Genomic DNA, 140,832 nt, shown 5'->3' on the forward strand with positions numbered 1-140,832 from the left:
AGACTGATCTGCTGTGCTCCTCAGGGCCTATGACAAGCATATGTGGTTCTCTACCCGTATCTACAAAGGGAATGCCCATTCCCAAAGGTAGGGACTTCTTTGGAGGAGTACAAGCACCCTTCATTGCCACTGTCTCCAACATAGTTAAGCTCAAGATTGAGTTCAAAATTTCTGACTTTATATTGTGATTTTAGCCTGGATGCATGAGAAAACAAATCTCTGTATATCTCAATACGCTACTCTCCCCTTCCACTTACCTATTTTCTGAACACATTAGCCAACTTCTATCAAGTGTGACATAGAAGAGCAGTCCCAAATGCCACACCTATGCTGTCTTTGTGAATGCTGTTGGTTGTATGCTCAAAGCCCAGCTCTCTGACCATCCACACCATCTTAGCCTTGGAGCATATTCAAAGGGGTGACCATGAGAGCACCCCATTTGAAACGCCAGAGGAAATCTAAGGACTGCTCATTGCTTTCCATTTCCTCCAATACACGTCCCCTACCTCACTCAACACCTTCACACCTAAGAGCATCCCAGCCAGAGCAACTGACATCCTCCAACTCCTACTCCATACAGCAGGGCAAGCCCCACAGTGAGTGACAGTGGAAGGCATTACATGTCTCTCCATGACACAGAGGCTGACTATACTGCCATACCAGAAGCCTGACACAAGAGATTTCCCACCTGACAACACTGAGGGATCCACGCCCCTCCCTACCTGTGTATGACAGCAGGGCGCAGCGAGACAGCCGGATGGACCAGCACAACCAAAAGGCTCCCTCTGTCACTGCACCTCTGGCACAAAGAGTATTCTCTCCTTCAGCCTAAGACCCCTGCTCTAACACTGCAGAAAATATGCCAAACCAGGGTTACGCAGCCAAGTAAACCAAATAGCCCTGCTCCTGTGAAACCAGGATAGCACTGGCTAGCCACAGCATGGCGCACATGGACACACACATACATACTTGCCTGAGGCTACATGGTCTTCTAAGGTTTACCGTCCAGACTGTACATTTATGCCTCTCATCTTCCCACCCCTTCCCAAAAAGCCACAGAAATCGCCACACTGGCCATCACACCATTTCTGAGGGAGCAGCAGGACTGCCCAGTTATCTACATTAACTTAGAGAAAAGCCAGACGAGAGCGTGCGCCCCTCATTAGTGTACAAAACATCCCCTCTCCAGTGGGACCACTCTTGCCCCTTCTGTCCTAGCCCACCCTTCCACCTCCACAGCCCAGCCCACACTGCACCCCTAGCAGGCCTTTAGGAGTCTCCCATGACCTACACAGTGTTTTCCCACTCCAGAGCCAGCGACTGGCTAGCCCAGCATTTAAGTACTCGTCAGAAACAGTTCAGAGCAGCATGAGTCATCTTGGGATGGCATGGTCCCTTCTGATCTCTCGCCAACATCCTCTGCAGGCCAGCCCACCCACACCAAAGCATCTCTGTCGATGCAAAGTTCATCTCGTGGGAAGGATACATAAATGCACTGGCGCTTTCTTGCTGGCTTCTTACAGATAGAGATACAGGCTCTGCATGCTGGCCCAGGCAGGGTGGTACAGACATGCATGGCACCAGCTTCATGCTGAGAATGTCCCTCTGTCCTCTCCATAGTCATCATTGCCTGCCAAGGGTCAAAAGAGCAGAACTGCCACTGCCAGCTCCTTCCAGAGCAGCCCCAGCAGGAGGGAGTTACTAAAATAGCATATCCAGTGCCTGTTGGATCTATCTGCAAGGGGTACAGTGCTCATCTAACAGTTTCTCCAACCCAAGTCTGGCATCATAGAATCATAGAATGGTTTGGGTTGGAAAGGACCTTAAAGATCATCTGGTTCCAGCCCCTCTGCCATAGGTAGGGACACCTCGCGCTACAGCAGGTTGCTCAAAGCCCCATCCAGCCTGGTCTTGAACACCTCCAGGGATAGGGCATCCACAGCTTCCCTGGGCAACCTGTTCCACTGCTTCACCACCCTCACAGTAAAGAATTTCTTCCTAATATCTAATCTAAATCTACCCTCATACTAGTGGAGAGGTAAAGCGCTGGACACAGCTGGTCCTGACAGATTTGGAACAAGTCCAGGTGTATGTAAAGGGGAAAAATGTTCTTACATTAAAAGCGCACTGCAAATACCTGCCTCCTGCCATGCAAAGGGGGGTACTAGAGCCCAATCCACTCCAGTGCTCCCAAGATTGGCATGTCGCAATATGGTCCAGCACTAGAGGCAGGGAGAAAGAGCTAAGGAAGAGGAGAGAGGGCTTCAGGAGACAACAGTAGCTTTCCAAGCAGCAGATCCCTCTGTTCCTCCTCTTTATAGCTGTGGGGCAACTGGGACAATCTGAAGGGTCTCTGAGGACATGCGGTGTAGATACACACTGGCTGTTTCAGAAGCGCCTGAGAAAGTGAGCAAGGCAACAAGCACACACCAAAAGTAATAAGCAGACACAAGTCATGAAAACGGGCTGTGAAGAAATCCCCAGTGAAGGAAAGGGTCAAACATCAGCTTATTACTATTAGACACTGGAGAACCGACACGAGGGAGAGTCCACAAAATCGCCCTACACAGAGGAAATGTTTCAAAGGACATTATGGTGTGTCTGGTCCTTAATCTCTGAAGAAAAAACAAGAAAAAATACATAAGCAGACAGTTCTCCATTGCATAGGGTTAAGTTAATGTAACAAAGATTATTTGAACCATTAGTTATGTCTCCGGTGATCATTTAAGGGAAAAATGACATGATTCAACTTGAGAGAGGAGCAACTCCAAGAAAGTTAAAATACAATAAAACTGACAGAAGAGAAAACATTACAAAGCTTCACGTTTCACTTGAAACCAGCAGAACGAAAACTACATTCTCAACTATTTATCTAATATCAACCACGGTGCATCACTGAAGACAACACTTCTTACTATCAAAAATATAATACAGTAAATAGGATTACAATTGCGTGTGGATATACTGTAATTTATTTCTCTGTAGAGCAGTTGCAGCATCTAGTGGACAACACAGAGATTGCATTAGTTTTACACTAGTTTTACACCATTTAGTTTGGGGTTCATGGAGTGTTGTTGCTTTTTGCACTGAATATAGCTCACTGCAATGCTTTCTAAAACTTAATTCTGGAATTATGGAGATCCGCTGAAATATTCAGTAGAATGAATTGGAAATGTTTGGGTTTTTTCTCTTTTCACTCCAACCTGCAACAGACTGACGCCACCAAGGCTTTGTTAGATAGCAGTAAAATCAAGTTTTTCTAGTTGAATTCAGTCACTGAGCTTTTGTGCTAAAATGACATAAATCATGAATTTCATGTGGTTCAAAACCAATTTCTAGTCAAAACTGATGGAAAATTTGTAAATATTTTAACAACTTTAGTTCATATCTATTGTGTAAAGAAACCCATAAATTTATTTTGGGACAATTTCCCTCTGTCCTAGAATGCATTATCTTCATCTCTGTAGTCACAGATGCACTGAACGCAAAGAAACACTTCAAATTATACCGAAGTGCAGCATTTTTAAAGGGGTATTCTTTACCTTCTAGGTGGGGAAGAGCTACCCTGGGAGTTATCATTTTTAAAAGCTCTTTCTTTGGAAATGTCATCTTTGAAATGTTTTCATAGTGTACCTAAAAGCTTTAATTATCAGGGTATGAGAGTTGATACTCCCTTATCTTGTCCTGAAACAGACAGGTCTAAAGGCACTTAGCAATGATGGATGATCTCCACACATTACAGCTGAAGAAAACTGTAAACTAGAAGTCACTCTCTGTAGCAGATCAAAGAAAATCCCTGATATATTTACATAAATTGACACAGGAAAAATACTGTCATGAGGTTTCACGTTTATAAATTTTTCAGTGACTTCAGACTGCACTAAATCAAGTCCTCTCAAAAAAAAAAAAAAAAAAAAAAAAAAATCAAGCTGTGCCATTTCTATCTCATGGTCTTACCGTGAAAAGCTTCTCAAGAAATAAAGCTTCTCTGGTTTACACTGACCCAAGCCCAGTGTTTTCACTGCAGTCACAAAATGCACTCTTACTTCTAGCTCCCTGAGCAACACTGCACCAGCTGGAAGAGGATCTAGCTCACTGCCATGGTCTATGCCAGGTTTGTATCGCTAATGGTAAACAGCTGGGGTTTGTTCCTACTACCGCCGAGATTTGCAGATACAATCCGTAAGGAACTTTACACAAAGAGAGAAATAAAGTATGTCTTTCCACACTAAGATCACAACTAAATCCCTTCTTAGAACAACAGAGAGCCAGAGCCAAATGTTAACAGCACGGCACTAAAGCTAAGTGATTAAGATGTTGCAGCTCAAAGGGGCTCTAGTTAAAGTAGAGGCTGACAGTAAACTTCTTCATTCTTTGAAACCTTGATTTAGTGTTCTGTAAGACAGCTGGAGAGCATTCCCAGTGCAGTCACTTCCTCAGGCACCCTAGCTCTAAGCACAGCTTAGAATGCCCCGTCTTGCACATAGTTTAGGTTTGATTCAAAAAAGAATTTAAGCTTTTGCTGACTAGACACATATATACATAAATGCTGAATCATGACCTGTGTTATGCTGGTTTATTCCTGTCAAAAATCCCTTTGCTATTGATGCGTTACAAAAGCACTAGTTCCAATTCCATAGTTTATTCAGGCAGGATTTTGCCTTTGACATTAAACACACATGGCTCTATTCAGAACACTTGCTACAGTGCTTAAGGTAAAGCTGGGGGCTTACTGCCGTGCTTACACGCACGAGACAGACAAGTAATTCATACCGTCTACTCTCCTGCACTGCCAGATCCCCTTCCTCCACTCCCTGGAGGGCAGGTAGGAGTTACAGAAGTAGAACCCATATTCAAACCACCTGGTACAAAAGTGTAGTCTATAGTGCAACGCTGAAGCAAATAAACTCCTGTCAAAAGTAGTATCCATCTTGCAAGACACATCGTACAGAAGCTGTTCTTAAAACAGCCATCTGCAGAAAAAAAGAAAAAACAACCAAACATCCTTATCTTCTTTAAGTCTGGTACCACCTCAGTATAAAATTATAAAATGAGAAACACATCTGCTCTTAGAGAATGAAAAAGTTTTTATTAAAAGAAAGTAAGAGGTCAAACAGTTCAACTGTAATAATCAAAACTGTAGGACCTGTTCAAAGACAGGATCCCTCTAGCCCAGTACCCTGTTTCCCAGTGTCCACCAACACCTTAAAAGAAGGTCGTAAAACCACAGGTTGAGCACATACAATACTTGCCATCAACGCCCTCCCAACCTTCAAGTATTTTGAGATCAGGGGACTATGTAAGATGGCTGGTAAGTGCCAACAGCTCTGTCTTCCATGTATATGTGCTCTGCAGCCATGTCAACTTTTGTATCCATATTCCTTAGTAACATCAACGGATTTGTTACCACATTCTGATAGTTTTGAACTTGACTTCTTCAAGCTTCCTTTGAAAGCCCTTATTTCTTGCACTGTGAATACTCAGTCGCCATCATGACTTCTGTAGACCTTTTTGCAGACCTAATCAAAATGAATGAGCAACAGTCACAGGGTCAGGGTCTCAGCCCTGCTATCCCTGCGGTAGCCAGGTTCAGTGGTACAGAAGGACCCTTACACGAGCTTATGAGAATTGCCCTTGGTGAGATTAGTAGAAATTGCATTCCCAAATCCAGACATCTCACCCCAGGAGGTACTTCAGAACAGGACTGACCGGAATATGAAATATGGTGCCAAGTGACTTGCAGGGGTTAAAACCATAGTTTAAGCAAATAGGACATTAAGTTGGCCCAAAGGATGTAATAAATGTGCTCCTAGCTCCAGAAAGCACTTCAGTTCCTCTCCCAACCCATTCACCCTGCCCTCTGCTCTGAAATGTAACGTAACCACGCATTGTCACCGTCTTCATGTGAACAATACAGAAAGCCTGAAAGTCTCAGTGCATTAGAGTTAACAAGGCAGAAAAACTATTTTCAGGATTTCCTAATTCTAGGAAGAGGTTATGAAGATTGCATGTCAAGACCAAGAACTTTTGGTTTTGGAAACCAAGTAACAGCAAACAATTACACTTATCAGTTCCCCCAGTCTTTTGAATCTAAACCATTTCCTTCTGGGTAAGGAAAGCCCTTCTCAGAGCTCCAGGTATCAAGACAGTTCCTGTCCCAATGTCACGGTTTAAGCCCAGCTGGCAACCAAGCACCACACAGCCACAGTAGGATGGGGGAGAGTATAAGAAGAGTAAAAGTGAGAAAACTCATGGGTTGAGATAAAGACAGTTTAACAGGTAAAGCAAAAGCCGTGCACACGAGCAAAGCAAAACAAGGAATTCATTCCCTGCTTCCCACGGGCAGGCAGATGTTCAGCCATCTTCAGGAAAGCAGGGCTCCAACACACGTAATGGTTACTTGGGAAAACAAATGCCATCACTCCGAATGTCCCCCCGTTCCTTCTTCTGCCCCCAGTCCTATATGCTGAGCACGATGCCACATGGCACAGAACATCCCCCTGGTCAGCCAGGGCTAGCCATCCCAGCTACGTCCCCTCCCAACTTCTTGCACAGCCCCAGCCCAATCGCTGGCAGGGCGGTGTGAGGAGCAGAAAAAGCCTTGACTGTGCAAGCACTGCTCAGCAATAACTAAAACATCCCCGAATTATCAACACTGTTTTCAGCACACATCCAAAACACAGCCCCATATTAGCTACTATGAAGAATATTAACTCCACCCCTGACAAAACCAGCACACCCAAATAGACCGGATGCAGAAGAAAAAGCACGGAAAACCCCTGCAATCCTCAAATCCAAGCAAGTTTACACAAAAACATTCTTATTCACAAGATACCAAAGAAAGTCTGAATGTGTGCTTGAGCTTGAATACTTGTTTTCACTCGTTGCATTTTTTCTTTAAATTATATCATTAGCTAGAATGCCTTTACTGCTGTATAGAATTTCATTTATTTCAAAAATAGAGAGGTCTTATAGAAAATGAACCAATATATTTACAAAAATAAACTTTTAAAAAACACAGTTCTTAAAAAATGCTAAAAATAGTAATGAAAAATTCCATGAGATGTGATTCCTCACAAAATGGAAAATAATCACAACACAACCATAATTATAAATGAAGTTTATATAGCTTAAATAAGAGTCTTGCCCTGAAATACCCTTTGAGGAAGCCTCTCCTCTAAACAGAAGCAGGGAGCTTGAGCTCCCTATGAAGTAGAATATTGAAAGGCAGTTCATGAGACCACCCCCTTGTAGACAGGATGGGAGTATTTTTCAGTGTGATCAACAGAACTGACTGGAAACAGAATTAATTGCCTGGGTGGTCTTCCAAATAAGAAACAGAGTTCAAAGTGATATATCCTTTCAGTTCTCATTCACAGCAGGAGTCAGAACAAGAACTAGCGAGTTTGGAGGGAGTTCTGAGAGTACAGGAGGGAAATTCACACTTCCTTACGTTCAAAAAGCATTTGGGTTGAAACTCCAAAGGGAAATGATTTGGAGTTGGTCACAACAGGACTCACGTGTGCCCTAGTCCGTACCTACTACTCCAGCAACAAACAGACACTATGTGAACCACTAAGTGTTGGGGACATGTACAGATCTCAGGGAAAAAGTAAAGGATCAGCACAGGGCAAATACAAGTGGCTCTGTCCTCCTCTCTGTCAAGTGCCAGAGCTCAAATACATGCTGAGGAGTACCTGCTTGACCCTACGATCCGTGCTTTAGCCACACAGGCAGCTGTAAAGTCTAGGACTGCTGGAGCTCACAGTCCTGGGGCTGCTCAAATTACCCCAGAAGCTGTTTTGCTCATTGCAGTGTGGTTTGGATGAGACGTGATGAAAGCCACCTGTGCTCCCCCCAGCATTTGGGCTAACCTTTTGAATTACTGAAGAAGGTCAGCAAAGAACAAAATAAGACTCTGGGTTTTGTGTGACCCTATAAACGAAACTAGGCATATTCTGATGACCATTTATATTATACTTTGCTGCTGAAGTCCATTAAAACAGTTGAGCAAGGCACATCCATGGCAAATGAGCTCCAACCAGCCAACACTACCACAGCTCCAGCTGGGTCAAGTTGTTGCCATATTCAAGTTGCAAAGAATCTCAGCTGATTTTTGTAGTATCTTCAGGTCTTCCAAGCGTAGCGCTTCTACCAAAGCCAGCTGGTTTTTGAGGTTCTCTTTGTTCCTTTTCAACTGGGAAATCTGAAGTTTATACAAATAGGATTAAATTACTAAAAATTCGGATTATTTAATATAAGGCATGAACACAAAATTTGTGCAAAGTTCCTCTGTGGTAGGGATTTCATGAACTATGTCAAAATACAGTATTTTTTTTAACCTTCCGCTGTAATAGGAAAAGAAGAAAAAAAGAAGAAAAAAAAGGAAAAAAATTCATACATGGATAGGAAGCAGAACAAAAACAAGGACAGGAAGGGAAGGGAAATGTTTACCTGATATCCAGCTCCTAAGCCCATATTATCCTCAAGATGTTGCTCAAGATCAGATTCACCTCATACTCTGTGCATTTAAGTGCTTCCTTTGCAAAAGTGTGGTTTTAATAACTGTTTTCCATGATAGCTATCCAATTTGACATTAAGTACACATGTTTGCCAAAATTCAGAAAGGAAGGAGAGACTGTTTTCCTAAGAACACAGACCTCCCTCACAGGAGACTGGCTGACATCAGTAGCTCATTTGGTTTGACTGGCTTTAATGAACACAGCCTTCACTTTCTGCAACAAGGCACTCATGGCAGGTCTGCAACGTCTTTTTGTGCCCACCTCATATAACCCTGCATTTTCTTTTAAGAGGTAACCTCAACAAACACATTGATACTGTAAGCAGAGCAAGGTTAAACACTTTTCCCTTGTTTACATGGCTTCATGTAAGCTTTGTAACTCGGCTCCTGTCTTTGCTGCAGCCACAAATTCTGCCGGGCAATTTACTGCTGTCAGTCACCCCGGAAACAAATCCTACACCACCCCAGTGTAGTCAATTCCTTCCATCACTCTGTCACTGCCGTACATTTATGCTAGGAGAGAATGGATTCTGGGCTCCCTTGTTCTTCCAGTCAAATTACCTGAAGAAGGACATGCTGTGTCTCCTCTATTAAAAAATGGCATATTTTTTCTGTTATAGTCAAAGTCTGCTGCTCATTTCTGGCTGAAATTACATCACCAAGCAGTATTCTTCTCCAGGAAGTACTAGAACAAAAATGTTTGGACAACACACAATCATTTGCATATTCCCCGACTGAATGACAAACATATGGTTATGCTAAGAACAACATCGCTGGCATAAGGCAAGTAGGGTCGGTATATATCAAAAAGGCACACGGCTTTCAGATATGAGACTGATAAGGCAAGCAAAAGAGAAGAGGGATTTAATGGTCCAAAGGAGAACTTCCAGTCCTCCACCCCTACCCTTTCAGCCCAAGCCACAGTCTACACTTAGATCAAGACTTCCAGTCTTCACTGCTCTGCCATGCTGCCAACCAACTTCAGCAGCACCAGTGAGGAGTAAAAGCTATTCACTCAGAACCTATTAGAGTGGCTTCTGCTAAACCCCACCTCACACACTGACACACTTCATGGGCTTGAAACCAGTACCACAGGGATTTATTTTTACTTCTTTTAATCAACTTATTCCACTCAGCAATGCATCTTCAAAGCATAAACAGCTTCAAACAGCAGATTTATTTTTTTTTTTTAAATTATTATTTACTATTACAAGCAAAGCCCAGGTAACCATTTTCTATTAATGCTGTTCAAGGCACATTTGCCATTTGGAACAAGTGATCAAAACTGCGCTGACAGTCACTGGAGATGAATTACAGAGATTTATTTGGTCCTAGAGTTTCAGAAGCAGCCTGTGGAACACAGGCTTCAAGAAAATCAAGCAAGGTCAACAGCATTTAAAAGTCCCATCAAACCAACAGGAGAAAGGTCTGGAGTCTGAACCTTAAAGTAGTATCTCGTTCTCAAAATAGAAAGGGAAAACAATGGGGCGTTTCTAGCGTTTAAGACAAGTAAAAGACCAAAGCACCAAATAAGCAATGACTTTACATTATATGGTGTTCTTTGCCTTTCCTCTTTTCACTTCTCACCTGGAGTCAATGAGACAGACACAGGAAATCCAAATTGCCCCAGTATCTCATACACAGCCAGCAAAGAGCAAATAAAGGAAAATGGCACATGCACATTGTCTAAACATTCAAAAAGTACTGAAACTTACAATTCATCTGCTTCAAGACTTAACAACTTAAGGGCTGTGAGGAGTCTCCAAGATGGTCCATCCCATCCAAAGGTCAGGTTTCTAAAAAGTCAGAAGTGATGTGATGCAGAAAGTATAGATCTTTTACAGCATGATAGCTTCCTTCCTGACAAGTGTCAACAAGGGAGGGTCTCCTTTTCAGAACTAGGACTCCTTTACTCCCCTTACCCTGCTTTTGTCCACAGCTAGGAGACAGTATGGACCTTGAAACCTATCTCAAGCTTTGATATTGGCGTTTACCACTTCCATCTTCTCCCACAAACAGCAAGTAAATCAGTTTGTTAAATAAAACAAGTAATTATTTTATGCTGGTTTTGATACTAGAAGCAAATTTGACTCCCAGAAAAACTGAAAAGAAAGCACACATGGAAACAAAAACACAGACACCTACCCTAAGAAATCGTGACCCTTCAGAATTGAAATTTTCGCATTTCTCTGCTTGTCCAGTGGGGAAAGATATTTGAGGAGAGTATCTGCATAAAAACACATTTTAGATATTTAAATAAATGGTATACAGAAGAAACCACAATCTTCAATTCTGAAGTGACATTTCAATTATATTTTACAAGTAGCTACAGGACAGAGACCAAAACCTTCTACATTTTGGTGAACTTTAACATAATCAAAAAAAGCATCTACTCAAAAGCTATCAGCAGTCTCCAAGATTGTACCCTTATAATGGAAATCCTGACTCAAACTAAAGTTACGAACCACTCTCAGCAACTTCAATTTGTGGGGATCAGGACTTAAATCCTGAAGTCAACGATACAGTCTAAGACATACGGTTGGAAGCTCTACATACACGCTGCTAAGAACTCCAATTTTACAAAAGAAAGTTTCCAAAGAGCAATCAATTTTAAAACACCAATCCTTATGTTCTACACAGTTCAAAGTGGTATCAAACTATTCCACTTCTTGAAAATACAAGTATCTTAATGGCACTAAAAAAAAAAATCGTAATGCCTTGATACGTATTGTGCATATTGTGCATTGTCTCTATATGTACATATATACATGTATGTGTGTATATATATATGTATATACACGTATAAATATTTATTTCCTGGATAAACTGGCTGCCCATGGCTTCAATGGGAGTACTCTCCACCGGGTTAAAAGCTGGCTGGAAGGCCAGGCCCAGAGAGTGGTGGTCAATGGAGTTAAATCCAGTTGGCGACCGGTCACGAGTGGTGTCCCACAGGGCTCGGTACTGGGGCCGGTTCTCTTTAACATCTTTATCAACGATCTGGACGAGGGGGTTGAGCACACCCTCAGTAAGTTCGCAGACAACACCAAGTTGGGTGGGAGTGTCGACCTGCTGGAGGGTAAAAAGGTTTTGCAGGGGGATCTGGACAGGCTGGATCGATGGGCTGAGACCAATGGGATGAGGGTCAATAAGGCCAAGTGCCGGGTCCTGCACTTGGGTCACAACAACCCCATGCAGCACTACAGGCTTGGGGCAGAGTGGCTGGAGACCTGCCTGGCAGAAAAGGACCTGGGGGTGTTGGTCGACTGTCGGCTGAACATGAGCCAGCAGTGTGCCCAGGTGGCCAAGGCGGCCAACAGTATCTTGGCCTGTATCAGGAACAGTGTGGTGAGTAGGACTCGAGAGGTGATCGTCCCCCTGTACTCGGCACTGGTGAGGCCCCACCTCCAGTACTGTGTCCAGTTTTGGGCCCCTCACCACAAAAAAGACATTGAGGTGCTGGAGCAGGTCCAGAGAAGGGCAACAAAGCTGGTGAGGGGTCTGGAGCACAAGTCTTATGAGGAGAAGCTGAGGGAGCTGGAGTTGTTCAGCCTAGAGAAAAGGAGGCTGAGGGGGGACCTTATTGCTGTCTACAACTACCTGAAAGGAGGTTGTAGGGAGGAGGGGGTTGGTCTCTTCTCCCCAGTCACAGGCAACAGGACTAAAGGAAATGGCCTCAAGTTGCACCAGGGGAGGTTCAGGTTGGATATTAGGAAGAATTTTTACACTGAAAGGGTTACCAAGCATTGAAATGGGCTGGCCGGGGAAGTGGTTGAGGCACCATCCCTGGAGGTGTTCAAAAGACATAGTGCTGGGGGACATGGTTTGGTGATGGTTTTTTTGGATGGTTGGACTAGATGATCTTGAAGGTCCCTTCCAACCTAGATGACTCTATGATTCTATGTATCTATCTGCAAGTGTACTTCTTCACTATCCTTTAGTTATCCCTTTGTACCCACATCTCCTGGTGAAGACAGACAGCATTAATATACTGAGATGCTCTGCTCTCTACTATTGCACCTTTCCATGTCAAGACAATCTAGATATCCAACCTGATGAGACATAAACACTGCTGTGAGGGTTATTCATGGCAACAAATCCATATTCTAGTAGCAGTCGCTGATTATCATGAGGCCCATAGCAGATAAATACTTCTTCGTATTTTTTGCACTGTGAATTTGTCCAAATTTCATAGCTTCTTGTCTGCTCATTAAATGCAGCCTTTACCTTCAAGAAATTAATAAGAAAAAGTTTTACTCTTGGCAGGAAGACAGGGTAAAAAAGAAATCAGACCTTGAATATTAAAACCCAACAGTATTGAGCATTCCTCTAACTGCAATAAAACAGATAGTGTTATAGATGTCTGAAAAGGCAAGCCATTTGGACGATTCCACACCAGGCCATCAGGATTACTCTATAAATACTAATTTAATATAGTATAAATACTAGAAGAACAAACATCAAAACCTTAGTCCTCAGGATGCGCCACCCACTGTGTAGACGTATTATAGAGGCCCCAAATACACAAATAAAGATGGCTTCATGCAGAGCTGGCCACTTTTGTGCTATCCCAGCTCTGTGTTGGCACACAGTCCCTGACATAAGGTGGAACCGCTCTACACACTTTCCTAAGGCTGCCCACAAGCTTCAGCCACAGGTGAAGTAACATATGGACCATGTAACTCCAGATTTGTCTCAGGAGCTGAGCCTTTTGGGAGAGCAGAGTAGGGTTATATTTACAAGTGGCTCTTCCCAGTAGTTACCTGGATGCAAATCTTACCCAGCCATTGCTGGCTCTCCCCATACCTTTGCTTTTCTACATAAACTGAAACATATGAATCCTCCTTATTCAACTGCCTTGGGCTGAACAAAAAGCTCCAGGGTATATACGAACCATGAGTACTCAGCCTGTGTGTGTGGCCTCAATAGACAATTTCCCACTACAAGATCTCTCACTGACCTCAAGACACTCCTAATACATCACATAAATGCATACTGTATTGAGATAGTGCATTCACAAGTAAATAAATTAAGTGATCTATTTTTAGTTTCTTACCTGAACATTTGGACTGTGGTTTAGCAAATCTAAATATGGTGCCAATGCATAAACATCTGGCTCAAGAGAAAAACATTCCCTCTGTGAATGTTTCATGTATATTGTCCTGGTATTAATAGTGCACCAAGCCCACTCTAGAGCACTGTAGTTAAAAATAGTTTCTGTGTTCTCAGCAAACAAAGGCTGCAGGGAAGAGAAAAAAGCTTTGGAAGACATGTAGAACTCATGGACCGTCATTCTCTGCTCCTGAGCCTTCTTTCTTAAAGGTTCAGGAAGAAGGTTCACTACATCACGCTCCAAACAAACAGGGCAAGTGTATGTCTTGGGTAAAACATCAAGATATGGCTTCCACAGAGATTTCTCACCAGCATGCTTCTCTGCTATTAAAAATGTGCACAGTGCTATCAAAGGAGATACAGGAGGCTTCCATCTATTAGAAAATAAAAATATCAACAGAACAGATATACAGAGGTGAGATAGGAAATGGATGCAGCAGTATTTTATCTCTCTTCTAGTTCTTTTAAATGTTATAAATAGCTTCTATTTTAAACTTCTTTGTAGTTCATCTTCAAGTCCTTTTGATGATTTCAAAGGAGCTATAAAAAGTTGGCTCACCTTTTGGGTTGTTTTTTGGCTTTGTTTTTTTTGGGGGGGAAGAGGGGGTTAGGATACGTAACAAGTACTCTATGTCCAACATAGGTCTTTGTTCTGAATTTTCTAAAAGGCCATGTTCATGTGCCTGCTTTGCAAACCCATTTTATCCCCCCTCTTCTATTGAAGCATATTCACAAATTCCCAAGAAAACATTCATAAATGGCATCCAGGTCCAAGCTGGCTCTATAGGCAGGTCAAGTTCAAGCCTGTACCATCCCTCCAGTTCTGCCCAGCTAAAAGGGGATGCTGTGTCCAAGCCTTACTTATCTGAGCATTCCACACACATCAAAGTCCTTAAAAAACAGTCATACAAGTTAAGAGTATTCAGTTTAAAGCCCTAACACCACTTAAGATTAATCTACTAACAAGTAACCCAGAGGAGAGGTCAGCTTGCCCATAAGCTGTCTTTTTTCACTTACCTCATAATGTATTCTCCCAAGGCACTACTAAGGACAGTGCCTGTGGTGAGTATGCATTTCTCAGGCAATGAAATAACCAGATCCCCTGCCTTTGAGGGAGAAAAAGACAAACACAACACACGCAAAGACTAGTAAAGGTCAAGTGTAAATGACTCATCTACTATGCGATTTCTGAACAGAGAGACATTCCTCAGAGAACACTAATGTCAGGAAGCAAACAGATGAGATGTTGAACTTTATGTAAACTGGCATGGTTTCTACACAGTCACAGTCCAGGGAAGGAGGATGACTGCAGTCAGTAGCAACTGTCACCTGCAGAAAGTTAACTGTTCACAGAAAATCTGGTATCTGGCTACTCTTTGTTCTGAGATATATTTTAAATTAGATCTCATAAATACCTGAACTTCTATCAACATAGCAGTATGTGGTAGGGTTAATTTAGGTCATGTCTATGTTGACCTTGTTTGTCAAGCTGCTGCGTGTGTAAATTAGGTTTCATGCCTGGCTTGAGGCGTAAGTGGCCTGGCTACAGGCATCAATGGGACATGAATCAAGTCAATACTCTCCCCTTCCAATTCTTCTCCCAAGTTTCCTTATCTTGCTCAAGCCCAGTTAAGTCTAGGTGTCATTTCACTCACTGCAGACTCCCAGCATTGTGAATAACCTGAACCTCTGGCTTCAACCACTGGCTCTAACCCTGAGCCAGCATGAGAACATACACTGTTCTCCAGACGTGATTTCTCCACTACATCTCCTTCCTACTTCTTGTTATACTTTCTATTTTGCAAAAGGCTTTGGGTCTGATTCTTTATTATTTGATATACTATTCCCTTACCAGTTCAGAAACTTCTCCAAAAAGCCCATTTCCTGAGAGGCACTTCTCAGTAAAAGTTCAGTCTTTCTGTGTCAATACCTGAAGGGCAAGGCATTTTTTTCTACCGTTCCTCTTTTCTGCTGGGAATCATAGAAATTATTATTCTATTGACTGGTTTACCAACAAAGAAGAGGACCATCAAAGTGAGGTTAAAGCCATGGTTTCATGTTATGGCTAAGATAATCTAAAGCCAAACGCCGCTTAAAGCCCCATCTCTTTCCTCCATCCCCCTTCCTGATATGTCATTCTTCCAGCACTGGCCTGACCAAGGTGGAAGATTTCAAGGAGCAAAGCTATCAAAGCTAATAATTTTTTTGAAAAGAGAGTTTTCTGTTAGTTTAGCTTTCCAATACAACTTACCACACGAGTGGGGAAGACTGCTACAGTCAGTGCAAAAGAAGCTGTGGGAGCCAGTGGCTGAGGGAGAAGGCATACAGGAGGGAAGAGACCTGCTTCTTATGGTTTCAGTTAGCCACTGATTGCCTTAAACTGAGACACTAGATTACATACTAAATCTCTGTAAATGAGTACAGGAATGTCTTCACTCTACAAGTCGTCAGGGTACACAGGCTATCATCTTACAGATATGTCAATATTTCAAATTCTGGTATTATGCTAGAAATTACATCCACAACAGGGAATGTGAAGACCTTGCCTGGAATTTTGAGCTTTGCCTGTTGCAAAAGTCATGACATCTCTAAGCACCCGAGGAGTTCTTCCATTAGAATCAACATTACTAACCTGAAAAGCTTTAGTTGTCATCAGTCCTCTTCCTGTATCTGAAGCAGGAACAAAAAGGATGCTTAAATACATCTATATATGTAAAATACCGGAGACTATGATAAGCTGCAATAAATTAGCAGGCCAGCAACGAAAAGCTCTAAAAGGACATACATTATCTCCTACAAATCATAAAAGCCAATTGTGGATTGTTCCAGATAGGTAATTCATTTCTTTGTTCTCTGATTCTCTTTTTACTTTTCAGAACCCTATGAAAGCCCTTCCCCTGCATTCCCTGCAACACTTGCTGTCCAGTTTTAGCAATTACTCAACTTCTTTTCCCCAATTTTTTATTTAAACACATCTTTCATCACTGGCCGCTGTTCTTGGTTTCAAAGTTTTAACTAAACTTTACAATTCCTATTAACGATATTTTTTCTCTGATTCATACTACTCTCTTTTTGATAGTGCAAAAGTTTTTGAAACATAATCTACTTAAAGAGAAAAAATACAAGTATATGCCTTTACTGTAAACAGTACTAAGTGAATTCCACCTTTAAAATTATTTACTTTTCTGTATCACTAGATCTGCTGAACTTGTACAGAAAAAAAGAGGAAGAAATTATAACAAGGTTTAGTTCTGATACTGTAAAAACTTAAGATACTACCTTCTTCTTTAAAACTGTGCTATTAACACTTAAAAACGTGATTTCTACAAGGAATTTGACATAGGTGTGCGTGTTTTGTAGCATACCAGAGTTATACACGAGAAAATCTTTATATAAGAAACAGTTTACAGTACTTCAGGCCTCCATACCTACTTGTTTACATTAAATGATGTTCACATGCATTTGCTCAGTGACTGGCTTTTTTCTTGATGCCAGCCAGGTTTGTGATTCCAAAAGAAAGCAGGAATCTAACATTCTTAGAAGAATGAAATATCTACTACCAACAAATAATTAAAACATTACCCCAGAACTGCGCTGGCCTTAAATTACTGTCTTCAAATCCTCTGCTTTTCAGCCACTTCTTAAGTTTAATGTATTCCAGTTTGTGACTGCAGTTGACTAAAAATAAAAAAAACAGGGGATTAATGCTATATAATAGCACTCTATTGGAACATAAAGGTGACGCACGGAAACAAACCTTACAACTCGCAGAGAGTTATAAAGCAGGTATGTTTATTGCGGCGCCGGGTGCAAGGGGGATCGCTCCTCCAGGCTCCAGGCTGTACTAAATCCATACTAACAACCTTTAACCATTCATTCTCTGAATCAAAGGAAACTGAAAAATTTTACTGTATCGTCAGAAAAACTGTATTTTGGACATCTTAGTATAGTGTAATAGAAGAGCAAGAAAGGCTCTCCTTGAACTAGCTTAGTAAATTACTGGCCTCTAAGAACTGGGACCTGGCAGAACTTTAGGAGTTATCCAGCACACTCAAGGGTCAAAGAATTTAAGAATTACATAGTACTTGCCATTAGCCAGAAAAGAGCTCACAATATTCACCATGCTCTGCTTGGGACTGTAAACAAATGCTAGAACACTTGCATTAAAAAAAAAAAGCTAACATTTATGAATGTTATTTTCAAAGCACAAAGGTGTTTAACAAATACACACTGCAAAATGACACCTTGACAAACAACTGGTTATTTTATTATTTAGCAGTACTTCCAGCAGCAGTACCTCCATCCACAAAACTCTGCAAGCGTTTTCTTCTTCTCTTTCGACCTGTCCGGCCTCTGCTTTTCTTCATGTTAAAAAACAGATTATGCCTTATTTAGACAATCTGAATTTTAAAAGAAAGAAAAAAGTTAATTAAAAATATTTGAAGTCCCTTTCAAATACTGCATGTTTCTTTTACCTCAATAAGAGAAATCTGAGCACCGCCTGTTTAATAAGCTGCCCCTCTAAAGTTTAGAAAAGGCACTACGAGCAAAGCCCGCCAGGAGGGTGGGTGCTCGGGGTGAGGGAAGAAGGGAAGCCCTTCACCTCCAAATATCGTCTTGGCCACGGCACGGCCATAACTCGCCAAAGCCCCGGCGCCCCCCTGCCGCACAGCCAGGCCTCTCCCCGCCTTCCTGCCCTGTCAGACGAGATCCCGAGAACCGCCCGAGTGATGTGAACACCGCTTGTGACCGCCTGGGCCCCCTCCCATTTTAAGGCAGAGAAGGCTGAGGAGTGTAACGATAAACGCCATCTCCCCTCAGCGGCTCCAGCTTCCGATTCCCTCGCGGGCTGAAATGGCGGCGGGGGAGAGGGGAGCGACGGCGACGCTTACACGGTACCCCCCGCCGCCGCCTCACAGCCGCCCACCCGCCAGCACACCTGCCGGAGAGGAGGCAGAGACCGCCGCTTCCCGCCGCCACCGCCGGTCCCCGCCCGCCCGCACCGCCCCTGCCCGTCGCGGGAGGCGAGCCTCCCCTGCCGCCATCTTAGGTGTGTCCGCCCGCCCCTTGCGCTGCGTGAGCGTCTGCGGCTGGCTGCCAGGCCGTCCTGTCCTCGTCGCCGTATAGAGCTGAAGGGGGGGAAGGTACGCGGTGCTGGAGGTGAGTGAGGGAGTACCGGCTGCCCCTCCGGGCCCACCGCGCGGCTCCTGGCTGCGTTCGGTCCCTTTGCGGAGCGCGGCAGCCAGGATCGCCCCCCGGGGAGCAGGGAGTCCTCTGAAGCGTTGGGGGCTTCCTCGCAGGTTTGCTTTGCCTTCCCTTGTGGGGAAGAAAAAGCGGCCCCGAGAAGGTGGTAGCGAGTGAAATGTGGCGGTTTGCCGTGAGGTGGGACCTTGGAGGTGGACCGGGAGGGCGGTTGCTGGCCCCGGTGAAGTCGGTGCGTAGCTGGACAAGCTTTTAGGAGCTGGTTAAGATTTCACCCTCGCTAGATGTCTACTCGTGGTTAGTTACGAGCTAGTTTGGAAGAGAAATGGTAACTAAGTCAAAAGTGAACAAAAACAGCGTTATAAACTCGCTTTTTATGGGGGAAAGGCATCTTCTTGAAATGTGCTATGGCTGTGGGAAAAAACAGCAAGCAGGCGTTGTATCTAGAGCTGACTGGTGTGTTAAACAGGAGAAAGTGTCTGTAGTCCACTGTGGTCCACTGTTTCCCTCTAAAAACGCTAGAATTCGTTCTCTGCCTGACACTCGAAGATCAAGCCACTCCTCCCCTGTTTTTTTGAGCCTGTTTTTTCATCTTTGACTGCATCAGTGCTTGGATTCAACCAGTTGAATATTCTTAAAAGAAGGAAATGGTATTCCTGTAAGGTGCACGTGCAGAAAAGCTTACTCCCATCAAAAGTTAATTTAGTACTGAAGATTAGTCACTGACTTTCTTTCTTTTTGTTTTTTTTTTTTTTCTTTCTTTTTTTTTTTTTTAACCCAATCACTGGTTGGGCTTTCTTTGAAACATTGACACCAAACATGTATTTCTCTGTGAATACCTCATGCTGCTTTAGTAAGTTACAGTCAGTGTGCGCTTTAATGTAGTTTTACTTAATTCAAGATGGTAAATTGGATTTTAAAGAAAAAACACTTTAATCCATTTTCAGATAGCCATTTTTATCCATCCAAGTGTGAAATTTTCTTCTTTTCCATTTGCAGTTACTGTCACTTTGGCGTACATTCAGAGAGGACAATGTCCAGTGTGCCAGTGGCTGTGGTGACCGGATCCAACAAAGGGATCGGATTTGCCATTGTGCGGGCTCTATGCAAGCAGTTCCCAGGGGACGTGTACCTGACAGCCCGAGACCCTGGACGTGGCCAGGAAGCAGTGGCAAAGCTCCAGGAGGAAGGGCTGCGTGCACTCTTCCATCAGCTGGATATTGATGATCTGCAGAGTATCAGAGCTCTCCGTGACTTCCTAAAGGAGAAATACGGAGGGCTGAACGTGCTGGTTAACAATGCAGGGATTGCTTTCAAAGGTAGGAAGCGGACTGTCTGGGATAATCCTATGTTCTACAAAGTTATGTGGAGAAGGATAGTAGATGCATCGAGGATTTTACAAAGTTGCTCATATAGGACTTCTGTGCCAATGGCATGCTGCTTTTTTGGCTGGGCAAGCTGCCAACCTTAAGCATGGTGAGAGGGCAGTGTGAAATGGCTCTTCCTCTAGCATCTGTTGGGCTAACTGTGCATGTAGACATACTTCCCATGAGTATTGTATTTGCATCACATACAGAGCATGGAAATACTTCAGGCACACAGTGTATATGAGCAGAGTTGGGTTGATTGCCTCAGTGCCCATGAGTTTCATCAGGCCCGTGGGAGCCCATTATCTCTGTGAAGATCAGCCTTATTCCTGGGGGATCCATGTTTTCTCTCTTCAGCAAGCTCCATACTTTGTTCTATTACCTGCTCAAGGATTCCAGTTGATAAAAAAGAATCTTTGGCCCTGGGTGATTGTCATCTTTGTTTATGTTTAACTTTCTCTGGCCATTCAGTTACCTATAGAACAGTTAACCTGAATCTTGCTGTGCTGAGCAAGAACTTAACCCTCTCATCTTCTGGTGGACAGGAAGGCAAGGAAAGTGAGGAAGACAGCAGTTGGAAGGTAGAAGAGTACATTTTTCTTGTAGGTGTTTATAAAAACAAATTGAGAATCACGTTAGAGGAAATCACAAGCATGACAAGTTCATTTCTCTGCCAGTACAAACTTGTTCTTTCCATATTTTGGGGTGGGTGATTTGTGGTTTTATTTTAAGTTCTTTGCCTGATCTCCATTTAGGACTTGTAACTGTTCAAGCACAGTGTTGTGCTGACTCATCTGCCTACTGCACGAGTTAAGGAGGCCTGTCAGGTAGTATGGATCAAACCTCACCTGCCGCTGAAGATGGAGCTTTGCATGTAGTGGGAGTGCAGCAATGGTGTTCTGAAGTCCAGTCACTGTATATTTTGCATGGTACTTCACAGGAAGATTGCTTGTGTTCAAGATCAGCTTAGTAGGAGGCAACTCTTAATAAAATTGTTTGAGCTTCAGGATGTGCTCAAGATAAATGTTAAAACCTTGCAGCAACAGTTAAAAGATTGTATCTCTGTCCATGCTTACATTTATAAAGCCTGCAGGTGTTCAGACCAGTATTTCTTCAATTCATAAGCAGGGCCTTATCTCAGCCTACTAGTGACAGTGAGTTAGCGCAGGACTGGGCTAAAGCTACAGCAATTGAAGTGCAATGTGTGTTTTCTGGTGCTGACTTCGCAGCAGTTGTAGCCTCCATCAATGTGGGTACCTGGGCAGGTGAAATAGAAGCTCCTCAAATTGCTGCAGCAAGATTTGTTAGACCTCATCTGTGAGAGATCTTAGATCTATTATGGAGCCACTGAGCAGATAAACAGGTAAAACAGCATGACCAGTGGAGTTCCTGTTAACATTCTTTACTACACCATAGATTATTTTTTTTATTTAGAAGTGGCTTCTAGATGTTTAGCCTAGACTTGTCTTCAAGCTGACAACTTACTGTGAGTCAGCAGTAGGTCATACAATTAAGAAATGTGATAGAGGACCCAGTTGTAGCTGTTATTGTGTAAGTATCTAATACAGAGGATAGAGGATTTAACACCTGTGTAAGAACTTGCTGTGATGCTTATCTCATATTTTGGCTTTAATTCTTTCTTCTGAGATTGATGTTTCTACCCAAGCTTGCTTCTTGCCTCGCCAGGTTTCTGCTACTATCCCAGATTTATGCTTTCCTTCCTTTATTGTAGTACTGTGTATCATTGCTATCTGTCAAGCATTAGATTTACCATTAAGTTTAACTGATAGTTCAGTTTTTGTGCTGCACTACAGATAGTCCAGCAAAGTCCTTAGTCCAGCAAAAACCATTCATGTATGAAATGATTATGTAGCCGTGGGTTGCCTTCTGGATGAGCTTCTGTGAGAACAGTCATTCCAGTAATGCTTATTAAATCAGAGGAGTGTGTATCCATCAGATGTTACAAGTAATATATCTTATTAGGCAACTGAGTGGGTTTTAGACTCTGGGGAAGCTTCTGTCTTGCAAGGTGGGTATGGAAGTGGGAGTTTGGAGTTGTGTAGGTTTTTAGTTTTGTTTCTTCTCCCACTGTCATAACTCTTGCAATAGGTCATGGTCTGGCTTCATGTCTCAGATTCAAATGCAAGTAAGTGATTTGCAAAACTTGATGTCATCAGTGGTCATTGCTTGAGAGTATAAATAAGTTAGCTATTAAAGCTGTGTTTTGCAATAAAAACACAACTACATCAGATACTAAATGACCTGTTACTGCTTCTCTTTTGAGTTTACAAAGGTCTGAGCTATGGAGATAAGTGAAGACCTGCCTAAGCTATGTGGGTGGCCTTCATCACTGCAGAGCCAGAGCCTGTAGCGGAAGAGGAGGAATGCTGTTACTTCAACTCTTACTTCCCCCTCAAAGTGGAGGACGTGTAGCATATGTCTTTATGACTGAGTCAAATTGTCAGCTGATGGCACGTCCTACCCCACTTGTGGTGGCAAGCTGTCAGTTCTCTCTGCTGAAATCATGCCCTTACAGAGCAGTTCCATGGTCTGCTTATGCTTACCTAAATCAGCTGCCTTTCCTAGCTGCTAATTCCCACTGTTTCCCTTGTGTTAGCACAGATCTGTCAGTTCAGGGGATGATTTACTGACACAAGTATTTATCAGTTTTGGGGTAGGTTGCTTGGTTTTTTTCAGACTGCACCACATCTTAGCCCTGCATTCTTTATAGAAGCTTTTACAGCGTTTGTTGCAATTTGGCACTGCTCTGGCTTCAAGTACCAGCTAAGAACCCAAGGCATGACAACCTGAGAGTCAGGATATAGAAGCAGTTGTCTGCCATGTTGTTGGATGTTAGTACCAGGGTCGTAGTCGAACTTTTGCATCTTCAGTGGCAGCATCCTAGATTCAGGAGCTTCCCTTCTGATTTCTTCTCTGCCCCCTCCCCTCCCTTGGTATGTCAGAATGGTGGTGAAGTGCTGTGCTATGCGTTTAAGAGGAGAGGGCACCTCTAAAGTTTACTTGCGTGTGGTAGTGGCAGCCCAGACTGAGCACTGGGTGTGAGTAAGTGCAGGGAGATCAGTCAGCAGGCTGGGCAGCACACCCTGTGAGAGCAGTCTTTCCTTGTTTCCTCCATATAAAAGGCAGAAAGACAAATGGCCTGTGGGTTGGCAAATGACTCTGCAGAGTGGTACAACTGCCTCTCCTGGGTCAAAGTGTTGTGGTTTCGGCCGAATTTACCAAAACCGGACCGACAGATGGCCCTTCCCCCCCCCTTCTCCCCCCCAAAAGAGGAGAGAGGAGGAGAAAGAGATTCAGAAGTTTAGAATGAACTAAACTACTTTAATGAAGAATTAATATTAAAATAAAAATAAAGAAGAAAATAATGAAATAGATATAATGTATACAAAACCGTATCAAGCTCCCAGGATGACAGTCACGTCACCGGCAGGCACTGGGGAAGTCCCAGACTGGACTCGGTGACAAATGTGAACTGGATTCCAGCTCTGGAGCCAGGAACACACGGATCGGGATCAAAGGCAGATGAACAGACAGAGTCCTCTCTGGACGTCGGCCATCGCAGGAAGGGGGCTGACCCTTTGATCCCTCATCTTTTATACTGAGCATGGGGCAGATGGGATAGAATACCCCAGTTGGTCAGGTTTGGGTCACCTGTCCTGTCCACTCCTCCCCACTGATGTGACCCCTCTACGTTTTTTCTGTTTCCGACCCTCTAAGGGGCAAATAACGAAATTGGCTGACCTTGGTTGTTATAACAATAAGTATAAGCAAGAGCCTCTCTGCATACCATTCCTTGGCATGGAGCACAAACATTGGTCTTATCATTCTGAGAACGAGCAGTTTTCGCCACGATATGCTGTTAATTTCAGAGAGTTAGAGGAGGCCTAGCTAGGATGTAAAGTTACAGAACAGAAAATTGGTTCGGTTTTACTTCAAACCGGGACACAAAGCTAAAGCCTTCAGCTAATAACAGGTGAAAACATAATTAGCTCATTATTAATATAATATTGCAGAGCTGGATCTTTTCATTAATAAGAATGTGTCAGTGATGTTGCTTTTTTTTTCCTATGTATTTTAATTGATCATATGCCTGTTTCCTAACTATTAAAAAAAAAAAAAAAAAAAAGAACCAAGATAAACTTTTGGGTTTTGGTAGTTCTTGAACTTCCTTTCAAACAGTAGTACAATTCTGATTTTTTTTTTTTTTTATTATTATTTTTTTTTCCCTCTCCCTTGCTGCCGCCTTGTATGAGAAGTTCATGACACAACTCCGTTTGCAGTCCAAGCTGAGGTTACACTGAAGACAAACTTTTTTGGAACCAGGAATGTTTGCACAGAATTGTTGCCTCTTGTGAAGCCTTATGGTAAGTGTAATAGAACAAGTAGAGAAATAGTTTTGTATGAACTTTAGCCCTTGTTAAATAGGAAAATCCTGTCCCATGTCAGAAGTACACTGACCCATAGCAAGAGGAGTGCACCTTGCTGTACTGAAGGTAAGAGAAGATGGTCTTTCCTGACCCTCAAAATGTCACTGCTGTGTATATTTATATCTGCTTTCAAGCCAGTCACACTTTTCCATTATGGATTGAAGTGGAATTCTCATGGTGCCCTTGAGAAGACATGAAGAATGTACCCATGCATATTTTGTCCATGTTATCTGCCTACATAAATTGTTATTGCTTCAGAAAGGACCTTTTGATGATACAAACTAGGATAAGGAAATACCTAAAACCAGTGTTTCAGCTGAGTTTGATGTGACATGCCCGTACTTGCTACTGCTGAAGAAACGTTTTCAATAGTCTGTTAGTCTGTCTCTATCTAGATTACAGCCTTTGCTATATTGCAAGTGATGTAGTTACAGTGATGTAGTTATAAATGTCACTTATCATAGAATCACAGAATACCAGGTTGGAAGCGACCTCAAGGATCATCTGGTCCAACCTTAAAGATGAAGGTTACACCTGAAGATGTACATTAAGTTACTGTGATTTGGTGATGTTGGGGGGAACTGGAAGAAAACACTTTACCAAAAATTGTAAATAGAATGGACTAGGGTCAAAGAAGGTAGGTGCATCAATAATAGAGAAGTATTAGCAGCGTGCAAATAATCTGTACTCGCTGTTCTGCTCAGTATGTTCCCGTTCTCAAAACCAGGAAGTGCTGGAAGCTACTGAAGCACTACTGGCATATCATGGATGATTTGAACAGAGGGTATTTGGATCCAATACTCACACCAAATCTAAGGGGTTTTTTTAAATACAATTCTCTTTGAGACTTGTGATCACTAGGTATTTTCATGAATATTTGCATAAGTGCTTGCTGCTATGAATGAAATGCTGTCTACACCAACATTTGAATACATCTAGGTTTTTAAGAGAAAAGAAGTTGAGTAGATGAGAGAGGAGTTGGGAACTGTTAGTCCTTAGGATGAAGGAAAGGATAGATTAAATGAATTTTGGGAGGCTGGTAGGGGAGAAAGTAAACAGTGCCAAAATTGCAGTTTAGTCCTGTTAAGGGCGAAGGGTGAAGGACAAATGTGCTAATAAAGTCATTAGCGGAAAGGATTAATTTCTGTTACTTTTAAGATCTGAGTCCTCATGTTTGTTCCCTTGTTGATGTGCTGAATGGCCATAAACTAGCAAGAAGGAAGGAAACTGTAACATAATTTTAGGGAAGAGGAGTGAATTACTGATTCAGCTGACTCATTTCTCTGTACTGAAGTGCTGGGAGATAAATAAGCTACTGCAGTTTTGCATGCTGGGACTTGTAAATCTTCAGGTATTCTGTAAACAAGCTGATGGACTCACTGCATTAAGATCTAGATTGCTTTTGTTGAATTCTGTAGTATGATTTTTGAGGTGCATTCTCACAGTACTTTACTCAAGCTGTTGCCAAAGTGAGAACATTTTCAACCAGAACTTCAAGAGTAAAGTCTCGCTGCTTTTACTGAGAAAGCCACTTGCTACCGTGGATATGCCTGCAGATTGTAAGAGGCTATTTCCTGGAAGAACAACTGAAGTTCAATAGAGAGCTCTTGCAGGTTCACATCTTAAATTACCCTCTCTAATGGTATTCACTAGAAACACTTGATGTTGATTTAACTGTGATCTTCCAGAAGCTCTGCAAAATAGCTCACACAAAATATTTCACAGGTATTCACTTAAGTAGTGAATACATAATTGTAGAGCGAGCCCACTTCAGTGTCTGGGCTTGTTTTATGTGTGTAGAAGTAATCAGTCTTTATTCTCTTCTACCAGGTAGAGTGGTGAATGTCTCTAGTATGGTAAGTAGCTCAGCTCTGAGAGGCTGCAGCCAAGAACTACAGCAGAAGTTTCGCAGCGACACAATCACTGAGGATGAGTTAGTGGAACTCATGAACAAATTTGTGGAAGATACCAAGAAAAGTGTGCATGAGAAAGAGGGCTGGCCAAATACTGCCTACGGGGTATCCAAAATTGGTGTCACCGTCTTGTCCAGGATTCAGGCCCGGATGTTAAATGAGAAAAGAAAAGGTGACCACATCCTTCTCAATGCCTGCTGTCCTGGGTGGGTGAGAACAGACATGGCAGGTCCTAAAGCCACTAAATCACCAGACGAAGGGGCTGAGACCCCAGTTTATTTGGCCCTTTTGCCTTCTGATGCTGATGGTCCTCATGGCGAGTTTCTTAGTAACAAAACTGTTCGAACCTGGTGAGCATATGTATGTGGACCCGTGCAAGCAGTAATAGGACTGTGGATTAGTCTGTGCCTTGGTAGGGCATTTAGCCAGAGCAGTCTTATCCTGTCCACAGCAGCAGCAGGGTCCTTTATCATTATAATGAGGGTTACAGCTATGGTACTCCTCTGGGATTAAGTTTACACAGGGGTACACTTCCCAACAGTCTCCATGAGTCTGCTCACAGCATTGACTGCGTAGCCCAAAATCTGATTTGTGGGTATTCCAGCCCAGATGATACAGGCTAATTTGGTGTTGCCCTAAGGTAGAAGTGCCTGACCTTGTTTACCTGAATTTACTCTTAATTTAAATCATTGCCAGCCCTTCTCCCACTCCCCCGATTCAGATCTGAGACATGAGTTGAGATGAGACAGCAGGTGCCTTACTCTTTCTTGGCACAATAGATCTTTCTAGGGACCATAGTTGCTTCTTGCGGTGGTGCAGGTTTTCTTAGAGGGGGAGGGGGTTGTTCTGAGATCTACAGTTTGACCAGTTTGGGGGGAGGCTAATAAGACCAGGACAGAATCACTGCTGTATAGAGATTCTTTATTATCAGTACAAACTGGAATTAGGTTAAAACAAAAATAGCAGTGATATACCATTAATAGAACTTAAATCTGATTGCTTTGTTAATATGTATATCAGTAAATTATTAGTTGCTGATCTGTATTCATCCAAGTGGCTTATTCTGATACTAAAAATTTATAATGTTTGAAAATACACTTTCACTTTCTGCAGCTAAGTTTGTAGCTGGAATGTGTGATCTATATAAAGAGAAAATAAACTACAGAACTGATGTAACAAAATGTTCCTCTGGACTTCCAGTTCATTTATTGCACAGCCAGAAGTTTCCTTATTTAAAACCTGGATTAAATGCTCTCCATATAGTAGAGAAAACAAACTGTAAATATTACACTACTATTACAGGGTAGGACTGAAATACATAATTATCACGGTAACAAAAAGAAATAATCCAAGCAAAGTCACACGTGGAGGAAGCAGTGATGTGGAGAGCACCAAATTTGTTTTCTCATTTTAAATGTTGGTTATGGCATTTCAAATGCTTAATCTTGAAAGGTTACCGTGGCATTTCAAGCTTTAGGGGTGGAGCCGTGTGACAGTGGAGGCAGCCTGGGGTTAGGGCAGGGGGCCTGGGACAGCCCCAGGCTGTGGGGCAGAGGGCTGCAGGTGACTGGAGCGAGCTGGGGTTTGGTCACCCTCAGGCTATAACCCTGCAGCGCTCTCTCCAGCAAGATGCTCACAGCCCTGCTTTGGGCAGGGGGAGGCCGTTGCCCTCTTCCGCTTGCTGTGAGAAGCGGAAGGAGCTGGAAACAATTGCCTATAAATTTGTCATGAGTAATGATGAATCAGCAATGGACGTGTGAATTCTTAATCAGTAGTCGGCAAGACAATGCCAAAGTGGCTTAGCTGACTGGGTTTTACATGGACTTCCCCCTGGTACCGTTTGTGTTCAGAGAAGCCTTGGATCAAAAGACATAAGTAAAGTAACGTGTGGTTTTGGTAATCACTTACCAGCACAGAACAAAGGTGTGATTGTTAGTTGGTTGTTTTTTTTTTTAAGGATACAGTAGCTATTGTTTTTATGAAGATGGAAGTATTGCCAAGTGAGTCATGCCCCAGAGCTCGTGGAAGAGCAGGATGAGTTCTCATAATAATCCGTTCTCAATGAAGGAAAAAATCTGAGGCCTTTAGTTTAAGGGCAACAGATCAGTTACCAAATTCCTGCATGAAGTTCTAATGCATTTCATGTACTACCAACAGACTGCCTATGTAGTATGATAGCACCAAAAGCCATCCAGTTAATACAGTAACTTGACTGTCATTCTGATGTGCCACAGAAAGAACTACAGTTTGCGTGTGCTCTTCTAGTTGTGCCAGTGGTATTTCAGCAAAATAAAACATGGCTGTTCTGATTTAGTAATAATTTGTGCACAAATTCAAGAGATACCATCCAACAGTGGAGAATCATACCTAGTTCTTCATACTTGAAAAGCTGCTTGAGTCATTAAGTTTCAAAAGTTGCCTGTCCTGGCTGATGTACAAACTTCCCAAACAAACCTTGACCCAGCTTTCGTATGGTTTGTGCAAAGACCGGACTGTGAGAGACCTTGTCCATTGTTAAATACAAATTAGTTTCTAAGTATCTCCTGTGCTTTGTAAAGCTGCTTCTTAAGTCTAACTCGGGGTCTGGGTTTTTTTTTTAATGTTTAAGCCAAACAAATTTTAAGTTTAGAAGTTTTACAAAAGATGTATTTCAAATTCTTATATTAAGCCCTTTCACAGTGCTTATTTTTTAAACTGACAAAGGGTTTGTTTCAGGGTAAGGAAGCAAAGTGGAAGATGGTGGCTAAGTAGCCATCTTCAGAATCATCATTTCTCACGATGAAACTGATTATGACACAGAGAGTTTCTTCTGGTATGACCAGAAAGAAGAACGGAGGACAGATCTTTTTCACAACCTCTGCAGCTGTGGTGCAGCACTGGAGGAAGGAGAGTCAGCTGAGTGGAATCAGCCTCAGCTGCAGGAGGGAGAAACAAGAGGCAGAAAATCCTGGTTGCTCACAGGACGGGTGAGAGTCGGGAAGGAGCTTGTGCAGGAGCAGCAGGTATCCTGGTGGCACTGGCAGGAGGGCTGCGTCCCAGGAAGAGAGCTGGGACTGTGCAGGGCAGGCTGCCAGGGAAGGGCTGTTTGCTGGCAGCAGAATGAGAGGGCAGCGTGTGTGGCAGGCTGGGTCTTTGGATGGGGCTTGCATTGTTCAATCAGAATGCCTTTTCTCCTTTTTTAAGCTGCCTCCCTGCTTCTCTCCCATGTCTGCTGTGTCTGAAGTATTTTATTGCTTTCAGATGCTGGCATGCTTGCTGAGGGGTTATTGTGTAAAGTTTAAGGACTAGGAAAGGGATGAAATAATTATGATCTGTTCTACTGTATAAAACTTGTACATGTGATTTACTGCTTTTCTTTTTACAGCACGTCACTACCATTTTTACTTCGGAATTTATTAGCCAAAGAAATTGCCTGGCAGTGCAGTAGTTGCGGTGACGTGGGACAATAAAGGAATTGAATTCACAATTGTGGGAGCTCAGTAGAGGCAGTTTCTTAGGGACGCCATGGCTTGTGCAGGGCATACTCAGGCAGCAGTGGCAAAGCTTTGGGAGCAGCTGTTCTTGCTGCCACATCAGCTGGGTCTAAACAGCATGCAAGGCCTCTGGGACATTCTGAGGGAGAAGCAACAGACATCCCTGTCTACTGGTTAACAGTGCCACCATCATTTTCAAAGGCTGTCATAGGTGGGTTGTTGAATCATAGAATCATCTAGGTTGGAAGGGACCTTCAAGATCATCTAGTCCAACCATCAACATAACTCTGACAAAAAAAACATCACTAAACCATGTCCCCCAGCACCATGTCAACCCGTCTTTTGAACGCCTCCAGGGATGGTGCCTCAACCACTTCCCCGGCCAGCCCATTTCAATGCTTGGTAACCCTTTCAGTGTAAAAATTCTTCCTAATATCCAACCTGAACCTCCCCTGGTGCAACTTGAGGCCATTTCCTTTAGTCCTGTTGCCTGTGACTGGGGAGAAGAGACCAACCCCCTCCTCCCTACAACCTCCTTTCAGGTAGTTGTAGAGAGCAATATGGTCCCCCCTCGGCCTTCTTTTCTCTAGGCTGAACAACCCCAGCTCCCTCAGCTTCTCCTCATAAGACTTGTGCTCCAGACCCCTAACCAGCTTTGTTGCCCTTCTCTGGACCCACTTCAGCACCTCAATGTCTTTTTTGTGGTGAGGGGCCCAAAACTGGACACAGTACTGGAGGTGAGGCCTCACCAGTGCCGAGTACAGGGGGACGATCACCTCTCGAGTCCTACTCACCACACTGTTCCTGATACAGGCCAAGATACTGTTGGCCTTCTTGGCCACCTGGGCACACTGGTGGCTCATGTTCAGCCGACAGTCGACCAACACCCCAACATGACCAACTTGAGCAGAGCTTTGCTTTGGAAAGCCAGTGATCTGAAGGCATGGGGGCAATCAGTAAGGAGACTGGTCTGCTCTCAACCCTTTTGAATTTAAAGGGGGTTACAACCAGGTCATTTCTATCTGGATCGCCTGCAATGCTGATCACTGCAGTGTGGGCCAGACTTCCATGTCCATTCCGGTCCCAATGCTGTGTAGTGCAGCGCATTTGGTTTTCACAGCTCCACCATAGACATGCCTAGAGAGTTTGAAGTCAGCTTGCCTAAAAAGATGTAGAGAATATACCTAGCTTAACATGTTGTTTCCTTAAATTTTCCATTTAACTGTTTTCCTATATAAATAATGAAGATGACAAGAGCTCTTGAGAGTCCATTTATGTCCATAGATAATTTTAATTGAACCCATCTCTTCTAGTAGTATAACCCAACGTGTAGGCAGTGTCCTGGCTTTTAATGCTGTGACATTCCTCTCAGCCTAGAAATGTGTCAAGAAAATTTAGATTATTTATGCTGCCCAGTACTACTTAAAGCACTCCAATGCAGAATATAATTCAAACTCCAGTCTCCCATTAGTATAGGAATGTTTCTCGCTTTTTAATCTCAAATAATGAGAAACGAGAAGGAACAATAGTGATGCTTTACAATGGAAATCCTTCAGTTTCATTTTTGTTCTGCAAAGACTTGGAGCTGACAATAAAGGAAACTGTCAGCTGGACAACATTCTGGTCTTGGAGGCCAGTTTTCACCATCTATAGATCTTTTCACAAGGTCAGCTATTCGTAGTACTTACATCCAAACAAACAATACCCAACTTCACAGTTTCCCAGTTTGGATTGTCTCATCTTGGGACCCTGCTCACTGAACCAGAGTTGTGGTTACTCAGCACCCTTAAAATCCTACCCTGTCTCTCTTCAGGTGCGTACCCACATACTCAAATGCCCTGATCTGATGGGCATTATCTGTTTTGTTTGGTTGGAGTTACACAGTATTTAGAAGATGTATGGCAGTAGTGGCTCCGGTGGTGTTTTATTTGTGAATGCATTGGTTTAGATGCTGCTAGGGAGATAAAATACTGAAAGCAAGAAACTTATTAAACTTCCCCCAGTAAATAATGGAAATGCTACATGATTTCATGGTAGAAATTTCATCTTTTAAATTGCGAGGGATATTTCTAAAAAAAAAAAATAAATAATCTGACAAGTGATAAACAATTGGAGTAGACTTTTCCGGTATGAACCAAACAGATCTATGTCGTCACGTGGAAGTTAATGTGAATGTTTATTAGATAGAAAATCAGCCTGGCTGCCTACAGCAGTGATTACGTTGGCAAATCTATCACTTGATGCCATCCCAAGGGCCAGGATTTAGCATGGGCAGTGCTGCCATGGTGCATATAACAAACTGATTTATAGCCTTTCCTGAAAAGAAGTCTTGAAGGGTTAGTACGATAGGCATGCTTTGAATTAGCATAACCTATGATACAAAACCCAGCATTCGGAGTTATTTTTCAGACGGTTTACCAACCAGCAGATTTGTAAGCACCAGAGCAGAGGAAGTGGCTTGCTCTGGAGGTCGGTTGGTTTTGGTGCATGTTCGGAGCAAAGCTTCCCAGCAGGCAGAGCACCTCTCCACCAGGAGATGCTCTGGTGCCTGCCAGCAGCCGTTCCCTCAGCTGGAGCCCAGGAGAATTCCTCCCCTCCACCTAGCTGCCTGCTTCTTTGAAATTCCAGAAGACCTCTATCTTGTGGTAGGAATGGCAAATGGGTTTAAAATTTAGGTGGAAATCAGGCAGAAAGGAATACGGTTAGGAGCCCACATACAACTGGTGCAGTCAAAGGACACAAATTTGCAAGAAAAAGAGCTTCTAAAGAGATAGCAAACCCTCAGAAACTAATTTTAAAATATCCTGAGTAACATACTGTATTTTGGGACATAAATGCCATGTGTTAAGGACATCATCAAAAATGCAAGTTCTTTGCTCAGTCAGGCATGAATTTAGAAGCACTGACCTTCATTTCCAGGAACTAAGCTATGCTACTTTCAAAGTTGCAAGAACCTAAAATCTAGAATTGAACTTAAATTGATGGCATTGCATTTTAGAAAGATAAGCTATGTTGATGGCCATAGTACTGAATATATCTACTGCCTTTGTCCCGGTTTGAAGTAAAACAGAACCAACTTTCTGTTCAGTAATTTTACATCTTAGCTGGGCCTCTTCTAACTCTCTGAAATTAACGGCATATTGTGGAGAAAACTGCTCGTTCTCAGAGTGATAAGACCAATGTTTGTGCTCCATGCCAAGGAATGGTATGCAGGGAGGCCCTTGCTTATACTTATTGCTATAACAACCAAGGCCAGCTAATTTCGTTATTTGCCCCCTTAGAGGGTTGGAAACGGAAAAAGCACAGAGGGGTCACACCTATTGGGAGGAGCGGACAGGACAGGTGACCCAAACCTGACCAACTGGGGTATTCCATCCCATCTGCCCCATGCTCAGTATAAAAGCTGAGGGATCACAGGGCCAGCTCTCTTCCTGCAATGGCCGACGTCCAGGGAGGACTCTGTCTGTTCATCTACCTTTGATCCCGATCCGTGTGTTCCTGACTCCAGAGTTGGAATCCAGTTCCCAGCCATCGCTGAGTCCAGTCTGGGACTTCCCCAGTGCCTGCCGGTGACATCATCCTGGGAGCTTGATACGGTTTTGTATATATTGTATCTATTTTCATTATTTCCTTTTTTTTAATTTTAATATTAATTCTTCATTAAAGTAGTTTAGTTCATTCTAAACTTCTGAATCTCCTTGTCTCTTCCTCTCCTCTCTTTTGGGGGGGGGGGGGGGAGGAGGGGGGAAAAGCCATCTGTCAGTCTGGGTTTGGTAAATTTGGCCAAAACCACAACAACCTTGCACACCTAAGGAAAAATATTACATTCAAAGGATCGAGTCAGTTTGTTGTATTAGGAGGAAGCCCTGTCTGAATTTAGAACCTGATTGCTTGTATGCTCTAACACCACCCCTTTTCTGAAGATTTGTCTTTTAAAATGACAATAGATCTGTAATAAAGCTGGAAATCACTGCAAAACGATTTAATATGTTGCTACACAAATTTCCTCCAGGTGTTACACCTTTCTCTGAGGTTACCCAGCTTCTCAGGCATCCCCGTGGCCCTCAGTGCTGCAGGCAGACACTGACTTCCCACATGGATGGGACATGCAAGAGCCATGTGGGCTGTACAAAAGCTTGAGAACAACTGCTAAAATTTTGTCGTGAGGTAGCACACTCTGAAGCTCAGCCAGCAGTGTTTTTGCAGTGCCTGATGCAGCTTTTGGAGATGCACACAACTGGGGAGCGAAAGCACATGTGGAAGCCTTCCCACCTTCCCATCTTGCTTCCAGCCTTCCAGTCCATGTGTAAAGCCGTCTCACTAGCTGCCAGTAACCCAAGATTTTATTTGCTAGAAGAAGAACATGCCAAATTATATCACTAAAATCTAGCTAGGAAGGGGAAAGGTAGGTGGTCTCTAGAAAATAAAAAAGAATATGAAGGTAAAACTTACTGGAGATCATTGCTGAAACAGTATCCGTCATAATCTTAAAAGTCACAGTTTCTATTCTCTCACCTTGAATAACTGAACAGGTTTTTTTTTTCCTTGACTTTTCCAGCTACTTTGAACTGCCAGGATTATGTTCTGCCTGCATGTGAAAGAATAATAATAATAATAATAATTAAAAAAACCAAACCAAACCCCAAAACTGAGGTTAAATAATATGTTTCCACAGTATAAAAATCCTTGTCAGGCAAGAACATGTATTTTTCTTTCTATGGGCATTTTGCTAGTTTCTTTTTTTTTTTTTTTTTTTTTTTTGCCATAAGAGTACTAAAACTCGAGCACATTAACTTCCTTTCAAGGCTTTCGTACGGAGCAGAGCAGAGGGCTTCTTAGCTCGGACTCGAGCTTGCTACAAGCGCGGCCACTGAGTCCCCCGTGAAAGCTGCGTCTCCCAAATTTCTCAGAAGTGCTTCATGCCTAAGAGAAGCAAAACTGCTAAACGCACCTTTTACTGGCCCCGGTGTAAGTAAGGGAGACGCTGAAACTGGCTTTGCCTGGAGGAGGAGGTGACAACCCAGTCGCCCGGCTCCGCGCAGGGACGCGCGGCGGGAGGGCGGCGCGGTGGGGCGGACGCGTGAGATTGCAGCTCCGCGCAGCCGCCGCCTTGTTTCCAGACCAGCCGGGGCTGATGCACCGAGCAAAAGCAGCGGCCCGGTCCCTACCCGCCGGCAGCCGCCGCCACGACACCTCCCCTGCGGCCCCGGCGGGGAACGGCCGCGGGTGGGGGAGAGCGCCGGGCCGCCTGGCCCTGTCCCCGACACACACCGCCAGGGGGCGCTCGGCGCCCGGCGCTGGCCGCCGGGCTGTACCATTTCCCCGCGGGGGGTGGCGGATGACCCTCTGCGGGCTATAGCCCTCACCGACACTGGCAGCCTTCCTTCAGCGCTCGGCGGCAGATAAAGACGAGAGAGGCCACCGCTGGACGGAAACATCTGGAGGATTTCTGCACCGGTCTACAGGCTTCCCCTTTTCCCTCCCCCTCCCCGCACTCAGTAGTATCGCCCCGGCTGCGGCGCGGCCCTGCCGGCGCGGGAGGGGTGGGGGTGGTTTTTTTGCTCCCTCCTGTTGTCATAGAGACTGCAGGGAGCCGCCCCCTCCTCCCCCCGCCCCGTCCCGTCCCGTCCAGCGCCGGGCTGGGACACGTCGCTGTCGCCGCTGCCACCGCCGGTCCGGGAGGTGCGCGGGGCCCTTCCCAGGTACGGGGGTGGCGGGGAGAAGAGTGCCGCCGCGGCCGGGCGCGGGCGTTTTTGGGGGGTACGGGGAGGGGGGGGGGAAACGCGGGTGTATCCGGGGGTGACTCGCCCCGGGTCGGGGGTGGTGTTTGGTGTCCCGGCTAAGGGGAGCCCGCCCTGTCATCGCCGCTGCCGCAGCCGGCACGGCCTCGGCGGTCCCTGCCTGCCCCGGCGGGTGAGGATGGAGGGGAGCTGCGGGGGAGCTGCCTGTCCGCCGAGGGAGAGGGTCCTGAGGGGACCCCGGCCCGTCCCGGCAGGACGGGACCTGAGGGGGGCCCGGGTCCCGCCGCGGCCGGGCCTGCGGCGGGTCTACGTGTACCCCCAGCCCCGGGGGCCTGTAGATCCGCAGCCGGTCTCTGGAGCCATCGGCAGCCGGCGGGGGGGCTGCCCGCAGAGGCCCCGCATCCCCGGGAGACAGCGCTTGGTCCCTTGGGATCAAAGGCGGAGCGCCCGCCTCCTTCACCTGTCTTAAGACAATGCTGGAAGTTGATGAGTAACTGTCGGCGTCTTCGTTTGCTAAGGAAGTTTGTGACCCGGGATTTGGAAGACGTGCCTGAAGGTCACTGGCAAGTGGCTTTTGTTTTGGTTTGGGTTTTGTTTTTTGGTTTGGGGTTTTTGGGTGGGTTTTTTTTGTTTGTTTGTTTTTGTTTTTGTTTTTGTTTTTTTAATCTTCCTGCCTTTGTATATATGCACAAATACGATCTATTTGCCATATTTAGATTATTGGATTTTTTTCAAACGTTGCTGACATCTAGCAACATAGGTACGTGAACATCAATGCACACGAAATCATGAAGTGCATCACTGCTTCTCTGGGTGGGAATACATTATTCACCTGTCTTTTCACAGCAAAGTCCAAATAAAGTGTCTTAAGAACTGAATGAGACCATTTTCCCCCCAACTAAAGTTTTATTAGATTGATTTTTTTTCTTGGGTAGGTACTTTCTATTTTAGCCTCAGAATCTAACTAGATTTTAGTTAAATGGACTATGAGGTTTTAATGCTATGAGAATACTTTAAGACAGAATATTTAGACCCTCTTTAAGTGCTATTGATAATTTGATTGATTCCTGTTCTTGAAGTGGATTCATGTGGGTATATTGCATTTACAAATTAAGAATTTTGGTGTGTTCTGTCAGCAAAACGACTGCCCAATTCTAAATCGTCTGGACAAATCTCTTATTTATGAAAGTGGCAGCACTCTTGACTTGGCAGGGAGCTGCTAGGATACTTCCTAGCTCATGCTTTGTTCTAGGGAGTATGAATACAATCCAATTAAGATACTTACATGAGATGAGGGGAAATTTCTTGTCCTGCTTATTTTGGGGCAGTGTCTATGTCAGATTACTCATAATTTGCAATATATAATTGCAGTATATTTGCATATACTGCTGACAGTATATTGCAAGTTTGCCACTTTGTTAGGTTTTATGGAGGGTTAACATTTTTTTAAAATCCTTGTTGGAGCAAGGCTAGCAGTATCCCAGATGAATGTTACACCCTGCAAGGCAGCAGCGGTTTTTTACTCTCTGTGCTGTGAGAAGCACTACGTATAACCTGGTGAAAACAGAAAATTCAACCTTTGCTGTAGGAAACCAAACAAACAAAACCAACGAACCAACCATGGCCCTGATGACATTGTGCGATAATATTTTTTTTTTTTTTTTTTCATAGAGGTGGATCTAGGTTGGACATAGAGTGGTTCTATCAGCAATGGCTGAAATCTACTATCAGGGTATGCAAAAGTGGCTTAAACCTGCCTTTAAAATCCTTTCTCTTTTGTGGGCACATCCAGCATTTTTCTGAGAGTTTGCTACCAAAATTTTCGTGTAGTTGTTGTTGTTTATTAAAGTTGATGATACAGAGTTGTTCCATTGGTTATTTTTTTAAAGTGCTGTGAGAGATGAGCTGCTTTAAAAGAACATAGAAGACTACTTAGATTTATTTTTGTGTCCTAACAATAGAAAAATGAAAGCAGGCATCTTTCAGAAACGTTACAAAATGTTTTGTAATGGGACTGTGCTTTCTTTTCTATATCGGTGCTATAGCATGGATTGACATAAACCTGGCATTCCTAAACCTAAGCATCTCTCTAGACGAATATTTTTTTTATATTAGCTAACAGGAGAACTAGTGTCATAGCTAGCACAGCAGCGAAAGTATGTCTTTTCCGTACGTCAAATCCAGCCGCACCTGTTTGCCATTGTTCTGAAACAGGTGTGTTGCTTTTTTAATCTAAATGTGTTGCAAAAGATGAGAAAATCAGGTCTGAATAACTTATTTTGCCTCCATAGAAATAAGTGGATTGTGAAATAAAGGAAGATTTGAATACGTGCCTTGACACTTTGGCACAGCGCCTTAGTCTTGTACTTCAGCATCTGCTGCTGACAAGTTGAGATGCAGAGTTCTGAGGGCTCCTTCTGCTGTGGGCTGAGAGGCCCTTTAATGGGATTCCTCTGGGAAGCTGAATTTTGATATGAGATGTTTCTCATTCCATGGCTACAGGTAACCTTTCAAAACACTGCACAGGTGATAAGTTATGAAAACTATTTACTTATCCCTAACTCCTTGTCAGCACTCTTTGGCTGTTTATAATGAGAATCTATATTCTTTTACTTTGTTATTGTGTGAGAGATCCACGTGCATGGAAGGAAAAAACATGTTTCATAAATAGGAAAATGTGACCACAAAACTTCTAAAACAGGCAGTGGGGAGTTGGAGTCATGCCTATTAAATTATTTTTAACTTTGTGTTGAAACTTTATCAGATGACCTGTTTATTGTGATCTGTCTGTGCTTCTACATGTTTATTATTGTCTTACAGTACTTCAGCTTTGCCAGAACTTAAATGCAGGTTATCTTTTTGTAACTGTGTGCATGTTTTAGTTTACCAGGAAATTTCACCTTGCTATGAGAACTGAAGATGGACCCAGAAGAGCAGGAGTTACTTGGTGATTACAGATACAGAAATTATTCTTCAGCCATTGAGAAAGCTTTGAGAAACTTTGAATCATCGAGTGAATGGGCAGATCTTATATCTTCCCTTGGCAAACTCAATAAGGTACAGTGTCACAGGAATATTTTTTCATGTGTTTATTATCTTTGTATTGCTATTAACTTTCCTGTAACTTACAGTACTTAGCAAAATTGAAAATCCACTCAAGAAAAATATTAGTTCATGAAGGATAATGGAGAGCAGCTAAGTCAGTATCTTTTATATAAATGTGAGAAATTCTGGTACAACCAACAGAGGTTTCCTTCAAATGGTATTTGTTTCCTTTATACAGCTAAGTTAATCTAGTTTTTGCATCAAAGAAACCCTCAGGGTGCTGGTTACTCACTCTAGAGCAGCTAAAAAAGTCTTTGTAGAGAACAGGAGGTCACAAGTTTTAGTATATTTTCTGAGTCAAAGTTTATATTTAAAGATCACATTTACTTGACTATGCCCTTCCCTTGTATTTGGGAAAATAATTGATTTGCTGCTGGTGGTGTTTTTGTGTGACCATGGAAAATATGGCTGAATATAGGAAGAGAGAAGAAGACTTTTATGGGAAAACACTTGGGAAGCGTGTCCTCTCCTCCTGCCCAAGAAACAAGATGTATGTTCTTTGCGTCCCACTTGGCGTCTTTTAACATAAAGCTCTTATGTGGGGGCAAGAGTAGTTACTGTTACTGTAACAGTAGTTACAGTAGTTACAGTAGTAACTACAGAGTAGTTACAGTTACAGTAGTTACAGAGTAGTTACAGTTGCAGTCACTAAGGAAATAGGAGTGGGAGGAGGCAACTTCTGCAGAATTCATAAGGAAACATCTGTTGTTTCCCGATAGATGCCTCACATGCCTTCGCTGTCATTGCTAAACCTTAATTCTACAGAGTTTTCAAAGAAGAGGAGAATCCATAGAATTATAGAATCATAGAATATCTCAAGTTGGAAGGGATCCATAAGAATCATCAAGTCCAACTCCCTGTTCCCGAAGGACTACCTACAACTAAACCATATGACTAAGAGCATCATCCAGATGCTCCTTGAACTCTGATAGGTTTGGTGCTGTGACCACTTCCCTGGGGACCCTGTTGCAGTGGCCAACCACCCTCTCGGTGAACAACCTTTTCTTAGTGTCCAGTCTGAACTTCCCCTGACACAGCTTCATTCCATTTCTTCGTGTCCCATCGCTGGTCGCCAGAGAGAGGAGATCAGCTCTTCCTCCTCCGCTGTCCCCCTTAAGGAAGTTGTAGACTCCGGTGAGGTCACCCCTCAGCCTTCGCTTCTCCAAGCTGAACAAACCAAGTGACCTCAGCCACTCTTTGTAAGTCTTGCCCTCAAGACACACCATGCAGTGCTTGATGCACCTCAGGACACAGTTGGCCCTTTTGTCTGCCAGGGCACACTGTTGACTCATATTCAACTTGCCATCAACCCAAACCCCCAGATCTCTTTCCGCGGGGTGGCTTTTCAGCCTCTTATCCCCCAGTTTGTACATGTAACCAGTATTATCCCGTCCCAGGTGGAGATCCCGGCACTTGCTCTTGTTAGATTTCATACGGTTGCCGATTGCCCAGCTGTCTAGTGTATCCAGATTTCTCTGTGAGGCCTCTCTACCTTCAAGGGAGCCCACAGATCCTCCTAGTTTAGTATCATCGACAAGCTTACTTAATGTACACTCGATTCCTGCATCCAGATCCTTTATAAAAACATGAAAGACCACTGGCCATAAAATTGGGCCCTGCGGAACCTCACTGGTGACTGGCTGCCAGCCTGATATAACCCTTTGAGCCTGACCCATTAACCAGTTGCTCAGCTAACGCATTATGGACTTGTCTAGTTGTGTGCTGGACAGTTTATCCAGAAGGGTACTGTGAGAGGCAGTATCAAAAGCTTTGCTAAAATCCAAAAAACCCACATCTACTGGCTTTGCTTGGTCAACTAGATGGATGACCTTGTTATAAAAGGAAATTAAGTTGGTTAAGCAGGACTTTTCCCTCGTGAACCTGTGCTGTCTATGACCAATGACTGTGTTGTCTCTCAAATGTTTTTCAGTAACTCCCAGAATAGCCTTCTGCCTAATTTTACCAGGTGCTGAAATAAGACTGACAGACCTGTAATTATCAGTGTTTTCCTTCTTACCCTTCTTGAAAATTGGGACAATGTTTGTCAAATTGAGGTTTTTTTAAAGGGCAACCATGTTCTTTTCTTTTCAGAGGAGAGAAGCTGAATATTGTTCTGGCAATAGAAGTTACACATTTCTACCTTTCCTGTTTCATCATGATTCCTCTCGAGTCAATAAGGAGAGCTAGAGGCCTTCAGAATGCTTCTCTCAAAAGGGAAAATAAGAAATAATTAGAGTGAGAAATTTCTTACCTGTGGCAAGAAGTAGGCTTTGATCTTTTATCTTGACCTAGATGAACACACTGAACTGATTAACACCTATCTGAAACTCTTATTCAGCTACAGAATTGCCAAAATATGTAGCAGCATAGTAGAAACAAAGCAAAAAAGCTTTTAGCTGTTACAGCAGTCCATCTGCTGTGGTATTTTATGGACTTAATCGTGTTAGGAGCTTAAGAGTTGGGAGAGCAAATCATCCCCAATGTTCATCTGTTTCTGCCTTCTATCTGAAAATAAGGATGATATGTCAGGGGAAAGTGCTTCCAAAAGGAAGATTGTGAAATCAGATGTTAATAGCTATTCTCTTAATTCCTGTGATTACTTGGTCTCTTACATCCTAAAACATAAATATAGTTGTTGAGTTCTGTTAGTGTTAGGGGAGGATGAGGTGTTTCTCATGGAAGAGCTTCTACAGTCAGTTCTGAGAGTGAATGAATGAACAGGGAGAGAATGGGTAGGAGGGAGGACATCAACTATCTCAATGATAAAAGTGTTTTTAAACACTGCACATGGTTATATTCAGGAACCTGGGTGTTAGTAACTGCTGTGCAGTGATGCATATTATTAAGCAAACGTGAAAATGCTGAGAAGGGGAGAGAGAAAAAAGGGTGAGTAAGTGGTGGAGTTTTGGAAGTACTTTTCATGCTTCTTGAGTAGCATGGAAGATCTCTCTTAAGCACATATTTCTTAAGGATCTTTGTATTGTTGACTTTAATTGTGGGTGTTCTTGCTTATATAGGTGTAATATTTTCTGAGGCTTTTTCTTCTGTAGGTACACTTCAGCAATATTTTGCACTATTGAGTCCCACAAGTTAACACACACACTCTTATTTCTGTAGAAGCTCAGTGGCAGTAATCTTTCAATACAAGGTCTGGAGGAGTCAGCACAGTCTCTTGCTACTTAAAGGTGAGGGAAAAAGAATGGAGGGAGCTGATCCAGATCCCTTTGGCCTTGGCTGAAACAAGTGATCTTAGAGCTTTTGCTGCTATTACTCCTGGTGAAAGAGACAACTCTGCTACTTCTTTCTGTTACTACTTAGCTACCAAGGTTAAACTGAAGGTTGTTTTTCACAATTTCTGTGTTGCTTCTGTGGTTCTAACTGATGTTTCACAGTGACTTACAGAAACAAAGAAGCAACACAGAAACTGGTTGACTTTAATCTGAATGGTCAGCCAAATGGGTCAGTCTGTAGATCTAGAAAGATTATTTTTTGTCACTTAAGGGAGATGAGCCTTATCTAACTTCACATGACTTCAGTGTGGACAGCTTCACCTTGAATCACTTTTTAGGCGGAGAGAGGAATAAAGGGTTTTATTTGTTGTTGTTGTGACTCATCTCTTGCTATTTAAAGTAGGTTAGATGAACGCTGTCGTAAAATTGCGTGTCTTCCTCACTGGTTTTATAGGGAGTCTGAGGTGAGTTACTGCAATGTTGTCCATGTTTTTTAGCTGACCTATGCTTCTAAGGTTAGGTATGACAACTGTCCCCTGCAGTTTTCTGAACAGAACTGCAGGTACCACGCGTGAGCATGAGTGAAGGATGGAGAGAAAATATGTTTTCTAGGCAGCTAGAGTTGGCAGAATTTGCTAACTTACGCTACATCCCAAGTTTGTAAGGGAAAGATTTTTGGCGTTTTAATTTGAATAGCGTGGGTGTTATGTATCATCATGGTGAAGCAGAAACAGTGGAAAGTAACGTTTATAAAAACTTATAGAAGAATATGAATGGACAGATGGAAGCAGGTGAATTAAACAGGCAGTAAATATGGTGTTAATGTTTCAGAGAGGGTCTTCAGCTTTACCCTGAAACTTACTCATATTCCACTTGTAAATATCTCTCTCTCTGTGTTTTGCTTCTGTTCAAGCTCTAGTTACTCTAAACTGGTCATTTAATATCTGCAGCCTACGCTGCTCAATGCTTCAAGAAATAGGACTTATTCTCCTCTCAGTACTATTCTTGGATACAGCTTTGAACCATATTTTTATTGTTATTGCAAATTTGCATATGTTCGATTTGGAAAGCACTGTTTTGTGACTGAGGTTTTCAGATGTTCAGTACAGATTGCTGCATCCAGAATACAGTAATCCTTTTCAATTGTCTTAGTACTAAAATGTGATTGTGCTTTTGCAGATTTTGCCAGCTTGTTCCAATGTTTTAAAAGGATACAGCTCTGCAAAATCACTTCAATGCTTTGATAGAAAAAAAATGCTGGGGGGGAGAGGTGTTATCTTTTTAAATCTAGAAATAGGTGGTGGTTCATCATATGTCAGTTCATCAATAAGTGCTTTTAACATTGTTTTCATGTCCAAAATGTTTGCCACTGTCTATTTGGCATATAAACAGATACATATATTATATAACATATATATAAAAGTATTCACGTAGGGGGAACTTTGGGCAATTTAGAGGCTAAAAATATTATGCAGTTAGGAAAATCCAGGTGCACCATTTGCGTTAGAGTTTTTAACCCAGATTATAAGCATATATTGTTCAGAAATTTTAACTCTGGGTGCAGGCAAACAGTAGATAAATAACACAGTTTGCAAAATGAAGAACTGAGCAGTAGTAAATATTGGATTCCACAGCCTGCTTTTGTAGGGAGACTATGAAGGAAGGTTTTCAAAAAAGTTTCTGAAATTCACTGATTCATAGAAAAGCACAAAATCTCACTGCGTTTTTGGCAACTGAATGTTTAAACTCCCCTGTCTGCTCATTTAATCCATATATATTAAAAAACAACAACAACAAAAAACCCAGACAAAAAAGTCACTTAATCTACCAAAAAATCCCAACTTGCATCTGTTTGAGAAGAATAATGGACAGGATTTTGCCATGCATATTGTCAGAAATAACTAGTTCAACAATTTTTCAACAGTTTTTGGGTATCAGTTGTATGGAACTTGCACATAAACTTCACTAGTAACCATTGCCACTGAGCCTGGCTGGCAGGCCAGTGTCCCTTTTCTGAGAAAGGTGTTTGTTTATAGTTATTGTTCACGTGAAAACAAAATATTATAACACTTGAAAAATAAGTTGTTGTAGAGGGATTTATTTCATGCTTTCAGCATGGTGGACTTGCTCAGTAATGATAGCAATATTTGCCTTAGAAGAGCACTTTCAGACTGCTTTTTTATCCTTGGGCACAAGTGTGTAAATGCGCAGATTATAAATTCTTGAAATACTGGGTTTTAGTCTTTAGTTTGCAATTTCAAACTAATTTTTTTTTAATTTGACTTTCAGTAGACAATAAGTAGGTTACTTTTTGTTTCTGTAGGCTTTTATTGCTTCAAAAACTTCAAGGTGAATATGATCTCAACCAAACACTTGATCTGTTTGGTGGGGAAGGGGAAAGAAAGCACAAAAATCATTGCAGCTGCACAATTATTGTTTGTTTCTGTAGTAACACTTAATGTCACAGTATGTCTGTTCTTGAGGGGAAAGAAGAGAAGGATTCTTCTGAAATATGGATTTAATGAGCATAGCCATTAATTACACCAGTTGCTTCATAGGAGAATTCTGACTGCCACAGCTTTATAACAACTGTTGGCTGAATTGCAGGCACAAGCACCACTTGCCTTCTGTTGAAGGCAAGCTTTATATCTTTGAGAAGAAGGGAAGCTTTGCCACCTAATTGCTTTATGGAGCTTCACCGCACCCAGTGCACAGATGCAATGTGTAGGACTAGGGGTATTTCATACATCTTTTTTTTCCCCCGCTTTTTAATATAACTCCAGCCCCTAGCTTACAGTTTCCTCACAACCATCTTTGAACTCCATGCTGCTGTTTTTATGGAAGCTGGAGCTCTGTTTAGAATTTTTTTTACTTGGAAAATGAATCAGTGGAAAACAGAATCACAGGCTCTCCTTCTCCCCCTCCCAACCACTGTTGTCTAAAACAAGAATTATGGTATCTCCTAGTTGAAGATAATCTTATAAATTGATGTGCTGCCTTTTTCTGGAATTCTAGTTATATAAATAAAAATATTTACTTGATTTGCTTGGGTTTTTCATGTCTAGGCAAATTGATCTAACTGATCTTTAGCAGTGCTGTAAAGTAGTACAGAATGACTTAAACCAGTAACTGTGGCAAAACTTCTTTACTTTGAGGGTGCCAGAGCACTGGAACAGGCTGCCCAGAGAGGCTGTGGAGTCTCCTTCTCTGGAGATGTTCAAAACCTGCCTGGATACGTTCCTGTCCAGCCCACCCAAGTTAAGCAGCTTTGGCAGGGGGGTTGGACTAGATGATCTCCAAAGGTCCCTTCCAGCCCCTACCATTGTGTGATTCTGTGAAATGTGAATATTCCTCTGTGTGCACACATGTCTGTGTTTGTTTTCTTTTAAGGCACATGTATACACTGCTGAGAAGAATAGATAGTCTTCTCTTTCTACCCTTTATAGCCCACATTCAAAGAAACTCTGACCATGCATATACATCAGCAAGTGTTTAGTATATGTAAAGTATTCTCTAGTCAGGCATAAAGAAAAAGAATCTGTAAGAAGTTGAAAACTGGACATGCACATAGACACAAGTCATTAGTTTGCATGTCTCATTTTTTCCTGACTTACTGATTAAAGTCTTTATTTTAAAAGCCAGCGGTAGGTCAAATACTTCTTGGTTTTCTGGGGTTGTTGATTTCTCACTGATCTGTAAAAACCAAGTCCTGGGATGATATATTAAGTGTGGAGTGCTTGCTGGCAGTCCAGCAAGCCTTACTAGCAGTTCCAGTGACATTTAACACTTCTGCCACCATAACTGCTCATGTGGAAAGCAGTGAGGAAAAGTAAATTTTGCATGGGCTTCAGCCCGTACGTAACTAAAGACAGTCAAATTAAGCTCACAAAAATCAAAAGAATGGGTGAATAATAGATGTTGAATCCTGTGAGCAGAGTTGTCGATCTGCAGTCGTTAGTGTCAGATTCTGAATGTGGAAGCAATGGTTTGGGATGGGCTCTTCATCTGAATACAGTGCCAGTGATACCAGGCTTGCTACCAAAACATTTAATTACCTGTAACAGCTGAGATTATGATGGCATTTCAGCAATCCTAGATCTCACAGACAACTGATTCTTTTTTACAGTTGTGGGAGCTCAGGGTATTTTTAAATCAAGCTTTTTACCTTTGCCTGTCAGCTCCCAGAAACTAATTAGCATTTGGAAATATGTATATTATCATGTCACACTGATTTCAATGAACACTTTTAGATCCATCTGCTAATTAATGTCTTTCAACTCTTTCGAAATTCTTTAAGCCCTGCAATTCTGGGGAAGCTGTTAAGAATCTGAACCTTTCAGCAAGGTAGCAGCCAGCCAACCTCTTTGTCGGAATGGCTCATGGTGAAACCAGAGCCTTCTAATATATTGCAGTGTGGTTTAAAATCCCTTCATTTGCTGGAAGACCAGAGACAGCTGTTAACCAGGAACACCACTCTTGAGAAGAACTGTAGCTTGTGTCCAACTGTGTATTTCTTCAACCCAAGTCAGAAAAAAGATGACTTGCTTTTGAGAAGGGGGTTTCATCTCAGAATCATTCTGATGTGATGGGCTGAAACTCTCCTCAGCTTATGTATGAGGATCATAATAAATGTCTTCAAATCTTGCTTCCTGTTCTTGTCTTTTGATTCTTTAGGTGAAGCAGTATAGTTGGCACATGTACATGAATGTAGTCTTGTTCTAAGTTAGTCTCACCTGCTAGAATTTGGACAAAGCTTTCAGAGTTACCCAGGAGAAACACTTAAAACTGAATTATCCCTGAATATCCACTATTCAACTCCTACTATGCCTGGAGTATTTTTTCCTCTTCTGACTAAATGTTTTGCTTAGCTATTCCTGATGTTTGGTGAAGAAGAGTTCTCATTTGTTGGTGGAGATTTACTTCACATCCTTAGGAAATGAAATAAGCCAAGCAATATTTTTTATTAGATGGCATTGTTTCTGTAATGCATCAGATTCTCTGTGTAATAAACAGTGAATGTTTTCATTTTCTACCTATTTGATATTTAGATTTTAACTGACAGAATATTGAGATTGAGAGGAAAAATATTTACTGATGACATTTTTTTTTGTAATTACCTTCTTTTATATATACAGAGGGTGTGGGCAAATACATACCAACCAATATAAACAGAATGTTTCAAAGTCCAGCTTTCAAGCAGTCTTCAAAGTTGTTACAAGTACTAAGGTTTTTAATCTTTAATATTGAAATTATATTACTTGTGTAATATATGAGTTAATCTCTCAAATAGAAAAGATATAAAAACATATAAAATATAACTCCACAAATATAACCTAGTTTAGTTTCATATGTGAAATATTGCTATATTCTTGGATTCTATTTTTTAGGACCTATTAAAATGCAAATCTCATGCTCATAGTGGGGGAGTAAAGGAAGGAAATTAATTAGCTTTAAAAGGCATCTGTACTCTGTGTTTGAGAATGGTGTGACATTTCTATTTACTGTTGTTACAAACTCTCAGCCTTTTTCTTCTTGAGTAAATTTTATTTACTAGAAGCTCTTTACTTCTAAAGCTGGTCTCTCTGTTTCGGCAGGGCAGCAAGTGGGAGAAATAACGCGGTCGTAGTCTCACAGATTCTAGCTTCTCATGCTGACCAACTGCAAAGTCTTAAATGATAAGTTGCACATGCCTTTGAAAGATGATGGGGTTTATCTCTTCCGCTTACTGCTGATGAGAGTATTCAGCATTCAAGTGAATGCCGTGGTCACTGCTGAACTGTTTTGGTTTTTTCTCAGAAATGAGCAAGGAAGGGATAGTTCACTTGCCTGCTGCTTTTTCCAAACCTTTTTTCAGGCAGGAGAGAAGAACCTCAAGTTAAAACAATTACACAGGATAAGACCATGTCTTAACCTTTGGGAGAGTCAAGAATTTGCCTAATCCTGAACATCCCAAATGTCAATCTGCAGTGAAACATCTGTTTGGGTTAGCAGGCAGCGATCAAAGGCTAAAGTGCTGTTTACTTCCACCTTCATTTTTTAATTGTTTCTGAATTGAAGAGACATACTTACTTACCAGCATAGTTCAAGAAGAGTAATCTTTCCACAGAAAGGTGCCACTTTTTTTTTTTTCCAGAGGCCTGGTCTGTCTGGCATACTTGGTTAACTATTTCCTGCCCTGAAGATCTTTTACTTACACATCAATACAGTGGGTATAGTTAACAAAGCTTACTGAATGCAGCCATGCTGAATTACAAGTAATTTCTAAGATGTTATTGTCCCATTTAATCATGCCTGTTTTGTCCAAAGCTTTTTTGTTTATATTTCAACTATATGTGACATGAAAATTTACAAGGAAAGATAGTTATTTAATTCTTACTTTATTCCCTGTGCTTAAAAGCTGAGGTGCTGCTCTTGTCACTTCCCTACTTCCCCGGGAGATAGGATAAGGGTACTCTTGTCTCTGTCCTGCCATTTGTCTTCCATCTCCAGCCTCAAGACAAAGTAACACCAGACTTTCCTAAATTGTTCGTGACTGATTCCATATGAAAACTCAATTACAGAATTTTGCAGTTTTGGTGTAACAAAATGCATTTAAGAGAGAAAACTCTTGAGCATATTTAGTTCTTCTCAATTTGCTAGTAGTTGACGTACAGTCATCATACACATCATCCTTTACATTACAGCTATTTATTCTCATCTCCTTTCTTCCACAGGCTCTTCAGAGTAACCTGAAGTATTCTCTATTACCAAGACGGCTGATCATCAGTAAAAGATTATCTCAATGTTTGCATCCAGCACTACCTAGTGGAGTACATTTAAAGGCACTAGAAACCTATGAAATAATCTTTAAAATTATTGGGACAAAATGGCTTGCCAAGGATTTATTCTTGTACAGGTAAACTTATATTTAAAAGCATATGCATTTCACAGTCTATTTTAATTAACTAATTTTTTTTAATTTTTTTTTTTTAAAAAAAAGCTCTGGTTTGTTTCCTCTGCTGGCAAATGCAGCAATGTCAGTGAGGCCTGTTCTCCTTGGTTTGTACGAGAAATACTTTCTTCCTCTCCAAAAGTCCCTCCTGCCTGGTCTTCAAGCCTTTGTAATTGGACTGCTGCCTGGATTGGAAGAAGGATCAGAAATTTATGACAGGTGAGAACTAATATTAATTTAAAAGCAATATACAGTATTTCACTTTTCCTAGGGAAATCGCAATAAATTTCTGTCAGCTCTCTATATAGAAGCCTTGATAAAAGAACTTCTAAGGGTGGAAGAATGGTGAGTCCCTAAAAGATGCAACGAATAATGCTAAAGTAGAAGAACCGTTTCCCCTTCTATTTTCATCTCGGGAGGAGAAGAGGAGAGAAGAGGGAAAAGGAGGGTTAAATATAGATGTGCTGAGAGAAAGGAATAAAAAATACTTCTTAAAGCTCCTCTGAACTCTGAAATAATTAACCTGACTCCTCAAACCACTGCTCTGTCGATAAATTCAATTTAAATATTGTAACATGAGAAAGCAGCTGAATTTCTTCCAGTCTTTCTATACCAGATACTTACCCTAAGGTTCTGAAAACACGAGCAAGAGGCAACTCTTATAAAATATATTGTGGAAAAATGTATCTCGCTCACTCTTGAGCGCTCATGGCAATAATGACAATGGCATTCAGTATGATAAAGTCAGGATCAGAAAGTGTGCTGAGGAGAGCAGCTCCGCACCCATTTCTGTAGTGGTTTTAATTCAGTTACCAAAACTATTTTGTAAGATCTTGTAAGAACTCAACCACTGAAGGTTTCATCCAATCGTTCCTTGCTTAAAGAGTCACTAAATGTTGCATTGGTAATGTACTTCCTTCTGTATTACCAGTCTGGATGTGTTGCTGTTCTCTCTGCCCTTTTTGAATCTTAAATAGCTATGTGTACATATCAGAAAAAAAAAAAAAAAAAAAAAGAAGAAGAGTGAGATATGCCAGGCTGCATAGATTACAGTTGATAAACAAAATACTTCTAATGCCTCTTTTTAAAAACAAGTATTAAATTGAAGGCTCATATCAATTGCTGGAGCAACTAAGAGTATGTGTTCCAAGCTTGTTGAGTAGCATTCATTTGCCGATTTCAGAACATCAGATGTATAAGAGGTATATACCTCTTATACATCTGCTGTAGAACATGAATTTTAGTACGTGCTTTTTGTCAGGGAGGCTTATAAGTGATGGTGTATGGTTTTCTCTTTCCTACAGCACTAGCTGCTGGGAACTTGGGGAGAAAGGGGATCCCTTAGAACGAAACTTCCTGTCTACCTGAAGCCTCTTTAGGGAGGCTGAACTTATTTTGAAACTGACTAAATTTGAAATAATGAGTTAATGGGAACTGCAGATTAACTTCCAAGATCCAACTTATGGTTTTATACCTTTTTTTCCCCTATTCTTGATGGCATTGTTTTCCTCAACACCAGCAGAGAAAAAAAAGTCGTTATCCCACTCTACTCAGCGCTTGTCAGGCCACATCTGGAATACTGCATTCAGTTTTGGTCCCTGCTATACCAAATACATGTGGACAGGCTGGAGAGGGTCCAGAGAAGGGCCACCAAGATGATCAAATGACTGGGAAGCCTGCCATACGAGGAAAGGCTGAGAGAGTTGGGTTTGTTCAGCCTTGAGAAAAGAAGGGTTAGGGGAGACATTGTCACCACATTCCAGTATTTAAAGGGTGACTACAAAGAAGATGGAGACTCCCTTTTTACAAGGAGTCACATTGAAATACAAGGGACAAGTTACTCTTGGGGAGAATCCAAATGGACACAAAAGGAAGATTTTTCACAATGAGAACAATCAGCCATTGGAATAACCTCCCCAGGGAAGTGGTGGATTCCCCAACATTGGACACTTTTAAGATTGAGCTGGACAGGGTGCTGGACCATCTTGTCTAGACAGTGCTTCTGCCAAGAAAGTTTGGACCAGATGATCCTTGAGGTCCCTTCCAACCTGGTGTTCTATGATTCTTTGCCTTGAAAAAACAGGATCATGGACAGGAACTGACCATACATTTCACTGTGAAAGATTTATGCTAAAATTAACTTAATGTTAGTTTGTGAAATATAAAAATTACATGAGAAATTCTGTCTTTAGTTTAGCCACCATAATGATTCTGGTGCAGGAAAGATAGACCAAGATATCTTATTGGAAGATGTGTGAGATTAATGTTAAGTTCAGCTCATGAAGTACTCTTCACTGAACATTTTCAGAATCTTCAGCATTGAGGACTAACACTAATACATCCCCTGCTGTTCCTGAAAGTGGCAGAAGTACTGGCTCAGGTTGTGCTTTACCCTAGGAACTATTTCCTTCTTAAGTACACACATATATGTGAGTTTGCACACACACACAAAACAGAAAAGAAAAAATGGCTTGAGGGCTACTTTGAGGGCTGCTTTATAGAGAAATGGAAAAGAACATCAGATTGTGGGGAGTGGGTATCCTTTTTCTATGCTGTGCTTCCTCTTTTCTCACTTCTGCATTTCTCACGTGACGTTTTAATTCTTCCATTCTAATAAAATAACAGAGTACTGACAAAGTTGCCAAAGCAGAGAATGTGCCTTCAGTCATAAGACCTCCAATGTGATTGTCTTTAAACTAATTTCAGTGTACTGGTCCTGTGGGAAATAACTGACAGTGTGTTGTTTTATCTCATGGGTTTTTTTAATTCAGTGACTTAGAAATTGAGCCCGTTGATTTGTAAGTACAAATACGTAGGATATATTCCAGTTCCCAGACTGATAAAATTGACTTTCAGAGTCTAACATCAGCTTAAATTATTTCCAGTTCAGCATTGCACACCTCTCACTGTAAATATTTGCAATCAGAGCTACTGCAGTAATTTGACCAGAGCTTAATGTTTGCAGGTAATTACTGGAAAAGTTTCCAAAGTACGCACAGAAACTTTATTTCTATGAGTGTGCACAGTGACAAAGGATTGAGAGTTTTTTCATTGTTTTTGTATACAACTAGATGCTCGCCATTTTCACATAAGAAAGGCAATACTGACAATACAAAAATGAGGAAATTAAATAAATAATGTCAACTACAGTACTAATTCTGTGTATAACTGCCTTTTTGTGGTATAAAACAGAACTAACAAAAATCTATTTTCTCATGTTAAATATATTTCCGTACAGAACAGATTCTCTGCTTGTGAAGCTCTCCTTATTGATGGGCCAAGAAATGTTCTATGGAGCACTCTGGGGCAGTGTCCTGGTCAGCCCATCCATCAGGCTGCCTGCTTCTCTTTTTGTTGTCAGTCATATCAACAGAGAACTGTCTGGAAAACAGCAGAAGTACATGCTTGGCACCGATTATAAGCTCACAGTAAGTTCAGAACAGTCAGAAGAGAACAGTCCTTGCAGAACAGTCTTATCTACTATAATACCTGAGTACTAACAGATTTTACCTTCTCTGTATTCAATGAGAATGACATGCTCTTAAAAATAGTTTGGAGAGAGAGAAAGAGAGGCTGGTGGAATTGCTTAATATGATTACTTCATGGGAGCATCTCACCTGAAACACAGCAGAGAATCTCCCGTACCCATTGTGGTCAGCCTGCAGAATGCAAGTCTTCTGAAGCTTCTGCAGTTTTTGGTAATCGGTATTGCATACAGCCTTAAAAGACTGACTCTGTTTCAAATCAGAAGTTAAACCTGGTAACTTTTCTCTACTTGTTCTGAATTTGCGTTTAAGATTGAAGACCAGCTTTTCTATAATACAGTATATACAATGTTTAATGTTGTTCTCTCAAAGTGTTTGCTGTTCTAGAAGACAGTTCTGAAATTTAGTATCTTTTTATTTTTTCAGTAAAATGGAAATCTTCAGTAGGTAGTAATTTATGTTAATCTTGAGTGATGAAATAACTGTAATGCTAGTTAGAGTACTTAAATATCTGCATTTTGTGAGTCTTCACATTCTGTCTGATAGCTGGTGATCTTACTGTGACATTTTATATTGTTACAAACCCAAGTATTTTGTAAGTATTGATTCTTTTAACAGTATTCAACAAAACTTTTTTTTAAACTCATTTTGGGGGCTGGAGTTAAATGGCTGAGTAATTGTCCTCTTATTTAAAGAGATATTGTTTATTTTTAACCAAGTTTGCTTTCTTTCCTTCTTGTGATTATTATTGTAGTTTAAATGTTATCAGGAAGTAAAACACCATTGTGCTTTCTTTTCCTTTTGCAGATAAAGTCTTTGTGTGTATCAGTATTGGATTCAAATGTCCTTGTGCAAAGAAACACTCTAGAAGTGATTCTCTTCTTCTTCCCATTTTATACAGCTTTGGTAAGAGGACTATTTTGTTAATGTTACATGCGCGCTTTGTGCGGGAAGGTGTCTTCTGTGAAACCAATCCAGCTCATACCTCTGTTATTGCCAGAAGTCTGAATTTTGTACCTTCAAAATCAATGAACAGATTTTGCAGTTTCTTGTTCCTGCATCAATTCTAATAGTAGAGGAGACTGCTGCTTCTCAGACTCGTTACAGCTTCAAATGAAGATGTGCTTTTACAGTGAATATTGCATGATATTTGAAATGTGCTTGAAGTATTCAGATCTGAGAAACTGCATATGGAAAAAATATTGAGCTCCTTTTTCAAGTAGGATTTCAGCATTTGGAATTGTTTGCGTTAAACTAAGATACTTCTGTTAAAGACAGGAAAAGAAAATATTACTTGAAACAAGAGCTGTTCCCCATCATTTCCAAACTTACCTAGTAGTATAGTCAGTATTTTGAAAGTAGCAAGTAATTTTAAGTCTTAAGGCATAACATAACGATGTCTTTAGTATTTTTAGCTTAACTGTAGCTTTGTATTTTAAATAGGAAAAGATTTTGTCAGTTTTGTCAGAGCATTTCTTGAGATTTTTGGTATACAAAATATCTTGTTGTTGATGTTTTTTGGCCTTTTTTTCCAGAACATTAATATTACCAGTTTAAAAAAACCAACCTTATTATCAATTTGACTTGTTTAAATGTTCATAAACTGCTAAAGTATTTTTGGTTTTCATCCTAGGACTGCAATGAAAGCACTATTCTATTGCACAGGACTGATGTAGTCTATATTCTGTCAGCAGCTACACAGACATTGTTGAGGAGAGACATGTCACTCAATAGAAGATTATACGCATGGTTGCTAGGTACCGTACAACATACAGTGATACTCAATATTCTGAATACCTAAGAGAAAAAAAAATCAGTGCTTAAAAATGTTAATGCATTTTTCAGCAGTTAGTGAATGATGATAAAATAAACTGTTTTTTAGTTGTCTTTTATTAAGTACCTTTTTAATAAAATTAAGGATTAATTTGGCAAACAGGTCTTCTCTTCCAAGATGAATTAATTTCACTGGTCTGAATCACAGGGTATCGCTGAGTCATTTCTGGTCCCGTCCACAGTTTGTTCTGAAGTGGTTCAGTGGACTGAAAGGAGTGGGGCACTATTTTAAGTTATTTAACTTATTTACTTATGGAAGTAATAGTCTATTAATTCCCATCTGGGCTTAATTGTCAAGGAGCTCATGAGTGAGCTATAACTTCTCCCCATCTGCCTCCTTTTAACAGTGTAAGAGGAGGCTAAAAGTGACAGGGGAAGAGCTGCAGCCATGCAGTTGCATGAAAGTTGGTCTTGCTGACCCCATGTCTGGATCTGGCCTTGGTTTTCATATATGTTCAGTACAGCACATCTGGATGCCTCAAAATGTGATATGTGGGCTGTCCTTGGACAGTGCATGAGCTAGTTTCAAGCAAAGTGTTGAAATGACAAAGGTTAAAAACAGTGTAATTTCAGTATTTGTATAAATTACCTGTGTATAGTGCTCTGTACTGTAGTGTTTCTCTGTACTCCTGATCCCTCTGTTTATCTTGTAGGCTCTGATATTAAAGGTGGTACTTTTGCTCCGGACTCAACAACTTCTGAAGACCATGCTATTTATTTCTTTGGAAAATATTCTAAAGACCTTTTGGTTGAGGTTGGTGTTCATTGTATACAGATGTATTTATGATCCTTTCTAATGTTAGCACAAACTCTGTCTAGAATTGTTCACTGCCACTTGGTTTGTCCTTCGCTTTCTGTCCCTAAACACAGCGTCCTTTTGGTGGTTGTATTTTCACCTATCTGAATGCCTGCTGTGCTATATTTATCCCAATATTGTATATGCTTACAATACAAATGGAATCTAATGAAACCAAAAGGTGGCATTTTTGATGAACTACCTGAATTATTTAAAAATGCTTCTCTGAATAGATCAGCTCTTGAGTACAGATGATGAAAAGATGTCATTGATTTGTCTACCCTGTATAGAAAATTGAAGTTCGATTGTAGTTGGTACTAAACGAAATCGAATTTAGAAACACTTCAAGTCTTAATAAAATTGCAATCTCTCTTCTACATATAATATTTTGATGTTTTCTTTTTACTAGAGTTTGATTGAAATTTTACATCAGAAATTCCCGGAGTCTGATACAGAGGAACAGCATCAAGCTTATTTGAAACCCTTCCGCATCCTGATCAGTCTCCTTGACAAACCTGAAATAGGTAATGATGCTTCTAACTTCTGTTATAGCTGCTAAAGACTGTTACAATTCGGTGTTCATCACCTTTGGCAGTAGGACTCAAGTCATCATCCTGTATAATTCTTTCTAATTCTGAATATGTGTGTGTTAGTGTGCAGGGGACTGTGTTCCTTGCCTCAGACCTGGGTCAGAACAGTGCTCTGGAGCAAGCAGTCTCTCCAGGTTATCTCTGGCTTTTCTGCAGAGCACTCCACTGTGTAGCATGGACATATCCTAGTGAGGATAACACTCTTCCGTGCCCAGAAGTGAGATCTGAGGAGCCAGTTAAAAAGAACTGCTTCTGCTCTAGTTTCTATGTTCTGCTCAATTCCTTCCTTGGATGTTAATCTCTAAAACACTGTCAGGCTTCTTTTTGTTCTGTCTTATAATGCGGCATCTGTCTGGAAACCCCCCGGTACTACTCTTGCCTGGGTTTGTTTCCAGTGCTTGGCTGTGCTTGCAGGCCTTCATATACACTCGCGTCAGACTGTCGTGACCGTGTGCTTTTCCAAACACTGTAGTCCCACAGGCAGCTGGCCTATGTGGTACTGCTGCCAAAGTGGGCAGTACCACTTACCTGCAGGTGCTCCAACTGGAAATAACCTCTTGTGGGTGTGAGGGGGTAGGGGTGCCTCTGTCAGTGGCACTCCCAGCTTTTGCTGGCCTGCCACTGCTATGGGAGCTATAGTTTCAGACTTCATGACCGAGCAGTAAAGAATTTCCTCCTCTTCCCTGTCACGTGTCTGTCCTGTTGTGTACATGAAGTTGCCAGCACCAGAAGGGTGAGGCTCTGCCAGCCCTTATTTTAAAGGGCAAGTTCTCCTTTCTCCATCAAAATATTAAACCAAAGTGACTTGACAGATTTTTAGGATTTAGTGGTATTCAGTAAGAACCATGTGTAGATAAATGTTTGAAATTATATTCTGTGAATCTGACAGGTATGAGAAGCCTATGGACCGGTTAACTAGTATTTGCTAAAGTCTTAACGACTGACTGTACCCCAAGGTATTATCCTGGGGGCGGGGAGTGATATTACCATTAACTAAGCCTGTAGACTTAGAATAAAATTCATGTATTGAGACTAAACACTTAAGTGGCAGTTCGTTTTGCTCCTGTATCTGCTAAGCTTATCCTCTTTCATGGGTCAGGAAAGTAATTTTAAGCCGATTTCTTGTTAAAGAACTACCAAAGTACTGCCAGGAAAAATGAGAATTCTATATTGCTTATCTAACAAATGAATGCTACCTTAGTAGAAGCAGTTGTTAGTTTGTTTATGACAGTGGTGTTAATGGTTCCTCTGCTGATTTTAGCTGATTTTTAGCTGTTTTTAAAAAAATCTATTGTGATTAAAGCCTCTTATAAACACATTTTTATTTCCTGACAAAAATGCTGAAGAAGACTAAGGTTGTTACATTATCAATTTAATGATTAATCTAATTTAGAAAGTAGATGATAGATACTACCCTATTGTATGTTTTATTTGTCTAACAATCAGTGTTAATCTGAACTACAAATAAGGGTTATTTAGCTAAACTGCATTATACAGTTTAATCTTTCTGCTCCAGTCAGCACACAAAATATAACTTCTTGAGCCTTAAGCCAAGAAACCTTGAGCCTTTCACTTCCTTTTGAAATGGATTTGGCAATGCAACTTTTTCGTTTGTGTTTTTTTTTTTTAAGGTAGCAAACTAAAACATAACAAGAAGCTTTGACCCTTTCTGCTACTCTTAGTTGCTTTAATGTTTTTTTTCCTTTTTAGAAGCACTTACTGGAATGTTTTATAGACTACTTTTTTAAAATGGTTCCATGTTTAGAGTATTGTACTTATTATTTGTTCACCTCCTCTATAGAAAATTTCAAATAAAACAAAAAAGTGCTGACCCTTGAAAACAGCTTACAGTTATCAGCACACACCTAACTTATACTTTCTTCTTAAAACTTTTTATAAATATGCATTTTTCTATTATGTTTAGGCATTTGAACTTCCTCAATTTGCTGATTTTTCCAGCTTCTGTCCCTCAGAATTTAATCAAGGCTACTATGTTAAATGTGTATTGGGAAATCTGCTTGTTTTCCTTATGGATACAGACATGGTGATTATTTTTGGCACATGAACTGCAGATTTACGGTAATGATTCTCCCCACTTATAAACTATTGCAGTGTAAGTGCCTTGCTGAAGTGAGTTAAGTGTAGTCTAGAACCAGTGCTACAGCTTTGCAAGTATCACTTTAAAAAGTTCCTAAAATGAACAACAAGTGGTATTTAACTAGAATTTAAAAAAATCCCAAATATTTAACTACATATTTAATTTTTTTTATCTGGAAAATCTGACATTTTAAAAAGACATGTAAGCATTTTCTTCCTACTTGAGTGATTGTGGTTTTTCAGTCTAGCTACCCCTAAGTTGAGTCTATACAAGTTTATAACTGAGCTGCCTAGCAATCACTTTGGTGCAACTACTGGATTCTTTTTCCTTCACTTGTAGGGCCGCAGGTTGTTGGGGATCTATTCCTTGAAATTATTAGAGCCTTTTATTCCTACTGCAAAGATGCACTTGGTTCTGATCTCAAGCTGAGCTACAATCAAAGTGGCAACATACTTGCAAGGTATAATTAAAGTTTTCAACTTTGAGCTGAAACCGTATCATTTATATTAAAGTAATTTATTAAAATCTAAGCAATTTAAGGAAGGTTAGCTTTTTAACAAAGTGACTTTCCCTACAGAAGATGAGATTTTTCTATGACTACCCCTTTTCCCCACACACGCTTGATTTCTCTTTGATTAGCAGAGAAGAAAAGGAAGTACACTGCAAGTGAAGTACGCTGAAGTACACTGTAATTATACACTGCATGTGTTTGGTGTTGATTAAATCCAGTGATGATGGCCAAGAATCAATCTGGTGACAGAACTCTTAGCCTTTTGATTTTCAAAGTTGAAGGCTTTTTTTCTTTCATATGGGAGAAAGATGCTCAAACTCTAGCTACTCCAGAGTGACATAGTCCTTGATTTAAAACAATCAATCTTTTAGCTTCTAGAGAAAAGGGGGAAAAGATTTTAGAACACATCAGCTAATACTTTGATGTGCATGCTTTTTGAATCTTCACTGACATCTGTTTTTTTTTTTTTTTTCCTTTTTATCCCTTTCACACAGTGCAATCAAAGAGAATAAAAATGCTTCGGAAATTGTCAAAACAGTCAATTTGTTGATCACATCCTTAAGCACGGATTTTCTTTGGGATTACATGACCAAATGTTTCGAAGATTGTTTCAGGTGTGTATGTTGTCAAACAATAGTGCTCCTCTTAAAAATGCCACTTATGAACTATCTGTGTAAGACAATAAAGTTTCTGAAGCATTTAAATTCTGGAAGGGACATAACACATGTTAGAATCAGACAGATATGCAAGTTGCATTCTAAAATAATTCAAGAATGCAAAGAGGTATACAATTAGTTGGAAACTAACAACCTGAGAACAAAAGAAGTTACTTTCAAATTGACAACTGAAGGAGGAAAAGTTTTGGGAGGGGAGGTCAAGAGGTCTTCCTTGGAAGAGCAAGTGTTTTTTTGAAAAAAACCTAAGATATCTTTTTTATCTCTTTCTAAATATAAGGGAGAAGATTATGCTTTAAGTAGTGAGATTGTGTATAGAGATTCAGTCGGAAAATTAGAGGCACTTTAGCACCCCACATGCCAACTACAGTTTAGGTGATTTTGACAGAATGTTTTATCCTGCTGTATTAGAAGTCCCATTTTACTTTGCTTCAGAAAGCCTAGCTGTTCAGTATTTTGTGCTGGTTTTAGTGAAGCTTTTTTATTGTAAGAAGAATATTGACAGGAAAAAAGCTTACATAATAATGTTTCTCTCAATCCAGAAACAAATCCACACAGATGAGATATCCTCTTGAAAACATTAGCACTCCTACAATTTCAGAGCTCTGCACACTGTTGGTGTTTCTTCTTGACGTGATTCCTTTGGTAAGGCAACCTGAAGTTAGCTGCTTCAAAATCTTAAGAAACTTAAAATCAAATAATTCATATTGTGATTACCTAAAAGGAAAATAGGCAAATTGACATACATGTGATTGACATACAGGGTGCATATGCCATGTATGTCCTACAAAGTATAGTTTTATGTGTTGACTTATATATGGCTACCTGTGCTATTGCCTAGCAAAATAAAAATGGTTGGAATTTTAAAATATGGTGATTCTATCAAAGGAATGAAAAAATGTACCTTTTTCTTTGTGGGTAAATAATTTCCTGGGACTTTTTGGTCTCTTGGTAGCTGGATGACTATCATAAGATTTTTAGGTTCTGATTCAGTGCTCATCGTGTAGAATGAAGAAAGAAAGAACAGTACTGAAGCAAGTTTGTACAGCTTAACCATTCATGAACTGACTTTATCAATCTTTGGTCAGTGTTGCTAGACAGCTGAATAATAATATGTGATAACTATTTTAAACAATGCTTATTTATTTTAGGAACTCTACTCAGAAGTGCAGACTCAGTATCTTCCACAGATGCTCAGTTATATGGTGCAGTCTCTCCTGGAAAATATGGAAGTATTAGGTTTACCAGAACTCACTCATGCCTTAAAGACCTGTTTTAAGGTGCTTAGCAAAGTGCAAATGCCCCCCTCCTATTTGGACATTGAGACAGGAAGTGGAAATGGGGTAAGTGTTTTTCAGCTACTTACAGATGTTTAAAATTGTTAGTGATATAACTTATTTTAAAATGCTAATTCTCCTAACTTAAACCTAGATGATAACTGCAGCAATGAAGATATTTGAAACTTACCTTCTTTAGCCCCTTCCAGAGCTATCTGATGCCTCGTTATTCTTACTGGATATTCAGTCCTGACTTGTTTGAATTATGTCCTGGTTCTGGAGGACGTAGGGTTAATTTTCACAAGGAGCTGGGACAGATGACAGATTATTTGTGATGGTGAAGGAGCGTAGTCTTGTCTGAAACTTGGGCTATAATCCTACGTCTTGAGAAGAATGTGATTTTCGTGGTTTTAAAAAGGCACTCGGCATCATGCAGTTGCTAAAGATTCAAGTTGCCAAATCAAGCCCAGCTTTACAGCTGGTTAGGTCTGCAAGGCTTTCAATTAATATTTTAGTTTAACACAATGTGGTATTATTTGTGTGCAAGAGACCGTGATAGGGAATAAGGAACAGATGGCATAAAGCAATCACACAACCATAGCCTGCCAAAGTTTAGCAGTAGGACAAATACGTGCATTTGACTAGAAATAGTCCAATGCATGTAATACACTTCTAGAGGTGAATTGATTTTAAGGAAACATTTCTATTTGCTAAGTATCCATAGGCATGGATCTGTTGATGTTTGATGAGTCAAGGTGTGAGGATTATACAAACATTTGTTAGGTTTTAAATGCAGTCAAAGTACTTAAAAATAACTGTCTCATGATTTTGTAAAAGTAATCTGTATCTGGAAATTGCAAATACTAGGGTTTTTTTATTTGTCATTGCCATTCCCCAGTGCCTGCTACAGTTCTACTTCGTTTAAAATGATCTATGCAGTGCCCCATTAACCACATTAACATTCCTGTTTTAGAGCCCAGTGAAAAAGGAAAATGTGGACATAACCTTGGAGACTAAGTCTGTGCTGCAGGAGGAGGATGAGACTCCATTCCCTCCCCTGAAGTCAGAAGACAGTGGCATTGGTCTAAGCACTTCTTCCCCAGAGCTCTCTCAGCACTTGGGGGTGCCAACTGTGACCCTCGAGAGAGATGACGTCTGGAAGAAAGGGGGGAGCATTCAGAAGACTTTGTATTGCATCCAAGAGCTGGTTGCCAAGTTTTCCAGTAAATACATTTTTGGGGTGCAATTTCAAGAAACAAGTAATGAAAGCATCTCAGCAATGAATCTGAGTGGAAAAGAGAAAAAAGAGAATGGCTACAGATTACCTGAAAGTGCTAGCAAGAAAAAGAGCCCATGGGATGCAAAGCAAATCACTGTACCTCAGTTTAAACAAATGCTTTCAGACTTGTTCTCAGTTCGAGGCTCACCATTCAAGAACAAGAGTTCTCATCCTCTTCCTTCTGACTGCAAGTCTGGTAGTAAAAAGGAAAAGGAGGAAGAAGAGTGGGACTTAGAGCAAGTGATGCTTGTCATGGGACCCCTTAGAGGTGACTGCAAGGAAGCTTTTGCTGCGGCTTGTCATCTTTTGTTGGATTGTACCACATTTCCAGTCTATCTTTCAGAGGAAGAGATGGAACAGTTGTACCTCTCTCTGTTTCAAGTTCCTGGTAAGAAAACATTTCTTTATGGGCAACTTGAGCATTTGAGGATGCAAATAGCAGTGTGAGCTTGGCTATTTGCACTACATGTGACCAGGGCCAGTAGTAATGCCTTTTGACAGGGTGGAAGGCAAGTTGCATGTGAATTAGAGACTTACCCACATCAGCATGTGTTTTGTGTCTTGCAGCTGAGGGGCGATTTTTACCAAGCTTTTAAAATTCACATTATTTTGGAAGCTTTCACTACAAAACTTGTAGCTGAAGGAATAAAAAAACTTTCTGGCCTGTAAATGTGGCATGGTTCAGGGTTTTCAGAAAATCCGTCCCCCCCAAGTCCATGTTGTATTATCCCAACCCCCGCCCCAAAAAAGGATGTGTTAGAAGAATATGGATGTAGGCAGAAAACTGGAGCTCTAAACCATAACAGAAGCAAAGTCAGCTCTTTTGCTAACCCTCAGAACTCAAAGAAGTCTGTTGTAAGCTACCATATAAGAATAGTCTTGTATAATTGGAAGGCCTGTTTGTTCTGGGAATTCAAGTTCATTAGCTTTAGCGGGAGCAGTTATTGGCCTGAAGGCTACTTGACAAGATAGGTTTGTAGTGAATGGAGAGGTCTGAAACTGGAAAATTGGGTTCTCTTCCTCACCTCACTACAAATTTCTGCTGCTGTTATTAGCAAAGTGATGATGTGCCCATCATCTACATAGGTGAACTGTCTGCTTGACATGGACACTTCTGCATATTTGCAGTGCCTTCCATGTGTTCAGCAATGTAGCTGAACTCAGAAGACTTGCTTTCGTAATTGTGTTTCTTTGGAACATCACCCTAAGATTATAGAAGTTTATTTTCAAAATTCTTTTCAACTGCACACCCCAGAGAATACAGTAAGGTTTGAAACCAAAAGGAGAGAACTTCTGATAATGAAGGTCTGCATTGAATATGATACAGAAGTTGTCTAATGTGGAGAAGGAAGACTGTTCATTTTGTTGAGGCAATAAAGCAGCTAAAACATTTGGTTTTGAAGCCAGAGGTGTGAACTCATACTTCAGAGTCTCCAGTCAAGCCATAATAAAACTTCATCTGATTATTTGCTCAGGAGTGTGGCTAGACTTGATGTTAGCCATATCAGTTCCTTGTGTTCTTCATAGTTTCTGAAATGATACACCTCAATGCTACCCAAGAGAGCATCCTTGGATCAGCAGACCTCTGTTGTTTTTGACAATGACAGCTGGAAAACAGCAGCTGTAAAAACTAGTTGTAATTAACCATAAACTGGAAAACAGAAACCCACTAGTTACTGGGTTACTAGGGTCCTGCAAGAGCTTTCTGCTGGGGGAAATAGGGAAAATAATATACCTTGCTTTGAAGCAAGTCCCTTCTGAAGAAAGGAACTCAATGATAGCATAACAGTTGGATTTGGGCAATCATTTTTGTCTGTTGGTCTTGTGGGCTTGATTGAAGAATTCTTGGAAATATGACCATAAGCTTGAGATTATTCAAAACTTTTTTCTTCCTTATCTTCTGAGGAGGTTGTGATGCCAGCTTCCCTCTGTGGCTGAAGTCCTTAATGACAATATGCTGTTGTGTGAATGACTGCTATGTTCAGAACGTGTCCATCTTCACGCTGCTGGAGGTGATCAACCATTCCCAGTCACTGGCACTTGTGATAGAAGACAGAATGAACCGATACAAAGTGTCTGGCCACAACCCCTTCTTTGGAAAGCTACAGATGGTCACCGTTCCTCCCATTGCTCCTGGAGTTCTAAAGATCATCTCTGAGAAAACAGATTTCTACCAGGTGTCAACTTTCTTTTTCTTTTTTTACTGCCCAACTACACTGAACCTCTAAGGATGGGGCGGGAAAGCAAATGTTATTTGCATGGATGTTTGGGGGCAGCATGTTTGTGTCACAATGACACACTGCTGGTTTTTGCTTCCATAAGCATTTGAAAGCAATTGTATTCTTCTTTGTATACTTCCCAACGGAATGTTCAGAAGTGGGAGGTTATTTTCCAATTGCTAGTGGTTTTGTGCCCAAATTTTTTGGGGGTAAGTATAATTGATTTCTCACTTGAAGGGTTTGGTTTCATTAGCTAGAAAGATGTATATTAGAGAACATTGGTACCTCTCTAAGTTTTCAGATAAGAAAAAATGCTAGTGGGTGAAGAATAACAAAAACGTTCCCTCCTCCTTGTTTGAAGTATATATATTTCAAAGATGCTTTCCTTCTCCTGAACATTTATTGATATTAGTGTTGGCATGAGGATTGGTTCCAAGATCTTTTTCTAAATTACTGTGTTTCCAATTGCTGTGCCTGACACATGTACAATATGTTAAGTTTTGACCCAGAAGAGAAAAGCAGAAATGCTATTCTTAACTTCTGGTGCACGTACATTTGAATTACCTGTCATACTAGGATCAGAAAGTTGTGTTTCTTTAGGTCTGAATGTATGACCTGAATTCTTGTTCTTTGCTGAACTAAGAGGATTTGGAAATCCCTTTTGGTAATAGTGGGCATTTATGCAATGGTAAGCTTTTAAGTCAGGGAAGAAATGTCACATTATTATTGTTATTGTTATAATTATTATTATTACTAAATATTGTTATTTTTCCCTAGAGAGTAGCATGTGTGCTCTGGAATCAGCTGAACAAGGAGACACGGGAGCATCATATTGCCTGTGTGGAATTGTTCTACAGGCTGCACTGCTTGGCACCATCAGCAAATATCTGTGAAGACATTATCTGCCATGCACTTTTGGATCATGATAAAGTAAGTCCTGTATTCACTGAATCCCTTTGGTCACTGTAGAGTTGTTCCAGTGCTTCCTAGACTGCCTCCAGTTCCCTCCCACCCCACATCTTCACTCCCATGGTCCCTCTGTCTTCCAAGAGTCTGACAGACTCTGTCCATGCCTTTACAATTCCCTGGGATTTATTCATCATGGGACTACTGCTAAACATAATCCCTGGATACTAGCTCTATCAGTCAATGCTGGAGCTTTTTTAATTTTGGCCTAATCAGGTAGTACCTAAAATCTTGCCATTTTTGTCAGTATTTCCAAACTGACCCAGCTCCACCAATAACTAAAATCATTTTATTTTGTGTTGATTTTGTAAACTTCATATTTCAACAAAAGACTTTATTACCTTGTAAGTGTATGTCAACATAATATTGACCCTGTGTCCACCTTAGTATTTAGTTCTCATAATAAGTAAACTGTATTTTAAGTAAGCCAGTTAATTTTTTTACTTATCTAGTTTAATAACAGAGCAGTTCTTTAATAACTTACAGTATATTTGTGAGAAGTGCCTTGCACAATAAAACTTAAAACAGCCACCTTCAGTCTTCATGGTATTTTCTTCTTATCTTTGCTCTTGCAATTTTGAAACTTAAAGTTTGGACATCTTTTAAAAGCTTTCAAACAAAATTACCAGTAACAAACACTACCTAATACAGCAATGTCTTCCCATTTGTCATCCAACTTTTAAACCTCCCTAGCACCAAATCAAGACTAAAATGTTTATACACAAGAATCCTGAAATACATTTTTGGTGTATCAGCACACTTTTTTCCTCCTACAGACACTGTGGCTGTTAAGTTTTGGTTGTGCATTCATGGATATATGGCACTTTGGTTTAATCTATTGCAAAATAGAAAAGTGCTCTCAAACTACCTGAGAAAGATTAGCAGTCACCTACACGATAACTGTTGTTCTATTAGAGGTTTAAAAATCACTAAAACTTTACTCGGAGATAAATGCTGCAAAAAATATGTATCTGTCTTGTTTCCTTGCAAAGGGGACAAGGCTGGAAGCACTGTTCAGATTCTCTGTCATGTGGCATCTGACCAGAGAGATCCAAGGCAGCAGAGTGACTTCTCACAATCGGTCCTTTGATAGGTATTTTTCCATTTCCACTGGCTTGGACTTGCATTTATATATTTAACTATATCATGCTTTGTTCTGTTCTTTTTTCTGAGATGGGAAAATGCTCTCTGTAGAGCGAACAAAAAATGAGTAAAAGGAAGATCTTCAACTTCCTTGCACTATTACCTTTGTAAAGCACTCTGTGTGCATGGTGCACTTTCTTGTGTGAAGGAAGTTTCTGTAAAAAATAAAAAGAGCTTTGTATATGAAGAGTAGCTTGCACACATTTTTTATCTTGGAGTGGGTTAGACTTTTTCCCAAAGAAAATAGAACCAGCTACTTGTGTGGAAAAAAAAAAATAAAATCTTATTTTAGTTTTACTTCCTATTTACAACACCGTAATGTTTTTATAAAGTGAAACAAAGGCATTAAGAGTCTTTCTAAATAAATATGTGAAAGAACTTTAAAATGTGCTGCTCTTCTAGAGTGTGAGTATTATGTATGGCCTTGCTTCTACAAACGCATGTGTACTTGACCTCAACTCAGAAAAATGTGCATGATCAAGCTGTTGTTAGCAGACATGAGCCATTGGCTGGTGCTCACTTGGACATGCACTATGTCTGTTCCCTGCCACTATTTTGTTGTTTGCGTTAACTTTTTTAGGGATTTCAATTGTACTTCTTCATTCTGATTTCTCCACTCAGGTCTCTGTTTGTGGTACTGGACAGTCTCAATTGTTCAGATGGCGCAATTGGTGCTGCAGCACAGGGCTGGCTGATCCGTGCTCTTTCACTTAATGATGTTGCACGGATTCTTGAACCAGTCCTGCTGCTGCTGCTTCATCCAAAGACACAGCGCACGTCCATCCACTACATCAAACAGAAAAATTCAGCAGGTAAAACTGTTCTTGGACTGAAACTGTAAGTGCTAACGTAGCATTGCATACTCCTGAACACCTACTGAAGGTAGTCTCTGAAATGCAATGGCATCCTGTTATCCTGAGTCATCTTGCATCAGTTCCATAGATTCCTCCTCATCCAAGTACCTCTACTGATGCCTAAAACAGAGTTCAGGAGTAAGTTATGCTAGTTGAAGGCCTAGTGATCATTTCTACTATGGTGGCTGCACCTACACTGTTGGTTTGGATTGCTCCCTACTTTGCTCTGGGATCTTGTCCCTCACTTCATATTGCCATTCCCAGATGATCCACACTGCATGTGTGTTCACTGTTTATGGGATCCCTTCTTGAGCAAAACTAGGTGTGCAACCAAATGAAATCCAGGAGCGGTTTGGTGACTGTGTCAGTCCAGGAACTGTTCCAGCAGGCAGGATGGACAGGCAAATCTTACTTTCTCCTCCCAGTCTTGCCCCAGCACACTATGCACCCTCATACCAGATTTCTTTATTCAGAGTATTTTTTGTTAATGATTCCCTCATCATCATGTTAAAACAATCAGACGGGTTGTGAGGAACATCTTGCTATTTAGGGCATACCACACACAAAAACCCGACCTAATTCTGCTAACTTCTGAAAATTAAAATATCTTTGTCCAAAGAATATCTATCTTGAAGAGGAGAGGTGAGCTCTCCTTGTGGCATATATCTTGAGGTATCCTAGAGCTAGAATGAAGAAGCAGAAAGGTGTTTGGAATTGAAGATGATCTCCAGCCACCCACACTTAGGAATGTGGCAGGGTGTCTTTACCTTAACAAGCTAATTTTGACAGCTGGAAGATGTCCATTTTAAGACCCGTAATGAGAACCGTTGTGAACCATATATGATCTGTGTGTCAAATGTGGAACAGACAAGTGTGAGAGAGACCTGTGGGGAGCAGCTGAGGAAGACTGAAACAGTTACAGAGCCAGGGTTTGTTCACAGTGTAGAGGCCTGCGAAGGCTGGCAGTCTGTTCAGGTTTGGGATTGCTGGGAGTGGTATGGATATGAGACATGCTGCGCCATTTGGCCCAAGTAGCCAAGGTTGTTTCCTGGAGCAGAGCAGGAAGGCAGTGGAGAAGTGTCCAGTATTTTTGTGTAAAGAAACTTCCGTGTCACCTGTCTGTCTCATTATTGTTAACCTAGCTCTCTGCTTGTGTAATTGTTTTTCTGTCTTGATTGGCAAATAGACAGATGGCAGGCATTTATAGCATCCAAAGGGACCTGTTTATAAGATGCTATACAAACACAGAGCTGATATATTCCTTCCTTGTTCCACGGCATGTAAACAAGGAAAACAGCTCTTTACCAAAAAAAAAAAAGCCTCTGTTGCTATCCTTCTCATTTCCCTCCTGATCGCAACAAACATTTTATGCTCAGGAAGCATTAAAAAAATTTGTCACATCTAGGGGATCATAGCACAGGAGAAGCAGCATATGCTTTATGTTTTTATCCTTTTCTCTTGCGTTTACGGTAGGTCAGGACTGCTCTACCACTTTAAGAAAAAGGCAATTCTTGCCTTAACCCAGAGATTTTTTTAGGTCCACTCATTATAATTAATACTAGACTAGACCAGAGTAGCTTTTTAACCTTTTTTTTCTTACAATGATTTATTCAATATAAAGCATGTTGTGTGGACTAGATGACCTTTAAAGGTCCCTTCCAACCCAAACTATTCTATGATTCTATGTATTAAATAGATGATTGTATGCTCTTCTTGAAAAAAAAATATTATTTTTTTTTTTCAGAAGATATACGTGACTGGCTTTGGAAGAAAAAGGCCTCTTTGAAAGAGTCTGGCATCTCTGAGAGCAATTCCGAGGAAAACCTTCCATTGAGCCAGTTTACTACTGTGGATAGAGAAGCAATTTGGGCAGAAGTGGAAAAAGATCCAGAGAAGCCAGAGTTAAAAACTGGAGAGTCTGAAAACGATGGCTCTTGTAATCCAGTAACTTTACATGAAGCAGATGGTGACCAAGATAACAGCGAGCACACAGAATCAGCAGACACCAGCACAGGCCATGACAGTGAAAATACATCCTCTTTTTCTCCTTCTCTGGAGCTGCAAGAAGTGAGCAATGAGGACAATGACAGTGCTGCAACTGATGGCAAAGAGACCACAAACCATATGAGTTTGTTCAATGCGTTCCTTCCTGAAAGCTCCAAATCCAGTGCAGCACTAAACCTTGTGCGTGCTGACTCTGAGAGGACTCAAGCATCAGAGTCTCTGTCAAGTGATGAAGAGGTGGACTTGGAGCTCCAGGAAATTACCCATTCTAGGTTGCTCAAGCAACAGAAGGAAAAACAGGAGATGATTGAGGCTCTGTTTAAACACATGCTGCTTTATTTGCAGCCTTATGATTCTAAGAGGGTATTGTATGCTTTTTCTGTTCTGGAGGCAGTGCTTAAAACAAACCCTAAAGAATTTATTGAAGCTGTAGCTAGTACAAGCATGGATACCAGCTCCACAGCACATTTGAATCTTATTTACAATCTTTTAGCTCGCCATCAGGAAGCTCTTGTAGGGCAAAGTTTTTACGGCAAGCTTCAGACTCAGTCCCCAACTATGTGTCCCCATTCTCTTCTAATAGAATTGCTCACTTACCTCTGTCTCAGTTTTCTGCGCTCATATTATCCATGCTACTTGAAGATCACACACAGAGATGTGCTTGGCAACAGAGATGTTCAAGTAAAAAGTGTGGAAGTCCTGATCAGAATGATGACCCAGCTAGCTACCACGGCAAAGGCAGCAGAGAGTAAGAATGTAGAGTTCATACGCAATTTGCTAGGAAGATGCAAAATTCAGGAGTTTGTTCTCCTTTCTTTGTCTGCATCTATGTATACAAGTCAGAAACGGTATGAGCTGCTTATGGCAGATGGAGTTAATAATGTTCCTGAGGAAGAACTCTTTGAAGAGAGCCTAATCAATTTTGGGCATGATCAAATATGGAGCGAACACCCACTCCAGATTGAGTTGCTGAAGCTTTTGCAGGTATTGATTGTCTTGGAGCACCATCTTGGACAGACTCCTGAGGAGCAGGAGAATCAGCCAGATCTCTCTAAGGAATGGCAGCAGGCTCTTAATTTCCAACAGGCTATTGGTGCAATGCAATATGTCTATCCACACCCAATAACTTCACAGGGATTATTCGTCTCTGCTGTGGTTAGAGGTTTGCAACCGGAGTATGGCTATGGGATGCATCCCACTTGGGTAGGCTTAGTCACATGTTCCCTGCCCTATTTTGGGAAGTCCTTAGGCTGGACCGTGGCACCATTTATTGTACAGATATGTAAAAACCTGGATGAGCTTGTCAAACAGTATGAAAATGAAGCTGTGAAGACGTCTGCAAAAACATCTGCAAGGTAAGAGTCTGCAGTGTGGGATTTCTTATGCTGAAAAGTTCCCCTTACTACAGAGTAGTGCACAGTAAGTTTAGCATTGTGGGTCCCAGAGTCTGATCCTCAAACCTTGCTGCACTTGCAGGTGTCTGTCCCTTGAGCCCAGGTGAGGTGGAGGCAGTATTGTTGCAGCAGGGGTCACTGTGTTTGGAGGAAGGGAGGACAGGGGACCAGCAGCAAGAATGACCACCAGCTGTAATACCTCCTGTCCCCCTCTGCCTGCCATCCAAGTAAAAAAGTTTCCAATTTCAACAAGACAGAGGATTTTGAAGCATTGAGGAGAGACACCCTGGAGAAGAAAAATACAGTGGTACTGTTCAGAACAGGCAGTAAGTGAAAGGAGTAGGGAAAAATAATTGAATGCTGAATATTTATAGTCAGGGGGAATAATATTTTAAAAGATCTAAGCAAGGAAGCAGGATTGTCCAAGCATAGTTTGTGAATCCTTTGGTTTGATATTGCTGTCTTATCATTCCAGTATTCTTTTAACTATTGAATAGAAACAGATTTCTATTTGAATTTTTAATCAAGGAAATGCTACTTGGCCTAATAACCATTATTATTTTTTTTCCCCTCCAAAGCTTAACTTCTAAAAGAGAAAATGTTACACCTGATTACCCACTAACCCTTCTGGAAGGTCTGACAACCATTGGTCACTTCTGCCTTCTGGATCACCCTAATCAAACTAGAAAGGTAAGCATTTAATGCCTACCATTTGTTTGACACCTCGGCACCAGTTTTTCATAATATCCCTTTTTCATTCAGAGATGAATATAAGTAGTAAAACGGTGCTTGCACAAGAAGATAACCTTAAAGAAGCCTCATAGCTTGCCAAAAGAAGTGAAATAAGTAAAAGTGTAAGGAAGGGGGACTGGACTTAATTTTTCTATTTGAAGACAGGAAAGTTAGTTTTAAGGAGAAGACATTCATGATGATCTCAGTCACATAAATATTATTCCTGTGTAGCTTATCTACAGTTGCTCTGTCGTTAACAAAATCTTCCATTTTCTTTCGAGTTGATAACATGCTGATGTGTTCTCTACAATTTTTATTCCTATAACATTTGTCAGAAGAGGATATTATCCTAATAATTTCCTAGACAAATCAATTCTGTCTGTGCCAAAATAGTGAACAGAAAATTCCATAGACTGTAATAGCAGCAGTATATTTCAGAAATGGAATGGTGGACTTATTTTCAAAGCTGTCATTACAAAAGTTGACTATAATTCTCCTAATTATAGAATAAGAGTAGTCACTCTGTGGTGCATGTTATAATGTATTTTAATTATTTATATTTTTTTTTCTAGTCATCATGTTCAGCTGAACCTGCAAACCTCAGAAACGCTAGGAATGCCATTTTGGAAGAATTGCCTCGCATTATCAATACCATGTCCCTTCTTTGGAGTGTTATAAAGAGGGAAGACTCTCAAAAAAGACCAACTGACTTCTTTGGAACAACGAAGGGCTCTTCTTCTGTCTACTTTAAAGCAACCAAAGTAGGAACTCTTTTAAACTGCTGTGTATCTCATCATCCTTATGATCCCCTCCCTCACCATTTTACATGGAGTTCATAGGAATAGTTTTGCTATTCCCAGAACTGGTATTGGGCCACAAAGAATTTTTGAAGAACTCTCATGACTTGCACAGTACCTACCTACAACAGTAGATTCTTCCCAGTTCTTTTTGCCCATCTGCAAAATCTGTTTAATGTTATGCTTTGTCTGTGAGCTTCTGATGATAGCTGCTGTAGAGCCAGCCACCTTTGAATTGTCTGCACCTTACACAGGCCGTAGAGCATGTACCTGAAGGAATAAAAATACTAGACTTTTCCCTTCTTCTGTGGATATTGGTAAATCATAGTAGTTAAAAATATCTGTAGAAGAAGAGAGAATGTAACACAAAAAGGTTTTTTTTTCTATTTTACAATCTGTTTTCCAACAAATGTGCCTTCCATCTAAGAAGGATACACTAACTCATAAATCAATTATCAAAACTAGTCTGACTGCCAAGTATATAAAGAGATTCTTTTATTGTTGGGTATTTTCTGAACATCTTGGGAAAAGGAAGAATGTTTTACAAACTGTGAGATAGCCTTTCCCTTGCAAAGTTTAGCATTGACAGTTATTTTTTTCCCCTCTATAGACATTAAGAACTAAAATACTGGACTTCCTGAATCCATTGACAGCACAACTTGGAATCCAATTGATGGCAGCAATTGCAGCAGTATGGAATAGCAAGAAACCTCATAGGAATCAAAGTAAAATCAAGGTGAAGCTAAAGAAAGGCACCCTTAGTTTTCCAGTGTAAAGGCAAATGTCACATTTATGTGATCAGTTCTAAACTCTGGGCTTGTTTATAGATTCTTTGGGGTTTTTACATATAACAATGGTAAGCCACTGAAAAATCTGAAATGCTCTTATTTATACATAATTCCACAAAGCATCAGGCCTACAATTAAACCTAAATAAGTAACCAAATAAAATGGACAGTGTGGCAGCTTAAGTCTGACAGTAATAGCCATTTTTTTTATTCAGTACTGGATTGTAATTTTAGGATTGCAGCTTGCCAATTGTATTTTAAAGAACTCGAATCAGTTCCATTTCCAGAGAAAGGTTAGAGTTGTAGTATTCTCTGGAACTAAGCATTCTGGGTAGAACATCTTCTGCTTTCATTTGAGTACTGTGTCCAGCTCTGGAGTCCTCAACATAGAAAGGACATGGACCTGTTGGAACGGGTCCAGCGGAGGGCCACGAAGGTGATCAAAGGGATGGAGCACCTCTCTTATGAAGACAGGCTGAGAGAGCTGGGGTTGTTCAGCCTGGAGAAGAGAAGGCTCCGGGGAGACCTCATAGCAGCCTTCCAGTACTTGAAGGGAGCCTACAGGAGAACTGGCGAGGGACTCTTTGTCAGGAAATGTAGTGAAAGGACAAGGGGTAATGGTTTTAAATTGGAAGAGGGGAGATTTAGATTAGATACCAGAAAGAAATTCTTTACTGTGAGGGTGGTGAGACACTGGAACAGGTTGCCCAGGGAAGTTGTGGATGCCCCATCCCTGGAAGTGTTCAAGACCAGGCTGGATGGGGCTTTGAGCAACCTGGTCTAGTGGGAGGTGTCCCTGGCCATGGCAGGAGGGTTGGAACTAGATGATCTTTAAGGTCCCTTCCAACTCTAACCATTCTATGATTCTATGATTCTAAGTTGTTTTCATGAAGGTGTTGGGAGAAGATCTGCATATGGCAAATTGTTGCACGCTTGATTTAACTTGTCTAATTTATGTTTTGTCAAGGTATTGATATTTGAATAGTCACACAAAAAGCTGGTTTTTCAATTTCATGTTTTGCCTGCTACGGTGATCTGAGGGTTGTGTCTTTTGTTTTGTTTTGTCAGATTCTTCCAGTGGCTAGTGCGTCTCAGCTTATTCTTGTGGACTTAGTATGTGGACTTAACACATTGAAAACTGACACTATATTACATCTAGTCAAAGAGGTAGTCAAGAAACCGTCACAAATCAAGGGTGAAGAGGTAACCATGAAGATAATTCCTCTTCTTAATATATTCTCTTCTGGATTTTTTCCAATAGGTCTTCTAAATATTGTTCGAGGAAAGTTTGGTTGCTTTGTTTAGGTTTCTTTTTTTAAACATGTGATTCTCTTTTGCTCCTGAATAAGTTATATTTTCCAGAATGTGGGTTTCTGTGTTTTGATCCATCAGTCTAAGTAGGTTGATCAGAACATTTTGCTAGAGAAGTTGCTGGCAATGAAAAAGTGTGGAGTCCTCCAGTACCAAAGATGCTGACAATTTTCATACAGCTGCTGCAGATACACAACTCAGCGATGCACTTTTATTTTTCTACCCTTATCTGAACAGTTAGAAACATTTCACATTGAGTTTGCTATCTTCCAATTGGTTTTCAAGGAAACAAGTTTTGCTACTTTGCATGCCACTGTAGGAGCTCCTACAGCTCTGAATGAACTGTACCCAGTATTCCAAAGTAATGTGACTGCTTCTGAACGAGGATCCTCTATTAAATCTCTGAATTGTCTCGTACTGCTGTATAGATAGTTTTATCATAGTTGATCACCTTTTGGAGTACAAGTGGCTTCTAAGAAGCATTGAACATAAGTATTTGAGATATTGGACATAAGTATTTGAGAGATTGGACCTTCTTTTTTTCTGATGGCAAATAATTGCAGTTTTGCTTTTATTTTTCAGAAATCTTCTCTTGTAGATATTCCAGTGCTGCAGTTCAGTTATGCTTTCATTCAAAGGTAACACAGTCATTATAAAAGAGAATTTTCTGTTTGACTCGAGTTAAGATAACAGCTAGCATCACTATTTCTGCTTTACTTTGATCTTCATGTCACAATGTCACAGAACACCTTTATGTAGAGAATGGTTATTAAACCAGATAATAACTTCAGATAAGCTTTAGATAAACACAAAATAACTGGGATGACATTATGTTCCATTGATCTGTTTATAATGCCAGTCTGAAAGCCTCATTTCATACTAACAGAGCAACATACTTCAGGCACCTTATTAGCAAGACACTTGTATAATTTCTTATGATCTTTCTCCTTATCTGTTCTGTGTTGCCAGATGAATGGATAGAGAACTTCTAAATTCAATGTTTTATATTACAGCTGCAGTGTGTGCTGGGCACGTTGAGAGTCAGCCAGTTGATTGGAAATACTCCTTTGATCAAAACTCTTCTTCACATACTTGGCTTTCCCATATGGAAGCCTTGGGATGTGTCAGACTGTACAGTATACTGTATGCAATGAGCTGTATGCATATTGCCTGTGCTGCTGGATATTTATACCATGTTGTTTGATCAGTTAGGAAGGGGCAGGATCTAAAGGACTGATCTTGATGGAAGCTTTTAGGCAATTGAGTTACCCATGTATGTTGTTTTTTGGTTTTTCGTTAACTCTAAATTTAGATTTTGGTGTTTTGGTATTATTTTTTTGGCAGACTGCCTGTCTCAGCCTTGCAGGAGAACTTCCAGTCCTTATTAGGACTTCTCAAAGAGTCTGTGCAGTTGAACTTGGCTCCTCCTGGACACTTTCTCCTTCTCAGGTACTGCGTAAGAGAGAAGAAGGTTTATAGATGTATTGAGTAGACCTGTCCAATTACTAACTCAGAGTGAATTGATTTTCCCACAGTATTCTGAATGACTTTGTGACTAGGACACCTACTCTAGAAAACAAAAAAGACCAAAAAGACTTGCAGGTACAGTGTATGCGTGTATACCTTTTAGTTCATAAATCTGGCACTGTACATCTAAGTAAAAGTGGAGATGGCCTGATCTGTACTTTGTATCTGAATTCACCTGTGCTTTTAGAATGTGTGAATGTGCATCCACATGTTTTGGCGTAGGCCTGGTAAATATAGGAGACTCAAATGTAAGAGACATATTATGCAGAACACCTCTAACAAAATTTTGAAGATGCATGAAATCGCAGTGGTAACTGTGGACTTTTCAAAGCTGTTTTCCGTGGGTAATTTTTTTTTTATTTAACACATTCCATATAAAAAGGACTTCGCTGGATTGGCCAAGTGATGATAGCTTTTGTCTGATGCCACATTGTCTGGTTATGTTATAGGAGGTGACCCAAAAAATCTTGGACGCTGTAGGGACTGTTGCTGGTTCTTCTCTGGAACAGACTAGCTGGCTGAGCCGGAACTTAGAAGTGAAAGCTCAGCCTCAGATTTTACCGGATGACTTCAACATTGAAGATGTGAATGGTAATGTGGTTTTGTCTGACATTCTGCTGCTTTCTCTCTTCTGCTTAAGTCAGTGAAGAGTACAAGGTGTTTGACAGTGTGTAGTTTGCATGAGGCAGGAAGAATACAGCCAAAAGTAAAACAAAAAACCCCGCATTATTCTCCAATAAGAATGTCAGCCTAAGCAGGTTTAGTAAATACCTGTAGATTGTGTGCAATATGGATGAAAACTTATTGCAGGTGAATGCAATACATGGGACAGAACAGCATGGTACGTGAGGTATGTCATTGTGGCAACATGCCCAGAAGTATTTCACTGTAATACCTATATGCAAGTTACAGTTCTGTTTGGGAAGAAAATTAAGAAACAGCAACATTTAAACATGTCTGAAGGGAAAAACATATCATTTTGCCTCTTTTCAGATACATCAGTGGCACCATCTTCAATGGTTTCTGCCTCTGCTCCTTCAATATACAGTGTCCAAGCTCTTTCTCTCCTTGCAGAAGTAAGTAGGAACCAGTTTTGTATTTGCTGCTCTCATCTGTGGGGTGGTTGTTCATTGATATTATTAAGCAGAGGAATACATTAGATTTTCCTGGTAGATTAAATGGGAGCTTAAATCTTTATTGAGGCATCCCATGTGCACACACATTCTAGCTTAAAACATGGCATGCTTTCCCCTTTTGTCAGAAATACCTGACATTTAAGAGATTTAAAGAGACATTCTTTTCATTTTTAAGGTTCTTGCTTCTCTTTTGGACATGGTTTACCGGAGCGATGAGAAGGAGAAAGCTGTGCCATTGATTTCACGTTTGCTTTATTATGTATTTCCTTATCTGCGCAACCACAGGTGACTTCTTTCTCTGCACATGATTTTTCTTAAGTCTGATTTTTTTTGCCACATTGTAAGGCTTTTGTTTTTTTCTTCTATTTGTCCTCTCACCTTATTAGAATGGAAATGGGAATGAGCTGTATTTCCCCCAAGATCTGAAACCGTTTGAGCTTTGTGACAATTGTTGCTGTTCAGCTGCAGGTGTTCCTCCCATCTGGGTTTTTGGCCTTTACTTAAAGCTCCCCTTTCTGTGTATCATGGATAATGGAGAGAGGCTGTGGGATGGGGCAGCAGAGCACTGGGCAGGTCACAGGACCCATCATGAAGTAGGAAGAGTGCAATATCTCCCTATACTCTGCCTAGTTTTTCAGCCAAAAACATAGGTGTGCGAGAGATAGATAATATCCTCTGTCAGACGAACAGTACAACCCTTTTCCTACAGGGACAGAAGGAGGGAGAGGAGAACATTTCCTTGCTGTGGGGGTTTCCTTTCCATCTTCCAGGGCCTTATCGGTTGGTGCTGGTTCCTCAGCCTTCCTCACGCATCTCTCCCCACCTTTTTCCCAGTGCTATTCACAGATGTCTTAGAAAGCAAGTCCTCCTTTTTCTAGCAGCTCTCTGCCAAGTGGCAGGAAGCACCCCTCCCCTTCTCTTCCCTGCTCACCACCAGTTCTATTTTTCTGAGATGCAGCTGCTCCTGGTGTAGCTGGTATCAAGCTTGCCCTCCTCCTGGCTGCTACCTTTTGGCTACTTTGTTTTTTCTGAGCAGATCAATCTATACTGAGGTTTGGGAGAGCATCATCCAGAACTCACAGATGGTGAGGAAGAGCGGGGATTATCTCAACTGTTAGGTCACAGTCAGAACTACTGGCCAGTTAATATAGTGAAGAGCAAAAAAGAGTATAGAAGGTCAGGGCAGATATAACCAGGCATGCCTGAAAGGGATGATGGGTTGATTGTCAGTGGGAAGTGAGCATTAAAGCCAGCAAGCCTCAGGGTGCAGCAGGGTTTGAAGACATTTCTGTGCTCCCGCTCAAGGAGGATGGATGAAAACTGATGCAGAGAAATTTTAAGAAGCTATTCTTTTCTATTCATTACATTTGTGCATTTTCCATTGTATCTACTACAATGTTTTCTGCCTACTTCAATCTGAACCAAGTCAGTCAGATTCTTGATTTATGGAGTATATGTCACTTTTGTTGACCAGGGGATATACTGTCGTGCACATGCGTCTGGTGGTCTCGCCATTTGCAGCAGGTATGGAAAACCCTGCATACAACCACCGCTGAAACTGTTCCTGGGAATACTGGCATCATGCTGCCGTGCTCAGCCTGCTGCGAGCTAGTGGCTGCAAGCCAAGCACTTGTTCCATCACTACTCCATGTGTGGAAATGGCACAGCTAAAATTGGCATGGACACCACTGCTGTCATGATGTCCTTGTGAATTGGTGCAGGGAATGAGTGACTACTTCTGCAATGCAAATGGAGATCTGAACACCAGGAGCCAGACAGCTTTTTTTTTTTCTTGCAAAGAAGATACTGCCCTTTGGTCTGAGACTTATAGTTCAAAAGCCATGGACATTGGAGTCCTGATGAAGTGGCTGAGATGCCTAGAGATGTCCCTTGATGGTTCTCCAGTGTCAGCCTGGCAAGGCCAGCAGTCCTTGTGATCCATATAGCCATAACCATAGCAAGCTTTGAGCAACCTGGTCTAGTGGGAGGTGTCCCTGCCCATGGCAGGGGGATTGGAACTTGATGGTCTTTAAGGTCCCTTCCAACCCAAACCATTCTATGATTCTATGATAAGATGATCACAGGTTAAGAATGTGAAGCCCCCATTGTGCCCGTAGATGGGCTGTGTGATTTTCATGCCACTCATACATGCTGCTCAGGAGTTACAACCTCCAAGATTGCCTTCGTACCACTGTCCTCCCCCAACTGGCAGGAGTTTGGTTGCAGGGCATCACAAAAAGGCAGTAACCTTTCCCACACACGCACCTTGAAAACACAGGGGCTGTTGAAGCCTTCTGTGAAGGTTTGGTGCCAACAGAAGAGCTTGACAGCATCCCTTCTCAACCAAAAGTCACGTTCCTGTCAGTCTGAGCACCACCTCCACAACCTGAAACCTTCATTCAGCCATGAGCAAAGCAGTTACCGTAGCAAGGATTCGTAGCAGGATTCTGCTTGGCATCTGTGTCCTCAGTGAAACTGAGGTGCCAGAGGACAAGCATTAGTTCATGCAGGGTCCCTTCACCTTGAGACCAACGCTCCTTCCCTGCTGTGCCTTGCAGAGCACGGTGTCCAAATTGGAGTGGGATGGCATATAGGGCAGCACGAGGTGAAAAAGGCTTGTGTGCGAGATTCTTATACAGGTGGTGATGACATGAGAACTGCTGCATAGGTGTTATCTGGGTGACAGATGAAGCCTACTGTGGTATCTTCTAAAGGGTTCTGCTGAGAAGGATGCAAAGCTTATGGGAAACTTTATTTTTTGGGGAAGTTTTGAACCACACCTGCACTGGAGACAGACAGTACTGTGCTGTGATATGTCCCCAAACCAGATATACTGGAAATATGAGGAACTTCTGCACAAACTGCTTTGGTCTACTGACCTCCTACTGTTCTGAGTTATGAGCTAATGTAAGCATAGCCTATTACTGAGAGAATTTGGTTAGAGGTTCTGGGGAACCCCAGAGTTTATTTTCTGGTTGTATAAACTTAACTTTTAAAAATACATATATTTATCATTATTGCTCTCTTCCCTCAGTGCCTACAACATTCCTAGTTTTCGTGCTGGTGCTCAGTTGCTCAGCTCATTGAGTGGATACGCCTATACCAAGCGAGCCTGGAAAAAAGAAGTTCTTGAGTTGTATATGGATCCAGCTTTTTTCCAGATGGATACTTCATGCACTCAGTAAGACATTAAATTGTAGCACTCCTGAGATACTATTCTGAATTTGCAAAGAAAGGCTGTAGAGGAGAATGGCTAATATTGGAAATAAAATTCTGTTTAGTACTTTCTTACAGAATGTAGTAGTGTTAAAAATGGGTCTCAACCACTAATTCCACTAAATGCATTATAAGCACTTAAGTTTTCATTATAGTGCATACAAACTAACTTGTCTTATGCTGATACTCCACTTAGTGTATAGGGAACTGCATACAGTAGAGCTGGAGGACCTAGAATGCAGTATGTGTTAAACAGTTAAGAGTCTGCATATTTAATATTGTTTGGAAACTGTTTCCTTATATGAAATGTTTGACCAAAATCTTTTCTGAGGTGAATTTACATCAAAACTTTCTCTGGTTATCTAATTCCCTCTATATCTTACTCAGTTGGAGATCCATTATTGATCATCTTCTAACACATGAGAAAACTATGTTTAAAGATTTGATGAGTAAGTATCAGCTACTGATATCTCACTTCTAGATTAATTTGAAATCTATTTACATTTGAGCTATTGGGTGCATTTTTAATATGCTAATGTATCAATAAAATGCGGGCAATGCTGCAGCTGCATAATTGACTATATTGCCAACTTTATGCACAGCTAAAAGCTGTGTTAATTCTGTATTTTAGTCATTTCTAAAACACACCATAAGTATTTTTGTTTTAGAAGTGCTAATGTTGAACTCCGCATTCACATTTTGCCGTAACTGTAAATTGCTGAAGTGTGACCTTTTGCAGCTGTTCCCTATTAGAAAGCAAGGAGACTTCAGCAAACTTTGCAGGTGTCTGTATACTGGCATCGAGCTGTAGGAATGTGGTCCACTAGTACAGTAGACTTTTGAGCAATATGCTTTGACCTGTAATTCAGGCTTGAGGAGAGTGTAGAAGAATAAGTCCTGTGGGAAGGGGTGGGTTAGGACCCCTTAAATTTGCCTAAGAGCTGCAAAATTGAAAAGTTTCGTCTCCTTTAGTCTCGTTTTCGAATCTTCTAAAAGAATAGTTGAAGGCTTACAATGCAAGACTAATTCACCAGTTAGTAGACCCAAAGAGAGTGTTTCTTTTTAAAAGATTTCAGGACATGGGCATTATTTTCAGCCCAAAAAACAAGAAGTCTTTATATGGTAGATAATTCTTATCTCTGTTATAGATATGCAGAGCAGCGCCTTAAAACTGTACCCAAGTTTTGAGCAAAAAGCGATGTTGTTAAAGAGGCAAGCTTTCGCTGTCTTTAGTGGAGAGACTGACCAGTATCATCTCTATCTTCCCTTAATACAAGGTAAGATTTGCAATTTCAACACATACATAAATTGTGTAAGAAAGGAATGTTACCTATTTTGCAACACGTACTTCCATTTTTTAAAAGTTTTTAACAAAATTTGTGATGCTGTGAATCTCTGATATTCAACAAATAAATAACCTCATCAAGAGGGAGACAGGAATCTGGGTTCCAAAGCCTTTGGTGTGGAAATACAACTCGAAACATGATTATTTTGTGGTAATCTTCCACCACTCTTGGGCTGTTGTCGTTCTCCCTAAATGTCAGTTTTGACAAAATTTTGTCTAGTATAAAACCACCATGTCTTCAGACTTTTCTGAATCACAGTTTTGTTAATAGAGTGCAAACGACTGAACCCAAAACTGATGATAAAGCACAAATTTTGTTTTGCCAAATGTTGTATTTCAGAACGACTGACTGAGAACCTCCGCGTTGGGCAGACTTCTATAGTTGCTGCACAGATGTTTCTCTTCTTCAGAGTTCTTTTGCTAAGGATTTCTCCTCAGCATCTAACCTCATTGTGGCCAATTATGGTAACTGAATTGGTAAGGAATAAGTAGTAATTTGAAACTAACTAGTGTGTGTCTTCTCCCATTTCACCTTCTTCCTCCCAAATACACCCGCTGTTTGAAAAAAGAAATGTTTTCATAGCTTTACATTAGTCTGATAATTTGGGAAAAGAATTAACATTGTCATTGGGAAATACCTTTTTGATTAATTTTGTTGTTGTTACTAACGTAATCTCTTGCATGATTTGTTAATTTGTTCCAAGTCATAAGAGTAAAGGGAGAGTCTGTCGTTCCTTATACTATGTAAAGCATATATTTTTTGTAACTGAGAAGTACGAATGTTTCAGCATCCTCATAAATTATTTATTTATTTAAAGATTCAGACTTTTCTACAGCTGGAAGAAGATTTAACTGAGGAAGATGAACCATCAAAGTAAGAACTCCCATTTGTCCGATAGAGAACTTGTGAAAGCTGGTAACGATTGTGCTGTATCTGCAAATATTTATTTATTTAATTAATTATCTGGGATAGGGAGGAGACAACATGATTTTTTGTTATTGCACATGTGCATTTCTGGTACTAGTGTAGTTTCCATAGTTTAGGATTTTTTTTCAGCAGTTAACATAGAGATATGTTCAAAAAACGTAAGTACCACTTGTTAGTTGCATACAAAAATCGAAGAGACGCTACATCAGCATTTGAATATTTTAATGTGTTGACATTTTTTCTGAATACTTTCCTTTTTCTTCTAACAGCCTTTTATATTAATCATAGTGCTCGTACGGAATAAAAATAGTTTTTGTTGAACACATGCAAGTGCTCATTTGTGCAGATGTGTACATTTCTCTTTTGCTGAAGGAAAAACATCTAGTGGATTTATGGTTTAATGGTACATTTCTTCATTGTAACTAACACAGGAGCAACAGCAAAATAAGCAAACAGAAAGTCTCAGGTGATGGCAGTGGATCTGACATACAGCAGAATGAGCTGTCCTTGTACTTATCAGCTTGTAAGTTTTTGGACACAGCACTTTCATTTCCACCTGACAGGATGCAGTTGTTTCAAATGTAAGTTCTCTAATTACTTAGCTGTTCTCCACACTGTTACCATTCTTATCCTTTAAAGTCATTACAGATCTATTATCTTCTAGACTTAATTTTGCCATCAGTTCATTTTACAAGTACAGATGTTGATACTTGGAAACTTTTTGGAGCCAGTTGCATGTAAATACTGACATGATAATAACATCCTTTCTCATTAAGTTTGGCTCTGGTAATAGCATAAAATTATCATTTTGACAGCTCTTTCTGTAAACCAGTGCTCTACTAAACTATGTCTGATCCAGACAAGGATTTTTTTCTGCCTGTCATCTTGTCAAGTAATCCATTTGTTTCAGGTACAAATGGGCATTTGTCCCAGAGGTGGACACAGAGTCATCTACTGTGACCTCTCATCTGGTAGAAAATCATCAGGAATGCAGACCACACATTACAAGAATCATGGATCTGCTGAAGATGAAATATGGGGTAAAGAAAGAATGCTTCACTGGAATCTTTTTTTTTTTTTTAAATCCATTAACTTACTTTTCTAAACAAGTGACAAGATTTTCAGCTAGGCAAGAGGTTTTTAGATATTTTAATAAGATTCATGAGGCTTTTAAAAATGATCTGCCTGCTTTCATATATATATAACTTGAAGATGTCAGATTGCTGTCAGATTGCAGTGAGGGAACAGTAGGCAGTTTTCCTATTGTTCCCTTAAATCTGCCCACAACCACTCAGTTAAAACAATTTATCTCAGACAGGACCGGTATTTATAAAAAAGAGCATGCTGTACTTTGTCAAAAAAAAAGTTTACCATAATAGCATTTTAAATTACCATTAAGGTTTAATATTAATTCTTCCAGAAAAGGAAACGGGCATTAGTATTTCCCAGAGATATCTCTGTATTAAGTTGTTGTTTGATATCTGATTCTGAAGACTAGTCCAAATTTGCTGTGTTCTGAACTTGTAAGACTTTCATTTACTGGAAACTCAAATCTGAACATAGAAATAACTCCAGTATACCACCTATACAGTTTGTATCATGATTCAGTTGTATCGTGATTCAGGCTGTGGATCTCTTTGTATGAAAAAAGTGTGTAAGTACAGGGTTCAGACAAGCCGTAACAACATTGTGTCTTAATGCAAAACCTTTGCTTACAGGAACCAAACAACACTGAGGGAATGTCCAAGAAGCACAAATGTCCTCTTTTGAACTTCCGCTCTATATCTAGCATCACCCAGCTTATGCCTTTCTTCAAGACTCTGTGTTGCGCATTTACAGCGAACAGGAGCCAGTCCCAGAATTCACATACTTCTGCATCTCTCTCTGAGGACTACGTTGGCAGTAATGGCATAAAGATCTTGCAACGGCTTGAAGAGAGCGTTGAATGTGACTTCCTTGAAAACATGGAAAGTTAAGCTGCACGTCAGACACAAGGCTCGTGGTGAATAAACAGCAAAAAAAGGGAAAACTTTACTGCAGTTCTTTTCCTCTTCTTTCCCCAGTTTTGAAACTACATTTTGGGTTTTCTTCCTGCTGTTGTGGAGTGCTCTTCAACAATCCAGGCTTCTGAGTTGGTGTTAAAAAGCAGGATTCTTCAGTTCCTGTGGGGGGAAAAAGAAGTACGGTTTAGTGGTAACTTATCGTAGTTACTGTATTCTTTTACTTGTTTTCAATGTGAAGGATTAAAGAGATTTTGTAAATAAAGGAAGAATATTTTTGACTTGGTGAAAGTAGCAACTGTACCATTGATCCAGTAACTTCTCCAGTAAGTATTTTAAACTGCTTTTGGAACTGTTTTCTGAAAGTAAATTTAAGAAAAAGCTAATATTGCATGTCAGTGTACAATCAGTTTGCATATACGCCATTTCCTGAGGTTAAAGCCCACTTCTACTTCTCCTTTCTTTAACTTGTCTGAAAACTTACCAACTTGTAAATAAATCACCTAAATTTCAGAGGTATTTTATAAGTCTTAGCATTATGCGAATAACTGCAGACTTACCATGTTTGTAATTTCAACTCTGTACTATAATAGCATTCTTCAGGATTACTGATTCCTAAATAAAAGACAAACACATGCATAAAAGACAAACCAATGCAGTAACATTTTGTAATTTACATTACTTGAGGGCTTTTAATTTTCATTCATTGACTAAAAATATTCTAATTCAGTTTTTTTAAATTAAAAAACTGTTATTTCAGTGACTAAGGTCACTTCACAACTTCTGAAATGCAACTAAATCAAGATAATACTGTAAAAATATAGATTGCTGTATACCAGCAGACTAATTAAAATGGAAAATTCTTTTTTTAAAGGAAACCACTTTTTATACAAAAGAATGTATTTGGCTGTTCCTAAGTGTTAAAAGAGGTAGGGAGATCATCACAGGGCCATGACTACAGTAATGTTCAAGGTGCAACTTATTTCGGAACTGCACTGCTACCACCACCCAGGACCTGAGAAAGAGGGATTAATTCTGCCACCAAACAGCCCAGCTGCATCTCTAAAGGACACTTCTGATAGCCAGTGGATAAGCACCATCATAACAACACATCCAACAAAAGGCTTAGCAGAACTTTTTTTTTTTTAAATGAGGTAGATTCCACTGAATTTTCATATTTAGTGGATTATCTGACTGAATTTGCAATGCTGATTTGTCTGAGAGGGGAAGTTTATCATATTTTTAGAAAAGCTCTTTATTTTTAAACACCTTTGCCTGCAGAGAAATTGGTTTTGTAAGAAGTACCTGCAGACTGGTACATGCTACTTGCATTAAATGGAACATCGCGACTGAGGTAAACGTGCTGGGTATTGGACTTCACCAGTCTTGTTTTTGTTAATTAAAAGAGGACATACAAAATGTATGGTTTAATGTCACCAGATTGTGAGGTCAGGGATTTATTTTTTCGAAACTCACACAACAAACATGGAAGGCTACTCTGCAGTGTTTTTTACCTACAGGTATATGAAGTTTTCATCTTTGGATTACAAAATAACAAAACACCGAACAATATGCTTTACTATGATAATGCTGTAATGCTCTATGAAGATAATACTATAATAGGTTTATGCTAAATAGCTTATGTGCATTTTTACAGTTAAGGAAAGTGATAGACTGAAGTGTGATATTGTGTAGTCATTGAGAATGTGAATTATTTGTATTAATATGAATTATTAATGATCTCTAATGCTATTGGAATGAACATAACTGAAAAGTTATCCTTTTAAAGCCTTATTTGAAAATTGGAGCAGGATATTTTTTAAATGTTTGTGTTCATTATTTACATATCTTTAATAATTTTTAAAGATAATATTGCTAACACTCAGGATGATTTGGTAGTTTTACTTTCAGTTTTCTGGTGGTTGCATTCCTTACTTGGGTATTTCTCTTAAAATCCTGATGAGATGCTGTCAAATGGGCTATTAAAATCTAAGAAAACTTCTTACCATCAAAACCTTTTGTTTTGCATTCTCCCATAAGCTATAAACCTGTGTCTTCACATAGTTTCCTCACTAACTGGAGATGGTGAACCAGTAACTTAGATTGAGGGTTTCTAAGATGAAGTTACCTTCTACAAAAATACTACTTGCTTCTAACTCCTGCCTTCCTAAATACATTTGCCTTTGCCCTATAGTTCTGCGGACTCCTGCTTTCAGTGGCCTCAGGTATTTGTGACTTGCAGAATCCTTTCACTGAAGCAGAATCTAATTCTTAATAAGAAAAAGTTCTTTAAAATTTAGTATATAAGCAGATCTTGTATTGTGATAAATAGGGTGTGAGTAAAGAGGAAAAGGCTCCAACAAAAAAAGTCCTACTTGGGTGGTGGAGGGGCACAGTTGCATAGTCCTAAAGGTATCTCCAGCACCATAACTTTATTCCTTTTCTATATGGGACTAACTGTAGTTATTTCACTTCTTACGCTACTGCTGTTAAATCCATATGAAGGAGGATTGTACTGCTTTAACACTGGTACTGCCGAAGCAGAATAACTTAGCCGTAGACAAATCTGAAAAACTTCTGCCTAGAACTCAATATCAAGAACAGGAGAGAAAATGCTTTTGCTTTGATGTGTAGTTCTGTGCTTGTTTTCAGAATAACCAAGCTTGGCTTTCTCTTTTGGATACTTCAGCTTTGAGATAGCGTAGCAACAGTGCATGATACACAGAGGGAGACATAGTTAAATATTCAAAAGGATTTAATTGTCCTGAAGGAAAAAAAAATATAGTAAGTGCAACCAAGGTAACTGCCAAAGAACAGCACAGCTTGAAATAACGGAGCATTAAGTAATGGTTAAGTGTATTCAATACTATATTTGAATGTAATTCTTCTAGTAATATTAAATGTTAATTTGAAATACCTTTTCAAATGCAATTCTCATTTTTCAGATTACTGCTCACACACCAACTTTAATTTTTATCTGATTCTGTAAAAGCTCTCAAATTCAATTTCAATGGATGAGGGCTCTGTACAGAAGTCTACAGACCTGAGTTTGGATCCCAGCAGCAGTAGCTCAGTGCTAGTCTGTGCTAGCTCCTACACTTGCCTAGGGAAAGACTGCGCCACTGCCTCCCTAATCCTCTCATCACAAGCCCCTACTGCTCCAGTTCGTACATCGCTGTCTTTTGCACTCCTGAACTTTCCACTCTGGGATCCCAGTCTTGTGGGACAAGTTTTCAGGATCTGTGTGTCTGGAAGAACTGTGTGGAGCAGACGGAGGAAGCTGCTGCTGCAGCATCAGGGGCTCATTGACTGACTGACAGGTGCTGACTCCCTCTATGGAGGGAGTGCCTCTTCCCTGGGAAATTAGGGGCTGATGTTGCTGTGCCAGAGCTTTCCAAACTTCAGCCTGTACACTTTCATATTGAAAGCTTAAGAATGAACAGTGATTTTAATGTTAATTGTGTCGCTGTGCATGATTTTCAGTGTTAACAGCAAATCTCATCTGCCATCAAGCTGCACACTTACCCTCACCAGGCTTCTCTGGTATGCAAACATTATCAGAAATATTCGTATCAGTAAACCACTCAGAAGTCTTGCAACACAGTTCAAAGTCACTTCTATAAATATGTTCAGGGCAAATGCCCTGAAAGTGCTGTGTTTTCATCCAGAAGGAAGAAAACTCTTCTGTACAACTGAGCTTGAAAACCTAAGGCCAGAGAGGTAGGGTTTTGACGGCTTTGTGAAAGCTGCTTTTCAGATTTCATCCTTTCTCTGTAGTCTGTACATCTTGTGTAAGGTTGTGTGATGTTCCTCACACCTTGGAAGCTGCTAACCATAGAAACATTTAGGTTGATGTTTGATTACACTGTATATGTCGAAAACCATCGATACGTGTGTATGTATGCTGGGAAAGGCTGCAGCATAGCAGCTAGTAATACTAAAGCACTGAATGTTTCTGGAGTATCTGCTTCAAGAACAGCAGGGTTGGTCATTTACATTTGGCAGTAAGAGCAAACCTCCATCCTTTGCAATTAGTCTTCCAGTGCAGCTCCCTTGCTTAAATTCTGATTGTTTCATGGGGATTGGTTCCCAGAGCTTCAGGTGAGGCTCACGGCAGCAGGGATTGCTCAGCAGATTGGGTCACCGGATCTCATTTCTGCAAATAGTTCAAAGGAATGGAGGGAGCAGGCGGATGGCGAAAAATGATCGATCGAAACTGATGACACTTCCAGACAGAGGCTGAGGTATGTCTTCCATGATAGTTCCTTGAGCAGAGACATCCATGCAGGTTGCAACCCTAGCGCTGTCATAAGTCCCACTGATGTTGGGGGCAGGGTTGTGAAACCCCACCTAGAGAGGAAAAAAGTAAAAAAGGCAGCTTTTGTTGAAGATAGCAGGGGAAAGCATTTCCCTCCAGGTCTGTTGAAGGCTGCTCCTCAACTAAGGAGTTAAGTGGCCTGTAAGGTTTCAGTCACCATGAACTATCTCAGGCTTTTCTTTTTATTTCCTTTTGCAATGTGTACCTACATCTCTGCGTGTTTTGGGTTGGGTTTTTTGTTGTTGTTGTTTTCTTTTCTACCTGCCCACCATCAAAATCACATCCAGCTGTAGGAAGTTGAGATCACGGAATGAAAAACGGACAGGACAGCAAAAAGGAGCCGGAGAGTAACACAGGGCCAGCTTGGAACGGGCACCAGGGAGCTTCCCAGCTCCGAATGTGTGTAAAGCACAGGTGGGTTGTTTTTTTTTTTTTTTAAGTCTTCCAGGAAGAAAACTGCTAATCCGGATTTAAGGTTAAATCACCTATGCACAGCTCAAAATACGTGCCAACAGCCCAGCCGCAGTAATGGTCAGGAAGCGCCCGAGGAATTTAATTCTGTGAATAAACAGCGTGTGAAAGCTGAATTCCGGCCTGCGCTCCTCTGGCGGGGCAAGAGCCTGTCTCCCCTACGGCAAGAGCAGTTCTACAGAACGCGGGTCGTGCTCAGCCTTCCTACCAAGGCTCCCGTTACGGGCACCAGGTAGGCTCCTCGTGACGCTGCTAACTGCGTCACTCCCGCGGTGAAAACGGCCGCTGCCAATACCGCCGGATTCAACCCCAACTCACGCTGCCCCTCACCAACGAGCGACGGCCGCGCACCGCGCCCTTAATGTGACGGGCAGCCGGACACCCCCCCATAAACCACCACCCCAACCCCCCCCCCCGAGCTCCCGCGCCCGGCCTCGCCTCCTGGGCCGCACCACCTCCCGCTATCGGCGGGCCCCGCCCGGAGGGGGCGAGGCCTGGCCGCCAAAGGCCCGCCTCCCCCCGGCAGCGGCGGCGCTGGGCGGTGGAAGGCTCCGAGGAGGGGGCGAGGCGGAAGTGCCGGGCCTTGGGCGCTCCCCGGCGCCTCCTCCCCCCCCCCCCCCTCACACACCCCCCCCTCCTCGTCCTCCCCACGCCCCGGCTCTCGCTGCGGCACAAAAGATGGCGGCGAAAACACAGGGCGGCATCCGCCTCAGCGCGGTGAGTGGTGCGGGACCTCGGTGGGGCCGGGCCCCTGAGGGAACGGTCTCTCTCCCTTTCCCTCCTCGGGGGTTCCCTGCCACCCTACGGGTGGTGGCGCTGCCTGGCAGCCGCGGGGGAGCGGGGGTACCTGTGTGAGGCCGGCGGCGGTTGAGGGTCAGGCCGCTCCCGGGAGGCGGGAACGGCCGCGCCGCCGCTTGAGCGGCTCCTCGCTTTCGCCTCAGCGAGAGTGGAGTCGGCTGGGGGTGAGGCTTCCCCTCTCCGGGGGTTTAAAAAGTTGTCGCCCGAGTGTTGGGAAGGGCGGGCCGCGGAGCCCTTCGCCTCAAATAAGCTAGCACTTCCTTCCCTCCTCCCCCCCCACTCCGCCATTCCTTTAGGATTCCCTCTTGTCCTACGCTGCCCCCGGCAGTGCCCGGCCCGGCTGTGTTCGGTCGCTTCCCTGACGGGAGCAGCGGCGGGTACCAGCGGTTGCTGGGCGAGCCGGGGTGTGGAGAACGGGAACCCCCGGGGTGCCGCGGTCAGCAGCTTCGGAGCGGGGGGTGGCAGACGGCGGGGGACTCTCCGTCGCCCGCCTCGGCACAGAAGCAGCTATGTTAACTCAGGCTGTGCAGGAGGGGGAGTTACGGTCTGTGGGAGGGTTGGTTCGGTTATTGGAGAGTTGAGAGGGATTTCACAGCCTGTTTTAGGTAGTTGTGGACGTAGTGACCTCTGACTGGAAGCTTGTAACTTAACTGCTTTTTTGCAAGAGGCCTACTTGCATTTTAACGAGGGTGGTAAATGTGCACGCAGTTAAATCCACGACTGTGTTGTGCTTGTCAGTCACAGTACCTTCTTGTTGCTGTCCTTTTGTGACAATTGGTCATTTCCTTATTTGTGCTAATACAAATTAGGTTAAAGCTACTTTTTCAGTGTTTGACACATCATTGGTGAAATAGGACGGTTTTTAAAGCCTTTCTGACCGGCTGTCAATGCCTGGAAGTTACACAGTTGCAAACACCTGGTTCAGAACCTTACTTATAGAATAGTGGATGGAAGGGGGGTCATTACAGTGACTTGTCAAACTTCTGAGTGAAAAAACGTATGTTTAAGCACTGCTTAAATTACCTTAATATAAATTGCCATGATTGTAGAGGTTAGCTGTAAACATCATCTACTTGAAATTCAAGAATTAAACTTTAATTTGAGGTTTTTAATTCTTCTAAGTCGTTGAAATCAACAGTTTGTCTGATGTATTTTATTAGTGTTCTTCTTTAGATAACACAATCTTAAAAAAAAAAAAAAAGGGAGGGAGTCTCCCTTTGCTTTTAATGCATTGTTAATCTTCTTGAGGGGGAAAAATACACCAGCATTATTAATCAGCCTTTGCAAAAAAAATACATATCACAAGTCAGACTGCGGAGTTTAAAATTGTTCTTAAGTTGAAATCACTTTGGCAAGCTAAGCTCTTACAGATGCGAATGAGAAATCTAAGCTAAAGGCTAAAGTTGGTGCAGTTGGTAACTTTCTTAATTATTTTTAGAATTGCTTGGTTTTGGTTTTCAGTAGTTATAACTGAAAGTTTGCATTCAGTCTTATTTCCAGTGAAAGCTGTGATTTTTGTAGGTTTTTGCTGAAGAAGTGATGCAGCTGATAGTTTTTTAGCAGGTTGTGTCCTACAGTGTAAAAGGCTCTGTTTTCTAGGCAACAGAGAACTGACGGTCACAGTCTCTTCTGTCAGCAGCTGTTCTTTGGAAATATGTTGAATTTCACCAAAATATTTCCATTGGTTTCAGAAACATATATAAACAACACAAGCAGTGTGAGCAGGCCTAGTAACTCATTCCCACACTGGTGTTTATCTGCTCCTGTTGCTCTGGTAAAATTTTTTTTGTTCAGTTGCATGATGAGACAGATCAGGGAAAAATAAGATTTAAAAATTATTTCTATTTTGGATCAGCTTCTTGATGTGGTTCATTACACAGTGATGTAAGTGGACTAGTGGAGGAAAAAAGGAAAACATATCAGGAAAGAAACAAGCAGCCAGGTGGGATAAAAGCAAGAGGGGGAAGATGGCAGTGGGGTTGTTCCCCAAAAGTTGCAACATACTTTAATAAGATAGATTGTTCAGTGGTAATTTGATTTGTGCATGCCTTGTGCTCTGAAGGGGATGGAAGAATTCCAGTTTTCTTGGAAAATTAAAATCCCCGAAGCCGCCTGTCATATTTGAGTGAGAATTTCACTGAATTTCACTGAATATTTTTTTAGAGTTGGAAGGGACCATATAGATCATCTAGTCCAACTCCCCTGCTGAAGCAGGATTGCTTAGAGAATGCTACTCAGGACTGCATCCAGGCGGGTCTTGAAAATCTCCAAAGAAGGGGACTCCACAACCTCCCTGGGCAGCCTGTTCCAGGGCTCTGTCACCCTCACCGTGAAGAAATTCTTCCTCATATTCGAGTGGAACCTCCTATGTTCCAACTTGTGCCCGTTGCCCCTTGTCCTGTCACTGGGAACCACTGAAAAGAGTCTGGCTCCCTCCTCCTTCAACCCACCCTTGAGATACTTATAGGCATTAATAAGGTCTCCCCTCAGCCTTCTCTTCTCCAGACTAAAGAGTCCCAGCTCTCTCAGCCTTTCCTCGTAAGGGAGATGCTCCAATCCCTTAATCATCTTTGTTGCCCTTCGCTGGACTCTTTCCAGTAGTTCCCTATCCCTCTTGAATTGGGGAGCCCAGAACTGGATGCAACACTCCAGTTGTGGCCTCACCAGTGCAGAGTAGAGGGGGAGAATGACTTCCCTCAACCTACTAGCCACACTCTTCCCTGTGCAGCCCAGGATTCCGTTGGCCTTCCTGGCCACAAGAGCACACTGCTTGCTCATTGTCATTTTGCTGTCTACCAGGACTTCCAGATCTTTCTCTTCGGAGCTTGGCTCCAGCAGGTCCACGCCTAACCTGTATTGGTGCCTGACATTCTTCTTGCCCAGGTGTAGCACCTTACACTTTTCCTTGTTGAACCTCATGAGGTTCTTCCTTGCCCAGCTCTCCAGCCTGTCCAGGTCTCTCTGGATGGCAGCACGGCCCTCCGGGGTGTCAGCCACCCCACCCAAGTTGGTATCATCAGCAAACTTTCTGAGGATACACTCTGTCCCCTCGTCCAGGTCACTGATGAATATGTTGAACAGGACTGGACCAAGTATTGACCCCTGGGGGACACCACTGGTTACAGGCCTCCAGCTTGAGCCTGTTCCATTAACCATTACCCTTTGGGTCCTGTAACATAGCCAGTTCTCAATCCACCTCACTGTCCCCTCATCCAGCCCACACTTCCTTAGTTTTCCAATGAGGATGTTATGGGAGACAGTGTCAAAAGCCTTGCTGAAGTCAAGGTAGATGATATCTGCTGCCCTCCCCTCATCCAGCCAAGAAGAAGCTGCTTTATTTTTAAATATCTGCTGGTCATAGTGGTTGGAGATGCTCCTCTAAGTGCAGCTGAGTCTTTTTATAATATGCACTGTATATGCAGTTTGAAGGAGGGGGAGGCTTAGTTGTATCTCCAAAAGGATTTGGCTGCACTTGGTCTCAGGAGAAAAAGTGAAACTGACCAAAACCACTTAGTACAAAATATATTAGGCCCAGTGAACGAGATAACTGAATTGTCTCAGCTACGGTCATGCTAACCTAGCTGAAAGTGAGCCTTCACCAGGGAACTAACTCCTTCCTACGGTACTTACTGAACTTCAATTATTCATGAGCTAATTGAAGTGATGGTTTGATGAAATGGCATGTTAAGGCACAAAATGGGCTAAATATTTCCTGATGAACTCATCAGGAAATGAGTTGTTGCGGACAGCTGGGTATGCTCCGAAGCAAACTATGAAGCTAATGGTCTTAAACCACTATTATCTTTTTTTTTTTAATCTGGTTTTGTTGCGTGCCTTTGTTTCAATGCCTTACATGAACAAATGGTGGTATCAGTTCTGAGGTAGACTTTCCCGTGAACTGCCCTGTGGGATACTCGATCCCCTTTTGCTGGGGGTGATATTAGAGCCAAGAACCAGTTTCTTACAATTTCTGTGTTCCAACATGTGTCTTCTCATTTCATATAAACAGTTCACAAGTTCCCAGTTTTATGTACCAGCTTCCAGCCTTTCACAAAACCTTACCACTTGAAACAGCAATCCAGAGAAGATCAGCATAATTATTGTGTTTGTTTATAGAAGATGGATGCTGTTCCATTAAAAGGCTGTTCTTTTCAAAGCTAATCAGTCGTGTGTAGCAATGAAATGAGGGATGGAGAAGCGTTGCATTACATAGCCAATGTGTGAAGAGATTTTCTTGCCATGCACCTGTATTCTTTGCTTCACAGAAGAGGGGAAGCTTCTCTGTAATTATGTCAGTATTGGTGATGCTGAGGTTCCTTCCTTCATCAGTATTGTCTGGTGACCAGGGGAGGTTCACATACGTGAATTCATACCTCTATCAAAACTACAGTCAGGACTTTTCTCCAAGTCCGTATTGCTGAGGTTACAATGCCGGCAGTAACTCCAGAGATCCCAGCCTACCTTGTCTGTTGCTGCAGTTTTTCACTGGCTAGCAGCAGAGAAATATTTGAGCAGTGAGTTGGGCGAATACTTGCACATGCATCTGTGTGGGGTTTTATTGTGGTTTTTTTTTTTTTTAATGTTAGTGTTTATATTTTGACAAGGAGGGATTTCAGGCAGGAAAAAAAAAACCCGATTGTTTCTTGTATGTTTTGATCATGAAGCTTAGAAAGTAAAGGAACAAATGCTGCCAGCACTGTGAAAGGCTGAAGTGAAGAGAATCATACAGATATATTAAAATCCACTGAGTTACTATATGGCTGAGGAAATCGAAAGATCCTTACAACCACGTGCCATAGAACATGTGAGGTTCCCATTAATAGGCTTGATGTCATTTTCTTCTTGGATTCTAAATTACTTGTATGTATCTGTTAAGAATTTAAAAGGGTCAGTTACTTAGCCTGACTTAAATTACCAGATTTTATAAAACTGTAGTTTTAAAGCACAGGTGGCAATGAAGAATGTGATGTCTATTCATACTTGTACTCTAGCTCAATGGAGAAATGCAGGGATTAAGTTGCAGTCTGAAAGTGTGTCCTGTGCTCTGATGACCTTAGAAACAAGGTGAGGTTTCCTGGCAATTTATATTGATCTGAACTAGGGCTGCTGCTGCCGCCTTACTCCTACTCTGGTACCTGGCTCACGGCTCTAGAACTTGCTTGTAGCATTATTCCTTTTCTCTGATAAATGAACCTGGAGACTTGAAGTGCTTGCTCGCTTTTATTTAAACACTACTGACTATATAACAGTGCTTGTCAGTGTAGTAGTTCTGTAAAATTTATGAAGTATGGATATGTACACATTTTAAAATATTTTTCTGATTTTACATACATTGTAATGTGATTATGTTTTTTGATCTAACTGCACTGTACAAGGACTATTTCCAGTGTTACGTATTCATAGATACTCCTTTTTATGCCATCAACATAACTATGCCAGCGAGGCTTAAGCATCTGTGTGCAGTGGGTTTGTGTTAAAGGCCTTGTAAAAGTGTAATTACAGTGCAAATCCAGCTGTATCGGTTTCAGCAGCTAAATTTCTCCAAACTTTGCATTGACAAATCCTTGTTATGTGGATATTTAGTTCTAGTTTTCCTAGCCTTTTGATCTAGGTGAATATATATGAACCCAGTCTTTCATAAGTTACTTGAGAATACTTTTGTCACTGACATCTATAAGATACGTCCCATAAATAGGTACTTCATTTGCATATTTTCATCTAATTCTAGTGGTGGCTATGTTCCTCTGGTTACATCTTATCATGTGGGAGTGTAACACGTATAAAATCAAAATGCTAAACGCACAAACTACTGGTTGAGAGAATCTGACCAGTGATTTTGATCAGTATGGACAAAAGCAGCAGTGACATCGGACGGAGAGCCACTGAGTCTATTAGGTGCTGCTCACTTTTTGGATTAAGTTTAATACTCATGGTTTAAGATGTATGTTTTTAGCATTTGAGAGCATACGATTCTGTTACTAGCTTTGGACTAAGGCCTTGATGTTTTCTTGTAACCTCTAGCATCATTATATAGTAATAGTTCCTTATATTTTTATAAAGATGAAGGGAGTCTGATAGAACGACAATATAACCCATGCTTAGAATACAGTATGATATTGTGTTGAATTCTGTATTGCTAATAGCTTTATTAATGTTCTCTTTAAAAGGTGTTAGTATGCCAATATCTAAAAGTAAATTAAATTACAGCCTTTTGATAGTGTTGTACAAAACAACTCCATTTAGTGTTACTTTACATAACGTACTGCTTTCTGGCTTGGTATCGTTGAAGAGCACAATCTAATGCCATTGTTTGTGGTTTGTTTCAGCTTTGTCCAAAGTTCTTGCATACCAACTCTACCAGTCACACCTGGCCTTTCAGTGCAATTGCAGAACTCATAGGTATGTGGATCAATCGTTTGCCAAAGTACTTGATTGTAATACTTTTTTCTTGTTGTAAAACTTCTTTCTTTCAGGTAAGGTAAGGAGTTGATCCTGTTGTTACCATTCAGAATCTTACAGCATCTTTTTTTGGTACAGTCAGATTGACTTATTTCTTTCTTAACAGCATACGTACTACTGCCTGACAGCAGTTGCAGGGGACTTGTAGGATTTGCTGGTTTCTTTTTACTGAATTTATTAAAGATTGCCAAATATAGAAGACTGTGGGAACAAGTGCATTCCTGCCCTTGTAGTCCACCAAATGCAAGCCTGCTGCTTTTTGCTGTTCCCAGGCCCAGAGAGTAGTAAGGCTGAATGCACATTCCAAAGATGTGCATGCACACTTGCATCCTGTACAGACACAGCTGGCCAAGGACAGATTAGCACAGACAGGAGGACAGTAATTTGCAAGAACCCACATAAACACAAGCAGTGCTTGAAACGTGAAAGCACAAATGGCCTTATCCTGTTCCTGCTTCCTGGCTAACCAGGTTTAAAGTTCATTAGTGATGCATACGTGTACTTTACCTTACCAGTCATGCTTAACCATGTTTCTGGGTGTTTTGCCAAGACCTGAGAGTCCTTCCAGTGCCTGTGTCCTGGGCTTTTTACCAGTCACTGGCTTAGACCTTGGATCTCAATGGTTTCTTCCAAATTGTTGGCTTGTCCAACTTGAAGTTTGCTATCAGAGCAAATGCGTACAGGCACACAATGAGAATAGAGAGCAGGAAATCATTAGAAATAGTGTTTAGTAATAATGTATAAAAGGGTAGCACAGGGTCCAGTCATACAAGCATACTGACCAGCATCCAGCTTGCACACAATCAGCCTGTGTTATTTGCCCCACCCCTTATACCGTTCTTCTCCCATCCACTTTGACCTTTCCCTTTTCTTTGATGCTTCTTCAAAACATCCATCCAGTAGTAATTTTGTATGTTGTCACAATACCCCTCAAACATCCTAATTTTTTTATTTTGGATTACTGAGTTTCTGGCTGAACATCTTCAGGGTCATACTTGAGTGGTTCCTTTTAATGGTCCATCCATCAACGTCCGAAGTGTTCTGTTCTTTGTTATTGTTTCTGTCATCTGCTGTTAGCTAGGGCTTCTGCATCTGGTTAATTTATTAGCTCCTGTTGATTGTCTTGCCTTTTATTTTGAATAGCTGTTAGCTGGATATCTTCAGGGTTGCTTGTTTCCTGAATTGGCGAATGATTAGCAGACTTTCTGTAACTGCTTCCTCAAAATTAAGGTGTGGTTTGGAAAGACTTGCCAAGCTTATCTAGCCGTTTGCTGCCAAAGGGAGCAACTCTTCTGGTTACATGTTCCTTTGCTTTCTGTGCATGAGTTCTGCTGTTGCTAGTCCAGAAAATTAACCTAACAAAAGAAAGTAGGAATTATTCAGCTAGATAAGGCTAGAGCTGTCACAAAGGAGGAAACCGAAAGCTCATGGCTTAGGGAAAGGCTGTCTGTTTTGGGGGTAACAAAATATTAAGTAGTTTCAACTGTTTTATCACCCTGTGCCATACATGGCTGGAATGATGGTACATGTGCTGTGCAAGGCATGCGAACTTGTCTTATTCCTTTGCCTCTGTTTTGTCCTATGTGTTGCTTTAACAAAACCTCAAAAGCAAAGTTTCAAATCATTGGTTGTAAAGGCTTCTCGCTAGTCATGTTGATTTAGATAACTTTTGTAATCTGTCTTCCACATGCTGTGTCAGACCATACCATATACCAAATATCAAATAATATAAATAGGGTTACATTGTGGAGGCCTGAATTTTTGTTTATGCAAACTTAACCAAAATGGTAATGGTCTGTATGCTCAAATTTGCCTTCTAAGCTTCTGTCCCTCCTGTCAAGTTTTTGCTTGTTAAATTGCTGGCTTCTCCCATTAGTCCTCATTCAGATTAAGTCTAGGTGAACTAATGGTGATACTTGGAAGAGGGTAAATGGGACATTTAGAGACAGTTGGTGAGCTAGCAAATCAGAAGACTTGTACAAAGTATGGTCTTAGAATACTTGCAAACTCTCAATTGTGCTTGAAATGTCTTCTTTTGTTGATGCTGAAATATATTTTATGAACTTTTTCACTGTGGATGCAATTTGTAATTTATGCTTCTAGAAAGCAAGCTACCAAGCTGTGATTCCGTTTTATAGGCCGCAGTGTTGGCTTGAGCTGTTTATTTATGGCCCTCAGCTGAACTTGCAAAACAGGCAGTGAGGCAAGGGCACTGCCTTCTGCTCTGCCATCACATTGCGCCCCTCCTCCTCCGTATACTTTCCCCACCTCAAAAATTCCATGAGTAGCACCGTGCTAGGGAAGGGGGGAAAGAGATGCAAGAAACTAGTGTTAAGACAGCTAAGATTTAAACTAGCTTTGCTGCCAAAAAATGTCTGTGGAGTCATGGTTTCTGTTTCACTTGTGGTAGCAATGCTGCAAGCTGTTTCAAGTCCTGTAAATAGAAAGTTTAGTCTAAAGCATTTTGTACTTCCTTCTGTGAAAGTCTTACCTTCTTAGATTTGAACAACTTCCACTAGCAAAAATACATATTTGTGACATGCAGCTCTGTTGATATGGAAGTGATGTGATGTTAGGTCCCAGTCTGATTGTTGTTCTGTCGGGTTCTCACATGTGGTGGCAGAGCAGCAATATTTTTTTCACTCAGATCTCCTGCACACATGGAGTCAAAATCTAGATTTCACAGAACCATCTGGGATGTTGGGAGTTGGGCTTCAGGTTTTTTGCTTGGTTTCTTGTGGGTTTTTTTTATTGTCTCAAATTTGATTATCTGAAGTTGTGATAGTATTTCAAATCTGATTTCCCAATTAAAAAGCCTGTAGCACGTAAGATGTTGTTGCAGCCATGTATATTAGTAATGTGCCCTTGTCTGCATTGCAGACAATAACCTGGTCTCCTGAGAGCCAGTTAGAAAAGATTTTTGCATGGCTGGGAGAAAGTAAATATTGCAACATCTGCTTGGGAGACAGGAAACGAAAGTAGAAACTTGTCTTGGTTTTGTTTTCTATTCTCGCCTTTGAGCCACTCATCTCCACCTAAATTTTTGCATATATATTATTGTCATCTGTAATAACTGAGAAATTGTGTGTTTGTTTTCAGGTAAGGTTTGCCAGCTTTTGATGCAGCTGTTTTGTTGTAATGTTTTGATTTAGTGTTGTCATCTATAAAGACGACTATGTTTTAAGAGACTTAGTTTTAGTGTAACATTTACTTGATTAAAAACCATGGCTTCTTGCTTCTGTGCAAAAGATGACTAGTATTAAGTGACTTAGCTGAGTAGTTTCTGTCTGTGCCAGCACACAGTTTCTGCTACTGTATTACATACCTAACTGTGGACCTGAAAAATGGCTGCAATTTCAGAGATCCATTAGTTGTCATATGACTTTGTAGGGTCATAGGCCCACAATCAGGGAACTACATTAAGCTGTCATATTTACCAAATGAACATATGTGCAAGCGTAGTAGCATAATAAAGTTAGGGACAGCTATTCCGTATAGCTATTTGGCAATGTTGCAAGACTAACATTTGGCAGATAGAGCCTTATCTAACAGGAATACATATATAATCTGTTGCATGTTACAGATGGATTTAAGTAACTTTGGAAGAGTTATGATCTGACATCTTCCCTGGAATTAAATACTTTAAAATCTGTTCGCACTTAAACAGTTTAATTTTTGCTTTTTAGTATCCCAACCTTGTTTGCTTTCTTTCTCTTCAGATAATGCTTATGATCCAGATGTGAGTGCTAAACAGATATGGATAGACAAAACGGTGATAAACGACAATATATGCTTGACATTCACTGATAATGGAAATGGTATGAACTCAGAGAAGCTGCACAAAATGCTAAGGTGGATAACCTCTTTTGCATTTTTTTCTTACTTGTAAAGATTCCAGCTTCTAATTCTGTTATTGCTCAGCTTACTCCTTTTTCTCATATATAATCAACTATTTTTGTTCACAGATGTAACATTTTTGAAGGTGAGTGATTATCCAAGTGAGATCCTAGAATAGACAGATGCTAGTAAAACTTTCGCACAACTTTGTCGGTGTATTTTTATCTATAATTTCCTTTTATCCTTTCTGTCAACCTTCCCATTTAACTTTTCATGCAGTGGTTGTGCTGTGTAAACTCTCTGTAGTGCCCTTTAGTGGAGCTAAGGAGAACTTAATAATTTTTTTTCTATTATTATTGTTAAAGATTGCTTTTGCTTAAGTTAGCAAGCAAGAGATAAAGGGAGATTCACTTCAAACCCTTTGGAGTATTGAAAATAGAAGATATTGTGGAAAACTTAAGGGAATGATAATTGTATTGATGTGGTTTCTCTATTTATCTTTAAATGTTCTGTAGGGCTTGAACTGATCTTTCTGCAACTTTTATTTCTACAGTTAGCAAAGAGGTTGCTGTTCATTTACTCATTTAGCATGAAAGATTGCTCTGCCAGCAGATAAATCTCTGGGTTTCAACTTGAGCAAGCTTGAATTCAAACTGTTACTTTTCTTTTTCTGTTAGATGCTGTAATTACTAGCTTGCTTGCTGCATTCCATGTTCCATATACAGTTACCTGTTTTACTTTAAATGCAACGTATAGTCAGTAATGGAAAATGTGTAGATCACATGTTTTCAAGCAAGTTGCCGGGGGGGGGGGGAGAAGCTTTAGGGGCTTTTCTTAGCATTTATTGTGAAGCCATATGATAACTATTAGAAACCCATTTAGAGTGCTTATTGCATAATTCCAGACAGAAGATATTTCTTTTCCATACTTAAAAATGAAAGTAAATTTCCCTGAATTCTTGCAGTGTGGTTTTAGCAACGTTATATGGGTAACTTTCAGGATTTGCTTCACTGCGCATTGATTAATTGTACAGTAGTCCCTGAGCTCTAAAACAAGAGACTAACTCATTGTATTTTTGTCTAATTTGGCAAGTCTTGGATGCATCTCTTGGATTTTTGATTATTTTTTTTTTTACGCTCTACTAATGTTTTCATCTGTTTCAGCTTTGGCTTCAGTGAGAAATCTGCAATGAATGGCCGTGTGCCAGTGGGACTGTATGGAAATGGATTTAAATCAGGGTCCATGCGCCTGGGAAAAGATGCAATAGTCTTCACCAAGAATGGAGAAACTATGAGTGTGGGCCTGTTATCCCAGACTTTCCTTGAAGTCACAAAAGCAGAACATGTCATGGTTCCTATAGTGACGTTCAACAACCAACATATCCTTTCAACAATTTCTGAATGAGAAGTTGTGGGTACATGCAAAAGTTGGATAATAGTATCAGTAAAGGAAATCTCCTTGTGTAGTCTTATGGATACCCTAAATAAATTGTAAGATCCAAGGAAGGCTATGATTTGTTAAAGCCTTTAAATTTGTAGAAGCTATGAGATGTAGAATGAGAACCTGTGAAGTGAGTAAAGGATCCCGTTGCAGAAGTTTCCTCACCTTCTGAAAGCTTACTTCCTTCAAAGATACTCTCCTTAACATAATGCTTACGACAGATAAGTGATCCAACAGAATCCAAAAACAGCCTCAAGGCCATCTTAACACATTCTTTATTTTCTACTGAGGAGAAGTTACTGGCAGAGCTAGATGCTATAATAGGGAAAAAAGGAACACGAATTATCATTTGGAATCTTAGAAGGTAAGATGAAGTCCAGTCTCTTATATCTCTCATTTAGTTTATCTTTCAGTGTATGCAAACATACAAGGTGTTTGTTTTTTTTTTTATGGAATAATTCCAAAAGACTGTTAGCTATAGTTAGCTGTAACTGGGAAACTAGACTCAAACTCACATGATTGAAGGGCTGGAATGTTGCATGAGAGCTGTTGCTAATATCTCAAGTAACACCGCCAAAGGAAGGAGAATGCAGAGGACTTCATCTTTTCCTTTGATAAGATAATGTTGCTTTTGCCAGAAGGAAAATTGAAACAGATAAACTATAAATCTGTTATTTCAGACCTGTGGAATTATGAATGCAAAGATTCAAAAAATACTTGCATGTGGAGGCAAGTATTACTGGCTTTTTAAGTTCGGAGTCAGCAGTATCCTCCTAGAGGGATCTAGACCTTTCTAAACTTTATCATAAAATAAAAAAAAATCCAAGTTAGTAAATACAGTTGTGTGTATTTATCTTACCTATTTGCCTCTGTGGGGTTATTCACAGCAGTATAGATTTCCAGCCTTTTCTGGCTTTGAATTGCTTGTTGCCTTCTCTTTTTTAAACAGCTGTTGCTGTAGCAGTTGCAGATGGGTGCCATCACTTCCTATCTTCTTTTCTTTTCCTTCACATCTTTGCTCCTGCCTTATTAGCAGGGAATCTGTCTGATGGTCTGTCCAGAAAAGCTTTAGCAGGCTTCTAAGTGTGATGGCACTAATTGGTTGGCAATATTTTAAGTATTTAGCTTACTGTAGTTTTAAATACCCGAAATAACAAAGTATCTGTAAGGACCAGATTTGAACGGTTTAAGTCCTGTGGATTTGGCAAAAAACTAGCTTGTTCTTCAGTTTTTTATCTTTATTGTTGCCCATCAGAAAAAGGGTGGGGGGAGGGGGCACGAAACCATATGTGAGTGAGTATAGATTAAATGTTACAGGACAAAAAAGATCTCAGTCAATTGTAGCAGGTGAAAAGTTTGGGGTGTTTTTATTTCATTAATGTCTTGTGAGTATTAGAGTCCCAAATCACTTTTAGCTTAGGAGATTTTAATACAAGAAAGCTGGAGGTAACAAGTATATTACTAGTTCTGGTTTTTTCCCCTTGCCACTTTCTCCATTAGAAAAAAAACTTCACCTCCTTTATTCTTCAGAAACTAATTTACATTGCCCAGGTAGACTTCCTAAAAATGTTCATACCTAAAAATAAAAGGAATCTTTGCTTATTGCTTGAGCAAAAGAAAATACAGTGAACTCAGCTGACTGGGCAGGATAACTTTTCATGTTTTGAATTTTGGAGTATATTCTTGGGAAGGTGTGGGAAAGAACACTTTTTTGGTGGGGTTTATGTTGTTTCTAATATGTTGTAGATTAATTACTTTAAAAAACAAACAACACAGCTGTTTCATTGTTAAAATACTTTATTTCTGGAGGAAGATGAGGGATAATGGGTACAAATTACTCCTGGGAAGATTCCTATTGGACAGAAGAGGGAGATTTTTCACAATGGGAACAATCAGCCATTGGAATAATCTCCCCAGGGAAGTGGTAGGTTCCCCAAAACGGGACACTTAAGATTGAGCTGGACAGGATGCTGGGCCATCTTTGTCTAAACCACGCTTTTGCCAAGGAAGGTTGGACCAAGTGATCCTTGAGGTTCCTTCCAACCTGGCATTCTGTGATGATTTGTGCCAACTATGATATATCTCAGTGTTGTGCAAAGGTACTGCCAGTATACTGCAGTGTATACATCTGTAACTCAATGCAGTGTATACATCTGGTGAGTGGTGCAATAATAAATTGTGATAGTTACTGAGTGGGAAATCTGTGGTGAGTGTCATTTTTGCAGCATTATAAATTGCCTTCCTAAGATTTTTAGTGTTCAGAAACTTTGCGTTTAGAAGGAATGGGTGTGTCTTGGTTCATCCAGAGTTTAAAGCTGATACTGACTGCTTTTACTTTTGAAGTGTGACCTGTTTAGAATTAAGTTGGGATTCAGTAATGTCCCACGTGCTATCACTTCTCTTGTATTCCTTGGATATCAGAAAGGAACTGGTGAGCTCTATTTATGTGAATTTTAGCAAATCTGTGAGGAAAACCACTGTGGCTCAAAGGAATTCCCGTTCTCTTGCATCTTTGATACCCACTGGGTCCACCACAACATCTTGTCTTGTGTTGGCTTTTTTTTTAATTCCCATAATTAGTATATTTTTTTAATCTTATTTCTTAGAGATAAAAATGATAAAACAGAGTTTGACTTTGACAAGGATAAATATGACATCAGAATTCCAGAAGACTTAGATGAAACAGGCAAAAGAGGATATAAAAAACAAGAGAGACTGGATCAGATTGTTCCAGAAAGTGACTACTCACTGCGAGTATGTATACCACTTTTTAAAAATTATTTGTTTGTTTATTTTTGGAAGCTGGAGGGTGTATGCTTTTATTATAATGTACTGTGCTACAGAAGTGTTGATTATTGGGGGAGGACAAATGTCACAATTCAAATGTTAGGGCAATATGTCAACATTAATTTTTAAAATTAAAGATGAAATCTATTTGTGAACTTGTGTAAACACTTGCTGTTTATTTAGAAGAAAATTACTGGGTTTTATGCTGCCTTGCAAATAACTTTTTCTGTTAAGTGTAGCCATCATTATCCACTAAGGAACAAGAAGGAAATGCAATCAGTAGCTTCAGAAATTGAATAGGTGTGTGTATGGTTGTCAGTAGAGTAAACATTCCATTGTAGTGCAGATATACATGCATATAACATGATGCTATGCCACGTAGATCTTTTAAAACAGATAGGTTTTGGTTGGCAAAGTGTCATTTCTACGTTTCAAAAAGAGGTAAAGGGATTGGGAAGCAGCTCCGTTGTTTGAATAAGTGCATGCAGAGAGGGACAGAGCTTTTCTGTAGGCGAGTTGATACGACCGTTGTCTTCCTTATTGATTTATAAGCTTTGAAAGCTTATTTTTTTGTGAGAAAGTGCATCTGAAATTATTAGGTGTTCTGGGCACTTCTCCTGGATAATATTTGAAGTATTATTCCAGTTGAACTAACACCTTCAATTATTCTAAGACTCGCTGAAGTCCTTTATGCAATTATTAAAAGTTGTAAATATAGCGATAAATGAAGTGCAAATTAAATTTCATAGATCTGCATGTTTATAAGAAGATTGCATAGCTGTTATCAAACTATGATAATACACAGTTATTTGGAACAAAGTTAACACAGTTGTTATTTTAAAGTTTGTGTAGAATTTTTATACTCTCACTAGGGGATAAGAAAAGAGAGGTTTGTGTGTTTGAGAGCTCTTTTACTGTTAAAAATGCATCTTCAGACACCTGATTAACTTGTCATATTCATAAAAGTTGTACTTCAGTTGCTATTCTTTTAATTTGTGATATATGTATGCTCATTATGCGCCCTTGCATTTCCTATGTTTCTGGATTCAAGTTGGAAAAAAGCACTTTTTATAAAATTCAATTGAAACTTGAGTTTGTCTTCCTAAACATAATGTGTATTGTAAAATATTTGTATCTCAAGGTTTTGGGGTATTTTTAATAACAAGAGTTACTGTATGTTTTGTAGGCTTACTGCAGTATTTTGTATCTGAAGCCAACAATGCAGATTATTCTGCGAGGACAAAAAGTGAAAACACAGCTGGTTTCCAAAAGCCTTGCCTTCATTGAACGCGATATATATAGGCCAAAATTTTTGAATGTATCCTTTATTAATATTTACATCATTGCACACTGAATCGAATGATGTGACTTCTTATGTAAGCTTTCTGGATTCTACTGGGTATGTTACAGTTTCACTCATGTAAAACTGTACGGGAGTTTTGGTTTTTCTTTGTAAAGGCATACTGAAGGAATTATCTCAGTATTAAAAAAGGAAGTTCCAGAACCCAGTTTAGAATGAACATTCAGAGTAACTATATTTTTGTGTTATGTGAGATTAACCAGATTTTTCCTTAATATCTGGTAAAAGGCTAAAACAGTAAGAATTACTTTTGGATTTAACTGCAGAAACAAAGATCATTATGGAATAATGATGTACCATAAAAACAGACTCATCAAAGCTTATGAAAGAGTTGGCTGTCAGTTAAAGGTAAGAAACATCTTTAACATCTTTAGAAATCACTTTTACTCAAACCCTGATTTTAAAAAAAGATCACAGGTGGAAACTAGGGTATTGGTGTATCCTTTATAAAACCACCTTTTTTTTAGTTTGTGCAGCAGTTAAATTTTATTAAATTGTATGGGCCTGAGCATATCTTTCAGGACAAAAAGAGGGGTGGAATAGTGGTGTGTTGTGTTGTTTTGTTTTGTTTTTTTTATTTCAGGGGCTTGTGTTGAAAGTTTCTTTTTGGAGAGGAGTTGCAAGCTAGAAAATTGTTCTTACCTAGTATCTATAGTTTATAATTACCTCTGACAAACTCTTGCAGTATTAGCACAGAATATATATTGTTTCTCCTGATAGTTCTTAATTTCTTACAGGCAAACAACATGGGTGTTGGTGTAGTTGGGATTATTGAATGCAACTTCCTAAAACCAACTCATAACAAACAAGACTTTGACTACACAAATGAATACAGGTAAATGTATATTTTTATGTAGACTTTTTTATTGAATAGTGTTGTTCACTGTGAAATACTTGACATTAAAGGCTGCTTATTTTCTAAGTAGTAAGAATAAAAGCTTATATTCATCATTAAACTGCATGACTGTACTGAACAGTAGGGGTGGGATGTTTACATCTACACTGGTCATACTGCATTGTGCAGTTCCTGAAGTCTAGAGTATTATATACATCATTTTAAAGCAAGTGCCCTAAAAGTGGTTGGTTGCAATTATGCTCCTCACTGATTGTAAAATGAGCACAGAATAACTTGCTGAGAAGTGGCACACGACTAAAATTGTGATGATTGAATACCACACTACTAACTTTTTTATGACAATTTTTGTTTGGTCTTTTTTTGGAAAAGCTTTGTTGGATGTTTTTTAGCCGTTCTTTTCAATTTGTTTCCTAGAAGAATACCCTCAAATTCCTTGCTACCTGATAGAGCATTTAAAATACCTGACATCCTGAAGGCAGCTGTGAGTTGGGATGCTGCTTTGTTTCAGTTTTTATTTCACATATCTGCATCCATGCCATCAGTCTATATCTAGAGTTATATTTCCTATAGTTAAAATGATTGAGTCTGACTTACAAACAATTATCATCTCTGAAAGTTTTAAGTCAGGTGAAGTTCCTAGCCTGTTTACACTGCTGTGAATCAGTTGTGCTGGCATTGTAGGAAGCAGTATGTGGGGGAGGAAAGGTAGAGGGGATGTGTTACCTAACCAGTTTTCAGGCTGACGTGTAAAAGCTGTCTGGCGAAAATTTCCTGAATACAGACCTTGAGAATTGTTCTGCTCTGTATTACTTTCTTTCCTTTCATGAAGACAAGGATATTTTGTTTTCTGTGCTGCTTTATGTTAAGGGGTATTAGGAGGAGCCACCTTCTCCAGCAGCTCTGTCCCATGACTCCTTCCTGCCTGGCCCTGGAGCCTGGGGACCCAGTGTTTTTGCATTCTTGTACCACAGACAGTCCATATCAGCAAGTCCCCCTGGGTATAGCAGAGCAAACCCTTGCCTGTACCTGGGACCTCCTGTTCACTGCCAAGTCCAGTTTGAAGCTTGCTAACAAGTGCACGTGAACACTCCATCGACACCAGGACTGGGGAAGACACAGGCACTTGTCCCACCCCACCAGCAGCCAGCACCAGGCACATGGGCTGTGACCCACAGTCCTGCTACAGCTGCCAGCACTGAGACCCTCACTCATACTGGTCCACCCCAGGAGGTGGTTTTTGGGGGACACACTGTTCCATTCCTGCCTCAGCAGGTGGCAGCTGAGACCATTAGCTTGCACCAGTAGCTCCCATCACACACGCAGTCTTGAATCCAGGAGCTGGCACCAAATCCGTTCACACACAGCTCTCACCAGTAGCTGGCACTTAGTCCTTGCCATACGCATGCACATGGGATAGGGAATGAGATTATGTAGAGAGTTAAGAAAGCATTAAATAAGATATAAGATCAGACAGACTGCGGTTATGAGGCACAGGGCTCAGCCAGACAACTGTACTGACCAAACCTGTTTTACATGCAACCAGCTCTTTTTATACCCTCTTCTATCTATCCCCCTCTTTCTTCCTTCCTGCTGCCCCTTCTCCATGTACGTTTCCTCATCAATTGTCATAGTTCCACTGACCACCTCCAAACATCCTGGACCTTCAGATTTGCATCCTTCTCAGTTGCAAGATCTCTGTTTGCCTGCAGTTTCTTGATAGCCCATCGATTAATGGGCTATCAAGAATGGGTTTAGTGTGACTGACCAGGTTCATTTCTGGTTATTGTCTTTGTTAACTCTAACTAGTAAGGCTTTATGACTCTGTGTTTGTCTCCTTTCCTTTCCTTACCCTCCCAACTGAAAAAATAAACATTCTTACATTCCGCATAGCCTTACCAGTTAGTGTGACTGACCAGGTTTGTTCTTATCGCTACCTCCCTTGTCAGTGAGGTTTGTCTCTCTGTGTTTCTGGCTCCTTTGACCAGATGTGCCCTAGCGCTTGCAGTGTGGACTTAGAAACTTAAGGTATTGACTTGCAAACATAGGTGGGGTAAACTTCAGCAGGAGAAGTCACTACCTTTTTCAAGCTGCATGTTTTGCTCTTCAACCAGTTGTTCATCTTCCACTGGCAACCCGAGCTGTCCACAATGCCTTTCCTGAATTGCTGGTTTATATACAGCTCTGCAGATAAAGATAACCCAAAAACCACACCAGAGTGTTATAATAAACAGAGCTGTTAATTGCAGCAATTGAGGGGGCTGTAGTAAGATTAATCTGGTCATTCTTGCTGTTGAAACAGCAGCCCTCTGGAGGAGGAGCGGTAAGCCTGATAGCTGCTACAGCTACTATGGTTCAATCTACCTGTATTTCTAAATGGTACCCACAGTTTGTGCTGCACAGTTTGTGCTGTGCTAGCTTTAAGCAGTTCATGTGTTTCTACCACCATTGTGCTAGCAGAGCTGTTAACGAGAACACATGGTAAAGATCAGGGAATTGGTCAAACTGGAAAATAGCTCTTGTTAATTTTAATACAGATGTTCCCTGAACCGTTTCCTGTGCAGTAGCACTACAAGTTCTCATGGCAGAGGGGGAGGAATTAGGAATGCTGTAGGATAGTCACTTGTTGACCAAGGGTTGCACTATGTTCCCACAGGCTGGCACAGTGAGCATTGAATACTTTTTACATCTGTCATCTTTAAAAACACTTCTAATGTGGGCATAGAGATGCTACACTTGAAAGATATTTTATGAAGGTTTTTCTGCAAAGAGTGCTACAGGTTTTCAAAAAGTAATTTTCCAGTCCAAAACAGAAACGTAAAACTGATGCTGTAATTTCATGATCAGTGTAAACTGACATGCCCATCTTCCTTCTCTGGAAGAGATGTGATCCCATCCACGCATTGCTGCTCATTTCTGCCCTTGTGGTGCTTCCTTTTTTTTTGGCACAGAAATTTGTGACTTGGGTTCAGAGGTGATATAGATCAAAACTCTCTAGGTCAGACTAGTTCACTGCACAAGCATTTGTGTTAGTTCAAGGGATAGGGTTGTGGGGGTATTGGAATAAGCCAGGGAGGGAGGGACTGACTCTTAGGCTCTGGCTACCATGCCACTTCACTCTGAAGTAAATTCAGCATGCTGCCAAGAGGCATTCTTACCTCTACCTCACCTGTGGGGCTTCTTGTTCTTCTGCACCACTCCCTCCTGTGTGTGCCAGCTCTAGTAGTCACTGAGCTGCATAATGAGCCCTGATCAGGAAGCTAATCCCACTAAAAATTAACCTAGAGTAAGGCTGGCCTGCTCCTTTTAGCATCATGTAGACTTTATACTACATTAAAGTGATCGTAGGTTTGCAGTTTGCATGTAGTATTGTTGTACATCAACTTAAGAATACTCGTGAACCTGCAGTTAATGGATGTACAGGATCTTTAGTCAAATACACTGCTAGGTACTGGATTGACAGAGGTGGTTTTGTGCCTCTTTCCTCTATGATTGAGGTTGAACTGATGAGATAACTTCAAGGTTTGCACTGTGCATTTACAGCACCTCTAAATTGAGCACTCTTGATTTCAGGCTTTGTCTGTGCTCCAACTCATATTTCCAGTAATTTTTTTGTTGACAAACATGACTTCACACAACTCATGATTTCTAGGGTTTTCTAAAAGCAAAAAGCTTACTATTGTGCAGGTAGAAATTCATCACAAAAGAGTGGTTCATATGGTTATTTTTTTTTTACTGTAGTTTATAAAGGTTCTTTTTGTGCTAGGATTTGATTATTTAAGGTGATCTTTTAAAACCTTTTCTTTCCAGACTTACAATAGCAGCACTAGGAGAAAAGCTTAATGATTACTGGAATGAAATGAAAACGAAGAAAAATGAAGAATGTCCATTAGCTTTGCCGGTTGAGGAGATACAGTGAGTATCACTTCTAAATAGAAGAATTTTACGTACTACTATTACGTTTTTACACTTGGTCATGAAAGTGAACTTTTCATGTCAAAGTAATGGTATTTTTCCATTACAGAAAACAGCCTGATCAGACATGGGTGCAATGTGATGCATGTTTGAAGTGGCGGAAGCTGCCAGATGGAATAGAGCACTTGCCAGAAAAGTGGTACTGCTCACTGAACCCTGACCCACAATTCCGGTAAAATTAGATTTTGATGAATATCTAAGTACTGCTTTTAGTTCTTGTCTTATCATTTGTTGTAAGCATGGATGTTAAGCTCTTTTTGTCACCTTCCCCCCTCCCCTTAACTCAGGAATTGTAATGTGCCAGAAGAACCAGAAGATGATGACTTAATACACCCTACATATGAGAAAACTTACAAGAAAAAGTGAGTACTAGAGACTTTCTTACAAGTGTCTCAACACTAGAAAAGGAATGTGAAAACTAAATGCCCTTTTCTCTCACCTGTGTTGTAATTGCAACTGTTCTGGGAATGTTTTCACCCAGAAAACAGTGCCCTGAAATCAAGTCTTGATTGTAGCAGTGAATAGATGAATAGCACTGTTCTTTTCTCCGTTATTAGCATGTTGGCATTAAATTCAAATTTTTCTCTTTGACTTAATAATTGTTTGCCCTCCTAAATCAAAATTAGGACAGTCATAATAAAAAGGGCCTCTCTCTTTTAATAACTATTAAGGAGAGCAATTCAGGAATTGGTGTTCAAGTGTAGCTCTCTGAGAGGAGCATTGTTACATATAGTAAGCAGTATGAGGAGAGTTTAGAATGTTCGAGAAGCAAGCTATTAGGGCTGTTAGGAGACCTTGTCTAGGTAACTATTTTCAAGGTTTATATTGAAGCAGCTGAATAGCTCGATACATTAAGAATAAGATTCTTATCTAACATGTATGAAAAAAAACTGACTTGGGTAGTTTTAACTTTTACTTGCTAGTATTCTATAAGTGGGACCTTTGGGGTTTTTTCATTTTTTCTAAAATAAATCTTCATCTGAGAGAGAATTTTTAATTAAAGTGAACTTTAGCTATACTAGCTTCTAAGTTCATGCAGAAAATTTTCATTCAATAAACCAGAATATGTTCATTAAAACTTTATTGTATCTAGCTGAAGTAAGGAGTATTATGTTTACTTTTAGACTTTGAAGTTGGTTTGGTTTTATAATGAATTAACATTTTGAATCTAAGCTCTTAACTTTTTTTTCCTTGCTGCTGTGCAGAGACAGGGAAAAACTGAAGAAGCGACTAGAGTACAGCCACCAGGTAACTCTTGAAGTTGATAGAGAACTGACTTTGGGAGCAGAGTTGTTCTTGCTGGCAACAGTACTAGGCAGTTTGATTGAACAGGCCAGGCTTTGGGTCAGTTCGCTTTGGCCAGCAGCCAACTGACTGGTTCCTGTTTTGTTTTGATGGCTGTACAGGTTACTACTAGTAAATCAAAAATCCCCCATCTTTGCTGTCCAATGATGGAAAGTACACCATTGCTTTCTATGTAGTACTTCAGAGAAAGTTTGGGAGGAACAAAGACCCCTCACAAAATAGTACTAGAAAAGATGTCAATCACTCATACCTGGTTTTATGGCGTGACATCTAACTATTGAAAGTGGATTTGTTGTAGAAAGATGTGATGAGGGTATGAAAGTAAAGATACCCTTAAAACTGGGGCCAGGGGTGGGGATGGACAGACTTGTAGTAGCTGTACTCTTGCAAGGAGACACTCAAATTCAAATTAAATACAGATGTAAGTCAACATGGTTGAGTGATAAGAATGTGTAGATTGTAATTCGGAATCAAATATCCTAAGTGTGATTTGGCTTAAGTTGCTTTCAAATTAAAGTGCTAACCTAAGATTACTCTATTTCTGGAGAAGAAATTTGGCATGTGATGGTTTAACTACGTACTTCATTGTATTAATTTTTCTGCCATTACTTTTACTCAAGTACAAAAGTAATTTCTAACAGTGAAATATTGTTCATTTTAGACAAACTGAATTAATTATGAGGAGCTTTAACACGTGGCTTTCCTGTACTTTGTGTATGATAGTCAGACTTCAGACAGAAGCTTGGGAAAAACCCTTGCCTGAGATTCTGCATGGTACTTCAAAATAGCTCTATCTAGAGAAAGACTTGTAAGATCAGAAAGCTGCTTTCTGACTGCAGTAAATCTGTGTGTGGAAAAGAGCGTGCAGCTGGTGTACAGCATTTGAAGTTCCCTGAGAAATCTGTCAGAAGTCTGCCATTATGATATAGAACTTACTGCTTTCTAATATGTTGTATGTCTTAAACTCACATGAAGGAAATACTTCATGCCCATCAGTATAGTTTGGGGGGAGGGGTACTGAGCCCTGGTTCAAGGGAATCCTTGTAGTATACCAAAGAAGTGGTGCTCAGGATTTTAGGTGTTGGCAGATAGTTAGGTTTAAGCAGTTCTCCTATCTGAAGAATCTACTAATGTTTGTTTCTTTTTCATTCTTAACTAATATTATCTTATAGATCAATAATGAAATGTTTTTAAAAACACCTGTTTCTTCAAGTAAAGACTTCAAAACATTCTCAGCTGTGAGTGGAAAGGAAGTTCCAAGATCACTTTTACCAGAAACATCAAATGCTTCTGTCAAAAGATCTTTGCTTATTTTACATAGACCAGTATCATCACCTCATTCTGATTCTGATAACAACAGGTTAGTGAACCTGTGCAAAGTAGATTCCTATTTATTTCTAAAATTAATAACTTGTTAATGAAAATGAAGGCGTTGGGTGTAGTCCCATCTTCAGGTGATAGCTGCCAAAATTCATATGTCACTTTTGGGAATATAGGAATCAGTAGGTTGACTAAAAGCACCTAGAAGCCTTGTGAAGTATAAAAGTGAATGCGGCAAAAAGTACTGTGCACAGACAAGGGAAATTCTTAGTGGTTTGTCTCTTTAGGAAAAGACTGTATTGTGTTAACCACATCCTGCAGTTTGTTTTCCTTAACCTCTGTTGGTTAAGGAATGGGTGCAGGCTGGCAGGTGGGAGAGGCCTTTCTGCAAATACTGAGTCTGAGTCTGTTTCAAAATAATGTGTGAAGGTAATAATTTAGTGTGTGGATGCTAGCCACTTGTTTTTACAGAAAAGGTATTTACTATGGCTACACATCTTAAAATACTATGTGGGGAGACAGCCCTTTCTAGTTATTGAGTGGTAGTTTTTAATAGTGCTTATAGAAACACTAAACATAGTTTGAAACAAATGATTTTGCAGTATTTGAGCAATACAATATTTTGTTTAATATTTTGCTTCTCAGTCTTAAACGGAAGACACCCAGTTGCACAACACCTGTGTCTTCAAAGACACCACGATTAAATGACAAAACATTCAACAACCATGATGATGATGAAGATGTCATTATTTTAGAGGAGAGCAGTACTCCGAAGCCTTCAGCAGAGTCTGATGTTCCCGTAATAAAAACGGAATGTATTAATTTGGATCAAGAAGAGAAGCAGAAAGAAAACTGTGATGTCGGAGAACCTTGCAGTGCAGTTGCTACAGAATCAAAAAGTGAACAGTTGACCTCAGCAACACAGACAGAGCTTCCAAAACTAGTTGTTAAAAAGGAGGAGGTGGAAGATGACACCGATATTCAAGTTCCCACAGCAGAGGTGGAAACTAAACAGTACAATGTTAATGACATTTCTGAGACATCTGTAGGTCTTGAACTGAAAAATCAGCTGCAATTATTAAACAAAGAAAAAGAAATGTACCAAAACAAATGTGAAGTATTAACCAAACAGGTAGAAACACTGGAACAGAGGATTTTAGAAATGAATAATAAGTATGTAAAAAAAGAAATGTGCCATCAGTCAACTGAGACGATTTCTTCATTTGAAGGAGAAAATGTTCATGAAAGACGTTTGGCAGAAGTGACCACTCTCTATGAACAGGCCTTAGAAGAAATAGCAAAACTAAAGGAACAATGCAGTACCCTGCAGAACTTAAAAACTGAATGCAGCAAGTGTGCTGATGGTGAAAATAAGAGCGAGGTCGATGAAATTGCTGTGCAACTGGACGATGTTTTCAGGCAACTGGACAAGTGCAGCATTGAGAGAGACAGATATAAAAGTGAGGTATGTTTGTTAAAACAGTGATATCCTTCAAATTAACAAATTATTTTTATTGTTTTAAGGGGTGTTTCATAGCAGTTCTAGTATGCAGCGTATTGTATAGGTCAGTTCACTAGCCAACCAAGCCACCTAAAAGGGGGAAGAAATATTAAAGTAGCCTAGGAGCCTCTGTGGTTTTGCTTCCATAGATAGAAATAAGCAATATTGAGAGAGACTGCAAGGCTCTGAGTGGCTTTGACTGCAACACAGAAACGGAGCAGGCTTAGAGGGAGTACACATACAGTGGTTCAGCTGACAGTTGGCTATTTTAAAGTGGTTTGTCTAGGTTGTCATATCTTAAAACCTCACTGAAAAATTAATTAAAATCAGTCAACCTGACAAAGGTAAATGATTTAAATTTGTGTATGTTTTTATTTTAATCCACCACAATTTTTTAAATATAAAATTATTTTTATTTAGTTTGGTATATAAAATTATTTTTATTTACTTCCCAGATTGAACTACTAGAAGTGGAAAAAAATCAAATTGCCTGCCAATGTGAAGAACTCAAAGCAGAAATCGCACAGCTAAAAGCTTCAATTCCACAAGCAGTAGCACGTGCAAACGATTCTACCACCAGTAATGTAGAAGACTCTGTAAATTTTTCTGATGGAGAAAGGTATCAATTTTCTTCTTTCTAGACTATTTTTTGAGCAACATTTTGGCTGACTGATTGTATCTGAAATGTCTGATAATAATATAATAAAATGTGATGCTTGGAATTCTTTTCTGCTGCCTCTTGTGACTCCTAACTCAGTGACATTTTTTTTATCAAGCGATTTATTTAATTTTTTTTATGATTTAGATATTTGTGTGAACAGGGTTGGCCATTGGAAAATGGAATGCCATACTGACACTTCTTAGAAGATCAAAAATGTTATATAATTTCTAGACACGACTTACAGAACAAGGAGAGAGAAAGGAGGCAGGAAAGAGGGTGATCATTAGCTTATGCTATGTAGATGAACTTCACTTTTGTATTCTGTGTTTCTTTCCTGGATCAATAGTACTCTATTGAAAAGAGTTTGGGTTTGCTTTTGAAACTTACCTCCTTTCCTGTAAGAACTTCTTGCTGCATACCAATCCTATGGAACTAGGTTGTGCCTAGAGTGTATCTTTGAACTAAATGAGGATTTAAACTTACAAATAGAGAGCTTGCAGCTCTCAGTTAATAGAAATATCAAACACACAAAAGAAGTACACATACCAGATGGAAGCAGGGATAAGCACTCCAGCAGCAATATAGGCACACTGCCTGGGCTTGTAGGATGGAACTGAAAGCCAGGGCTCAGCTGGAGTTAAAACTGTCAAGGCCTGTGAAGGGCAACCAGAAGGGTTTCTGTAAGCACAGTAGCAGCAACAGGACAACTAAGAAAAATGTATGTCTCTTGCTCAGTGGGGCAGATGCTTAGCAGCAAAGGACATGAGGTATGTGAGGCACAAATTACTGAGGTACCCAGTATCTTCTTTACCTTGTTTTTTACTGGTAAGGTCTGCCCTGTGGCTGCCCAGGTCCCTAAGCCAAGTGGTAATTTTAGGGGGTGAAACATGACCTATAATAAAAGGTGGCTGAATTAAGGGACCACTTAAGCAAATTTGACATGCACAAGTCCATGGGACCACATGAGACACATCAGAGGGAACTGGCCAATTGATGGAGAGTTGGCCTTACGATGATACCTCCAAAAGACTGTGACGGTTGATGTTCCTGATGCCTGGAAAAAGGCAGTTGTCATGCCTATATTTAGGACAGGCAGAACTACAGGCTGGTCAATGTAGCTTCAGTCCCTGGGAAGACCATGGAGCAGATCTACCTGGAAGCTACCTGCAGCCCTGTGAATAGTCAAGGTGATTAGGAACAACCAGCATGGACTTACTGAGGGCAGATCATGCCTTTTTGGCCTCATTGCCTTTTACAATGACATGACTGGCTCTGTAGACCTTCATTTTAGGAAAGCTTTCATTGTGGGCTGCCATGATACCATGATGGTGAAGTTTGTGAGGTATGATTTGGATAGGTAGACTGGGAGGTGGGCCATAAAACTTGCCAGACTGCTGAGCTTATGGATCAGTATTGAGGCGAGCAGCGGGTAATGGCTTCATTAATGGCCTAGATGATGCAGCAGAATTAACTCTGTAAATTCACAATGACATCAATTGGAGGGAACCATTGATACTCTGGGGGGTAGGGCTGCTGTTGAGGGACCTTTACAAATTGGAAAAATGGGGTGAAAGAAACCTCCTGGAAATTCAACAAAGGCAACTGCAAAGTCCTGCACCTGTGTTGGAAATGCCCCATGCAGTTGAACAAGCTGGAGACTACTCATAGGAAAGCAGCTTGGAAGAAGATGACCTGTGATGCTGGTGGACTAAAAGTTGAATGTGAGTCAGCAGTGCACTCTTGTGGGAGAACCCAGTGCCTACTGGGCTATACTGGCAAGAGTTCAGCCAGCAGTTTGAGGGAAGTGATTCTTCCCTACTACTGGGCATTGTCAGACCAATCATGGAGTGTTGTGTCCAGTTTAGGGCTCCCTGGTATATGAATGACACTGGAATTTTGGAGCAAGTCTACTGAAGGGCCACCAAGATGGGTAAGGGCCTCGAGCATCTGATATAGAAGGGGAAGCTGAGGTAAATAGCCTTACAAAGAGTGGGTTACCTTGAAATCCTATTGCTCTCTTCTGCTGCCTAATTGAGGGGGTGTAGAAAAGATGAGGCCAGCCTCTTCTCATAAGTGCAGTGATAGGATGAGGGGCAGTAGACACAAGCTGAAACAAGGGAAATTCTGTTTAAATACTAGAGAAAAGGGGTGTTCACAGCAAGGGTAATCAAACCCTGAAAAAGGGATCTAGGCAGATTGTGGAATCTCCGTCTTTTGAGAATTTCAAAACACAAGAAGGTGCTAAGCGACCTGAACTGAGTTAGCCCTGCTTTGAATGAGGGGTGGAGGAGGGAAGAATGGACTGGATGATTTCCAGAGACCCGTTTCAATCTGATTTTTTTTCTGTGGTTAAATCTCCCTTTTATCTGCCAGTCTTTCACTTTTTTCTTATAGCACCCGACTTGTGCTTCGCAAACATATTCAGGACTTGCAAGTAACTTCCACCACAAGTCCTATTGGGGTATGATGGCACTGTCAAGACTGGCTACTGGAGATGATGAAGGAACTGATAGTAGAAGGAAATTCTTAAGGGAAGGGATGGGTGATTTGGAAGTAATTTGATCAGGGCAAGGGGATCCAGGAAAGAAAGCAAAAAGAGGAGGCAGAGCATTTTGCCTGTACTATAATTCATACTTTATTTCCTCTTTATATTTTAAAGCCTTCAGATAAACTGCTATTTCTTGCCTTCTCTTCTTTTTCTCTCCTTTTGTTCCCATAGACAATAGTAGTTTGTGCTTCTAAATGCATAAAAGTCGGGGGGGTTAATATTGCTTTGAGAAATAAAAAGGTGGTGTGGGATAAAGCATGTGCAAGTCCTTATTTGCTAACTTGAAAATATTTCGGATTAGTTTGGGGAAAGGCAAAATTCAGTTTAGCCCTTAGTATTTGTTTGAAACTAAGGGTATATATACACCTTCAAAATTAAAACTCGAGAGGCTCAGCTTTGAAAAACTGGTAAATTTTGAAATTATCTTGATGCAGCTTTAACTGCATCAGTTTTTTGTTGGTTTATGGAAATCCTGTACAAAGCCTTTCCAGTACAGAGTATTAATCCTGCGTTGTTAAATAAAGTACTGTGTATTTGAATGTAAAACTTCATCCACATCTAATTGTATCTAATTATTTCTTCACAGCCTGAAACTACGCTCTCTTCGAGTGAATGTTGGGCAACTTCTGGCTACAATCATGCCTGATCTAGACTTGCAGCAAGTAAATTACGATATTGACGTAGTAGATGAAATTTTAGGACAAGTTGTAGAACAAATGCATGAAATCAGTAGTACTTAATATTTTAAGATTTTAGCAGACTGTTTTTTGATCTTCCATTATAACCTTTGTGTAGGTTCAAAATTGTATATACTGCTTCTTCACTTTATATATTTGACGTAATTTGATCAATAAGGGTATATACTATATGCGTTTAGATGTTCCCACAGATGCAGTGGGTGTTATCTTCACTTCCTCTTAAAGGAACGCTGTTAATATTGACCAACCCTGATGTACTTAATTAAGGATTTTGCTTTTAAAATATATTTGTAATTAAATTTGCAAATATTTTTACTATTAGGAATCTTAATACTTTTCTACAAAAGCTTTTTTGTTGACTTTGATCTTATATAAACATTAATACTTGCAATTATTTCCTCTTCTAAAATTTAAGTAGTAGAATCTATTAAAAATGCAAAAAAAGAAAACCTTCCTTGGTTTCCTTCTCAGAACAAGTCTTAGTAGTGTTGTTGTATACTACAGTATTGTTTCATTGCTATCAGCAATGATATATGTTGCATTAATGGGACAGAAATTTAACTAGTAGATGAGAATTGTGGCCATATGGGTAATATTTGTGTTTGACTACCAAAAGAAGAAAAAAATCCTTAAGGGTTTTATCCTGAAAACTGCTCATCTTTGACTCCCTTTTGGATTTTTCGATGTCACTAAAGAATATTATCTGTACATAGTTTTGTAGCATAAACAACTCCATGGGATATGGCTAGGATATTTCAGCCTTTTCAGCAACGGAAACCACATGCCTGTTTGTGTCCTGCCCTTGCTACTTGATTGTTGTTTCCTATATCTAAGAACCTGTCTGTATTTGAGCACGGTCAGAGGGATCTTCAGTTCTGCCCTGGACTTCCCATTTGAACACAGCAGTGCTGGTTCACAAGTCCAGATATGTACCAGTACACGGCTTTAATGGTCAGATTTCACACACAGCTCTTGCCTGCTTTTTTTCCAAGTCAAAGGCAGCTTGTGGAATGGAAAGCATCCTGGTGGACCACTGGAGAGAACAAGCTGGGGTGGCATATCCAAAGCTAGGTAGGATTCCTGGGCAACCTCTGCTCTGCACCAAATGCCACCTCTTTAGACCTGAAGGCCTTTTTTCAGGGAAGCCCAGTGCTGAACAGGGTTGACATAGAGGTTCTGTGATGTATACAAATGCTCATGTGTATCACTTCAAAAAAACACATTGTTTCAGTATTAAACACGAAGCCTGCTGTGGAGTCTTTCAGATTGAGATGTGAGGGTGCTGAGATTTGTTTCCAAAATTTACCTTTCTATAAGAATGTACCATGCTGAGTACAAATGAGTACTAATTCCTTGATTAACTAGTTGAATTGGAAGTACTTTGAAAAGAGGGCATGTTTCCTTATCTGTGGTGTTAACCGCTACAGAGTGAGCTAAAGCTGAAAATGTTCAAATATAATTGTTTATGCTATTTTAAGGTTTAAACATCTTTTATTACAGGCACAATAGGGGATTCCCTCTTTCACCCTTCCCCCCCCTTTTTTTTTTTGTAAATATTTTATAGTGACTCTTAAGACACTAGTTCTATGCTCTAATGCTCACATAAAAACTTCCTGGAAGAAATGGTACCAAGAGAAATCACAGTTACAGTGGTGACAATTACTTTCAGGCAATTGCATGCTTTTCTTCTGAAGTCATCAGGAATCGGAGGAGAGGTGGCAAAGACAGCAAATCCACCTTTTATTCTGTGGTGGTATTTGTCATCCAAACAGTGATCAAGAAAATTGGTTCTTGATTTTAAAAAATTCTAAAAAAATTAATAAATAATTAAAACTTAAAAAAAAAATCATGAAATAACATTCAATGTGTTTATTCTTAGGAACTGTATTTTTTTATAAAGCCAACAGTTTTGGCTTTTGCACTGCTACTGTCCCATTTTAATTAGATTATGTTCTTTTTAGTTGTAGTTCAGTTTCTTTCGATGGGCAGTATTTCAATTTTAAGATGCTATCTATTCTGATATGCCAATAAGGGTAATGCAGTACTGTTGTACTTTATAATGGATAAATTGAATGTTTGATTTTTGAAGAGGTGGCTGTAATATAACTGTTTGTATGACTTTTTAAAAGTTTATATTTTCCATTTATTGGTGTGTAGTTTTCCATTTCTTAATCATTATTTATTATGTTTCCTCAGACTCTGTAGTTTAATTTCTTATAGACAACTTGCAAAATATAGCATATGTCTATATTGAAAATGGCAGATTTACCCTGTACATTCACACTTTGGAGAACAGTGGACTAATGGAAATGGTTTTTATTTACTTGTTAAAATGTATTTTTTTGTAAAAAATAAAAAATATATAAATCTGAGTTTGCTGGATCAAAACTTGTACGTGATCAAATGCAATGTTTTTGTTTATAAATAAACACTATGCAGAATGGCTAATGTTTCTGGCTTATTGTTAAGTGTTTGATTTTACAAGAAAGCTGGCTCAGTCTGGTTTTGAGCAGAGGACACATGCACACCACGCGTGCCCTCAGACCAGGTCAGCATCCCAACTGACCCCAAACCAGCTGGCTGTGCATCTTCAGACAGTCAGTTTTGTACAAGAAATTGTTACCCAATTACAAGGCTCTTACTGTAATAGGTTTTGGGACAAAACTGTTTTTTCAGGTCCTTGTTGGAGAGCTGTTGTCTTTGTGGTGCTAAAGCAGAAGTGACAGGAAGGCAAAGGTATGAGTGAGGGAGGTGGGACCACCCACCCCTTCGGGTGACAGTAAGCTCTTGGATCAGATCAGCTCTCCTTGTGAAATTGTGCCCTTAGGCTAGTTGATAAGTTCCCCAGCATGAGAGACTCAGAATTCTTTCAGATATTTTTGTGGCTGAGGTAGACCGTTCTTCCCTGACCCGTAGTTGACCATCCTTTACAGACAACTTACAAAGAGAGGGCAGCGTGCAAAGTATTGTTAAGGAAACCTGGTATGGAGACTTTCTGGCTATGGGAAAAACGGTGCTGTTATAATCCAGGGTATGTGTTAACTGAATTTCAAGGAATTTCCTGCTTTTAGTATATGGGTATATAATAAAAAAAAACAAAACAAAACAAAAAACTATCAAGAAGGGATGTGGTTGAGACATCACAGAAGGTGGAATAGGATGTGAAGCTGTCTTTTATGTGTTCTTTTGCCGTTGCCTTAGACATAAGATAGCAAAACACGGCATTCTCCTGGAGAAACTGGAGAATCATGGCATAGACAAGTGTACTCTCCACTGGATAAAAAACTGGCTGGATGGCCGTGCCCAGCGAGTTGTGATTAATGGAGCAAAATCTGGTTGGCGGCCGGTCATCAGTGGTGTCCCTCAGGGCTCAGTTTTGGGGCCAGTCTTGTTCAATATCTTCATTGATGATCTAGATAAGGGGATTGAGTGCACCCTCAGTAAGTTTGCGGATGACACCAAGCTAGGTGGGAGTGTTGATCTGCTTGAGGGTCGGCAGGCTCTACAGAGGGACCTGGACAGGTTGGATCATTGGGCCAAGGCCAATGGGATGAGGTTTAATAAGGCCAAGTGCCGGGTCCTGCATTTTGGTCACAACAACCCCAGGCAACGCTGCAGGCTTGGGGAAGAGTGGCTGGAAAGCTGCCCGGCAGAAAAGGACCTGGGGGTATTGGTGGACAGCCGGCTTAACATGAGCCAGCAGTGTGCCCAGGTGGCCAAGAAGGCCAACGGCATCCTGGCCTGTGTCAGGAATAGCGTGGCCAGCAGGAGCAGGGAAGTGATGATGCCTCTGTACTCTGCGCTGGTGAGGCCTCACCTCGAGTATTGTGTTCAGTTCTGGGCCCCTCACTGGAGGAAGGACATTGAGCTGCTGGAGCGTGTCCAGAGGAGAGCCACCAAGCTGGTGAGGGGTCTAGAGAACAAGTCAGATGAGGAGAGGCTGAGGGAACTGGGCATGTTTAGTTTGGAGAAGAGGAGGCTGAGGGGGGACCTCATTGCCCTCTACAACTACCTGAAAGGAGGTTGTAGAGAGGTGGGTGTTGGCCTCTTCTCCCAAGGGAATAATGACAGGACCAGAGGAAATGGTATGAAGCTGCGGCAGGGGAGGTTTAGATTAGATATTAGGAAGAATTACTTTACTGAGAGAGTGGTCAGGCACTGGAACAGCCTGCCCAGGGAGGTGGTGGAGTCACCATCCCTGGAGGTATTTAAGAAATGTGTAGACATGGCACTTCAGGGCATGCTCTAGTGCCTGGGATTGTTGGTTTGTGGTGGGGTGTTGTGTGTGAGGTTGTGGGTGTGGGGTTTAGTTGGTGGGTGCTTTTTTTTTTTTTTTCTTTTTTGGGGGGGGTTGTTGTTTGTTTGGTTTTGTGTGTTGTGGTTTTTTGTTTGTTTGTGTGTTTGTTTTTTTTTTTTTTTAATGTGGTTGGACTCGATGATCTCAAAGGTCCCTTCCAACCACTAAGATTCTGTGATTCTGTGAAAAAATATAACTTCTGTACCGCAGTTGAACCAAGAGGGTATGCCAAACTAACCGTGGGTAGTTACAATGCTAAAATGCACACCTCTCTGTGAATAAAGAGCATGCTAATCAGGTAACCTCCCTAAATGTTTTAAACATGAGCTTAGTTAGGAGGGTGAATGAATGATTATTAACTGACCAGTTGTATTTTATTGTTAGAAATATTGGGTGGTTTTGAAACGCGTGCTGTGCTGGCTGTTGTTAAATGCCCAGCACCCGATTCTGCAGAATTGAAATAAAACCAAATATCTTGACTCAGTGTGGTGACGGGCTCTCGCACACCGGCTGAAGAATCCTGATTTAGGGATGACTGGTATCCTCCCACGCTTTCTGCTGTGTGAGTGAAATTTCAAATCAAGCAGGAGGAGTTGTGCTGTCCTGGCTTCCTGAGCCTAGTCATACTTGCACAGACACCTCTCACTAGACCAGGTTGCTCAAAGGCTCATCCAGCTTGACCTGGAACACTTTCAGGGATGGGGCATCCACAACTTCTCCGGGACAACCTGCTCCAGTGTCTCACTGCCCTCACAGTAATGAATTTCTTTCTAATATCTAATCTAAATCTCCCCTCTTTCAGTTTAAAGCTGTCACCCCTCGTCCTATCGCTACACTCCCTCATAAGGAGTCCCTCCCCATCTTTCCTGTAGGCCCCTTTCAGGTACTGGAAGGCCACTATAGGGTCTCCCTGAAGCCTCCTCTTCTCCAGACTGGACAACCCCAACTCTCTCAGCCTGTCTTCATAGGAGAGGTGCTCCAGCCCTCTGAGCATCTTCGTGGCCCTCCGCTGGACCCGTTCCATGTCCAAGTCCTTCCTGCGCAGAGGGCTCCGGAGCTGGACACAGTACTCCAGGTAGGGTCTCACCAGAGCAGATTGATTGCCCTTTGGCCAGTCTAAATGTAAAAACATCTCAAGTGTAGCAAAGGCTTTTTTCTTCTTCTTCTTCTTTCGGGGAGTGGGAGAGCTTTAGGCTGGTTTAACGTTTGTGGGTTTTTTCAGTGGGAGGCAAAAGCTTCCAGGGCAGGGCAAATACAGCCGAGGAAGAAGAAAGGGCAGGCAAAAAAGCTGCCGAAAGCGGGGGAAGGGGGGTGGTGACCCCTGCTGGCCACGGGCCCACCGGAGGGCCCGGCGGAGCGCTGCCCTGCCGCTCCCGTCTCCGCCAGGGGGCGCTGCCGCACCGCCGGGCGCGACTCAGCCCGCGCAGGCGCGAGGGTGGGCTGGGGCGGGAAACCCGCTCCCGCGCTGGAGTCGGGCCAGGCGCGCGCGGCGCCGCAGGTAGGGGCTGCTCCCCCCCCCTCCCCCCCGTTAGTGGCGGTTGGGGCTGCTAGTGTCGCCCCGCTGTGCTGCGGGGAGAGGAGCCGCGGCTTTCTGAGGGTAGGAAGAGGCCTGGGGTGGCCAAGCGGCGGGGAACTGGGGGAGTTGCTCGCCTCGGCGTCCGCAGGGCTGTCGCTATGGAGCGCGTTGGGTTTCGTGTGGCTGAGCCCCCTCAGGGCGGCGGGCATCGCCGCTCCCTCGGCGGCGGGGGTGCGGGGGCCCCGGGGCTTTGGGAAGCGGCCCCCGCTAGCGGTGCCGCCCGGAGCGCGAGAGGCTGCGCGGCCGAGGGGCGCCTCTTCCCTCCTCCTGCCCCCGCCGGGGCCTTCGTGCCTCTCTTTTGTTTTGCCTTCCGAGCGCTTCGCTGCCGGTACAGAAGTAGTTGTTACCCCGAGGGATGGATGCGCGGCCTGGGGCTGCTCGGCGGGGGCTCACCCCGTCAGGAGCTGGGCCGGCCGAGGGGAGTGCTCTGGGGGCTGCAAGGGCAAAGCTGGGGGTGTCTGTCCAACAAGCAGTAAATGTCCGGCATTTCCTGCTTATTGTAACCCTGGCCCGCGCTTCTGTCACAGCCTTTAATTCTGTTGAGCGGCATGGCTTTATTACCCTCCTCGTGCGGTGCCCCAGCAGTAACTTTGGCCGTAATAAATCATAGTGCTTAAAAATGGCCTTCCTTAAACCATCCTTCTGTCAGTTTCCGCAGTGAAATTGTTACGGGGTCTGCCTGCAGTGCTTGCAAAGTCTGTGCTAACTTTGATTGCCTCAGTCATAAGAAACAAGAATCTATCTGGTATTTTCTGTGTTTTCTTTAGCAAATATGAAGGTCATCACTTGTGAAATAGCATGGCATAATAAGGAGCCTGTTTACAGCTTAGACTTCCAACATGGAGCTGATGAGAAGATCAATCGACTGGCCTCGGCAGGTGTGGACACAGCCGTTCGTGTAAGTTCCAAACCTGTTTGTTTTGGTTTTGTAACATGTGCGGAGCATGAAATGGCTTGTTATCCAAGGTATGAGATTGTTGGCTGGTGGATGGTTTAGGGAAGGAGTGTGAGGTTGTACAGCTATATACAGAACGACTGTTCCCCTTGCATACTGTCTCCTTGACTTCTGCTGCTGAGGTCTGAACTATTATTTTTTAAAAACTGCCTGCATTGATTGCTGTGTGATATTCCTGAGTAGTAATTCCTAATTTAGGGCGCAGTCTGTGGGTTAAGGAGAGAAAAAACTGGTTTTAATTTCTTTATGTTCAACATAGTTGAATTTTATCTGCCATGTTATAAGTAATCACTCAGCAGTATGAGATCTTTCTACAGCCTTTTTCACTCAGCTTCACATGCAGTTCTCCTAAGTAATTTCATGTTGGTGTTAGCAAAACTTCAGCAAAATTGAGAATCACTTATGAAAATGTTCAATAGCACAAGCCCCCAAGAAATGTAGCTGTAAGATTCACCTTTGCAAAATCAGGCAACTGTTTACTGTCTTCCAGATCCTTAATGCATGTGAGGACTGTCCCCCATTGTTCAGTGAGCTCTTGGTTTCTCTAAAAGCCTTAGCCCTAGTTGGAGAGCTTGGCAAAACTGAGTGCACTGGGTGAAACACCTTCTTTTTATCTACATGTTAGTCAACTCTTTACATAAAGTTGGTAGAAAAGTAAGGTACAGTTTCCGTTGCAGAGAAATACATTGACTCCACTTCCTTGTTTATTTTTCTTTCAACAGCCTCTCTGTATGGAAGGTAGACATAGTGGTCAGAGTTTTTTGGGTGAGCATTAGAGTACTTCTGAAAAACTGACACATTTGCATCCCCTGGTTTTCGGAGATGAGAATGAAGCAGAGTACGTTACCCATCACTGCTGGGCTGTTAATTTCATGTTTGAGTTCCTGTAGGTCACTTTGGTATCTGATGATTTCCTGTAAAAAATTGAGGGGTTTTGTTTACTAAAATCTCTACTGCTAACTTTTCAATTTGAGACAGTTCCTCAACTCATCCTGCAATAAAGAAAGGTTCCAACCTGGGACCCTTCCTGTGCTCCTTAGTAATGACCTCCAATGCAAAAAAATTCATGTAGGTTTTCTGCTATGTGTGTATGTATCTCTATTTACCAGTCTTTTCATGGTAATTTTACGTTTTAATTATCTTTTTGGCCTACTCACGGTCTGTGAGGCTTCCATCATGATATATTTGAAGAAATAAAAAATTTAGTCATAAGGCCTCACTACATGTGGAATAGGCACAGACAAAGAATAAGGTTTTCTTTTTTATTACTGCTGCATTTTCTTATGAATAGGGAAATATTCTCTTTTAGCACAGAATTTGAGTTGTAAAGATCAGATCTATACTTACAATTTGGAATGCCTGGATTGGATCTAGATTTGTTCCTCAGGATCCTCAGTGCAGTATTTCGTGAAATATGCCAGTATTTGTTAATGTATTTATTAGCAAATTATGAATGGTAACTGCTATGATGTGTGCATGATTGGAATGCCTCTTTTGGAGATGATAAATGGGATAAATATCATTAAAAATTAGGGGTTTACTTAAGTAACTGCAGCCAAAACTTTGCCCTTTGACACTGGCAAATTGGCTTCTTGCCTGACAGTGCATGCACCTCAGGGATTTAGGCTGTTTAGGTTACTGAATATATATTTAAGTCATATTTATAAATGTATGTGTTTTGGGGCCAGAAAATTCTCTATGTTCTTTGACATAAAAGACACTGCTGCTATGTCTTCATTTGGAGGGCTGTTGAATAAGGAGAGAAAGCCGGTGAAAACTAGAGAGGCCTTTATTCAGGCTGCTTCGTTGATATATTCCTATCAAGGCCTGGTTGCTAAGGTTTTTTTCTTGGTTGGTTTGTTTGGTTTGGGTTTGTTTGTTTTTCTGAGCTGAGTTACATCTAAAAGGAGATTATTTCAAACATCTAATGGGATTTACATCTGTGTGGCCTTAGTCCCACATTATAGGGACATAACAGTGTTGCTGTTGTGGCTGAATTGGCTCACAAGTAGAGTGGTAGGAGTGGCATCACTATGCCCTGCAAAATTGAGAACAAATGGGATCAGGAATTCCTTAAGCCAACATTGCTGGAAAAGTGTCTATATCATGCAACTTCCTTAATGCTGTGACTGTGATCACTGGGGAGTTGGAATTATTATAATTCTTGCTCAAATTATCTGTTTAAAAACAGTAAATCCATTGACTTTCAGGGTGTACTACAAAATTCTTCAACTTGCTTGGACTTCTAAAGAGAGCTAATATTTTTTTCTCCTGTAGTAATCAGGTTTGTTTTCAGACTTAACTATTTGTGGTTGACAGATTTGTTAGCAAGATACTGTAATTCCATACTATTGAATCATTGTATTTATCGAATCCCCTTGAAGCTAGAGCTTGTCAATGAATGAAGAGAGAATGATGGCATGTGTTTGTTTGGTTTTAGTTGTTGGTTTGTTTGGGTTTTTTTCATTTATTGGAAATACTCAATAATATATTTCACCAGAATTTAAAAAATACTGCAATATAATTACAGCTTGTGGTGGGTTGACCTTGGCTGGCCACCAGGTGCCCACCAAGCCACTCTATCACTCCCCCTCCTCAACAGGATGAGGAGAAGATATAGTTTAAAAGCTCATGGATCGAGATAAGGACAGGGGCAAGGACTAATTACTGTCATGGACAAACCAGACTCAACTTAGAGAAATTTATTGCCAAATAATAACAGAATAGGATAGTGAGAAGTACAAACAAAACTAAAAACACCTTCCCCTACCTCTCCCTTCCTCCTAGGGTCAACTTCACTCATGAATTCTCTACCTCCTCCCCCAAAGCGGCACAGGGGGATGGGGAATGGAGGCTGCGGTCAGTTCATGACAAGTTGACTCTGCTGCTCCTTCCTCCTTACTCTCTTCCCGTGCTGCAGTGTGGGGTCCATCCCATGGGATACTGTCTTTACAAACTTCCATGGATTGCAGTTCTTCACAAACCGCTCCAGTATGGCTCCCCCATGCAGTCACAGTTCCTACCAGAAAACCTGCTCCTGCATGGGCTCCTCTTCACAGGCCACAGCTCCTTCCAGTAGCCTGTTCCAGTGTGTGCTCTCCATGTGCTGCAGCTTCATTCAGGGCACATACATTGTCTTCAGCCTGGTATCTTCCACAGGCTGCAGTGTGGATATCTGCTCCACCATGAACCTCCGTGGACTGTAGGGGGACAGCATGTGTCACCATGATCTTTTCCAGGGGCTGCAGTGGAATCTTTGCTCCAGCAACTGGAGCACCTCTTCCCCTTCTGCTTCACTGACCTTGTTGTTTGCAGGGCTGTTTTTCACATTTTTCTTACTCTTCTCTCACAGGTGCTGTGCAGTGTTTTTTTACGCTTTCTTAAATATGTTATAGAGGCACCAGGAGCAAGACAGTCTTGGAGCCAGCTGGAACTGCCTCACTCCAGCATGGGGGTAGTTCTTGGTATCTTCTCACAGAAGCCACCCTTGAAGACCTCCCCCTGTCCCAGCTACCAAAACCTTGCCACATAAACCCAGTACACATCTGTAGCTCGTAGAGGAAAAATTTGTGGTGCCACTGTAGCTTTAGCTCTGAAAGTTTTAGATAATAAGTTCAGAATGACTGCCCAGTGAGTAAATTGTGTATTACTGAAGTGGTGCATATATATTACATCTTGTTCCTGAAAACTCTCTGTCATGATTTTGTGACTAGATATGGAAAGTGGAAAAAGGACCAGATGGAAAAGCAATTGTGGAATTCTTGTCCAACCTTGCCCGCCATACAAAAGCAGTAAATGTTGTGCGCTTCTCTCCAAGTGGTGAGATCCTAGCATCTGGAGGAGATGGTGAGTAATAATGTGTAATGAAGCTAATGTAAAGAAGCTACGTGTATGCATCTGGTGAGTGAAAGGGGAAAACAAAGACAAGAACACGGGAACTTGTTTGTACCCCTATCATGCTTCCAGCTTTAGATTCACATGTGCCCTCCGATTGTAATTAGTAAATGCCTGTTGTGCAGTTCCTCAGTAACTTCTCATTGGGCGTGTGTCTGAGAGGCTGTTTTCCAGATAGAAAGTAATTACTATCCCCATTTCTCAGATGGGGAGGTTGAATGGATTATCTAGTGTCATACTGGGAAGTTGTGGCATAATCTGTAAATGTAGGCCTGTCTGTCCAAGGCCACATGGGTTCTTCAGTCGCAGTCAGGACAGCCTTAGGTAGGCGTGTGCTCTCTGAGACAGAGCCAAGTGTTAACTTGATTTTTCAAGAGCCCACAGCTCTTGAAGTGCGGAACCGTAGCCAGCTCTAATCAAAAGCAGATTGAAAGCTAATCACTGAACTCTTATCTTACACCTGGAAATCTTAATCTTTTTTTATTAGATAATTAAATAATAATTTAAAAATACCTTTATTAAAATCAGTAGCTCAAAATGGAAGCTAAAGCAGTCTAGCAGCTACGCTTCCCCACCACAAAGTAAGAATTGTTTTTCATGTGTCTTACATGATGTAATTGTGATGTTGAACTAAATGTAATGCATTAACAAAACAACAAGTGGGAAAGAAAGAATCTTCATATGATTTCTTCTACAGATGCTGTTATTTTGTTGTGGAAGCTGAATGATAGCAAAGAATTGGAACCATTAGCTTTTCAGGATGAAGATGAAGCTCAACTCAACAAGGAGAACTGGACAGTTGTTAAAACTTTAAGGTAGCTTAATATTTTATGAGCGTGTTTTCTGTTCAGTGTTTTTGATTCCTCAGTGTCTTGTATCATCTGGTACAGACTTCTGTCCAGTGTATGTTGAACTTCAGTGCTGTCTAAAATTTTCTTGCTCTAATATGCATCCTTTTATTGTCTTTTAATCCTTTTTTTTAATACAGTGCCAACCTACCTCTTTTGTTAAAATTAATTTGACATTTATGTGATATAACTCATGTGCTCCAGAATTGGTTCCTGAGATTTGCTGTCACTTAAAGATTAGCACAGAGATATATAACATAAATGTGAAGTTTTATTTACTAGCTTTACGATGGAAATTTTGATCATTTTTAAAGCAAAAAGCATCAGTATATTAAATGATTCATGCCGTTTTGCCAGCTGATAGCTGTGAGGCTCAACCAATCTTTTCAACGAGTTGATTTTACTAGTTGAAAATCTACTGTATTATACATCATTTGTTTCAAGTGTACAATGGGGTAGCTGGGGTTGTTCAGCCTAGAGAAAAGGAGGCTGAGAAAAATCTTATCGCTGTCTACAGCTACCTGAAAGGAGGTTGTAGAGAGGCAGGGGTTGGTCTCTTCTCCTGAGTCACAGGCGATAGGACAAGGAAATGGCCTCAAGTTGCACCAGGGGAGGTTCAGATTGGATATTAGGAAAAAATTTTACACTGAAAGGGTTATTAAGCATTGGAATGGGCTGCCCAGGGAAGTGGTTGAGGCACCACCCCTGGAGTGGTGCCATCAAAAGATGGGTTGACGTAGAGCTTAGTGACATGGTTTAGTGATGGGGTTTTTTATCAAAGTTAGGTTGATGGTTGGACTGGATGATCTTAAAGGTCCCTTCGAATCTAGACAATTCTATAGCTAATAAATTATATACGCTGTGCTTGCTAAGGTTAAGTATTAGCTAATAGTGACTAAGGTATCAAACTACTAGTGGCAGTTGGAATACAACAGTGTTCTTTTTTTCAGTCTCAGCTGAAATCTGGAAGAAATTAGTGATCCTGGACTCTGAAATGCACTTTGGATGAGCAATATGTATAACTGCCTTGCTTTCTGTATAGTGTCTGTTAAAAGTTTTGGTCTCTGTCTGTCTATACTGATAAAATCATTAAGAATTTACACTTGTTCACAAAAAATAACTCTGCTATCCATAACTGATACATTCCTTGCAACTGCTGAGGTTTATGTGAGAACAGTTTCAAAAGTGCTAGTGGGATTGAATGAAGCACTAGCACGGTCCCTTAGGAACATCAGAGTTCGTCTCTTCAAGCAAGCAAACAGTCCTTCCCTAAACTTGGTGTAGCAAATATTTATTATTCAAGTTACCACACAGTATGATAAGTCTTCAAACTACAAGCAGTGCAAATTGTTTTTGATGGAGCCCTTCTAGGTGGTTCTGAATATCTTGCAGTATTTGTTCAGCTATATCTAAATCAACCTTAATTTTCTGTTTCATGTGGTTCTCCTGAGTATGCACGTTCATTTACTATTTTATGAAATCCATAAATATGAGGAAAGTTTTCTTGAATAGTGACACTTCCTAATTACTTTAGTGTTTTATTATCTGTTTGTGCAAATCCTAGAAACTTTCATTTGCAGAACTCTAGGTACAAATTCATAATTACTTCAAATGCAGTGTTTTCATGGCCTATGAAAATGGTTGAATGGATGTATTGTTTTTAATGTTCTACGGCTTTCTGAATACTGAATTTTTTTTTAAAAGCTGAAAGTCATTTTGATCATTTCACTTCAATGATACTTTATTTGCCTCTGATTATTTTTTTTAACATAAAATGCAGAAAACTAATTTTTACATGTAGCTGTTAATTTTTAAATTAATAATTTGTTTCTCCTGGCTTCTAGAGGCCACTTAGAAGATGTGTATGATATTTGTTGGACTTCAGATGGAAATTACATGGCGTCTGCTTCTGTAGATAACACGGCTATAATGTGGGATGTCAATAAAGGTAAATGCTACATTTATCACTTGTGGCTCCAATCCTGATGAAAGTGTCTCATGGTATTTACCAAAACAGTTGAAAGCAGCTTTTTTTTTTTGTGAGAGAACAGTCCACTTAATTGCTAGACTTCTGGGATTGTGAGGCAGATAGCCCAGCATATAAAGATACCCTCAGGCCAGCAAAACTTATACGTAAGTAATTTCTTCACCTTGGAGTATTCAGGAAGTAAACTTCATCCAATGTGTTTTTTTTCCCCCCAAACTCCTACCCAAACAGCTTGTATATTACTTGCTCCACACCCCAACAAACAAAATTTGACTAGTATCAGGTAAGTAACTACCTAGGTGAAAAATGGGAAGCGAATATAGATGCAGGCTCTGATTTGCAGGATGTGACCTTTTTTTTTAGGCTCCATTCAGCAAACCACTTCTGTTCATGCTCATCCCACTGCAGTGGGATTGCTTTTGTTCTCCAAGAAAGGCCCATGTATAGAAGTTCTAGTAGTAACCAGCTAGGTTAGGTTGCTTTACAATGGCTTAATGTTTTCTTATTAGCAGTGTAATCATTACTTTCACTTTAAATTTAATGTGGAAATACTTAACTTTCTCAAAAGTTAACCTTTTATCTCACATTCTAGTATTCAGTGTCTAATTAAGAAAAATAGAGGGGAATCCAAGTTGATTTTTCAGTACATGCAGCCATGAAAATACAAATGTTCTGCTGCTGACATTTTTTGTGTTCTTTGTTTGAGCGTTTAATGTCTCTCCCATCTGAACTTTCATATATACTCCTTTCCAAAAGTCTTTAACATAAATATGTGAATGTTCAATTAAGAGTGTGTGTGCTCAGAGCATAAGTATGTGTTAGGGATGCCATGACCGAATGTCTCTTGCATCTCAGACTGCTTGTAACAGCTTTAAAGGGACATATCTATTAGAATTAGTACTAAAAAAAAGCTAGATGGCCTCTTAAGCCGATATGTTACTTATCTGTAATGTCTTCCATTCTCACTGCTTGCTTTTAGCTTGCAATTAATGCTGTGGAGGGCATTTTGTCTCTGGGCAGGGAAACAACTAATAAGTTGGAAGTAAGAAGCCATTACTGGAAAATGTAGGTTTTGTTATTGAAGTTGTAGGTACATTGAAGGAAAGTGTTTCAAGGATAGCTTCCAGTGATTCCCAGGTTAAAAGATTGCATGGTTAAAAAAAAAAAGGCTGGAAGAAAATTAATAGTAAAAATCCATCAGGCTTTGTACTAAGAGAGCATTGCTGGCTTAATCAGTCCTTGAGGTACAACTGTTGGCAGCTTATGGGGTATTCCATAAAAATACTATCACATGTTTGGTCTGTTCTTATACTTTGGCATTTGTAGTTGGCCACTGTCTGAGACAGAATACTGCAGCAGAAGGACTTCTGGTATTATGCAGCATGGCCTCAACCCTGTTTGTGTAATCTTTTTGAAAAGCTATTGTCTTTGAAACTTGTCAGCTCACAGTATTTCTTTGCAATAAAGCATCGCTATACTAATAGAAGAAAAGCCTCTGTCCCTAGTATTCAAAACAAAGTATTTAATGAGATTATCTGTAACTTTACCACATCACAATGAGGATGGATCTGAGACAGTCAACTGTGGAGTATCAGTGGAGTCAGGGAGCTGACGTCTTTGAAAGATCTTCATGTTAGAGTGAGCTGTGGAAGAAAATGAGTTAGTACTGCTGTAGAATTGTTTCTGGAAGCTGCCCATGTGTAAACATCAGTCAGCATGTGTGTAGTATATTTTTTTCGCTGCCTGCCCAGCAGAGTAGATGAGTTTTTACTACCCTAGATAGTAAAGCCTGGCTATCTAGCCCCAGCTGACAGTTATGTTTTAACACTGGAATTTCTGGCTTGGTATTCAGCCAAATTCAGTTAGCTGTTGAACAGCTAGACTATCCTGAAAATATTTTTCTAAATCATAAAGGTTTTCAAATACTTCTGGTTTTGAAATATAGTCATCCTGCATGCTTTATGCCTAAGCCCAGCTGCTTATCTGAGTTAGTTTGTAGGCAACAAGCCTTAAATTTGTATGTCACAATTTATTGTAGTTGTGAAGATTTGAGAAATAAAGCAACTATTTCCGATATTCTTACCAAGTACCATCAAGTTAACAGTTTGTGTGTTTAAAAAATGATTTCGAAACATTTTTTCTTGTTTTATTTCTGAAATGAAGAAATGTTTTAAAGCACGTCTGAATTTAGACTCTGGAAACTGTTTGTAATTTCAGGACAGAAGGTTTCAATATTAAATGAACACAAGAGTTATGTCCAAGGAATAACCTGGGATCCTCTAAGCCAGTACATTGCAACTCTGAGCTGTGATAGGTGAGCTGTTGGTTTAAGTGCTTTGTGTTAGTATTCTTTCTTACTTGAGGATGAATTAAAAGCAAGTGTATGGGATAAATGTGACTTTTCATTTTATTCAGATTGTTCTGTAAGAATGTTGAGGTTAAACTGATATTTTAGTTAATCTTTTGCTTGTGGAAAATGATTCGTGAAGTCTGAGTGTCCTCTCTAAGCAGCAAATAAGCTTACATAAACTTGTGTAGAAATTTTTCTTCAGGAAATAAGTTTTCATGGTATTAGTCATTAGAGATACCAAATGCATCTTCAGAGAGTGCTGCATTCCCTGGTTGTTAATGAGCTAAGAAGTTCATCCTTGTCATTTTACAGAAAGATACAAACAGGTTAACAAATCAATTAAAATGTTTTTCCACTGATATCTTTCTTTTGCCCTCTTGCTCCTTTCATCGCCAACAGTTTTGTAAGTGATGTCATTGGGAAAGCAAAGCACACTTCATAAACTTGGCTTTTGTCAGAACTTTGAGTTGAGCTTAAGCTGTTTAGGGCATGTGTGCTGCTCTGAAGGGTTTGCAGCTGGCTAATAAATGCATGTCATCTGGCACCCGCTGCAAAGAAAATTGCTGTAATAGTGGAAAAGTAGTTTTGATTTAAGATTTGCAATAGGCTCAGAAAAATGGTAAGTTAATGGCGACCAGGTCATTATGAGCCTCTGCCTTCTGATAATCAGTTATGTGAGATTTGTGTGCCTTTATTTAAATGAACAGGCATGAAACACAAGTAATAGGATGATGCACAAGTTTTACTTGCAGTGAAGTTGCAAGAGAGGGCATGAACTAATCTGAAGAGGGGAAATTCCCACCCCCTCAGGTTTCAGGCACTTTTCTGCAAGTTTTGGTGAATAGCATTGGCTCAGTGGGAGTCTTAACAGGAGCCAGGCCAGTTGCCAGGACTGGCATCAGCCCCAAGGTGGGGAGATTTCTTCCCCCTTTTGGCAGACCAGCTTAGCTGTATGACATCCAGAGCCAGTACATCCACAACTGTCTCAAGCTGTCTGCCACAGCCTCGCCTTCTATGTTCTCTTCCTAGCTCTGTCCAGGACTCTTTGTGGAGCTCTTTCAGCACACAAAGACTGTTTCGGCTGTTTCTTCATTAAGTTAGCAGAAACCTATCTGTTTTTTGTGTTATGTTGGTTTTCTGCCGGCCTAACAAACCAACAGAACTCAGTGAAAGTCAGAGCTGGTGGAAAGGAGGGGGTGGTGGGATGAGGAGTTAGGTTTTCGTAGGCTACCTGCTATTTTAGTGACATGAAGTCAGGGGAGTTCCAACATTCTGTACAGAGACTTACTCTAGTTTTCATTTATTCCAAGGAAACTGAAGCATAGAGATGTAGCTAATTGTCTTGGAGGTGAGTTCCTGCTTTGTAGGAACATAATGGCTACTGCAGCACAGGTAGGAATGGTGTGACCGTCCACTATCCACTAATTCTCCTCATTCCTCCAGAAATCCGTATGCTGGTGCTTCACAAGCCTTCCTGGGTCAAATAATTGTCAGTGATTCATTGGTTATTTAGCCATCAAAACATGTCCACAAGGTGGTGTCTCATGAATAGTTATAATTAATGTCTGATTGTCATTTCTATTTGGCCGTTCTGACTGAGAAGTGAGGTACTGTAGTGCCGTGTGAAACTTGGGGTGAAAGGAAACTGTTCATAGCTAACTTTGCTCTCCACCATGTAGGACCCTACGGGTATACAACACACAAACCAAGCGTGTAGCATTCAATGTTACCAAGATGCCATCCGGATCAGGAGCTGAAGGAGAGGTACATTGTTGTGGTACTAATAGTACTGGAGAACACGCTGGGTATTATTTTATATGAGTTGTTCTATTCTATGAAACCAAAGGGGCAAATGTTTTCCATTCAAGTAATCTGTATATCAGATATTTTTGACTCTATCTCACCTTTTCATTTCGTAAATAGAGACTGCTTCAGGTTTCCTTGAACATTACACAAATGACTAGGAAAGAACACTTGCAAGTTCAGCTGATTAAAGTAGTAACACAATGTCTTTGGTTGTAAGTGTTAAAAATAGTGTGGGAAAAAAACAGTGTGCATAGTGAATTGTTCATAGGAAAAACTTCAAACATGTCTGTCTAGCTGTAAATTTATTAATGGATAATATGTACAGCAGCCTGAAATTTTCGAGAAGGTAGTCTGATTTTTAGAAAAAATACAAATTACTGAAAACTTAGGAACTTCTCTCTAACCCTAAGGGGAAAACAAAGAGCTTTTTTTCCCCCAAACTGTTCTAAGTGATAGTAAAATAACACCTCCAAGCTGGCTATAACCTTTTTAATTCCTTCTATTCCTTTTCTTACTTTTTTTTGGGAAAACATTTGTAACAGTTTTATAGAGAGGAATGAACAGGCCTGAGAGAGGGCATTTTGCCATTATAGAAATTCTCTTTAAACCTCTAATACTAGAGTTAAAATTAAATGGCTAAGGAACAGGCTTTTACCTTGACTGTTAAATAATGTTGTTCTCCAGGTTATTACTATTTTTTTGATTACTGGTCTAATGTGACTGCTCTTGGGGTGTTTTGATTAGTAGCTGAAGAGGGATCAAGGGCTATTTTTCTTAGCTGTGAAGAATTTATAGCGCAGCAGAAATTGAGTTTGAAGGAGCCATGATTTTTAAAACATTTGTCTTTTATTTAAAAAGTTCCATCAGGTTGGATTGTACAACTAGATGGTTTTTCTCACTTGAGTTCCAGCTGACACGTTCTTGGCACTTTACACAATCATATTTTCAATGTTACAGGCTAGGAGCTATCGGATGTTTCATGATGACAGCATGAAGTCATTTTTCCGCAGGCTCAGTTTTACTCCTGATGGCTCCTATTTACTCACTCCAGGTATGCGAGAACATGTGCTATAACTTGCATTTGTATCTATTATGCCCTAGTTTGCATGTGCATCAAGATTGCTTTCAAACTGCTAGGGGATCTTAATTATTCCATTCCTTGTTCTTCCTGTTGAAGGAAATAGAGACTTCACAATACTCTTCCTTTAGCAACTTTCTCCTGTGATAAAAAATGTATTTATGGCATTTTTCTGAACTGAAAAAAAGGGAATTGCAACAATACAGCTCTGTTAAAATAGAAATGAAGAATAATGAGTGGTTTCTTTTGACTGGTCTCTCTTTGTTTGTATCCTTTCTTAAGAACATTCTGCAGTCATAGTAAAAATAACATTGCAAGAAGGGGATCAGTTTGCCCATATAAGCACTGCTTTTATAGATGTCTGGCAACATCAAAAAGCAGCTTTGAGGGGGAAGTATATAAGGGAAACAAAAACAGTGCTAAATAAATATTTGGGATGCCTTTTTAAGTTGTGTTCAGGTTGCACAACTCTTGCCCAACTGACAAGCCTAATTCCTGAGAAGTAGAATGTTTATGGACATAAAGTGTGTACTCAGTACCTTTTTGAGTTGATGAGTAATGGTTTAACCTTTATTTTTGCAGCTGGCTGTGTTGAATCAGGAGAAAACGTAACAAACACCACATATGTTTTTTCCAGAAACAATCTTAAAAGGTAAAGTTTAGTAAGATCAAAATATCTTTGAATTTTAAAAATAAAAAATGAAATGCTGTTTTCTGAAATACTGGTTCTTTTTAAAAGGCCTGTGGGTCACCTGCCATGTCCTGGAAAGGCAACTCTTGCTGTTCGCTGCTGCCCAGTCTACTTTGAGTTGAGACGAGCATTTAATAAAGGTACTGTAAGTCCTTTGGGGAGTATAATTTTACAGCAAATATGGGAAATGGCCAATGTGGCTACTATTTTATGCCCTAGCCTTTTAACATTCCATTAAGATAGGGTTGTACCACACTTTGAAGCTGTTTCCTGATTCTAAGACCCTGAATTCACCTTAAGTACCTTGCAAGTAGCTTTTGATATAGTGGATAAATGTTCTTACTTAGCCTCTTAGGCTACAGAAGCACTGTTTAATATTTTTCTTTAACTTTTAACTATTTTATGTGAGTAAAAGTAAATAACTTGGCTTAGCACTAAAGGAGAGACCCAGTGAAATACTTTCTGTTAGTCTCAACTACCCACATCACAGAGGCACCAGAGAGTTGATGTAGTTTGCAACAACTATTGGTGTTTATTCAAGGAAGCCAAACCTTGAAGCAGTGCTGGTGTTACTGGCCAGAACAGGAGTTCTGAGGTGGAGAAAGGATTGTATGAAGTTGCATGAGAACTTAGCTGGAGATTGAAATCCAGCCTTATTGTGAGCCCAATGGGTCCAGGAGTCTTTATTTTTAACAAGACTGGTCTTACTCTGGTGAAAAGGCATAGCTTTGGACCTTTCTTTAGAGGGTCAATCTGCAGTATTCCTTACAGAATTTAGAGATTGTTATATTCTGTATATTCATCATAATCTTTAGATCCATTGTAATGGTGTGTGGCAAAGTAAGGAGATGAGTGTCTGCTGTTCATCTGTAGCTTCTTTAAATGGAGTGTTTAGTTTCTGCAACATACACCCAGAAAAGTGAAAATCTATGGTAGTCTTTATTACATTATATTAATGTCCTGTCTGGTTCAGTGCATAACTTCCATAATCATTGTAGACCTGAACAGGAGCTCTGTATACTAGGAATTTCTGAAAGCAGCTAGCTAGCACTCAGCTTCCAGTGGAAAGAAGTTGGAGTAATCTGCTCTTATAAAGAGCTAATGTTGCAATGATATGACTAGCGAGGAGCTGAACCCATAAGACAAATAGAGCTAAATCCATTATTTTGAGTGAGTCGTACAGAACATAATGTGGTGGTATAAACTTGGCATGAGCTTGATTTACCCTATATCCTAAGGTGTGTTTTTTTGGACTCTTATACTAAAGTGCATATAAATATGCTGAAAATTTTCAGCTGGAAAATATATGACAAACTTTACAAAACAAAATAATAGCAATCCAGATAGACAAAACTTCTGCCAATTTCTCTGTGTTCAGCTAAGAAAGTGGGCAAACTTCAGGCAACAGAAATGTTAGTCCTTGACATGAAACTTTGTTTTATAGAAGTGCTGTCTTCTCAGCCATTATCTTGATACTGAATAATAATAAAATCCTTATTTATATTTGTGACTAAGCTGGTGCAGTTACTACTTTGCAATGAATACAAGAAAGGATTCTCAATGTCTTAATTTCTTTGCATTCTAGATGAAATCAGTCAGAAATCAGCTCCTGCCCTATTTAATCTGGCCTATCGATTGGTGTTTGCTGTTGCTTCAGAAGATTCTGTGCTTTTTTATGATACTGAGCAGTCCTTCCCCTTTGGTTATGTTTCTAACATACATTATCACACCCTTAGTGACATTTCATGGTAGGTAATTGTTATATTGTTAAAATTAGTTGTGATGGAAATGTCCTTTTTTACATGTCTTGTTCTACATGTCTTGTTTCTTGCTTTATTTTTATGTTTCGTTTATGACACACATGGTCACTGTCATCACGGTGTCTTGAACAGCAAGCTGCCTCGTTTTTGCCTTGTAAACTGAAGAATTATGGTTTTTTGGGGGGAAAAAATCAATTGGGAAACAAGGTGCAAGCACCCCAGGGACAAGCAGGTGGATGTTTTTGGGTGCTCATGACAAGTACTCATTGGTCAGGCAGTGTAACTAGTAATAATGAAGTTATTTGGAGGTTTTGGAAGTCTTCTCTCTGAGTTCAGGTGCCTGGTTAAATTCTACTTTAACTGCACAATTCTGCCTAGTGGTTCTTCACATATGGGACTAAGTAATTTATCTGACTTGATGTGGGGAGTCAGAACTGGAACTGCAAGTTGGACCCAAGTCTTGAAATCAGGATACACCCCTCTGCTGGAGGTGGCTTCTTCTCTCATACCTTTCTAGCCAGTATACGTAAGCCGAGGACCATATGGAGGCCTCTTTTTCAGAAGTTATAATTGATGCTCAGAAACAGTGAAAACCATTGTGTGCCAGGAGGGAGTGGAAGAGAGTAGAGAATCAAGTGGTTTTAATCAGTGATAGACATTACTTGGTGAAATGAGTGTGGAGGGCCCATTCAGGTGAGCACCACAGTGACTCTGAGCATTGCCTCTACTTAGCACAAGAAGGACAGCCAAAGAGGTTGAACTGCTTTGCTGGTCTGAATGAAGAGAGGAGACTTCAGCAATATTTCAGAAACTGTGGCTGAAGATTTGTGTACCTGCAATTGAACCACACTTTGTGCCAGCTCAAATGCACGCAGCATGCAGGTGCTGACAGCAGCATATTACAGGTGATCACAGATGACACCAGAGAGATTAAAACAGATGCAAAGGCCAGAATTTAAGATCTTCTGTTCATTTTAATTGGATGTCTTCCACTTGACTGCAGTTTTATTTAAATGTGTACATGTACTTGGGGAAGATTATAGATGTGTTGTAGATGGGGAGGGGAGGATTAAAGAAAAGTTCTGACCTTCACTTTTAATGGGAAAAAAAAATATCACAAATAGGTCCAGCGATGGAGCCTTCCTTGCCATTTCTTCCACGGATGGATACTGTTCATTTGTTACCTTTGAGAAGGATGAACTGGGAATACCACTGAAGGAGAAGCCACAGATAAATGTCAGGACTCCTAGTGCAACAGAGAAGAAAGTGAAAAAGAGCCAGTCGCACAAAGTAATTTCCCCAGGCTCTAGAATG

General features: G+C 40.7%; 5 protein-coding genes across 7 annotated transcripts in view; 4 read left to right on the top strand and 1 right to left on the bottom strand.

Moving 5' to 3' along the window:
• Positions 1-6,921: 6,921 nt before the first annotated feature.
• Positions 6,922-18,691, bottom strand: SETD4 (SET domain containing 4). Its single transcript, XM_074146369.1, has 11 exons — positions 18,573-18,691; positions 17,931-18,033; positions 17,216-17,311; positions 16,266-16,303; positions 14,651-14,739; positions 13,578-14,007; positions 12,574-12,748; positions 10,667-10,748; positions 10,237-10,317; positions 9,083-9,206; positions 6,922-8,206 (listed from the first exon to the last, which is right to left on the bottom strand). Exons 2-11 carry the CDS (start codon positions 17,998-18,000, stop codon positions 8,072-8,074), a joined length of 1,320 nt encoding a protein of 439 aa, XP_074002470.1. The 5' UTR covers positions 18,001-18,033; positions 18,573-18,691; the 3' UTR covers positions 6,922-8,071.
• An 11-nt stretch (positions 18,692-18,702) lies between these two features.
• On the top strand, positions 18,703-27,747 carry LOC141463774 (carbonyl reductase [NADPH] 1-like). Its single transcript, XM_074146382.1, has 4 exons — positions 18,703-18,793; positions 19,835-20,154; positions 24,480-24,587; positions 26,481-27,747. Exons 2-4 carry the CDS (start codon positions 19,869-19,871, stop codon positions 26,915-26,917), a joined length of 831 nt encoding a protein of 276 aa, XP_074002483.1. The 5' UTR covers positions 18,703-18,793; positions 19,835-19,868; the 3' UTR covers positions 26,918-27,747.
• A 10,949-nt stretch (positions 27,748-38,696) lies between these two features.
• Positions 38,697-85,955, top strand: DOP1B (DOP1 leucine zipper like protein B). Of its 2 annotated transcripts, none has more exons than XM_074145373.1 (36): positions 38,697-38,834; positions 48,826-49,007; positions 49,092-49,262; positions 52,282-52,471; positions 53,336-53,434; positions 54,162-54,285; positions 55,015-55,115; positions 55,567-55,681; positions 58,185-58,305; positions 58,851-58,976; positions 59,585-59,675; positions 60,182-60,373; positions 61,281-61,974; positions 63,492-63,763; positions 64,583-64,735; positions 65,764-65,864; positions 66,536-66,726; positions 68,513-70,127; positions 70,745-70,856; positions 71,471-71,659; positions 72,306-72,431; positions 73,551-73,685; positions 74,376-74,431; positions 75,138-75,242; positions 75,329-75,395; positions 75,770-75,911; positions 76,314-76,396; positions 76,632-76,741; positions 79,491-79,637; positions 80,060-80,121; positions 80,821-80,949; positions 81,358-81,494; positions 81,836-81,891; positions 82,377-82,526; positions 82,856-82,985; positions 83,664-85,955. In XM_074145373.1, exons 1-36 carry the CDS (start codon positions 38,697-38,699, stop codon positions 83,919-83,921), a joined length of 6,870 nt encoding a protein of 2,289 aa, XP_074001474.1. In that variant the 3' UTR covers positions 83,922-85,955. The 2 variants fall into 2 exon arrangements, with proteins under 2 accessions (XP_074001474.1, XP_074001464.1); XM_074145363.1 differs by having other exon boundaries at positions 58,851-58,970; positions 59,573-59,675; positions 63,495-63,763.
• Positions 85,956-89,270: 3,315 nt separating this feature from the next.
• On the top strand, positions 89,271-120,721 carry MORC3 (MORC family CW-type zinc finger 3). Its single transcript, XM_074145385.1, has 17 exons — positions 89,271-89,451; positions 95,859-95,931; positions 99,711-99,843; positions 100,992-101,206; positions 101,485-101,632; positions 103,875-104,022; positions 105,242-105,373; positions 105,644-105,763; positions 106,153-106,250; positions 110,079-110,183; positions 110,293-110,415; positions 110,531-110,605; positions 111,449-111,491; positions 112,721-112,908; positions 113,514-114,333; positions 114,825-114,988; positions 118,165-120,721. The coding sequence occupies exons 1-17, from the start codon at positions 89,413-89,415 to the stop codon at positions 118,316-118,318; spliced, it is 2,778 nt and encodes a 925-aa protein (XP_074001486.1). The 5' UTR covers positions 89,271-89,412; the 3' UTR covers positions 118,319-120,721.
• Positions 120,722-124,688: 3,967 nt separating this feature from the next.
• The window catches only part of CHAF1B (chromatin assembly factor 1 subunit B), a 19,840-nt gene continuing 3,696 nt past the window's right edge, over positions 124,689-140,832 (top strand). The window contains exons 1-12 of one of the 2 annotated variants that reach the window (XM_074152561.1): positions 124,689-124,722; positions 124,917-125,047; positions 128,818-128,950; positions 129,696-129,813; positions 131,691-131,794; positions 134,051-134,147; positions 135,863-135,947; positions 136,947-137,040; positions 137,650-137,719; positions 137,807-137,898; positions 139,344-139,506; positions 140,643-140,832. The exon at positions 140,643-140,832 is cut by the window's right edge and continues 233 nt beyond it. In XM_074152561.1, the coding sequence (XP_074008662.1) occupies positions 124,698-124,722; positions 124,917-125,047; positions 128,818-128,950; positions 129,696-129,813; positions 131,691-131,794; positions 134,051-134,147; positions 135,863-135,947; positions 136,947-137,040; positions 137,650-137,719; positions 137,807-137,898; positions 139,344-139,506; positions 140,643-140,832 (1,302 nt within the window). In that variant the 5' untranslated portion in view covers positions 124,689-124,697. Of the gene's footprint in view, positions 124,723-124,916; positions 125,048-128,817; positions 128,951-129,695; positions 129,814-131,690; positions 131,795-134,050; positions 134,148-135,862; positions 135,948-136,946; positions 137,041-137,649; positions 137,720-137,806; positions 137,899-139,343; positions 139,507-140,642 lie in introns of those variants that run through there. The other variant, XM_074152554.1, reaches the window with a different exon arrangement.

Source organism: Numenius arquata, chromosome 1 (genome assembly GCF_964106895.1).
Source record: "Numenius arquata chromosome 1, bNumArq3.hap1.1, whole genome shotgun sequence".
Taxonomy (NCBI): Eukaryota; Metazoa; Chordata; class Aves; order Charadriiformes; family Scolopacidae; genus Numenius; species Numenius arquata.

Excerpts from the sequence above, each read along its gene's own strand:
- SETD4 (XM_074146369.1), bottom strand. The coding sequence starts at position 18,000 with ATGAAGAAAAGCAGAGGCCGGACAGGTCGAAAGAGAAGAAGAAAACGC. Across the intron at positions 16,304-17,215 it reads AAGGCCAGCGCAGTTCTGGG|ATACAGGAAGAGGACTGATG; the intron begins GTAATGTTTTAA and ends TTCCTGCTTCAG. Across the intron at positions 12,749-13,577 it reads ACCACAGTCCAAATGTTCAG|GTAAAGGCTGCATTTAATGA; the intron begins GTAAGAAACTAA and ends AATTTCTTGAAG.
- LOC141463774 (XM_074146382.1), top strand. The coding sequence starts at position 19,869 with ATGTCCAGTGTGCCAGTGGCTGTGGTGACCGGATCCAACAAAGGGATC. Across the intron at positions 20,155-24,479 it reads TGCAGGGATTGCTTTCAAAG|TTCATGACACAACTCCGTTT; the intron begins GTAGGAAGCGGA and ends TTGTATGAGAAG. Across the intron at positions 24,588-26,480 it reads GCCTCTTGTGAAGCCTTATG|GTAGAGTGGTGAATGTCTCT; the intron begins GTAAGTGTAATA and ends CTCTTCTACCAG.
- DOP1B (XM_074145363.1), top strand. The coding sequence starts at position 38,697 with ATGGACCCAGAAGAGCAGGAGTTACTTGGTGATTACAGATACAGAAAT. Across the intron at positions 54,286-55,014 it reads ATTATACGCATGGTTGCTAG|GCTCTGATATTAAAGGTGGT; the intron begins GTACCGTACAAC and ends TTTATCTTGTAG. Across the intron at positions 63,764-64,582 it reads AGAAAACAGATTTCTACCAG|AGAGTAGCATGTGTGCTCTG; the intron begins GTGTCAACTTTC and ends ATTTTTCCCTAG.
- MORC3 (XM_074145385.1), top strand. The coding sequence starts at position 89,413 with ATGGCGGCGAAAACACAGGGCGGCATCCGCCTCAGCGCG. Across the intron at positions 99,844-100,991 it reads AAGCTGCACAAAATGCTAAG|CTTTGGCTTCAGTGAGAAAT; the intron begins GTGGATAACCTC and ends CATCTGTTTCAG. Across the intron at positions 101,633-103,874 it reads ATCATTTGGAATCTTAGAAG|AGATAAAAATGATAAAACAG; the intron begins GTAAGATGAAGT and ends CTTATTTCTTAG.